This window comes from Colius striatus, chromosome 1, assembly GCF_028858725.1.
Source record: "Colius striatus isolate bColStr4 chromosome 1, bColStr4.1.hap1, whole genome shotgun sequence".
Taxonomy (NCBI): Eukaryota; Metazoa; Chordata; class Aves; order Coliiformes; family Coliidae; genus Colius; species Colius striatus.
The window spans coordinates 81899654-82043832 of record NC_084759.1 but is presented as its reverse complement, the minus strand read 5'-3'; the positions used below and the strand labels follow the sequence as shown (position 1 = coordinate 82043832).

Genomic DNA, 144179 nt, shown 5'->3' with positions numbered 1-144179 from the left:
TTTGAACATTGTCTAAACCACCTTGTTGTTAACAGAGAAAGGCAGCAAAAATAACCAAAGTTGTGGACTGTCTTCCGTACGAGGAATGAGTAAATGGGGTAAAGCTCTTCAGCATAGAAAATGTGACTGAGAAAAGAGAGAGGCAGGGAATAAGTGACTATGGATGAATTTACTGAAGCTTGCAGTACAAGAATGTCAAATAATACAAAGAGGAAGCAGGTGCTGAGCAAACAAAATGAGATAATTCATCACTGAGCTCACTCAGGCTATAGAGCACCCTGCTACAGGATGATGCAGATCTCAGAAGCTTACCTTGGTCTGAAATACAAGGTTAATTTGACTTCCTTGACTAATGGCAGATTGTAAATACCAAGAAAATAATGAAGGGAAGGGAAGATGAAGGGAAAAATCTGTCAAAGAAAGAAGTACATTTGCATAGTCTTTCTCTAACCATCTGATTATTGGCAAAACTAAAGCAAACTCTAAAAGTACCTTAATGGATTAACCAAAATGAAAAAGCTGCTGTATCAATTACTTGCTCTCTTTTCTCAATTCTAGTTATTACTGACAAAAAAATGGAAAGAATACAAGTAATTACATACAAACTGAAAGAGGTTTGATAAATTATTTCTGGCTTTTAATATTTTATTGTATGCTCTTACATAGAAACTGAATGATCTCGTCTTATTTTACTCATGTTTTTGTTAAGCTTATTTTTTCTAGGCTAGATGAAGTGAAATTGTATTAGATACTCATGGGGAAGCTATTGCTGTGTTTCCCTTGATCTGTCAGCACGTGGTGGTAGCGTATTTCTCTACATGGCTTCAATAGAATATCACTGATTTAAATCTGTTGTATTTAATGTATTTTCATAGCCAGTGACTGAAAGCTCAGAGAGTAACAGAAATATTGGCAGGTCTGGTTCTAAGCCCTCAGCCTTAAAGCGAGGTTTAATGATAAGCTTTTACAAAAGCTGGAGTGATGGGAAGCGAGTAGAGGTTGTTCTCCATTGAGCAGAGACAGAAAGAAAAATCTTGGTGTTGCAAAGGCATTTACATGGATGAAAGGCACCACTGTGTTTGCCTGAGGGGGGGGAAAGGTATCTTCCTGCAAACCAGGCCTATTTTCTTCGAATAATCTCCAAGGAAACAGCCTCTGCCAAGCTAGGATCTGATTACCAGTTGGAGGACTCAGACCATAGCCATTATTGTTTTAACATTTCTGCCTTCCCCTTTATCTCAGCAGGAGCCAGGCTGTATGTGCTGCCGTGTAACTTGACCTTGGTTGGCGATAAAAGACAGGTTAGCACACAGTGATCGCCAAGCCAAAAGCAAAAAGGCAGTATTTAGAAAATAAAGGAAGGAGCTGGCATGGTATGATTATGTGCAATATTCTACACTGTGCAGCGTGGGTGGCCCGATGAACAGTTCCCATCCATGAAACCCAGACAGAAACTTGGACTTGGTCATAGTTTCTCCATTTTTAACTTTGCCTATGCAGAGATGCTGTGACTTTCATCACTAAGATACTAATGATGATGATTTGCTGCAACATTTAAGATTCTGGGGAAAAAAAGGAAAGAAAAATAGAAAGGAAAAAAAAGAAATCTACCTTAATTTTTAGTGCTTTCAGTAAACAAAATGAACAGTAAATCAGCAGAAAGAACTGGATATGAATCTTTACGTCTTGTTGTTGTTTCACTACCATCCTCTGACCTTTCCATGCAAGAAGCCAGTGAGCCCAGACATGAGCAACAATTAGGTATGACACATCTCAAAGTGTCTCAGGGATGCTAAAGAAAATAAATCATCAGTAAGTAAGCATTCAGCATCTAAAGGCTAAAAAAAAACTACAAAGGGGAAGAGAGATTCCATTAGGATCAACCATGAGTGCTCAAACTGGTATGACAACTGTACATCACACAAGAGGTCATTGTCAAAAACCAACCAAGACACAGCTGCAAGGCCATGAGGTCCCAGCTAAATCATGGCAGAGGCAAAGTAAGTGATAGATTCCGTCTGCTTGTCTCACCCACCACCTCATCTCACAAAACTCAACTAGGATTTCATAAAGATTTCAAGACGAGCAGTAGAAGCATGTTTTTTCTTATCAGACTCTGGTGGCAGATAATAAATATCTGAAGTTCTGATCACTGATGACTTCCTAACTAGGCATGATCAGAAAATACAATTTCTATAATTGAGTTTCCTGACAGATAATGTCACGTCGTTCTTCACATATCTTCACTCTCTCTTAGATGTTTGGGTTATAAGCTCTTCAGAGCAAGTGTCCTTGTGGTGCTCTGATCACAGTTAGAGCATTTCAATACTATTACAGTGTGTGTCAGACCAGAGAAAGGAGTTGCAGTTCAGTTAGCTCTAGTTAGGTGGGACTTCTGGTTGAGTTCTTGCTTTTATTTTGGGTGGCTCCTCAAAATTATACAGGATTCTAATTACAAAGAAACAAAACACCCTCTAGTCCCAGTTATCTGTAGTGATGTCAGTGAAACTGGTGCTTGTGAAAAGGTAGCTCAATTGCAAGTTTCTAAATCTCAATTAGCTTTTCCAGCTATTACTTGCAGGTAGTGGGATACATTTTGCATCTTAGGTCTTTGGAGTCATTGAAATAAAACCAAGGATTAAGCTGCTTGGGCCATCAAACCTGACTTGATTCTGCAAACAGAAAAATGATGTACCTGCACCCACCTCAAAAAAGCTTAAGCTTCTCATCAGAGACAAAGAATTAGGTTGCATGATGCATTTGGAAAGCATTATTTTCCTCATCATTTTATATTGTGTGAATTGTGTATACTCAGAGGTGACCAAAAAGCAGAAATCCTCAGAGAACAAACCACCATTAAGCCTGGTTACAGCATTCTGCCACAGTTAATTGGCTCTTTTTAAACTAAACGACTGGATGGAAAAAACAAATTGACTTTTTTTCTGTTCTTTCCTTCTTGCAGACTCTGACGGCACCTGCTCCTTTTGCGGATGAAACAAGCTGTCAGTGCCAAGCCCCACATGAGAAGCTAACCATTGCTCAAGCCCGCCTGGGAACACCAGGTATGTGTGGAAAGCCACATCAGCAGGAACATGGGCACTCCCAAAGCACAGGCTGTCCCTTACAAACACTTGTTGATACTCACTTGTGCCTTCCACTTGGAAACACAGAGGCTAGCCTGGTATCTAGTACTGTCAGGTAATGGGGAGGAAACCAGCAACCACAGAACCGTTATCTTCTGTTAGAAAAACAACAAGAGAAAACGTTTCAAGTTAGAGTTTGATGCTTTTGTGGATGTCTGTGTGTTGGTTGGAGGGAAGGCTTGCCAGCTCACTCCAGCCAGTCTGAAAATTTTGTTGTGTAGTGGCTGCCTCTTATATTCTCTTCCCGTACTGTCTCTGAATGCTGGAAAGCTCTTCTTTTACTGATGTTCCTGTTTTTGACGTCAGACCTCAAGTGGCCTTAAAAGCTACTTGCTCTTTGCAAGGGAACCATCCTCAATTTATCTGGACATTTGTGTTGGGCTGAGGAAACAAGATGACTTCATATAAAGTTCAGAATACATACTTTATCCCCACTAAATTCCAAGAGATTATTTCTTTAAAGCCATTGTTTACTTATTTTACTTATTGAAAGTAAGCTTTTAACGTACATACACATTATAGAAGTAAGCTGCAGCTTTCCAGTCAGTTCTGCAAGGAGCAGTGCTCCCATGGACCTTTGGATGTCCTGACAGCAAGGACAGATCTTTGTAGCACTGAAGCACAGTCTATGGAGGTTGAAGCTCTGTTTCTGTAATCTCCACAGTCCTTTTGCTTGGAAGTGGCACAGCTGTCAGGCATGTCATTTGGGAAAGCAAGTCCTTTTTCTATCTGGAAGCTGCTGTCTTACAGAAAGCAAGAGTTTTATAAGAGTGATAGCAGAAGGATGGTGAGAAAGTGAAATGATAGGCTTGTTAGAGAGAAGGGAAGAGTTGATGGGAAGTACAAAAAAAGGGAAGTGAAAGGTTTATGTGGAAGAGGTAAGCAACACATTTTTACTGCAGTAAGCTGTGTAAAAAAAGTCACAGACAAAAGGGAGATGATAGGGAAAAAAAGAGGAAAAAAATGAAAAAATCCAGAAGGCAGAACTGACTAGAAAGGCAGAGAGAAGAGAACAAGACATATGGTGGAACTCTGAATGAGGCAGAAAGATGACATTTTTGCTAAATTAGAATATGGGGATGATGGATGATAATAAATAGGCTAGGTCTGAGATAAAGCAGCAGAAACTACAGAGACAAACAAGTAATGAGCAGGCTTAAAACACCATGAGTTCACTCATGAAGTTTCCGAACTGAGGTAAATCTCTGAAGTCATCTGATCTTGGAACAAAAACCTGTCCGGTAGAATTACGTGCAGCTTGTTTTGGGCCTGAAAAATCACTGTTGTGTTTCTTTCTCCGCAGTTGACAGACCTGTCAGAGTGTATGCAGATGGGATATTTGACCTCTTCCACTCTGGCCATGCTAGAGCTCTTATGCAAGCCAAAACTCTATTCCCAAATAGCTACTTATTAGTAGGAGGTAAGATCAGAGTTATTTATTGCACTGGGGTTTTTTTGCTTCTGTGCTTCAGTTTCAGAGAGTTCTTGCCGTGCTCGCACCCCCAGCTGTTTGTACACTATAACTTTGAATGCTACTTTCACTCTGGGAGCTTTCTATAGGTGATTTGCCTTGAATTATGTCTTACAATTGCATCAATTAAAGTAAAAGTCAAATTCTGCCCTCAGCAGCACAGGCACAATTCCCATTCTAGTTAAAGCAGGTGCCTGCATGACTCTGAGCTTAGAATAGCTCCATATGAATAATTTACCTTTTTCAGTTACGTGTTCAAAATTGTTCAAAGATGGAGGTGAGTGAATGAGATCAACTGCTCATTTCTTTGTGGCTTCTCCATCCCTCCGCCAGCCAGGCACAGCCTACAGCCCCTGGCTGCCAGAGCAGCACTGTGTGTGCATACTCGGCCTTCGACATCAGCAGAGAGGCTACATCTGGGCCCTTATCATTGGAGACTCAAATGGAGGTCGGGGTTTGAACACAGTTCCCAGCTCACAAATGTCCTTGGGCAAGTTACTTTCTTACTGGGGTTTTGTTTTTGTATGACTATCTTTCTTCGCTCGCTGTGCAGTCGGCCAACAGCTGTTCAACAGTTGGTGTGTGCCTGGGGAGTCACCAAGAGGCTGGGTCTTTCCTGCCTAGCTGGCTGTGTAAGCCCTTCTCTCTTGAGACTTCATAGATATGCATTTTGGTTCTAGTTTCCCTGCACCTTTGGAGTTGATAAGCCTCACATAAACATTTCACAGCAACCTTCAGCTGCTCAGATGCTCATGGCCATGATGATAAAGTGAATGTGAGTGCAACTTTCACTTTATAAGATGCATTATTTTACATCTTCATCCCAAATCAGTTGAGAGGGAGGAAAAAAAAGACTCAATGTAGAGGAAAAACAAAATCTTCTTTATGAATACACTTTTTAGTTTGAAGTTTATGAATTGTGGTGATTCCCATGGAGTTTCCTGGGAGAGAGAGGAGACATCCCTTTCTAATGAAGGAAACGTTTAGGACTGTCTTGTTTTACTGCTGAGCCAGATAGCTTGCAGAAGCAGCAAGCAGAGGTGCAAGACTGTGAGAGTTTTAAAACAAACAACAAAACAACCTACAAGTTATGTAGATTGTGCTGTCACTTTTAAAGGAGTGGGGGGTATCTGAGATCAGGGAAGGAGCTCTGGGGCAACAGCTCCTTTGAAATTCATGACATAGCTTCACTTTACCCTTACTTTTGGAGTGAAGGACAAAGCAGCCAGCCCTCATCAGCACCTTTTCTCAGCAATGTCTTAGCATGTTTAAAAAATGGACACCTTTCCACACCCACATACAATTTGTGCTGCAAAAGCACTGGTGTCATGTGTCTTTGTGGGCACCACAACCAACCTTTTCTATTTTTCGTTGCAAAGACAATTATTGGGAGCTGAGATTTTTCTTCAAATGGATATTTATACCTTCCCAAGTCAGTTGTTAGAGCAGGATAACAGAATCAAAAGGAAATACAGAGATATTGCATTTGCACTGCACAGGAACAAACAGTAATAATAAAAAAGGAAAAACAATTCTACAGAATTTGAGCGAAAATTACTATTTTGCAATAATTTTAGGTGATCCTTTCTTCTGGGAGAGGATAGCTTTAAGATGACATAAAGGCTGTAAATAAGTATAAATACAATCTCATAAGGGATCTTTCTACTGAAAATGCTTTGATCTCCATTAAATTTCCTGTCAGCAGGTATCAAAAATGACATAATAGGATAGAGTAGCATTTTGGTAGCTGAAAGTCATACATATACTGTTATCTGGCTTTGAATTTTTTTTGTACAAACTCCAGGGTTATCTTTGCCTGCCTACATTTTTTTCCTACTTTAAAGGTTTTTAACGACTGTCACAGCAAGAACACCCATTTTAGATCTCAGAAAAGGAGTGAGCCTGTGCCAGCTCCTTGCCCGATTGGTTGATGTTTCCAAAGGAGGGAGCAGGAGCAACAGCAGCAGCTGTAGGGCCATGCTCACGTTTCCCCACAGGACTAATGGTGTCACACTTGTCACTTGTCAAGTGTGGTTACTGTTTGTCACAGACAAGTGAGACCCAAAAGCATGGGTGTGACCTGTGGGGAAGGACAATCACTGTCAGCCCAGCTGTAAGTGGGTATCACATTACTCAATGGGGAGGTTTCAAGTGGCTATTGTAGCTGTAACATTGGACAGAGTTACAGTTGTGGGGACAGGTCACTGCGTTTCATGAGAAATTAGGTGGGTAGAAAGATAATACCTAACTTTTAGAGTCCTCTGGTAACGTGAGTGTTACTTCACTTAATTTTAAAAGGAAGGTGACAAGGTATTGGTACATCCAGAGTTAAAGATGCAGGATTTCTGGACTTCTAACTCTTTTCATTCCACTGCAGCATATGGCTGCTCCCCGTCCTTTGCATGAGGCTTCCTTCTGCCATTTCCCATTTGAACATGGCACAAGCCTTGTGTCTTTTTCTATGAAACCTGCTGAACTCAAAATACTTTGAGACTTTCATTCCTATAATTGAGACATTTATTCTTAAAAAATCTGCCATGACTTGTTTTCTGTGAGTGTTTATTCAGTGAGAAGCTGCTCTGCTGTGATGACTTAGAGCTTTGTTGATAAATTCTTCATTTAGAGCACTGTTTACATAAGAACAAAAAGTGGGAACAGGAGGCCCAGAGAGGCTGAGGTTCTCTGTCTTTGGAAACTCAACCAGATGTGGCCCTGAGCAACCTGCTGTAGTTGACTCTGCTGTGAGGAGAGAGGTTGGATTAGGCGATGCTTTGACTGTTTTGTGAAACGTGAAGTTTGCAAACACTCTGTGACTGCCAACACTACACTTTAAAAGTGCTTTTAAAGCATTACACAGCCCATGAAATCCCCACTTGTAGTGGGATTGAGTCCTACTCAATCTTGAGATTGAGGACCTGAGGTGTCCTATCATGTCTCACTTGGGCTATGGCTGCAGCTCCAGAATGGAAAGGATCTTTAAGAAGCCTATGATTGTATCTGCCAACCATGAGCAGAACTCTTAGATGTCCTGGAGCACCCCAAAATTATTTAAGCTAATAGCCAAGTGCTTAGTGGATTTATCAAGAAATAATCAACTGCTAGTCATGCCAATTCTACTGAGTGTGGAGCCATTTTGTTGATTCCTCCATATTTTAGTTTGCAGCGATGATTTAACTCATAAATTCAAAGGCTTCACTGTGATGAATGAAACTGAGCGATACGAAGCCCTCAGACACTGTCGTTACGTGGATGAGGTCATCAGAGATGCACCCTGGACGCTAACACCCGAGTTCCTTGAAAAGCATAAGGTACATTTCTCCCCTTATCCCTCACTTACCCTTCATAGTCTGAGCCAAGAATTAGGAGCAAGCCTGTGAAATTCTATTATCTAGATTGATAATAAGCTAAACATGAGCCAGCAATGTGCCCTCGTGGCCAAGAAGGCCAATGGCATCCTGGGATGCATCAAGAAGAGTGTAGCCAGCAGGTCAAGGGAGGTACTTCTCCACCTCCACTCTGCCCTGGTGAGGCCCCATCTGGAGTCCTGTGTCCAGTTCTGGGCTCCTCATTTCAAGAGGAACAGAGGACTTCTGGAGAGAGTCCAGCACAGGGCCACCAAGATGATCAGGGGACTGGAGCATCTTCTTTATGAAGAAAGACTGTGGGAACTGGGGCTCTTTAGTCTAGAGGAGACTGAGGAGCATCTTATTAATATTTACAGATACCTAAATGGTGGGTTTCAGGATGTTGGGACATCCCTTTTCTCTGCTGTATGTAGCAACAGGACAAGGGGTAATGGGATGATGCTGGAACACAAAAAGTTTTATTTAAATATAAGAAAAAACTATTTTACTGTGAGGGTGAGGGAGCAGTGGCACAGGCTGCCCAGAGGGGTTGTGGAGTCTCTTTCCTTGGTGGTCTTCAAGAGCTGCCTGGACATGTTCCTATGTGACCTGATGTAAGTTGACCTGCCTCTGCAGGAGGGTTGGACTAGATGATCTCTAAAGGTCCCTTCCAACCTCTACCATTCTATGAAGCAAATTATTTAATTCAGTTAATTCCAGTACCTGAGGTTAGGTAGATGGCATCACTTGCCTCCATTTTTGTCAGAAAGTGTTATATTTCCCATGCCTGTTTTTCTCAATATGCTGAGATTATTTCTGCCATGGATTTTTGAGTGGCAAAATAACACCGAAGAATTATTCACAAAGTAACATTCAGGAAAAGAGAAAGTGAACCAGGAAAGATACCATATAGTGACTAAAGTCTCGTTGAAGTCCTGAATTAAAGGCACACTCCTTATAAAGGTCAACAGCTGCAGTAATTGGCCAGAAATATGTCAAAATGTCATGTATCCTCTCAAAGGCATGGATGGAGTTTCTTGCATGCTCTTGACTGGTTTGAAATGCGTATGTTCTGGAAGCATTTCTGTTCTTTCATAACTGATCCCATGAGACAGCAGTCATAGGCCTGAATCTAGTGCGATATTCTAGGTGATGGCTTTAGGATGAGCATGTCAAAAGCAAGTCAGCTGAAGTCAAGAAAAGGGAGGATCGTCTTTAACGACCCCACACTGACCCAAAAGTCTGTGATGCTGGCACGTGATTCTTCTTCTGTTCACTGGCAGATCGACTTTGTAGCCCACGATGACATCCCGTACTCCTCCGCTGGCTCGGATGACGTGTACAAGCACATAAAGGAGGCAGGTAAGGGCACCTCTACATTTTCAGCACCTTCCTCTTCAGCCTCAGCTCAAATGCTTTTGCTGCCATCTGACCACAGCTGCTGAGAGAGGAGCAGTAGAGATAACATCACGTGCTCTTACACCCTAATGGTAGATACTGCTGGCTTCAGCAGAAAGATTCACTTTGTATAACCACAGAGGACGTCCTTGGCTGAATTTCTGCCGTAACCCCCAGGAAATCATTCCTATCTGTCACAAAAGAAGCCCACCTGGGTTTTTAGAACAATTTTAGAGTGCTCAGCTGAGAATTTAGTTCCCACAGCAGCCCAGCCAACTTCAGTCATTTGTTGGTAACCACAGGCTCCTTGACACAGCCCAGTCCTAAGGACAGGCAGCCTTCAGGAGTCATTAGGGTCCAGTTCTGATTTGCAGCAAGGGTACTTTTTACTACGTTGGCAGAGGGTTTCAATCAGTACCAGAGTAATTGATTTGCTGTGACTATTTAATGGTTTAGATGACTGCTATATTACAGTGAACATGCTGAAGCCACAAGGAGTTTGTATCTGTCTCTTCAGTTGAAGGAAGCTGAGTTAAATCTGAGGAGATGATGTTAAGCCGCTGTTTGCCAGCAGCAGCTGTCCTAACACAGTGAACAGTATGAGAGGAGGGACTGCTCATACCGTTCTCCTCCTGCTCCCTGGAGGTGCTGCTTTGAACCTTAGCGAATCCATCCTGTTCCTGGCCTACATGAAGCATGTAAATCTGAGGCTTAGAAAAAACATCCTAGAGGAAATCTGCCTGATGGGAATTTGCTGTGCAAAGCAACCTTCTCAAGCTATGCAGTGACAGCAATAGACCAGGTATTGACCTGAGCCAAAAGAATAAGCTTTTTATAGCAGCAGTTCTTGATCTTCTTCCATTTACAAACCTCACTATGGTGTCAGACTCGCAACCCTCCTTTGGGAACTGCTGTCCTACAGTTTCAGAGCCAGCAGCAGTTCACTTCACCAGGCAGTGTACCTCTGGTACAGATGGGTCACTGAAGGACATACAGCACACATTCTAGACTGGCAACTGTTTTGCCTTTTTTCTATAAAGTGCTGAATGTGCAGGACAAAATGACAGGAGCCCTTGATGTCACTGCATTGTTGACAGCTGGAGAGTGCCCAAACCTGGCACAACCTTCTCTGCTATTAGGCACAGGCACAGTGCACACGTGTCCTGATGACAAGCTCAAAGTTTGCAGAATAGAGTATGGACTGTCTGTCACTGCAAGATGCTGGAGAAGTGACTTTAGTCTCGTATAGCTGAATTTTCTTGCATGTAAACTGGGAATAACGTTACCTTATTTGTGAAGTTTAGAAATCTCGTGCTGCAGTAGTGCTAAGGCTCCAGAACAGCTTTATTACCATAGTGAATTTCGCCTTTCTCCTACGGGAGGTTGTTTTAAACGTTCCAAAACTATGGATGCACTCGTGCGTTTTCCTTAGTTCCATCACTCTCATTTTCCTGCATCAGTTTGCTGGGGAGCAGAGAAGCAGATGGGAACTGTGTGGCTCCTTGTGTAGATACCCACGAGCTCCCATTTCCCCACTCCCTTCAGTGGGGACAAGGGCATATGGAGCTGGGTAACAATGTGCTGACTAAACCTCTGCACATCTGTGAACAATTAGTCTGGAAAACATTCATCTCTCCAACACATGAAGCATATGAAAGCAAAATCATTGACTAAAGGTAATTTTGTTACACATGGATTTGTGCATCTACTAGAAAACAATTCTGCTTTTGGCTTAGCAAGGGTAGGGTTTGGATTTTGTTCATGTGTTTGTGTAGCTCCCATCTGTAAAGGCTTCTGGCTCAAAGTGCGTTCTGCTGCTTCCAAAAATAGTTTCTTCAGTGGCTGCTGCAAGCCTGAAAAGCACGATCAGGGAAACCTCTCTGCTCATGATTAAAATAATCTGGTTTTTAGCAGAGTATTAATTAGAGATCAGAAAGAAAAAATGTCACATAGCAGTTAGTTAGTCAGAAGAGGCTGTTGAGCTGCTTGATTCCTTCTCCAGATCTTTTTCTAAGCCTGCGAAATTAGCTAGCAGTGCCTGTCTACTTCAAGTGAACATGTGAGGATTAATTTGGCGGGAGCTATAGCACTCTTTTAAGACAAAACCATTTCTGGTCTTATCTCTCAGCTGTCTCTCATCAGCAGCTTGATGTTGCAATTACGTATATGTGATAGTAGTAATTTTTTGTAGCTCTAAATAACTACTGAAGCCAAGGTGTGCTAGCACTCTGCTATTACTGCCTCTGTGACTTGCATTAACAGTTCAAGTGATCCTGTCTTGATGAGGTGCAATTAAAAACCAATATACACCTCAGCTATGTTGAGGAAAATGCAAGCAGTATTAATAAATGACTGGTTTTCTTAAGGACTGATCCATTAGGGCAGGGAGAGAGGTTATGCAGCCAGTGACACGGCCAGGTAGATGTGAAATGGGGGCTGTGGAGGCTGATGACTCTCAGTCCCCGCAGTATTGTCCTTGTTTGTTCCTGCTACTATTACTCTTTACCTTCCTCTTACAAGCTACTGGCACCTCCAGGGTGTTTTTCCAGTTCTTGTAACACGTCTTGTACCTGAAGGCACTTCCTGGCTTTGGCTGGTCTGTTTTAATCAGCAGAACAAAGACCGTCAGATGGTGCAGCACAGGAGTGGAGGGGAGAGTGGAAATGCAGAGGACAGGAGCAAATGGCCTTTTGATAGCAGGAATGGAAGCCAACCCCCGACCTTTCCCTAATATATCATCAGATAAGGGCTGTGCTTATGGAAAGCACTGCTCAGTAAATTGCCACCACTGTGAGGTTCAGCTTTTGTGTCTCAAGAGCCCCTGCCAGTCTTCTAAGTTCCACATCACAGCTGGCACTGTGAAGAGGATAAATTTTAGCCTTTCTGAAGACATAGCTATAGCACATTTGACAGCAAACTAAACATGAGCCAGCAGTTTGCCCTCGTGGCCAAGAAGGCCAATGGCATCCTGGGATGCATCAAGAAGAGTGTGGCCAGCAGGTCAAGGGAGGTTCTTCTCCCCCTCTACTCTGCCTTGGTGAGGCCTCATCTGTAGTCCTGTGTCCAGTTCTGGGCTCTCCAGCTCAAGAGGAACAGAGAACTTCTGGAGAGAGTCCAGCACAGGGCCACCAAGATGATCAGGGGACTGGAGCATCTTCCTTATGAGGAAAGGCTGCGGGAACTGGGGCTGTTTCACCTGGAGAAGAGGAGACTGAGGGAGGACCTCATAAATACTTAGAAGTATTTAAAAGGGGTATGTCAAGGGGATAGGGCATCACTTTTTTCTGTTGTATCCAGTGACAGGACAAGGGGTAGTCAACAAAAGCTGGAACACAAAAAGTTCCACTTAAACACAAGGAAAAGGTTCTTTCCTGTGAGGCTGAGGGAGCCCTGGCACAGGCTGCCCAGAGGAGTTGTGGAGTCTCCTTCTCAGGAGGTCTTCAAAACCTATCTGGACACGTTCCTGTGTGACCTGATGTAGGTGAACCTGCTTGAGCGGGGGGGTTGGACTAGATGATCTCTAAGGGTCCCTTCCAACCCTGACCATTCTGTAGCAACCTAGTGCCTTCATTAAGCTCACACAGGAATGACAGGAAAGAACTAGGACTAAGACGAGCAGATTTGCAAGTCTTTTCCCTTTGGTCAGGTGTTTTTGTGTCCATCCTCAGCTCTGTGCCGCGGTGCCTGGCCCTGCAGTGCTTTCTCAGCGGGCTTTCTGTTCCCACTTTGCCCAGGGATGTTTGTGCCAACGCAGAGAACTGAAGGTATCTCCACCTCGGACATCATCACCAGGATTGTCCGGGACTACGACGTGTACGCCCGGCGCAACCTGCAGCGAGGGTACACCGCCAAAGAGCTCAATGTCAGCTTCATCAACGTAAGTACACCCACCTGCCTTTGCTTCTGAAACACTCTCTCCTGGGATCCTGGGTGTAAAGGAAAGGTTAAGAAATACTATCTTTCTCCTGCTGGTTTTAAAACAGCTTGGAAGAACTTGATTTTAAAGAAACTGGTTAATCGCTCTTGTTAAGTAGCAGCTTCTCTTCCATCTTAAGCTTTCATGCTTGTAACAAAGCTGCTGCTCCCCTTCCTCCCTGAGGTGTAGGTGACTTAATGACGTGCCAGGAAGGAGCACACCCCCCCACCACAGGCTTCTCAATCACTGACACAAGACATGATTTCCTTCTTTGTTGCCACTGTGAGAAGGCGGCACAGAGAGCAGAGTGTGATGGCCAAACTTTCTCTACAGTGCAACAGGATAAAAACCAAAAAAGCCCCAAACTCCTAACTGTGGAGCAATGAAATTCTTAGGGGAAGCTAAAAAGGTTTCTAAAAGGCAAGGAAGTGTGTCAGGAAGCTGATGTGTATCTGATGCTGAAGAGATGAGAAGTCACAATAGGTATGTCAAGAGTGCCATGTGAAAGGATGGCTCAAATTAATCATCTTCCACATACAGAACGACAGCTTATCCTCCAGCAAGGAACAAACAACAGAAATGAAAGTTTACTTTCCTCCATTTTCTGGTTTAAGTCTTAAGGCTTCAAGATAGCCCACGTAATTGAAACCCTCCTCATGACTTGGCTGGCTCACGGCAAGGCTTGCCACTTCCTTCCCTGGAGCTGGGAAACCCCTTTGTGAAGGACTTGAATGTTGTCACTTTGTGAGGGTTTTGTTTACTTGTTACTCATTTTGAAGTCTGACAGATAAATAGCACAGATCACAGGGCGTAAATACACCACTTTCTTTTGTCAGATTTAAACACCTCTAAAAAGTCCTGCTTGTAAGTACTCCACTGAGAAATACCCCTGTTGCAAATACCTGTTAAATTAAGGCCTGCTGAGCGGCTTGGGAGTGCTCAAATGTATCCTTCAGCAGCTCTGAGGTTAAGATACTGTTGCATAAGGTATGCTTCCCCCAGTCTGGGACACTGTTGTATCCTGACACCGCTCTTGGCATTTGGGTGTTTAGTTTATAGTAATTTAAATGCAGAAATACTGTTTGTGTTTCAAAATTAAAACCATAGGGTTTTGTCAAGGCAGAAGAGCACTGTTTTCCTTGTTAAAGGAATTTAACCTATTAAGTGCAAAGTGAGTTCCGTTTCCTTGGACCTTGAGGATTATTATTGACCTTTTGGCTGCAAAGACAGCTCTTCTAGTGATTCACAAGCTAGAACAAAGCCCACTTCAGCACTAAACTGTGCTGGTTTGAAAAGTAAACTTGTTACATGAAGTTTACAGGAAACAGGGATCTGTGCTTCTGTGGACACCATTCCACCTTGAAGGGGGCACAGCGTTAGTGATCTGGGTGAGCTGTATGCTTGTGGAGCACAGAACTGTTTCAAGACAAAAGCGCTTCAACTTTAAGTATTTAGAAGCTTGGCCTCATGAGAGCTCCCCAGAATTAGCTTCTCTGTCCCTCTCTTGTTCTGTGTGACTGAGCAATGAATTTTCTTTCTTTCCTGTGACATTTGCTGGCCACGAGCCACCAGTGTGTGCAAATCTTTGTTGCAGCCAGAAGCTCCTGTATTAGCCAGGCTTGGAGGTGAACAGAGTTTTTCTTCTGCTCTGCAGAAGTCTGACCAGAGAGACATTTTGGCCCAAGTTAACATCCAGGCTGACAAGTCAGCAGTGGGCTGTGTTTGATAGGGAACCCAGGGAGATTTGCCCTTGGCTTACTGCCAAGTCTGAGCTGTTAATTTCTCACTTGTATCCTTCTCAAGATTCCTGTCACTTTCAAAGTGCATTCAGTTTGAAAATAAGGGAAGATTCGTGTAGTGGATTGAACACTAAGCGCCCAGGATGGCCCTTTCAGGATGTACCTTCTGCTCTTCGTTCCACAAATGTTAAATTTGCATTTATAAAAATAACATGGGAATAGTTAATGAAGGCCATATGTGTTTAGGATACATTAATGCCATTTTTTGCCTCTTCTCAACTGTTAAGGGCTAATTATTTCCAAGTTCCTGTATATTAATCTCTGTCCACACTTTTAAAACAGGAGAAGAAGTACCGCTTTCAAAACCAAGTGGACAAAATGAAAGAGAAAGTCAAGAACGTGGAGGAAAAATCAAAAGAATTTGTTTACAAGGTGGAAGAGAAGAGCCATGACCTCATTCAGAAATGGGAAGAAAAGTCCAGGGAATTTATCGGCAACTTTTTAGAGCTGTTTGGACCTGATGGAGCCTGGGTAGGTATTCTGCCATCCCAGGAAGCTTGAGTGGTTTTTATTTCTCCTCTTTAGCACAGATCAAGAGCAGATTCTTTTGCTGCAGTCTTTGTTTTGAAAGCCAGCACGGTGGGATAATGCCAAACCTGCTCGCCGAGGCCCATAATGCATGCCAGTACTGCAGGGGGAGGATCTGCCACTTCTGGCTGTTGCTTCTTTGGGATAATTTCTGTCCCTTTGTGAGGACGTGATGCTGAATGTGATACTGCATTCAGCAGAGCTGTTTAATTAACAGCTACACATAAACAAGCTAACACAGTCTGTTCTCCCTGGTAGCACTAAATCAGGGAGACATGAGGGAGGAATTATACACTGGAGGTGGTGAGGGAAACAGGACCATTGAAAAGTTTTTCCATAGTTCTCATCGTGCTGTGTACTCAGCAGCAGAAGATGGCAATTTTCTAACTTTAAAAACTACGGACTTAAAGTTTCAAGGAGTGATTTTACATGTCGAGTGGCCAGGCTTTAATTGACTGCAGGGAAGGCTCCAGGGGGACTGAAGTGCTCTTCTCAGTACCTGCTGGCTCCACGGAGCCCATTTACCAAAGGGGTCCCCAGGTAAAGCAGTTGAGAGTCTGCAAGAGCATCCTTCAGAGAACAAACCCTAGGATCTTATCTGCTCAAACCAGTTGCACACCCAGGGCTGGGCTGGTGACACTTGGGAGCCCCAAAAGAGTCCCAGCCCCCATCATTCAGTTCCAATAATATGCCAAACCTTGAGAAGCTTTGTTCTCTTGTACTACTTCCCTGTGCTACGTTGCAACCAGTAGCAAAGCTGAACTTGAATGCAGTGTGTATCATTTGTTAGAGCGAATGTTCCTTGGCTGTCCTGTCCCAATCAACTTTCTGCACAGCTGTGTTCTGGTGAGAGCCCAGGCCCCAGTCAGACACTCCAGTGCAGGCATCAGCGAGGATGTGCTGCTCTGCTTGCAAGCTCTGAGGAAAGTTCTTCATAGAATCATTTTGATTGGCAAAGACCTTTAAGATCGAGTCCAACCATTAACCTCACACTGCCAAGCCCATCACTAAACCATGTCCCTCAGCACCTCATCTGTCCATCTTTTAAACACCTCCAGGCATGATGGCTCCACCGCCTCCCTGCGCAGCCTGTGCCAGTGTCTAACAACCCTTCCAGTGAAAAAGTTCTTCCTAAGCTGTTGCTCGCTTGGAGGAAATGGTAACCAGCCCAGGGGAGGGCAGCAAGGGCGGTGCAGTGGGAACTGAGGGCAGCAGTACCAGAGCCAGACAAATAATCCCACAGAGCAGCTTCAGAGATAAATTTTCAGACTGTGATGCAGAGTCAGGCAGCTCCATCCTCTCTTGAAAGCAAACCTTTTGCGAGAGGCTTGTGCAAAGCTTTCACTGCTCATGGATCACAGTTTGAGGCAAAGTGTCAACAGAGGCAGCAAGCCAGGAAAGAAAACAGTTTAGGACCTCCATGAAGCAGGTACTATTGGAATATTTTCAAAGAGCCAAAGCACGTGTAATGTTCTCTCAGGTTACTCTTGGCAGTTCATACCTGAACAGCTTCTCACCTTCTGTTGACAGGATCACAGCACATTTTTCGTTTATAAACAAACCCTCAGAAAGACTCACAGGCCTCTAGTGAATTAAGTAGCCCCTGTCACAGCTGTGTCGTAACTCAGTGCCACCAAAGTACATGGTACCCACCCCTTAGTGGGGTTCTCATCTTCTCCCTGCCATGACTTGCTCTATTGATTACCATTTAGTTGAGAAAAGCCTAAAATCAGGCTGTAAAGGCATCAGAGCAGAGATTGCGTCTTTGTAATCTCCTTACAACTATGTCTGTCCCATGGAAAGGCAGATGCTCTCTGAACAACACTGGTCCCAGCCATATAAACAACTTATTTAGCTAGTTGCTTACTTCCTTGGGGAGGAGAGAAGGGAGACTCTTGTAATGAAAAGCCTGGGCTTACCTGCATTGACCACATCCACACTAAGCTTCCTCTGTAAGTTATTCTCCATGGAGTTTAGCAAGTGTTCCCTATGAGGGATGGTCCTGTGGCCATAGGTGTGGAATAAATGGAACAAATGCTGACAGGGCACATGAAAGCCACAGGAGGTGAGAGAAGCCTGGCAGTGCAGAGAGAGAGAAGTAATTAAAGAGCCTCGATCCTATTCCTTGGCTCTGCCCACTCCGCGATGCACACTGATGGCATTTTTACAAACCTTTTCCTGAGAAAACATTCTTCCAAATTCAGTCAGAGAAAAGCTGCTCTGCAAAGGTCTTTTAGGAGCTGGGGGTGACCCTCCTGTTTCCTTAGTTAGTGTTTGACCACAGAGTAGGAAATCTGGTGCAATCCCCGAGACCTTGGCTAAGAACAAGAGGAGTGAAATCTCCTCACAGCGTTGTAGGAAGAGCGTTGGTGACAGCGAGCTGAGAGGTGGCGTGGCTTTCTTTAAAACCAGCTTGAGCCTTGGCAACAGGAAAGTCTTTTAAAATAATGATAACTTGCTATTAGTGTCAAAACTGTTATTAACATTAATTTGCCTTATCACTGTTAGTTAGATGTTGCTTTTAACGTTGACACTAAAAGTACAGGAATCGTCACGGGCATGCTGGATTCCCAGATCAGCAATTTGCATGCCATTAATATGCTGTTATTATTTCACAAATAATTATTATAATATGCTTTATGCCAGCATCAATGTTCTAAAAGGAAGGGCCACGTAACCCACAAAAAACCCGCCCATTTGGGAAAAAGGGCAAAATGCCACTTTTCAGATGTCAAGATTTCTGTAATTCGTTGGCGATTTGGCCCAGCTGTGCAATCTCCCATTTGTATTTTTATTGCAAGAGAGTCACAGAGGGGTCAGAAACAATTAATGTGGCATGAAACTTCCCTTCTGCCACAAGAGGCCTGTGGCACAGCCTGGCACAGAGGCCACTCATAGCAGAGGCTCCTCCCTGGCAGCGGGCAGCAGCAGGGGCTCATCCCACCCTGTCCCAGGCACTTACCTGCAGGCAGCTGCAGCTGGGGTCAGCAGAAGGGAAGCGAGGCAAAGCTCACAGGGCAGGGTTTCCGTGCCAGTCTCCCTCAGAAGTGCCACTTCAGACAAGGTGTCCCTTCAGAACTTAGCTCAGGGCACAGAGTGAGCCAGGGATGGTGGCTGCCCTGGGAAGTGGCTGCGACACACCAGGCATCAGCGGGGGCTCAGAGAAGCCTTACCAGGTCACAGCTGGAATCCAGGGACAGCGTTGAGGCCACACTGTGTGTCTGCAGCCAGGACCTGAGCACAGCCTTGATAGAATCAGCAGCTCATCAGCAGCTGCAGAGTCCTCCTCCCTGCCCAAATGGTACTTGTCAAACAAAAGAGTAGGCAGTAAAACTCACAAATAGGCAAAATATTTTCCCCTGGCAGCAAGTTTGCCCAAATAAAGGTGTTCTGTCCTTAAATTGGTTATGGGCACCTGACTCACTTTAATCGAGGCTTTGAAATTATTTTCCCACCTCTGGTAGAGGCCCAGAGCGCACAGAGCCTTGTCTAACCCTCTAGCACCTCCAGGAAGCCACTAACACTTGTAATTCTTCAGCACCCAATGGCCTGAGGAGCACCCCTGTTAGGAGGACCTTGCCTGTGAAGGACATGACTTACCAACCCTGCCAGGGCACAGCTGGAGGGCAGTGGGGAAGAGTCCTTCTGCAGCAGGTGCATTACACCAGCTCCTCCTGCAGCAGCAACCTGGTGGCTAAAGCACCAATGCAGGAGGCAATCTGGACCACCTAGGCATCTATCCCATGGAAGGTGTGAGTGCACCAGCTTGTTCAAGCAACAGACTCTTTGCTGAAGCAGTAGCCGGGAAGCAGGCGTCCTGCAGCCTGGCTGAGAGCCTTCATAGGAAAGTGAGATTCTCCTTTCCACACCCGGTCTGTGTGGCCCAGGGTGCAGTCAGGTACTGCCTGCCATTTGGGAGGCCAGCCAAGCAGGGCCAGTTTGATCTCCCCCAGCACTGGTACCACACCACCACAAATTACCTCCACATCACAGCTCTTTGAAGTAGCTGGCAAGGTGCCGGGGGCAGGGGGGAGTCAAAGTGGTGTGCCTGCCCAGGAAAAAAGTATTTCCTAGCAAGCTTTTTTGTTGTGTGTTATCTTCAGTGAAAGGATGAAACAGATGAAATCAGGCCAACAAAAACTCAATCTCTGTGATCTAGAGAGTGATTTTGCACCTCTGCCAGTGAATTTCAACAGGCTCCATGGCTTTGGCAGCCCTGGTGACATCCTCATGGCTCTTGGCAGCAGAAACCCTCCCCCATCCAAATGCTTTCTGGCACCATTTATCAGGAGCAATCACCATCTGCCAGCTAGTGAGACTTCAGGAAGTCTTGACTATTTTGGACCTAGGGGATAGTGGAGGAGTAGGTTAGACACCAAGGGTCTCCACATGAAAGCATTGCTAAGTGTAGCTCTAGGCAGGGGCTGTTCTGTCATCCTGCACTGCAGTGACATCCAGGCTCTAACATTAAGTTAATAAAGGCTGATTTGATAAAGATATAAATTGGGTGAGTGAGCTCAGAGAAAAACAGTTCAGTTTGGTATTTGTGCTCGATCATTAACCTCCCCCCCGCAGGATTAGCAACCCCTGGAAAAGTGATGGGAAAACCTACTCCCTGCCCCTCCACTGGCAGGGAATCCCAACTTTCAGCAATGGGGGAGGAAGAGCAAGATGGGCAGCCACGTGCTCTTTGTCTGGGATGAAGGTCAGAGCAGAGCAGCATTGCTGCAGGGAAAAGGACAGGAGGAACAAAGCAAAATCTCCAGCTGAGAAAGCCTGTGGACTGCAACTGCCCAAGCAGGCAAATCCCAAGTAACATTCTGCAGCAATGTTTTGTTGTCGGACCCGAGCAGCACCTTAACTCTGTGTGGGCTGGCTCTTCCCTTCCAGCCGAGCATCGCCTGCGAGCCCACCCTCAGCACCGAGGCTCCGAGCCCCCTGTGCCCAGAGCAGGGGAGTGAGGCACTCAGCTGGGGTATGTCCCAGGTGAAGCCCGCAGCAGCAGCAGCAGCGCGGGATGCGCCGGACCTCCTGTGACCCATCCCGGCAGCCCATCGCAACGCCACATGTAGGCACTGACAAGTAGCAGCATTTGCCTCAGCGTAGCAGACTGCTTGACTGCAAAGGTGGTCTCTCCCACCCCACCAGCTCTGGCAGGCCTCCACTCAGCTTTACAAAGCAAAAATGACAATAAAGCCCAAAGAAAAACATAGAGCCTGCATGTGTTTCTCTTTTCACCAAAGACGCTGACGTTCCCACCACAGTTCAAGGGTTTGGGTGGTGGCTGCTCCAAGGAGCTGGGGAAGTGGCTGCCAGTATTTGGCAGGCACGGGGTTGCCTGCCTTGAAAAGGGAAGGAAGGAAGAAAAAAGGCCGGGCCAGCCAGGAAGTTCAGTGAGACAGTGCTGGTTGTCCCAGCATGCTTAAAGGAAAAGGTCTTTGGGAACAAGGAACAAATACTGGGAGTTCCTTGAGGGACAAAACTGACTTCTAGAGACAAGGCATGATCAGCACATAGAGAAAATCCAAAGAGAGTTCCCCCTAGGTGGCTTTGGGCAATGCACACGGTATTCTTACGCTAGGGGTGTCCAAGCTAATAAAAGACATTGTCGTGTAAAAAACCAGGTAATTACAAACACATTAGAGAGGGAAAAGTGAAGTGCAGTCTGGCCTGGCCTCTCCTCACTCCTCAGAGTCTACCCTTTACCCTGCTGTGCTCTCTCAAGTGAGAGGCACCGTGAGCCACAGCCCCAGCCTGCCCGCAGACAGACCTTCCCCTCTGCGCGTGACTCAAAGAGCATCTTCTCGCTTTGCTTTTGCAGAAGCAGATGTTCCAGGAGCGGAGCGGGCGGATGCTCCAGGCTTTCTCTCCCCGGCAGAGCCCAAACAGCAGTCCTACGCGAGGCCGCTCTCCATCCCGTTCTCCATCGCCACCCTGGGTCTTCAGTAAAGCCTCCCCTCCCTCTTCTCCGAAAGCCGCCTCTGCCTCCCTCAGCAGCATGAGCGAGGGAGACGAGGATGAAAAGTAACATAAAGATCTATTTTTTTAACCATGAGACAGAAGAACAAGCTACGAACTCAGCCACTGGATGGGGAGAAGCATGAGGAACACCCGGCGTACGTCTGGCAGCAGGGAACGTGCTCTGGGAGATGGTGCCGAGAACGGCCCGGAGCACAGCGTGGGACAGCTCAGGAAGAGCTTATCCTGGCCTCAGCCCTTTATGGTGCCCGCAGGCCCCAGGGCAGCGCTCGCCCTGCCTGAGCAACGCACCCCTCTCCATGCAAGGCCCGAGCCCGGCCCTGCCGCTCATGGCTGTCTCGGCCAGGCCGGGCCCTGCGCCCAGGGGCGGCAGGAGACGGCTGCTGGGCCCCGGCCCAGCCACAGCACAGGGCGGGCAGCTGCGGCTGCCCACTGAGGGAGAAGGTGCGGCAGTGCCGGCCCCTGCTGACCGCCCTCGAGCCCTCGGCACCTGAAGGAATGGCATTGCTGCAGCAAATAATGTCGAGAAACAGGGAATAATGTTTTACTCTCCTTCGTTTTTGAACGAAATCCGCCACAGACCCCAAACCGTGCGAGTGAAACAGAGAGCTCTCCCACTGACTGGGTGGGAATCCATTTAATCTATCCAAGCTACATCATGCTGCTTGTTGACCAAGCATCTGGACGGGGTGTGTGTAGAGGCAGGCTGCATATGCTTTATCCAACCGCTCTCCTTGTTCCTAGTGCCTGAACAGCTACCTGGTGTCTTCTGGTTTGCTTCCTGGCTTTGCACTTCAGAGGCAAGAAAGCTGCTGAAAAGGCAGCCTTAGGTGGAACGTGCTGTGGTAGGAAACAGTGTTTGAAGATGTCAGTGATTTTTACTAGTGAATTCTAATAAACACACAAGGGATGCCAAGGCCTTGGGGTGCAGCCTTCTAGGAAAGCCTGCTGCTCCCAGCTGCCTGTCGCCAAACAAAGAGCACAAGGGTGCTGCTGTCCTCACACGCTACTAAGCTGGTTCAACAAATTTCTCATCAGACCATAAACAAGATGTGATCACAGACACTCTGCCCCCACAGGGGTCCTGAGGCCCTTCCTCTACCCTAATCTGGAGAAAAAGTTGGAAGAACCAGTGGAAACCTTTTTAACAGGATTAGGCACAGGGATTTTCATTCTCTGCTCATGGCACCCCTACACAACCTCAAGGAGAACACAGAAAGGGTAGCAGGAGTGATGCTTTCCCCTACCTTGGGTACAGTTGCTGGTCTCATTTCAGCTTGGTAAAATCCAGACCTGCACAATGTCAGGATCCACCAGCCAGCCCCTCAGCTGGCCCCTGGCCAGGTGGCTGCAGACCTGCAGGATTCCTGAGCATGGGGGAGCCCCCAGCCCTGGAGGCTGCCTTGCCCCACAGCTCAGAAACCTGCAAACACCCAGCCCACATCACCATGGCAGCAAAGCAAAGCAATGATGGCCTTTGGCTTGCAGGCTTTCCTAATGAAGCCCACTGTGGTGCAGGGGCTCATGGGAGGCTTTCCAGCCCCAGCCTTGATGCCAGGACAGCAAGGCCATGGCTGTCCTGCCGCTGGGCTGCCAGGCACAGATCTGGGGCAGGCAGGGCAGGGGGTGGCAGCACCGCCGTGGCTGCTGTGCCACTGCTGCCTGGAGTCACAAACCCATCCAGAGACACCGGTCACTGGGCAGCACTAGCTGGGTCTGGGGTTCTCTGGGCAGCAGAGGAAGCTCAGAGCAGCTCTTAGAAAAGAACTGAAGGAGCAAGATGTCTGAGAGAGCGCCTGGGCACACAGGGTGGTAGGACCTGCTGGCAGCAGTCCCTCCTAGGCTATCGACCTTCCCTCGCCTAGTAAGTAAACTTTCCCTCCTTCTCTTCCAGCTACTTTTCCAAGCAGGTAAATTACAGACCCCTGTACCAGGCCCTAAATTAGCCCCACACTCTGACAGCTCTCATCCATTCCCTACTTACAGGGTAACAGATTTTTCTTTGGGAACATTGTGCCAGAGACTTCCTGGGCTACCACACCACCCAGTACATAATATCTCGTAATACTGAGATCTCTCACAACATCGCTTTGTCCTCGAGCTCATTCCTTCCTCACAGAGCTGCAAAAGGAGATGAGCAGGGAAGAGGGTGGGGAGAGACACAGCTCGCTCAGCTGCCACCAGATATGCACCTGGTGGGACGATGCAATTAAGACCTTTCTCAGCCTTAGGCAACCTGTTACTGTAATTTCATACCTGGGATGCACTTCTTTGCTTTTCTGGTCCTTTGCAAGTCTTAAGTCTTCCCATCACAAACCACTCCACCACCACGGGAACTGTCTGCTCTCTACCGGTGCTGTTTATATGATGAGCCATGTCCAAATGCAATGGAGGTGGGCAGGTTTTTGTTCTTGGCTTTCACCATCTGGGGTTTTTGTTTTCATTTCATGGCGCTTCCTGTCCAGCAGCGCTTATTCAGTGGTTTGAATGGAAGACACCACAACTTGTACATAGGAACTGGAGAAAAAAAACACAACTCCCCAGTGACCTCTTCTTAACAGAAGCTGTTTCTCAGAGTCACGGGTGGCCACCCAGCGACAAAGCCATATACTGTACCAGGCATCCATTTGCATTGAGGAGATTAATAAGCTGAAGCCTTTGCCCTGCTGGTACAGACACCAATATCCATGTGCTGCCTCCAGCAAACCGGAACCTCATTGTCTCTGGACACGTGGAGGGCCATTTTGCACTTCTGAGTCATGGTTTGGTTTTATTTTTCATGAGCCTTGCTTAAATTCGGTCCTAATTATCAGCCAAGCTCCACATGAAAAATAAACTGTGTACAACAGATACTGCTGCCTCTCGCCATCATTTTACAGTAGCTTTGGACACACAAGCACAACCCCTAGTGTCAGCCCTTCTAGCGGCACAGTGCTCGTGATCCCCATCCCATGTGCCCCTGGGCTTCATGCCCCCAACAAATGCCACTCGAGCGGCTTTGCCAACCTGCTCCAAATCCTGCTGCTGGATTTACTACTGCTGCCCTCCGCTCTGACGAGATTCTGTCTCTCCTTGCCTTCACCGAGGTTTTTCTGGCTGCAAGGTAAATGTGACAAAAATGCTGCCTGAGCTGGCAAAGTGCAGCAGTAGACACCAAGAAGTTTGAGATCCCTTCACCCTCAGCCCCGATGCAGTGGGATCAAGCGCCACTATTTTAATTCATCTTTTAAGTGGAAGAAAGCAGCAGTGCTTTTGCAGCCATCCTATCCTCCTCCTGCTTCCGAAAGCTGTCCCCAGCAGCAGGAGCAACTGTGAAGGATCTCAGTGTGTGCCAAGATGGTGTGCAGCTCTGCTAGATTTACACAGAACGGCATCAGCAAATGTTAGCCACAGGGACAAATCCTGACACTGACCATTGGACTGGGCTTTTCCTCTGACTCACTCAAGTCTGTTGCCAGAATGTTCCCACTTCGCTCTTTCCTTTTTGTCCATTCTATAAGAAAAGTTACGACTGTAGAAAAGATTGTTTACTGACCAGTCCCACCTCAGGCAGGGAGAAGCTGAACCACCAGCAGACAGGGGCTTAGGACTTCAGCTAAGAGATGTCTAATTAGAGAATAAGCAAATTTCAGAGTCATTCAACTTGACAGAAAAACTATTTAAAGGTAGAGCCCACATGAAAATGCTCCCCAGTAATCCAGGCTCTGTTAGTGCAGAGCGAGGATTTGGGGTGGTTCGGAGCAGCATCTTGCATTACTTGGGAGATGCATGAGACGTCCTTGTATGCTCCCAGGAGTGAGGAAGTCAGTCTGGCAGCAGTCCTGCTTCTCTGCCCCTGAGGTACCTCCACAGCCCCACAGAGAGGGCTGGCCCATGTCTGGCTGACTGACCCCTGCACACTGCCTCACTGCCTGCTCGTTGCCAGTCCTGTGCACACAGACACCTGCATGGCCAGTTGTGCTCTGGGAAGGGACACGGCGACTCTGGTTGACACAAGCCTGATCCAAACCCAGGGACAAGATGAGCTATCACTGAGTCAGGCCCTCCCAGGTGAGGTGACACAAAGCCAGAGCTGCTGCACCCTGTGGTAGCACCTCTCACTGCTGCGAAGGAGCGCTGTGTTAGACGGATTGGGAACATGTATTAAATCCGGTAGCAGGAACTGCCAAGTACTTCAGTTCTGTAAGTGGTACGTCCTTGCACCATGGAAACCTAGCAAATGCTGGCAAAGAGCATGACTGGAGGCACTCAGAAAGCCCCAACTGAAAATTCCTGCAAGCTTACATAGAACAGGTGGGAGAACATCTAACAGGCGGCTGAAGAAGTAGAGACGATTTTCTGCAGTACAAGGCAGAGCTCTTGTGGCAGCGCTTGTGAAACATCTACAGTATTCCCTTAGTCTTAAAATTCTTCCATCATTTAGGCATGAAGCAGAGCATTGGATAAATTGACTCACAGGGGTGACTGAACCCAAAAGGCTCAAGAAAGAGAAACATTAATAAAAGTGTAATGTTGTCTGTATATTGAAAATTAGTTCCAAATAGTGTAGGGATGCAATTCACAAGAGAATGAAGACACTTCAGAGTAGCACAAAGCAGGACTGATTGCTGGAAGCTAGACAAAGTTAACACCAGGAAACAAGTATTTCAAATAAAGCTACAGGAAAACTGCAAAGGAATCCTGATGTCCTCCTAAGGGGCTGGATCAGAGGTAGAATCACTTACCAAGGCTGTAGTGAACCCCTGGCATTGCCCATTGTGCTCTCCCGAATGCTGCTGCTTTCCTTGTCCACATAGCTTTTCCTTTTACATCTTTAAGTGATGCCATTGGAAGTGATGCTATTCACTTCCACCCTCTCTGGCTCTGAAAAGGCAGAGGTGACTTTAGCCTGGAGGCAGGACAGGCTTCACACCTTGCTCAACTAGTGGCCACAGACATAGGCTGTCTAAGTAACTGCAAGGTGACAACAGAACGGCAGTGGCAGATCTTTTACCTCCTTCCTCACTCCAAAGCCTTTTCTAGACAGGTTGAAGCTGTTTAAATCCTTCCCCTCAGCACGTGATGTTTTGGCCTTGGCTTCCTCAGCCACAACCATGGCTTTTCCACTCCAAAGCCTCAGGAGAATGACTTCTGCCCACAGACGTGGTCTGATGGGTCCCCAGTGCCACGTTCCCATGGGCACACACCAGGTTCAGCCCAGCCTGAGGTCAGAAGAGATTCTTGTTTCAGTGCATGGCAAAGCCCCTCAGGAACAAGAAGGTCCCCTGAATCCACACCAAGCTTGTCCATGCAGCTCAGCAGGAAGGAAGGGTTTGACACTAATCAAATTTGTTTATGAAAAAAGGGTAATAATAAACCATCATAGGCAAAGTGTCCTATATGGTAGCACATAATTAAGCATCAGTTTCACTCGAGCCTGGTGCAGATGAGCTCTGAGCCCCTCCTAAAACAGAGCTGAAATTTGATCGGAAAATGGACCTAGGGCTTTGCCTCTCGGGGGAGACCCTTTCAGGCAGAAGGCTTATCTTAAGAACTCATTTTCTGATATTATTTTGAGGTGAGATATTTTTATTTTCCTCTCAAAAGACAACAGGTGTTCCCCAAGCAGGAGCACACAGATCTCTTCTGCCCTACCCTTTCCTGCTGCGCAAAAGGGCAGCGTTAGCATCTCTTAACCCAAATGGAAATCAAGGGTACTGCCACACAGCTCTGCCTGAGGGAGATGAGACCCATACAGAACACAATAAAAATAGCTGAAAGCTTCTGAAAGTGCATCTTCACCATGCTAAGTGGGGAGAATGGGACTGAGATTCCAGTAACAACTGTAGCTCTTCCTGTGACAAGTCACCCTGATGGATCTCCCAGCTTCATGCACCATGCTCTCCTTTTTAGATACTCTTTTCAACAGCAGGAAACAGTGAGCTGTGAGTTCATAAGCTGGGTAAGGCAGTTCTGCCTTCACACAAATGCAAGAGTCTGCTCCATATACTGGAGTGTGGCAAAATTGCATCTGAAAACAAATGAGCAAAACAAATTTAAGGAGGAAATTATGCCTTTGGAAGCATCACCTCCTCTAACCCTTCTCAAAAGGCAGTTTCACTATACAAAAAGACAACGATCTGTAAGGATTAAAAAGTTACAGGGCTTGATCCCATTTTCTCTGGTAATGTTTCATGGTCTGTGCTATCTATGAATGGAAGTTCCACTTGAACATGAGTAAAAACTTCTTTCCTGTGAGGGTGTGGGAGCCCTGGCACAGGTTGCCCAGGGAGGGTGTGGAGTTTTCTTCTCTGGAGGCTTTCAAACCTGTCTGGACACGTTCTTGTGTGACCTGATCGAGGTGGATCTGCTTTAGCAGACTGGATGATCTCTAGAGGTCCCTTCCAACCCTGACCACTCTGTCTTTCTGTGTGAAATAAGTGACCTCTTGTGCAGTCAGAATTTTGACTGCTTACAACATCGTCTCACTATTTTGGTAGCTCAGCTTTCCGTTTACATTAGGATTGGGGTAAAAGTCTCATTTCCATAAGCAGGAGAGATTCTTTTTGCTGCCCAGCAAACAACATTAAATAACTGCAGCACAGTAGTAAATACCTGGAAGAGGCCAGAGGGAGACACCTCAACCCCCACCCTGCCTGGTTCTCTGCCATTAACTATGACCTCAACCACTACATGGGAAAGAACCAGGATTTTCCCTTTCCAAAGCAGCCTGAAAACACTTGCTGGCGTGGCAAAGCTGGTGCTGAGGCACATGTCTGTAAGGGCTGGTGAAGGGAGCTGCTCCAGGCTGTGTACCAGTGGCAGTACCAGTGCCCACAGCCCAGGCCGCTCCCGCTCTGAGGCCCTGAGCCCTCAGGCCCGCAGCACAGGCCAGGCTGGCGAGTCTCATCCTCAGGGATGGAACAGTGCTGGAAACCCTAAACCTCTGCAACTTGCTTCTACTGCAGAAAGGACGCAAACGAAACCTCTGGCAGGGGAAAGCTGTGGCCCCAGCAATCTGAAGACTTTTTGGATTTTTTGGTTTTAACTGACTGTGGTAAATCAAAGCAAAAACACAGCTGCAAGGCACAGCTTTCCGTTACAAAACCCAGCACTAAATTTAAATGTTTAACTGGACTAATCAACAAGGTGATGGTCTGTTATCTCAAACCAAACACTCTTGTGCTTAAGTAGATGAAGGCAGGAACACTGAAGGGGAAAATCCTACCTGGTGGCTGTGACCAGGGCACCTGCGTGTGTCAAGTCTCACAGGTATTTCTGATTCTAGAAGCAGCTTTGTTACAGTAAATTATGGCCTCTTGAGCACATTGTGGTATTTTTTAACCTTATTCTGTCATTACCTAATCATATTTCCCTACAAACAAACCCTGGTTTTGTAGGTAACAGTAAACTGCAAAGCCATCATCCACTTAGGGAAAGTAGATTAATTATAAACCTGCTCTTTACAAGCGACTCGCTCTGAATACCAACAGGGTTGTGTTATTTTAATGTACTACATGCACTACATGCCACACCAGCCTCCAGCTTTTTCATTTCAAAACTAATATGCATAAAACCAGCAGGAACCCAGCTACTTGGCCAAGTCTTATGATCAGTTTAAAAATTAACCAGTTGCATTTTCAACAGTGCCCTGAGCTTACACCACCACAAGACAAGATGAAAAAGCCAAGTGCCAAAACAAGATACAAAACTGTCCCTTCAAGAAAATTTCTGGGCTGTTTTTTTTTTCCTTTGAGTTATCTAAAAGATCTCTCCCAAATGAGCATATTGATCCCAGAAAAGAACAAGAAAAAGACATTTTAAATACTCATTTGTTCATATGCAAACAGAAAACTGCCCGAGGTATATCTTGTATAAGAAGTAAGAAGATTCCTCACAAAATAGCTGGTTCCAAATTAAAAGTTAACTCAAACAGCATAGCTAATCTTGGGTGGTTTTAGTTTTTACCCTCTTCAAACTACCCCACAGCACATACCTGTCATAGACACACAGAAAACAGGGAAAAACATCAGAAAAGAGCAAGCTCACACCCTGTAAGAAAGCATACAGGGTGTGAGCTTGCTCTTTTTTTCTGATGTTTTTCCCTGTATGCTTTAAAGAAAGGCAAGAAAAAAAATGTCATGAGGTCAAGCACCTGACACCTTTCAACTTCCAGGTTCTGGAACCTCCAAGTCAATTCATCATGAAGAACACTGAGATAAACTACACAGAGCCTAAGGAAAATGCAGTTTGCCCTTATGCAAAGACTGGTGGTACTACCCTGCTGTTCGCAGGACTGGCTTCACCCATTAACTGAAGGGAATTATATCTACAAGGAAGTGCCCAAGGTGACCTTCTTGCTTGTTTCACTCAACTACTTATCCAGGAACAAGAAGTTAGAGATTACTTCAGTTCTCAGAAGCTTCACTTCTCCTGCCGTAAAATATGCTGTTTAGCAAGCTGGCACTCTCCATCATGCTGTTAGTCTGTGCACTTCAAGACAAAAGGCATTTAAATATGCTGGAACAAAATGTAATTCCATCCTTTTCATCCATCACAAACAGCTGTTTGCAAAGTACTCTATAAAGCTGCTAAACTTGTACATTATAACATACAGGACAGCCTAATTTACTTAGTGCAAAATGCAGCGGGCAGTTTTCAAGCACACAGCATCACACTGACAATGCACATCCACCTGTGAAGATAAAGAATAATATTGGTTTTCTGTTCACAAAACTTTACCTTTAGTCCACCAACATCTAGATAGAAACTACCACACATGCACATACAAAAACCCAGTTTTTTCACCTGAATGCAAATCTAACTATGCCTTAACTGTTGGTCCTCCACAGCCCCAGGGACTGCATCAAGTGCTCTTAAGTCTCTGAAGAGATTAACCTATGAATAAACAGCAAAGCAAAACAGGCAAGGGAGGGAAAGAAAGCACAGAGTAACCACCAACCACCTCGAGCCTCCTAGAATGGCTCCTACATTTTAACGAGGGACATCTCCCAACAGTGCAAACTGGCACCCCTTTCCATAACCAGAGGAAAATTTTAATGAAGCTGTCCTTTGAAAGATTTCTAATACCAAAACACAGCCAATATGTGACCTTGGAAACTGGCAGAGCTGAAGCTTTCTTCTGGAAAACAGCCCAGTCTTTTAAACCAGTGTATTTACAGGTGCCTGCTCTTTTATTGATTTCAAGAAAGGAATCCATAGTGACAGATTGAGAAAGGAAATTGTGTTAAAACTTCGTGATTGTGTCTCCTAGTTGCACACTAGTAGAAACAAAGCAACATGCCTATTGCCTTTGGACTAAGAGACACAAAGGGGGATAGTTTGGGCCAAAAGACATTAAAAAAATTATCAAAGAAGGGTTTTGCAAGTTGCTCTATCAAAGTTCTCTGAGTGGCTGATTCTCTTTGACAAAATATAGCAGGTGCTATTTACTACATTCAATTTTACTACTCCAGGAAATGGTACTAAAGCTTAAAGTAAAAGCAACCTGAGACAGATGATGAATATAGACTGATCTGACTAAAAAAAGTTTCATTTTTCCTACTGAGCACGTCTGACATGTTTTGCATGCCTGACTTCATTTGAAAACTGTCTACTGCAAGACTTTCCACTCAAAGTAACAAATTTAGGTACTCAGCCTACAACAGGCTGTAAAAAAAGGCATGAATTGTACCACAGGAAATCCATCCCTTACTACAAACCATTCTCCCACATAAGCCTATGTCCTGGAACCCTAAACCTTCCTCGTAGTGCTGCTGAAAAAAGTTGCTTTCTTTATATTCTCCAGATGGCTACTGCCAAATACAATGTAGCACATGCTGCCAGATTTCTCCAATTTGGAGCTACTTCAATTAACCACCCAGCCCCTGTGCATCTCCTGTTGTAGCAAATGGTAAGCAGCGAGAAAGTACAACACACACGGGTTTCTTCGCATCTAAGTTTTAAAATATATTCTTCATCTGAAAGAAAATTACCTCACTTCTGGCAAGATTCTGACCATCTGGATCCTTTTCTATTACTTATGAAAGTTAATAAGTAAAGCAAGCTGGCTTTCCAGGCATTTTCTTGCTCCTTAGTTGCTTGATAAGAAACTTTGTTTTATTCATGAGTAACTTAGGAGTGTATCTACAATTTTACAAATACTAAAGACATTTCAAGGCAGAAGTCTCAAGTTACTGCAGTTATTTTATAACAGACGATTCCAATGTCAAGAATAATCCCAGAAGCTTTAGGGCGATTTATGTAGCAAAAAAACCCTAAACCCAAGAGGTGCTCACATGCTTCAGAGAAAACGACGTGTGGTGACAAACTATGCTGATGAATGCAGAGTAGGCGGATGCCAGGCTTTGAGAAATCCCCAATAACTCACTTGTGGACTAGGGTAATGGAAAGAAGCTGGAACACGAATAGTTCCATTTAAACATAAGAAAAACTATTTTACTGTGAAGGTGAGGAAGCCCTGACACAGGCTGCCCTGAGAGGGTGTGGAGTCTCCTTCCTTGGGGTTCTTCAAGAACCCTGGACACATTGCTGTGTGACCTGACCTAGGTGGACCTGCTTTAGCAGGGGGGTTGGACTGGATGATCTCTGAAGGTCCCTTCCAAACCCTACCATTCTATGATTCTGCTGCTTCCATGTCAGGAAATCAAATCCCCCAAGCAGCAAGGCTGATCTAGAGACAGTCCTTGGTAATACAGAACACTAAAGGAAAAGTCACACTCCACAGAAACACTTGGAAGTGGCTGAAATGGTTGGCTTCATCTCTGTGCACTTCAGAGGAAGCATCAGCACTGCCAAAATCAGCTGCCCAATCCTGACATTCAGCCTCTCACCAAACTTGGTCCTTCCAAGTTGTTTCAACTTAATGCTCTAGAACTATAGGCATTTCTGGACTCCTCTGGGAAAGTGAGAAAAGGCAAATTTGAGGTTTGTGCCATAAACTTTGTTTTAGGCAGTTACTCAGAAACATCAGTTTCATTGTAGATGAGAGGCCTGAAGTTTTCTTACCTCAGTGTTCTGAGAAAGAAGCAATGAATATTACGTAAAAAAGGAGAGTAAGTCAAGAGTCACTAGGTTAATCCAGTTTTCTCACACTGCGAAAGAGAAAACTAAGTTTTAATCCCAAAACACTTTAGGGTACATGTTCCCTCCTGCACCTCCACACTTCCCCACCACCATTTCCCATGTCAAGCTACAAACCAACAGAAACCACGGAGCTTATGTGTATGGAAGGGAGTAACACAGAAAATACATGTGCAGAAGTGATGGACCTAGGGTAATTTCTGTAGAAACTCCTTTTTGCAAGAAGCCAGTCTCCTTAAATATGCTTTTGCAGCTCCATTATTTTGTAGAAAGAGACACCTTAGCAATTCTTAATATTTCAATTCTTCCATTCAAATGGAGAACAATTTTATTTTCTGTGCACCTGCTGTCTTTGTAGTTATTCTGATATCAGGTCCTTGGCAGAACAGCAAAATCAAAGATTGTTTAGTTCAGTTACATTATCTTTTTAAAACCAAATCTAGCGACACACGAATCACTGAAAGGTAACTTCAGAATGAATACTACAGTGTTGTGTGAAAACAAGCATTTCATAAAGATATCTGACAGGACTAAAACATATTCATGAAAGACAATGGAAGCTTGAAAGTCTTAAGATCTACCTGGAAATACAGAAGCAATTACATTTATATATAGTTGTAGAACCACCTTAACAAAAAATACATTATGCTTGCAATATTAATAATAAATTTCAGGGGGAGAAGGAGATGGACATGGAAATAGTCAAATGTATCTTTCCACAGAAGACTTCAAACTGTGACAAACAGGCAAGAAAACAATTTTTATCTAGTATTACTCTGAGCTCCCAAGTGCAGCTCTCTACAAGTGTCCCTCTGTAGGCATGTGTGAAGCTGGCCCTGGGCTGCCAAACTGCCAACTAAGCTCCACAGTGTGTGAAACTGAATCAGTCCCTTGAAAATGTCATTGTGTATTTTGTCCATATTTTTGTCAGCAATGAAAAAAGGAAAATAAGAGCACACACAAGTTATATACGTGGGTATTGGACTACAAACAATTCCAACACAAGTTACAGAAGACTCAACATGAAATTTAAAACATCACCAAGTGATGTCACAAAAAATTAGCTTCCCACTCCTCCACTATAGGTTCAGTTGTTGCAAATAATGCCACCTGAGGAAAGGCAACATGAACTCTCTTTCCCTCTCGGCCACCAGGCACAACACAGCCCAACTCACCAGCAAGCCCGTCAGCCCTTCACCTGCTGAGAGCACTGACGGTTTGACACCGCTCAACGTCTGCCCCACCACTGCCTGCTACCATCTACCCAGGCTATGAGTTTCAAAGGCCTGGCCATCTGCCACCTCTCAGCGATTGACTGCACCTGGAATATTGTGTCCAGTTCTGGGCCCCTCAGTTCAGGGACAGGGAGTTGCTGGAGAGAGTTCAGCTCAAGACCACCAAGATGATGGAGTGGGGCATCTCCCTTATGATGAAAGGCTGAGGGAGCTGGGGATCTTTAGCTTGGAGGAGACTGAGGGGTGATCTCATTAATGTTTACAAATATGTAATGGGTGAGTGTCAGGAGGCTGGAGCCAGGCTCTTCTCAATGATGTCCAAGGACAGGACAAGGGGCAATGTGTACAAGCTGGAACACAAGAGGTTCCAAAGAAATACACGGAAGAATTTCTTCACTGTGAGGGTGAGGGAGCGCGGGTGATGGGTTGTGGAGTCTCTTTCTCTGGAGACTTTCAAAATCCACCTGGATGAGTTCCTGTGTGACCTACTCTATGTGGCCTGCTCTGGCAGGGGGGTTGGACTAGATGATCTTTCAAGGTCCCTTCCAATCCTTAAGATTCTGTGATGAATACTAGTTAGTCAGTGTCAGATTTATCCCAAACACATCAATCCTACTGATAACGACATGAAAAAAAACCCCTCAGTATTTAAGAAAGAAACAAGTTCTCAATGCCCATTTCTGACACCTTTTAAGGCAACATAATACTGCAATTAAAGCACATGAACTTAAAATTTTCTTAGTTATTTTTAATTAGAATGCTACTTCAGTTACAGAAATCTTCATCATTTCAAATTAATGCAAACAGCTGAAGTCCTGATCCTGAGAACAGATTAATTTAAGTGGGATTACTTTCATATACTCTTTACCTGTGCAAGTATTCACAGGGCAAGACTCAGCCCTGAAGTCACTACACAGTTTGTGGCTCTGTTCCTCCTTTGTCATTTGAACTCAGTAACACATCGTTCTGTCATGTGACATCATATTCTCTTAAGTTCTGCACACACAACGTTTGCACATGTATTAATTCACAGGCAGGTGAGTATGTCAGGCAGAAGAGATGAAAAGCTACTGGAAACCACAGCACTTATATGGCAGCCGAGGAAACATGTAAGGAAATGTAACACCACACAATCAGACACGGTCATCCTCACGAGATAAATGCCAATGAGAAACACGTAGGCTGTTTTCTACAAAATGATTTCTGACAATCAAGATCACTTTGCACTTTGCAGCACCTAACACCTAAGGATCTAGAAGCGCTTATTAAAGATGGAGAGGTGGTGAAATGTCTTCCATGGCAACAAGGTCAAGACTTCAACTGACATAGCAAGCTTGGGTGGAGAGGAATAGGAGTCTGCGCTACACTGAAAGATCACTGTACTTCTTGGAGCATGTGAACAGCTGTTTCTAAGCAAATTCAACAGGTCACTGAAGACAAAAGTATGCTATCCAGTTGGACTGGTAAATGTAGTTTACATAGCCAAAAGAAGTATCTTGAGTTTCCCAAGAACACTACAATGAATACCCGTCTTCTTTAGGCGTGTGGCAAGGGACTTGCTCTAAATACTACCCAATGGGCAGCACGACTGCAGCAGGACAAAGACTTTCTGGGTACTATCCTAGGTCTTCACAATCAAGCGCAGAGGCAAAGACTGCACATTTGAGTGGCAAAAGCAGCACTTCAGTATCTTCTGAGTACTCATCATCAAGCACTGACTCTGAAAGACCCCTTGTCAGCTTCAAAGCAAAGCCCAGAAAAGCAGAGTGCACAAACACAAATATAACTTGGAGAGGCAGTTATTAATATTAAACTAGGCAGGGGGTTAATAGGTCACGTTGAAGGAATACACCAGAAAAACTCACATTGGGCAAAAAAGTCCAGGTATTTGTTACATATAGAAGTTGTCTGTAAATTCTCAGCAAGAATCAAGAAGCAAACATCTCTTGTTAGCCTGCTTCCGTTAGTCACTAAACAATGGATATGAAACGTTTTCCGTGAAAGCATTTCTTTTCTCCTGTTTATGTGTCCTGTAACTTAAGACAAGCAGGTTGCAATATCATCAGCAGGTCATACAGCTGAAACCCACAATCACCAGCAAGTTTGGAACTGAGAGCCCCAGGATATTAAAACAATTCATTACAACAGACTCCAATCAACGGTAGAAGTAACTGAAAAAAGATCAGTACCTGTAAGTTAAACTAACCATATTACAAACCCACCCAATCCTCCTTTTTCAGGCATATCCACTGCAAAACTTTCTTCTAATCCAAAGTCTGCTGCTGTTGTTTCCCCAAGACAGTTTTCAGACTGATACTCCCTATATGTGGAAACATATAGGGAGTGAAAACCAATTTATGGCATACCCGGGATCTCCCCTAAAGCACAGGCTGCCTAGACATGGCTGGAGAGGAGGTAAATTGCTTCTTTCTCACATTCACTGGAACGCCCATGAACAAACCTTGGGAAATGGAAAGAAGATGCATTCCTTATGCTCTGACTTCCTGTTTTGAGCTGTTCAAGGCTCTTGAAAATAGTGAGGGGGTTTATTTCAGGGGACTTATTTTTCAGGTACTAGAGCACTTCAGTCCTGAAAGCCAGACAGCTGGTTTTGTGAATAAGTGAAATGACTAATATACCACAACAGCCTCCACGGAATCATCAGCTTGCTTCCATGGTTTATATGCCTTTCATCTTTTCTTTCTGTTCCCTCTCCTCTTCATGTATAATAGATAGCTAAAGAGAAGCACAAGGTCAGGATTTACTACTTTAAAATAGAACTTCTAAAAAACGCTGAAACTCGGCTTCTTAGATAAACTATCACATTCCTTGGAATGTTTTAGGTACCGTTCTAGGAAGAAACTGACCACATTCAATTGTGGAAACATTTGTTTTGCAGCAATTTTCTGTCTTAAAGCAAGGCCTCCTCTGGAATTACTAGAAAACACACACAACTTGAAATGAATTTAAACACAGGAAGAAGTTACAGATCAGGGCAGAAATCAAGTGACTAAATTTTAGTAGATGGGACTTCCAGCTGGTGTTCCTGTCAAACCGGTACTGATTTCACCCCAGCAGCATAGCTGTAGCTCTTGAAGGGCAATTGTCTTCTCTGCAGCAGTGCCTGAAGTCGTGGGAAGATTATTGCTCTGCAGGCTCCCCTATACCATGTAAAGATCCCCCAGTCAGGGTCCAGTGTGTCCAGGTGGGGAACAGAAGAGGACAGTCCCTTCAGCACACATTCCTTCTTCCTACCTGCTGGAAGAGGGGGCTCAGAAGGGCACAGCTTGGCAGCCAAGGAGCCAGGCAGCCTCCAGCAGCTGCCTGGTGCTGCCTCCACCTCTGAACAGCCTGGCCACACTCTGCTGGCGTGTGCTGAGGGTACCTAGTGCTGTGTGGTGGCTGCACAGTGCTGTGAAGCTCACAGAACCTGCAAACCCATGAGCTACCCACACAACTGCCTGAATGGACTGCGACAGGGAAGAGTAAAGGTTTGCAAGGCAAGGACTCTGACTCCTCAGGAATGGGGGTGTATGAAGTTTATTGCTCAAAGTGCTTTGTAATCCTTTGATGAAATGTGCTATAGAAGTGCAAAGTACTATTGTCAAGTCAAACTAAGATTTATTTTGTAGGGTTTCTTTATTTTTAAATACCCAGGAACTTCTCAGCATTTCCCTGCTTACCTAACAGATCAGTTCTTTATAAAAAATATATATTGGGAGGACAAAAGGGACAGCTCCCCCACGCTTCTGGTAAACAAGTTTCATTTTTCCTTGCTAAAATCTGCAGTATCTTTCAAAAAAATATCAAAACACCTAAGATAAACTGAGGGTGCATCACAGCTGCTTACAACTCATCTACTTTATTCCCATAGCTAGGATACCACCAGAACTTCTAAATATCAACAAGTTTCTCTGAAAAGCTATAGTATCAGAAACACTTTTTGGCATAGGCTTGGTGAAGAACAGCTTCCTAACAGTCATCAATAACCCTTACAAAAAATTCAAAGGGAATTTACTTTTTTTTTTCCTTAAATCAGGTACCAGCTATTTTTTGTCCCTCTCACTTCTATATTTCCAGTCTCATGTATTTAGACCAATGACACTTTCCAAAAGCTGGTGTACATCATCTTTATATACACTATAAATTCAGGTTACGAGACTATAGTCAGACATTGAATATATAAATAACTTTGCAAACTATTTACAGGTTTTAAACTAATCAGGTTCCAAGCAACCAACATTCTTAAGGCAAATTCATTTGTATGTCTGGCTCTCGGGCCTTTCAGTATTTCCCTCCCCTTCCCAACCCCCCCAAAAATGATGGGCAATAAGCATGAAATTGAATGACCCTCTGCCTCTGTAGTGATGGAATTTCTTGTATGGAGAGATGATCCCACTACTTATGATCTTTCCTCAAAACAAGGGAACACATATGGAAATGCATTTCTGTGTTTGTGTGTTCATAAAATCCTTAAGGTGCATACCAAGAAGTCCCAATGTCTTATATAACAAAGTAATTTTCATATGCATGTGACAAATGGATTTGGGAAAAAGCATCAGTTTAAAGCTGCACAACCCTTTTAGAACTATGCATTTATGAGCTCATCAGATACAAATCCTCAAGAGCTCAAGGGATTTCTTGTAATAGATGACACTGTGCAAGATGAAATGCAGCAGAGTGGATTTTCAAAGTGTATGTTTAACTATGTTAGAACTTTTCTACCATATTGCTGTGCAAGATATTCACCATTTAAAGGTATTCTACACATCTTGCCAGTCCTCAGACTGGAATCAAAATTGACCATTTCAGACAATCTTTCTGTTACAACATCATATTCTTAAGTGCGAGCGTAGTGCAATCCCTTTTGTCAATGCACGACTGCAGCAACCAAGCATATTCTGGTGAAGTAGACGGGACTCACATACTAAACGTGCTTAGTGCCTTCCTTTAAGTCCCAATCATCACTTTGTTCTTAGTATTTTTCAATGCCCTGATTAGGTCTTTGTTTGGAAGTTACTAGCTATTGTGGTTTGAAGGATTTTGGAACAAAGCAGAGACTTTATACTGAATGCAGAGGTCATCTCCAACAGAGACAAAAGATGGCAAATTATCGATTGGCTTTATATTTAGAAGCATCCCTTGGTTCACTGCTGGGATTGCTCCAGTCATCTGCTTCAGGTGTGGTCTTGTAGTGTCGCCATGCTGACTTATTAAAAACGGGAAGTCTTTCAAATGATTCACTTGAAAGGGCCTATGGAAAAAACAAAAGCAGTGGTAAGACATCGTTAGACATACCAAAAGCAAGATGATGCTCGGGGGAGCTCTACAGTTCCAAGTTGTGCATCGAACAAGTGCCTCAATTATCCAAGTGTTACATGTCACAACACTATTTTGAAAATACTTCAGCTGTGACTAATTGCTCAAGTTCTAGTCAAGGTACCCGTCACAATAGAAGTTAAAAGAAAAGAGTAAGACTTTAAAATATTTCACTTCTTTCCAGGGAGTGGTGTCTACACAGATAGCATGAAAAAAAAAGTTTTGGTAAAAAATATTTTGGGGAGATGTCATTTGCATGGGGTAGACAGCTGCTTCACTTAAACATTTCACTTCAACACAGCCAGACTCCCTCAGCACACTGATGTGTGAGGACTGATCTAGTTCAGACCATTAGCATGACTGTTTCACAGAATCACAGAATGGTAGGGGTTGGGAGGGACCTTTAGAGATCATCTAGTACAACACCCCTACACAGAAGCAGGTTCACCTAAGGCCATCCGCCTTTTTCCTCCACACATATATGCACCAGACACTAAAGTCATCACAGGATTCCACAAAGTCACTCACTACATACAGCCAGGCACAGTGATAAGGCTAAGTTAAGGAGATGAGCTATACGTCACATGAGCTATATGCCACATTCTTCTACGTTCCCTGATGAAATTCAAGCAGTTAGTTTCAACCTTAAACCCCTGAGCAGCCTAGGATCTCCCCAAAAGTGTCAACAGGATTTGTTGTCTGTTGTACAAAGGTCAAGAACTGCACTAGCCAAGAATGGCACACAGTTCTTAGAAAATTCAGCACTCACCATGGATTAACAAAATGCAAAGATCCAATACAAGACTGAAAAAAGAAATGAAAGCAAACTATCCAGTACTAGTGCCAGGATAATATTTATAACCTTGGTTTTTAGGATTCTGCATAACTGATTTAGTTAAATACGATCAAGATGGCAACTACGATGAAGACAGCAACTTTTCTATAGTAGCTAGCAACAGGACAAAGGGTAATGGGATGAAGCTGGAACACAAAAAGTTCCACTTGAACATAAGAAAAAACTATTTCACTGTGAGGGTGATGGAGCAGTGGAACAGGCTGCCCAGAGGGGTTGTGGAGTCTCCTTCCTTGGAGGTCTTCAAGACACGTCCTCCCTGGACATGTTCCTATGCAACCTTATCTAGGTGGCCCTGCTTCTGCAGGGGGGTTGGACTAAATGATCTCTAAAGGTCCCTTCCAACCCCTACCATTCTATGATTCCATGACTCTACAAATTTGAAAACAAGCTGAAGGGTAAAAAGAGAGAAAGTTCATTTTCTCAGCCTGCTGCAAACAAGTTGCACCACATTACTAGCTTATAAAAGGGTCAAATCCATACCTTCAAATAAATTACAGCATCTGAACCAACGCCTTCCATTGAGTACAGTTTAAGGTCACCTTGAAAGTATCTAGCGTACAGACGAGAAATTGGCAAACCATAGCCAAACCCAGCCTACAAAAACAAGAAAACAAAAGAAAAAATGTGATGGAAAAGGGTTTTTTTAGAAAAGCAACAGATTACTGCAATCTGCAATATAACAGAAGGCACCCAAATATTACATTTGCATCAAATTACTCTTCATGCTCTCCTTTTATACTCAGTCTACCCTGTAAGTTGGTATTCAGCCTTTTGAGCAATCTCCTTTTTTTTCCTAGGCAGAGTTTTTTAGTTCAATTACAGAAAAGATAAAAACGTCAGAGTCCTTTGTTAGGACTACCTTGTCTGTTTTGCATTTTCTCAAAGAGGCAAGCAGGTGTACACACAGTACATGCTGCCTCCAATCATCAAAGCAAACTGATACTCTCTACTGCTTCCTCGCTATGATTACCATTGCTGTGTGTCCCATTCTTTCAAAAATCTGATTTTTGACAGCATGTTTTTTTCCCCCCTAAGCCTGGGATTTTTCTTCTCACATGTCCCCACACTTACGAGACTACACAAGGAAATCAGAGACAACTGTTTACTTCATCTAGGTCACACAACTAAATGATTCCTGATGCCACACTTCAATAGAGATCAGAAGATCTACATGCAAAGCAATGCAAGGCAAATCATCTTTGCTGTTGTTTGCCTGTCTAACAAAAGATCAGGATTCCACAGCACTGAATGTTCCACTGCAGACCAAGGCCCTGTATGCACCACACCATTTTCAAAGCATAATAGGCTCAACAGTATAAATCTTGGATTTTAAATTTACAACACTAATACCTATAACCACGGCTGCAACAAGGTCACACTCAGCACCTTTTCCAATCCTCTCTTGTCAGAAAAAGGTACAAAAAAGTCAAGCCTCTCTCGCTGCAGCCAGAGAGTCCGATTATGGTCTATACATCAACTCTTTCAGATGGCTGGGTATGTGCTGAGAATCACAGTGGCCGATTATTCACTTGAACCCCACTTTTGACTTCTTCAGGACTACCCAGAGCAATAAAGGAAGGATTCCAGACACATACACAATTTGAAAAGAAGGATATAGGAGGCACTGGAATGATGCAACTTTGGATTGCGTGAAGAATTAGACACTTGAAGTTTTCAGAAAAATAGTAAACTGGTTCCACTGTAATATTGCTGCAAAGGCAACCTGAGAAATAACCAAGATCCACCATAAACTGAAGCCCCAAAATGATACAATAAAAAGGCTAAAAAAGAGGACTTGTGAACATCAGACATGGCTTACACGTGGTATCACTTTGTAGGAAATCCCTTGAGGGGTGAACATCAAAGAACTCTGTACTACAGTAACCACCACGGATTCTCTTGCTGTTACCTGCTCTCTCTACAGTATCTTTTGACCTCTTTAGCTTGTTTTTACAGAAGTCTAAATTTAGTGATCTCAAATTGGTAAAAGTTTGGAGCAAAATGAGAAGCACCAGTGTCAGATATGCCCTTTCCTGCTTACATGGCTTGTCATAGCTGTTGGTGTCTACTTCCACAGTTAGAACAAGTTGTTTAGAGGCACTTTTTCTAACATTACGGTTTTAAAATGCAAATCTTAAAGATGCACATTACAGACACGTGCATCCTTTTCAAACATCTGGCCTTGAAACTAGACGCATTTCCTTCTTAATCTCTAAAAAAAAGGGAAGATATTTGACTGTCTTAGAAATAACTTAAATTCCAAAAGCTGACTTGCATCTTTTCTAGAGAACAGACATTAAAAGATAAGAAATCAGAAAGCACAGCAACTGAAAATCAAATTGTAGATAGTACATACACCCAGGAACAGCTCAAGTAAAGGGCAGCATTGAGCAACCCTGACAAGATGTAATACTTCCCTCTCTCTGCTTGACCTAGAGGACAGAATATAGTCATAATGGCACATCTGCCTTTTTAGAGGCAATTTCTCATTAAATCTTACAGCATGCATTATGTAATTAGAAAATAATTAAATTTCAGTGATACTAGTATCTACAGGGCTAATTAAACCTAATTTAAGCCACGTTTCTGCCACTATAAACAAATGGTGCCAGAGAGAGAGAATCATTACGTTCTCTAAGAAAACCTAATTATCACCAAACATTACCATGTGTTTGTAATGTTTCCACTACGTGTACAGCAGGACAGATGAATACAAGACCTGCTAGAATCAGAATGCTGTCATGGTAACAAGGTTTCTCAGCAGTTTTGAAACAACATTTGTAATGACGCCGAGAAAGAATTTTCACCAATCAACAGAAAGATCTCTCTCTTTCACTCCTTAGGTCCATGAATGTTTCATAAACTAGACAGGGGATCACATAACAAGGGGAGGGAGTGTCAGAATAGAAGAACATATTTGTTTATACTGCACTGCAATTTAGATTAGAATATTATCCAAGTCAAGAATGACACAAGTACAGACTTACCTACCTTGTGGAGCACTGTAACTCTTAAGTGGTTTGGTCTTTGGCACTAATCAATTAAAAAAAAAAACCCTTCTCCTGCTGTAAGGACCCCAAAAGGATTTACGAGGAACCTTTCTGCTGAAGGGTTGTTATTTCTAGACTGACATACGAAGCACAGTATAATTATTTTTCTAACTGGATCTGGGGCATCACACAACTTGTCGAGCCTCACTGCTAAGTCCTTCTTCCTCTTAGTGAAAAGATATGGCACAGATTCAGAGTTATTGACTTTCTCCTTTATGCACACACATATAAACAACAGAGCTTAACAACTCTTCTTGACATTCAGTCACATACAGGCATCAGTCAGGCTTGCAGGGCAAAAGCCACCAGGTTCAGAAGAGAGGGAGATGCTTTGGAGGTCTGACTACAGTGATATGTAGACCAAAGAAGAAAACAAGGACTGAAAATGGGGTACAGTATAAACATGTATAAATGCCACAGAATCAAAGTAAGTAGTCTTGAGGATGAGGAAATAAACACAGGAATGCATTTGCCAAAGCTGCACAGGGAGGAAAAAAAGAGCATAGAGTCAATCCTAAGATGAACACATTTTACAATCAGCCACAAAGGAAGAGACATTTTAATAGTGAATACAGCTGGTAATCAAGGTATCAATTTGTAGTGAGAACAAGTTTCAGGAAATTCTTGTAGGCTGATATAGTAAATTGCTGATCAAAAGCAGGACAGAATAAAGGCAGATTATGAATCAAGAAAGATTCTATCATTCTTGACATAAAGAAAAAGGTTTATATTTGAATTACGGCCTGTTCCGTATCACTCACCCCCTTCAAGAAGACTTTCTATGAAAAAGCAAAAGTTTGAAACATAATACTAGGATGTGTTATAGAGGCAGAAACTGTGAAGGATTAATATGAAGTCGATGCAGATACAGCACTGGATTTCACATCCACCACGGTGGCATCAAACACTGCTAAAAACGATGCAGCACATTCTGTGCCATGAACTTTACAAGCTAGGGACTAAGTACCATAAAGACTTTCTGCTCAAAATCTAAAAGGAAATTTACAATCTCTGAACTGGTTTCACCTTCAGCTCACTGTTAATTATTCTGTACAAGAATTAGTCACATACTCCCTAGGCTACATTTTGTCAGCTGCCTGAAGGCACTTCAAGCACAGAAGTATCATCAGGAAAAAAAAGCCCAAATCACTGAAGAACATACTAGATGGGACAGATGGGAGTGTTCCTAATTAGGCAAAGGAAATTTCTCAAAGGATCTTTTTCTCCCAATATGCCTGAAGATAAAGGACTGTATCAGAACCAATACAGAACAAAGAGGAGGAGCAGCAAGAAGACAGTATGAGTATTAATTCATTTACTGAAAGGCAGACAAATGGAACAGCAGCTCTATCATTCTTCTTATAATGATCCAATACGTAATAAAAGTTTTGTATTTCATTGTTGTAACAATTTACGGTAACGTGCTTGCTAAAAGTATCTATGCATTCAACACTGAAATAGCTCCCTGCTGAGAAGAAACTAAGGAGAAATTTTGCTTGAAATTTGACCTTGATGCATCTCAGAAGGGACTCTCACGAGAGATACTTCCAACTGAACAGGAATATATCAAAAGTGTCCATATCACATGCAGGTTTGAGAACTATTAAGTGCTTTTACAGTCCATAACTTACATAAAAATAATTTTCTAAGTTCAATACAAGCTTATGCATTATCAGGAGATGTTTCTCAAATGCTATAATTCTGACAGCACGGCTCACCTTTTCCATATATTTATTATAGGAAACTTAGATAAACAGTAATTTACACATCAAAGAGGAGCTCATTAGGTTATCCACCTTCTCAGTGATACAGTACTAAAAATCCTGTCCATTAACCTGTGCAAATATTGTACTTACGCAGACATACTTGTTTCCAAGAATATCATGTCAAGATAAAGTAAGGCAATTTTCTATTCCAAAGACTAAGTAATGATAAAAGAAGCCATTTTCTCCTGATATGTTTTACCTGCGGAGAATTGCTGATGATAAACAACTTCTTCAATGGAAAACCTGATTCTGTAGATTGCAGGGTGTTTACATCAGGGTGGTATAAAGGGATATTTAAATACATATTGCAATTGCTTACCAAAGGCACAGCTCTCGAGGGCTCCAGGCTAGGTCTGGGTGCTGTTGAGTACATGTAGTTAAACAATCTGTCTATTTTTCTTAAAGGTACGCCTCCACCTTGATCACTTATCTAAGGAATGAAAAGTTTTATACATTATGTTTTGAAAAAGATCCCAAATGCAAAACTCAAGCAGCATTATCCAATTTGAGAGATACTCAAGAAGCAGCACAGGACTTTGGGTTTGTGTACTTTGGATAAAAGGAGGCTGCGGGGAGATCTCATTGCTCTCTGCAACTTTCTAAGAAAGGGATGTGGAGAGGGAGGTGCTGATCTGTTCTCCCTGGTATCCAGGGACAGGACACGTGGCAACGGTTCAAAGCTGCATCGGTCAGGGGAGGTTCAGACACTAGGACATTAGGAAGCATTTCTTTATGGAGAGGGTGGTCAAACACTGGAACAGGCTTCCTAGAGAGGTGGTCAATGTCCCAAGGCTATCAGTGTTTAAGAGACATCTGGACAGTGCCCTTAAAGAACATGCTTTTTGTTCAGCTCTAAATTGGTCCGGCAGCAGGACTAGTTGAACACTGTAGGTCCTTTCCAAATGAAAATACTCTTCTAAAGAATATAAAGCAAGTGGCAGAATTGATACAGTAATTAATTTGCCTGCTCAAATTAAAAGTCATACCATTCCAAACCTAACAGGTTTGTAAACTGTGTATTATTATTTCTAGGCATTTACCTTAATAGATAGATCTTCTTTCCCCAATGTGACTAAGGTTTTGATCGACGGATAGCCTTCTTTCTTACCTTCATGCAATTCCACTGTAGCTCTCATTGAATTCTGAAAAGGAAAAATAGTCTTTGATTCTAAATTTATCACATATGCTTTTTGTGGCAACTTAGAATTTGCACTCATTTGTTCATTCTAAATACTTCGTCCTATATTTGTACCCAAGTCAGAAAAGGACACATTTAAAACTAACAGAAGTGTTTTCAAGTCAGTTAATTGTCCATAAAGCAAGGATACTTTTTCCTGTGTGAAATCAACCTATTATACAGAAGGGCTGACAACACCTTTACCTTCACCCTCCAGAACACTAATGGTGATGTTCACTACAGATAACAAGCTTTGGTTTTCTCAGCCTGAGTCACGGAATTGTTAAGTTACCACCTATCAATCTGAGTGGATGATCTCTAAAGGTTCCTTCCAACCCCTACCATTCTATGATTCCACTGTCAGTGCAACACAGATTGCCATTACTTACAGCTACAACTTGCTTGTTCCATGATTTGTACTAAAACAAGTCAGTGTACAAACTGTCACCTGTTCTGCTCTAGAACTGTTACAGAATGGCAAAACAGGGGAAGATTTAAGTGAGAGTACCTGGCAAATATCAGAAATCAAACCCAAAATACCACTATTTAGGAGAAGTTTCTGATCAAATGCATTTTTTTCCCTGAAATTTCTAGTGTTCAACTGCACCACCTAGAGACCAACCACCTCTCTTTGACAGCGTACAATAGCTCTCAGATGTTACACTTCCACTCTTGTTCCAATTATTCAGAAAACACAAACAAAACCAAACCAAATGATGGCATTTGTACTATTCAAAGACATATGGGTCGTTTTCACAAAATAGACATTGATCCTAACTAGTCTTCAAATATGCAATAAAGCAGGAAGCTATGGAGACTGCAAGGTAATTAATACATTATCATTGCAAAAACAGGCTATCAGGAATGGTTCAGTTAAATCAGCTGCAAAGGCACAGAAGGAGAAGTGGGAAAACACAGGATTTTTTTTTAAGGATACAAGGGTTTAAGATAGAGCTCTAAGACTAGCTTTTAAGTTTCACTTGTTTAAAAATAAGCTTAAGAAAGGAAAAAACCTGAAATAACATTTAAGACGTGTAACTGAAAAGAACTTCAATTTCAAACAGCAACGTAAATTTACTAAACCCTTCCAAATATTAACAAGTTCAACCTACCTTGAATAATTCAAATAACATATGAAACAAATGAGAAGGTACATAGACTACTTGAATTGGCTTGTTTGGAGCTTTTGCTAAAAAAAAAAGAAAAAAGAAAAAAAGACAATTTCTTAAAAAAAAAATCACAGTATTTTTTGGCATTTCAATTTACAGTAAATAACATGAAACTATAGGTAAAGAAGTAAGCACCTTATAGTCTTCCAAGTACAAGATTGACTCTTTGACATTAGAATCATAAATTTCAGTTACTATCATCATCTTAAATAAGACATTCTAATGATAATTTTCAAATGACATTGATCTATGTGAGCAGACTTTGTTTAGATATGAAACTTCACTCAGTCCTGATGGCTTTATACTGACAGCTTATATTTACTAACAGAATCTTCTCACTTAAATATGAAAACTCTCTTTCTCTTAATACACACAATATTTCAGCATAGTATTTACTGCATAAAAGACTTTTTAAATAAATCATTTTTAACACTCTAAAAACAACTACATATTTTCCCATAATTAAAACATAAACTGTTAATTTCTTTTTTCCAAAATGTATTTCAAACAACACTACAGTTTTCTTATTCTAAATCGTAACCGAATTGTTTGTCCTGTTGTGTTGTTGTCAGCGTTTCTACACAAGTGTATGGCTTGGCACAGCTATGAATGCTAGAGTGCTAACTGATTTGGCAGGAAACAATACAGCTGCATTTAACACAATCCAGAACAATTTTGGATGCTGTCATCCCTGAATGCTCCAATATCTACCAGCATTATATTACACAGTCACAGCTTCTTATACTCAGAAACAGCGCAGATTCAAGAAAAGTCTGTACATGTCTGCTTCATAAACTTTAGGAAGATAGAACTATGCTCACAGAGCGTGACTAGAGTCAACTTCATCCTTTTTGACAGAGGGCTGATAACCATACAGGTTTATTACTTTAAGCGACAAGGTAGTGAAAACTAGGAAAAGAAGAAAATAACGATGGTCTGCATAATTAGTTGCAAGGCAACTTGCTGTTTTATTATGTTAATTTCGTCAGAGTCTATACTCCAATTCTCTTGGGTACCATCAAAACCAAGACAGACTGATTTGCACTCGTTTGAGACAGAGTATATACAGAAAATGTGTTATTGTAGCTTTGAGGTATTTTGCAAAGTCTCTTTCCTCACGCTGATAATAAGCTAGTTTAAAGAAAACAAGTAATTATGTTCTCTCTTCCTTCTTTTGTTAGTGAGATCCAGCAACTTGTTTTCTCTCACGTAGGAACGTTTTACTTAGGCCTCTGAATTAATTTTGCATAGATTCCTCTTCTGCAGCATTCAGTACTTTTAGCTTTAAAAATTGTTCAGTTTTGGAAGGAGGAAGGTTGGACTCTGTGGTTTTAGAAGATGGGGCTGGTAGCAATCCATCAGTCTTGACAATATCATTATGTGTAAAGAAGTATTTCTACAATATTGAATAGCACTTTGAGCAACATACATTGCCATATATTGCTCCCTTCACTTCGTGTTACTTATTTCTGAGACTTTTGCAGTTCTACAGAAGTTTGGAAACATCTTAGTCTTACGTTTTGACAGCTGACCACAATTTGTGAATCACTCGACTTTTTTTTAAACTTCTACCTTTTGTCAATAGAAATGATGAAAAAAAAAAGCGTCAACACACTGACAAGGTCTCATCAGTTTCGTAGCATCCAATTTTGATCTTTGCAATCAACTCGAAATAGATTTTCATATGAGAAGTTTATGATGGGACATAAATCATAGACTATGTAAAAAAAATGTCTAATTTTGCCATCTTACAGAAGAGTTCACCACTGGTGCAGAGACTGATGGTGGAATTTATAAGCATACTTGAAAACAAAACACGTCTCGGCGCCATAAAAAGATCAGTTAGAAATCAGTCATGTTTTCCTCCCAGATATGAGGCTTCTTGACTACTTCAGTGTTCCTTAAAGTAGTAAATATGTCATGATGGTAAACTACAACTTATGTGCCTATGTAGACACATCAGAAGAAAAGTACTGCATACAAGACTGCAGAGTTCATATTATAACATACAATTAATTCACAAAACTAGAAATCAGGTATTAGAAATGTTTTTTCTTACATACATCACTTAAATTAATTCCACAATTACCATTGAATTCTTCAACTTCCAGATCTGGTGCCACCAAGTAGTACTGTTCACACAACATCTTAGCTGTTTCATAAGCATCTACAGAAAAACAAAACACTGATTTAACAAAATAACCTGGAGACAACAGCAAAGCCCATCCTTTATGTGAAAGGCTACAAGCAGAGCACTCATTTTAGTGACTAGTTTACAAGCGATTAAACTGGTATCCATTCTAATCCCTTTTTCTCTGTGTGCCTATAGCTCTTTTGTCAAAGAAGGGCAAATTCTATTTAAAGCTCTATAAACAAAAGGAAATTACTAGAGACAAGTTATTTTTTGCCTTCTTTCAGGGCTTGAAAACCAGAAGGGTATAATCTTAGACTGACCATAATATCTACTTATTTGTCATGTCCTGATCACAATTCAATGTTTGTTCTTTCCATCTCAAATAAAAAAAGGATGACACTGCAACCACAAATTCTTTTTTTCCTCCCCAACACAACAGTGTTTGCAAGATTTGGTTTGCATGGTCTTTTGCAGGGAAAGCTGGAACCCTCACGATTCACCATTCTCTCCTCCTGAACAACAACAAAAGCCTCCCCATAATCTAAGTCAGGCTATAGGCATTGTTAAAATGCATCAAGAAAGTTTAAGTCATCTTTCGCTTGAAAGATTTCTTGGTGGTTCTATACATTTATTGGTATCTCATTTGCAAAACTATTTTAGAAACAAGCTGCAAGTGTTAACTTAAAAAGAAACCCCAGAGGTATCCTAGCTACATTGTTTAAGCTGCTTTAACAGAAGTGGCTTCCTTGTACTAAGTATGAGCTAAGAGCAAGCCTGTAGACAGATGAGCAGCTCTGCAGACTGAAAGGAATTTACTAAGATATCATAACAATTGCATCGGACCTCACTCCACAGGTACCTTCTTCCTCCTGTCCAAAGTGACACGACAAAAGAACGCAGTCACTGCCAAGACTCAGAGCTATGTGACAAGCACAAAGTAAGTAAAATCACTACTCCCAAGAAAGCACTGGTTACCTGTAATTGTCCTCCAAGTTGTCTACAGGAATAATCTTTAATGTGCCCTGTTATCTGTAAAAAATTTCTGTCAGTTGTTCTGACATCTTCAAAGCTGGACATACAACACAAAGCTGACAAATGCTTCTTGAGGTATACTAAAACAGATCAAAACACTGAAAATATTCTTGATCAAGTCCTGGGAATGTCTCAAAATCATCTACCCAGTAGGAATCCCTTGCATCAAGGTGGTCAGCTCCAGAGACCTTCTATCAAGGGTCCTGCCCATAACACAATAAAACATGTCAGAGTAAAAAGATCAAAGTCCCATTTCATATCCAATCTGCACAGAGAACCTCAGTCTGGGATGTGCACAATTTAGGAAAAAAGATGCAGGGATACCTACATTACACAATATTCTAAGATCATCTCAGAACTTCTGATGGCCTTAGTAGCAATCCTGTGCTTTAGCAAAAAGGGGCTAAGAAGCACAGGCACAATCTTGTCTCAGTCATCAAAACCTGAAGACAGCAGTGTAGCGGGTACAACCGCAAGGGTGTCTACATGGAGAAAGGAACAGATAGCAAACTTCAAAGAGTATCCAACATCACAGAAGTAAAAATATAGGTCCAGGAGGCAGGAGTTGGATTCTTATTATGGAGAAAAACTTCAAGGCCTTCCAGAAGCAAACCAGTAACTGTGTGGGAATAAACCAAAAGCCCTCAACACACAGATGAACAGACACAGTCACTATACAACCTTGAGACAACAAAGAGGTTCTGAATAATTCCATTTAGCCTCCCTAAACTTAAGTCTCATTTGTTTTCAAGAAGTAGCCACCTTAACACTCTTGAAATGAACAAGAAGGCACTGTAACTTCAGTATCCAGTAAAATACTCTGCCCTGCGCAAAACTGTGTCAAGAGCCTAAGGGGAGTCTTCCATTTTACCTTCCTCTAAAAGCCCACTCATTGTCAGAGTCATAAGACTGTAAAAGAGACTACAAAGTTAAGAAGCCCACTTCATGTCATCACTGGAGATAAGCAGCAACAAGAGGGAAGGATCTCTATTCAGGAACAAACCTGGATTTACTGTCAGCTCAAAAACCTTACTATTGTAGAGTCCACGAGATACAGAGACCCACCTCAAGCAGGTACAGACACAACACTTGGTGGAGCTGTTTGAAGTAGGAAATGGTTCTTTAAATAATTTCTTCCATGTTTGAAGGGTGTACAGAGCCAAAATCAACACCTTAACTCTGACTAATTGCTTGGAACATTTTGGAGCTAGTACATTATACAGAATGTACATTAACCCCTCCACCAGTTCTACAAGGAACTGGCCTCAATCACCTTGACTATAGATAGGCTTTGTCTTTAAAGACATTTTGTTCCTTTGAAAGACAACACTGGATAACATCTACAATATCCTCATTTTGTTACTGATCATTTCTTCAGATGTGAAAGATCTACTTTAGCTACTGTCTTGAAAACATTTGGGCATCTTTTGATACTCTATGCACATCTCTGTCCAAGGCAGTAACTATGAATTTGATGACTGAAATAGATTAAAATATTGCTATTAGAAGAATAACCCTAAATACACAACACAAGATATGCAATGCTGAGGTCAAAGTGCAGTAAGATCAATCAAAAGAAAAGAGAGAGCTGCTGAAAAAAAGCTGCCTTAGCGTTAGAAGCCAAGAAGCCTTCATAACAGTAAAAAGCACCTATATTACAAAGCAAGCTAATCGTGTGAGGTCAAAGTCTGACATTAGAAAGATTTCACTCTTATTTCATGAAAAGCTGAGACAAAGTGGAGAAACACATTCATCCCCCCTTGTAGCTGCACAAACAGCAGTGAAGGAGATAGTGGAATTCACTGTACAGCAAGACCTGTATTTGTAAACAGATAACACTCAGAGTGTGAACCTTCAAGAAACAAGTTCTTGAAGCAGACAGCACTGCCTCATGCCTACTTCCTAACATTCTGAAAGCACATGAACATTCACAACATTAACCAAACAAGATTTATTAAGCAAAAAGGATTTTTAATGCAATTGTGTCTTCAGGTGAATGCATGCTTCTGTGTAAGAGAGCAGGTTGTGATACGACCAGATGCACACGGTAACAAGGAGTTTCATCAGAATACCTGTACATCTGAGGTCTAACTCAACAAACTGGAAAATCTCTCACTCTAAATTTTCTTTAGTACCAGCATCAGATAAAAAGACAGTACATGAGAACCTGCTTCTAAAAATTTTAAGAAAGAAAACATCTAAAGTTTAAGAAGACGCTCAAGATACTTAAGCTGATATTGAACAGGTTAAAGGTACTTAAAAAAAACACAACTATTGACTTAGTTCTGTTAATACATTAAGTTTCTCAATAATGAAGACATTGGAAAGTCTCAGTAAGGCCATGGCTTTATTGTGAGCAACTGCAGAACTTCCATTTCTTCTCTTTTAAACAAATTATTAAACGAATTTAAATCACCTTCAGTTTCTTGTATCCCAATTTTGTATTTATGCATATTCTACGTCATGGGGGCTTTTTATCAACAAAAACATTAACTTCAGCTTACCTTTAACCACCTCTGCCACATTACAATTAGGATCAATACTTCCAATATGTTTGGGATGAGCAGGATTAATATCTCCACCAAAAAGAAGTGCTAAAAATAGAAAGAAATAGCAGTAAATTACACTTACAATAGACTACAAGTCTATGACACTTGAAGTAGCCCAAAAAACTCAAATTGGATGGTATGTGAAACTTACTGGACAGTGCACCATTTTGTAAATCAATACTGTAGCAAATTGTCAGAATCCTTATTTAGGAAGGCTACTTGCCTCCCTCCTCTTTTTTTGTTTTCATTTCCTTTTTCATAACTAAGACTAGTTAAAAGTAATAGTGGTGTGGGAGTGTTGTGGTGAAAACCTGCATTTCAAAGTAGATTATAAAAAATTAGATAAAACAAAAACATAAAATGCCTCACTCATACCATTATGACAGAACAGAAGCACTCAGAACAATGAAAACATTACAGTAAAAAGGACTGAAGAACTGCAAGATAGCATTAAAAGCCTTTCATACTCACCTAAGCTGCCACTTCACAGAGGTGTGTCTCACTCCACTCCCTGACTCTCAGCAGTATGCCCCCCACTCCTTCCTTTACACAAGGGTCTGGCACTCAGCAGATCCTTCACCAAGAGTTTAGCTCCCAAAAGGAGTAGAAAGGTTTCTACATTTCTTTGCAGAAGTGTTTTCCTGCTACTTTAGCAAGTTAGTCAGCTCCAATATGAAACTGACTCAGTATGAGGCCAGCAAAAGATCTGAAAGCTTTGCCCATCCTGGTCATGGCACACTAATAACACTGGCACACTGCACCTTGCAGAACTGCACTGTAAGCAACTGTCTGTCAATAACCTATGAAATAGAAATGTAAACTATTTTTTTAAAAAAGTTTTCACATTCTGCTTTCCTGTTGTCTTTTTATTAAGTGCTTATGGATTAATATTTTCCATCACAGATGGATCACAAACGTTGCTTTGCATAGAGAAGTTGTACAAGGTTAACTAAACTTTAGGCAGTTAACTAAACTTTAGAAGCGGTTTTAAGTTTCAACCAGTTAAAGTGTCCCCAGGAAAAGACATTTCCTTCAATTAAACGTTATTTCAGAACTAGTGGAAATTATGGTAGCACTCAGCTCAAGAGTTCTATTAGGACAATATTTTTTCTTACTGCTAGAAATCGCCTACGAGAGCCTTTTAACTTAACTTGGGTTTATGTCTATCACTTGTCTACACAAGTAAAAGCAAAGAATAAGCTGCACATTTACCTCCACGTATGCATTGGTACATTAAAAGTTTATACATACACAGTAAGGCATTTGTTAGTCATATAAAAGGTTACTGGAAAGACACAAAATTTGTAGTAAAATACCTTATGCTACAGTACTCTAGCATCCACATTATCTGTAGTGTACGACAATTTCAAAGAGCTCATTAAAAGCAGAATACTGGGAACACAATGAAATTCTAAAGTAAAAGGCACAAGATACACTAAAAGGGATCATAAAGACTGTCCTTAACTTTACACAGTTCACTTTCTGCATGATTACACTAACTGGCTAATAGGAGCTGTGCAAGTAACTGCTTTCACTCTAATGTGAACATAAATCAGTAAGCTTATTAGTAACAAGAAATGAAATAGAATCTAATGACAAAGGATGACTATTCTAGCTTTTCTCATAAATAGCAAACAAGAAGTGGAGGAAGATAAAGGACATAATTTAAAACTTAAAGTTAAAAATAGTTAATCTTTTTAGAAGGCAATAAAGTCTAGATCACTTGCTACAAAAACAACAATGAAAATCATACTGTGCAAAACCTATTCAAAAGTTATTTCATCTTTGCATTTCATCATGAAATGTCAGCTCTACAAACTATGTTAAGAGATTTATAAATAGAATGATACAACTACTCTACTACTACCTAAAAATACTTTGTCTATCACTATGCAAGCTGTCTCTGCCAACAAGATTAAAAAATGACAGCCATGCTGACAAAGCCTGACAATTCTAAAAGAAATCACACTGGTGTTCTGGATTAATCTCCAATAACTGAGAAGTACCAAATAAACAAGTTGCCAGTGTATCTTATTACCATAATTAGCACAGAACATTGAGAATTAGTTATGAGTATGAAATAAACAACTAAAAGCCATGGCTTCAGGTTTACAAGCAATAGCTAATGAGTTCTCCAAAGATGAAAAAAGCAGTTACTTACTGTGTTGGTTAATAAGCATACGGAAAGAGATGCGGTTGGTGTAGAATCTATCTAGGAAATACTGGATGTTACTGCTAACAAATGGATCAAAGCCATATTTTTCCTTGTATTCAATCACCCCTTGCGCCATGGTTGGAACCACATCATTGTGTCTGTTCCTGACTTTAATTAAAACATCTAAAAAGCTAGAGGAAACAAGATTAGAAACAGATTATTAAAAGCGTAATTAAACTCAATCTCTCGCTTGTTTTCAAATACCCATAGCATAACCATTTAATCTGTTTACTACCCCTCCCACTCAACAAAAAAGCTATCAAGGGGAGGAGACAAAAATATAGCAGTACCTAAGCAAACTTATTTCAAGTTCAATATTGTGTCAACCTCTCACTCACAAGATCTGCAAAACATTTAAGGCCTCACATTAAGTTATTCCTCACCAAAACACTCCTTTAAATTCAATCTCTACTCGCCATTAACTGAGATAAACAGTTTTTCTTCTGTTGCAATTATATGCACCATGGTAACTCTCATTCTCTGCAACCAAAAGTAGCTGGGAGATTGGAAAGGAAACTTGGGAAAAACAACCTGACTGCACTTCATAATTTCCTGAGAGGTTCTACACTTCATGCTTTCTTCTCAACACCTCAATCCACGCAGTGTAACTTCGAAATGCATTTCCTTTACTGCTATCGATTCTGTTAAGTCTGAATGTGAGGATAGGTAACTATCAAGTGTGACTCCGTTCAGTTTCCTTTTACACCGCTGGATGGCAGGGCACATACAACGGTGCTCTGACAGGCTCTTCCCTCTGGTACCTCAGAATTTTTAGGATATCACTTCCATCACTTTAAGTAAGCACTTTAAAGCAGCTTGGAAGACTTTTGTTTCTCCTGCCAAAGCAGATCAACACCTATGATTTCCCCCCCTCCCCCCATGCAAGCTCATACATACATGAAGTACTTATTAATAGCTTTCTGAAGTCTAGACATGGTTACCAGTGCTACTCAATCTTGCTACATTCTCTAATATTAAATAAATATTAACACCACGATTATTACATTACCTTGGTTTTTTAAAAAAGGACAGTGAAGTGCAGCTTTCAAAAGAAAGCACAGCTGGCAGACTCATTCAGCTATGCCTGTATCTGCCATTCTACAGGTTTTTTTTTTTTTAAGAAAAATCAACAGCAAAACATTCTCAGTTGATTTATAATGAAAAGAAATTTATCCATTATTTTTATCAGAAGTAGAAATGCACCAGTTAAAAAAGGAATCTTAGAACAGATTGGATTGGAAGTGACCTTTAAAGGTCATCTAGTCCAATTATCTGGGAATGAGAAGGGAAAAGAACCACAAAAAGTAAAAAAGACTACCAAGCCCTACATTTAAATTAGATGCTTCCTTCCTTCTCATAACCACTTAGTCAAGACAGTAATCTGATGGTACACCATACCACTCTTGACAAGTGATGCAAAATTTAAAATTATTTCTCCTACTCTACACTACCAGCTCCTAAGGAATGAAGGATTCATTTTTAACAGTTTAACATCCTCAGTCTAACTACCAGTTTCTGCCCATGTATTAACAAATAGTTTGTTAGTCTTCAAACACTTTTGTTGCACAGAAAAGGGGAAGTTTTAACTGCCCAAATCCCCAGTCTAAATACTACTACAGTACAGAATGATTATTCTATTACCACTCTTACTGACTGGACAGCTTAAAATATTTTAATGCTTAAAAGGATTTTAGACTCTTTTCATCTTAATCTAGATTCTGTGCGTTCTGTAACCAGACCTGATGCTAGTTTTCAAGATAAGACTAGTGTCTGGCTGTACTCATGCTGCCTCTGTTACAGAGCAACAAGACACTAGCTACAAATAGAGCTGAGAAGGAATGATCACAGCTGGATGAAAACTGAAAACACTCTCTACAAACTACTACTTGCTGACAGCTTTGTTATTTGTTTTTAAATACCTCCACTATCCACAATAGCTATATGCTCCAGGAGGGCAAACTGTTCACTGACATCCCACTACCAAGGCACTGAAATAGAGTATCCCAAAGGGCAAAGGGCTATGAAGTTTATCTGCTGTAGATCAGCAAACCATAGCTGAAGCTTAGTGTGCGAACACACACAATAAAGAAACTCTTCATTATTGCCACCATATGACAAACCTCTTGTTCCATCTTCAAAGATTACGGAGATCACTCAAGTGTTTCCCTCAAGCAGATGCTTTTGAAGGGCCAAACATATGAAATACGTAAGCAATTTCAAAACAGCAGCGCAGAAATTAAAACACATTTCCTTAATCTTACAATTCATTCCTTATCATGACCCCATCCTATATCTCTGAAAAATACAAAGCTTTTACTGTACTCAAACTACAGGAGAGCTGAGCTTATCATAGAACTTTTTAAATGTTCATGGGATTGACAGAGGCTGGGAGGAAATACTTCAGAATAGTTCCAAAATTTTTATTCAGCAAGGATTGTTTTTTTAAAAATCCAGTGTTCTGTATTTTTGAAACCACAATGAATAATGCAGTCTGGTTTTGACAGTTGAGAAATTATTAATATGAAGCTATTTTAAGTGTGCTTCAGTAGCTTCTGTATTAACAAATGAATATTTAACGCTTTATGGGTCTGCAACGACAATTAAGGAATGTTGTAACACAAGTTACTACTTAACTCCCTAATACCTGTATATATTATTCTGTTTTGAGCTATCATTCCAGTGCAAAAAAAAAAGTCCTAAGACAGACAAAGAGAATTTTTGTTTTGGCTCTTATGTACAATATTATCTGAACGACTAAAGACAAGAGATGAGTCGACTAAGAAAAAAAAAACCTTTTCAAATGAAAGAGACATGCTTTTTTTTTTCTGATTGGCTGTTCTGTTTTAAAGAAGTGCTAGCTAGTAGCTGAGAATCACCAGAAAGACAAGTACAAGTTCACACTCGAAGATTTCTCTACTAGAACACTACTTTCAAAGTGCAAAACTAAAGGAAGTAGCACTTCACACTCCTTGAAAGTAAAAAAACAGCACCTTCATAACCAAATCTACTCCAATATTTACTGATTTCAGAATGCTGAGAGAACCACAGTTTTAATCTTAGTGCTGCAGAAAGGAAAGTTGCTTTCCATTTACTAAGTTTCTTGCGCCTGTGTTATCTCTAGACATACTGGCAGTTTGCTACCTCAGCAGCTCTCAGCTGCAGGACTCTCCCTCACATACCCTCCCACGGGAGTGCCACAAAGAGGACAAAAAAAAACAAACAAAGAAACTCATGGGTATAAGGGGTGGCACAGTAAGTGTTCACTTAAAGTACACGTGAACAGCATGTTTTACAAGCCCTTCAGATTTTGAAGAATAATTTCTCCCTCTGTGTGTTTATCTAGATGCATACTGACACCACTGGAAATTTCCAACACTTCTGCCAGCTTACTCCCTCTACCAAGTGTGGACACTGTATCTTAACACTCCTGAAATCACACTATTTGACAGAACTGTGGAAAGACTCCCACCTGACCACTCTGCAGCTTGAGGAATGCTATTTGTGTTATCAAACATGCAAAAGTAATCTGACCTTTTGGCTTTTGCCCATGCTAACAGCAACAAGTAGCATGGTGAGGCTGTAAGTAAGCCCTCACAAGGTCTGCTAAACAACAGAACACGTGAACATACATCTGTCCTCAAATTCATACTTAAGAGCAGAGCTAAGTTGGGTCACTGAAAAACATCAGCTTTAGTTAAGCCTCTGTACTTAACTCTAACCACTCACCCTTCTCTATCACACTGGCACTACTGGCTGTCTTTGTAGGCCACACAGTTTAACAGTTTAGAACTGAAACTGTTGTAAAGCTGAACGCGAGCTATTTTTCCACTAGATCAGTTCCCAACTTATCTGCTGCATGGCTTCATAATTATCTGTGCCACTATATGGATAACATCTATAATCCTGTAACATTGATACATAAAATGGTTTCCTTGGAAAGGGAGCCCAGACTGTAAGAATACCAGAGCAAGCTCCCCAGACATGCAGAGATATTACACAAACACTCAGGGGACAGTTTTACATTCAACTGATCAAGTCATTTCATCACTTTAGAAAACATTACTTGTAAAACCACTGTAAACATTGAAAGAATACATTTGTGGATACTGAACCTCTCTGAGAGACCATTTTAGCTTCCCTTCTCTCCTGTGCTACTGTTAATCTTGATTAGCCATAACAGAAACTGAAGTTCACCTCAGTTGACAAAAAGATCACCAAGGCACTCAATCAATTTCCAAAAATCAACTACTCTAAGTCTTCATGGTTTTTGAGCACTCGAAGTGGACACCACATTCGGCTCCAAACAAAAGCTGCTAGGGTGGTACTGGGGCAGAAGTTCTGCCATTCAGGCAGGTGTCACATTTTGTGATATTAATTAAGCTAAAGGAAGACGAGATGAGGGCTATCATAAAATGTGTTACCCATCTGATATCACATAAGGCACTAATGATGATCAAAGAATGCAAAACGGAGTCTTCTGTAATACAAAGTATATAACATGTAATATTAATATGCAATACGGATGCTTCTACAGAATGCTCAGTACAGGAACAAGACAGTTGAGAGCAATCAACAGATGAAGCATGCTACAACCCCTCTTCACATGCTACTCTATGCAAGTTACCAAACTGATACACTGCAGATGCTGTAAGGACAAGAAAGGTTCTCATTCAAAGGACCAGGCATATCTCATACAGTGACCTTCCATATCGTCTCTACAACCATATAGGTTTGCTTTAAATACTATTCCTACTCATGCATTCCCCACCCGTGAAAACACAGACAATGGCACAAATTCTGTATTAAATGATACATGCAATTACAGAAAAAAAGAAACATTTTATGTAAACTTAAATGAACTCAGACATGTGGGTTTTTCCACTGAAAAATAGTTCATTAGCTACTAGAGTTCCAAATATTTCTCCTCTGATCACAAGGTATAAAAGACAGCAGCAACATGGAACACAGGAGCTGAGAAATTTGTTAGATTTATCTGTGTTAAAGGTAAATATGGACATAGTTAAGACTATTTCTGAAGGACACAGTTTGCACAAAATATTAAAATGATAGTTGATTAAAGCTCAACATATAGTCAAATGGCATAGACTTCAAAAAGTTAGGTACAAAGAGCAGGAAAGTAAGTCTGACCTTCTAATCTTAGGTAGCCTATCTAATACTGCCAAGAATTCATTTGTTCTTTAATCAGGTAACATGTCTTTTGCCTCTTCACAGGCTAAATTCAGTATATAACACAAGTCTTACTGACAAGTCCCTATCTATGCGAGAAACAGTCCTTCAGGAACAGACTGTTCCAGTGTGGGTGCCCCATGGGGTCATGAGTCCTGCCAGCAAACCTGGTCCAGCGTGGGCTCCTCTTTCCATGGGTTTGCAGGTCCTGACAGGAACTTGCTCCAGGATGGGATTCCCATGGGGTCACAGTCTCCCTCAGGCATCCACCTGCTCTGGTGTTGGGTCCTCCCTGGGCTGCAGGTGGGTCTCTGCTCTACTGCAGCGGCCACTGCAGCAGGGGCAGGGCCTGCCTCACCACGGACACAAGCGAATCTCTCTACCAGTGACTGGGGCACCTTCTCCCCTTCCTTTTTCACTGATCTCGGTGTATGGGGAAATGTTGCTTTCACATTCTTGCTCCCTTCTGCTGCTGCAGTTTAACTGTATAGTAACATCTTCCCCTTCTCCAATATGTTATTCACAGAGGTGTCACCTCAGTCACTAATTGGCCAGGTCTGGGTCAGCTGCAGGTCCCATCTTAGAGCCAACTGGCACTGACCTCATCAGATACAAGAGAAGCTTCTGGCAACTCTTTGTTTAAAGGAGCCACCCCTGTAGCCCCCACTACCAACACTTGGCCCAGACAAAACAGCTACACACTCAAAATGCTCTTCTAAGTCAAGCAGTAAGAAAGCTCACTGCTAAACTGGTCACAAATAGAAATTCTCATCCTATTAGCAAGTAGGCTATAGACAGAGAATCACAAAATGTAATAGAGGTAGTTGAAAAGTTAATCTGATTTATTTGATACAGAATAAGCATGTCTGGCACATCATTGGAAGCAATTTAATCTGTTCCTAAAAGCTTTTAAAATAGGATGTTCTACAGCCTTCTGAAATCATCTTTTTCAGTCTGTCTTGGCAATATTAGCATTTGTAGCTTTTGCCCTATGTACAATCTCTACTTTGACAAAAATCAGCCATTTTTTTAATCCTCCAGTTCTTCACTTGGAACGATCAATCATCCTTTATTACAGATGACTTTTTTTTGCACACTCAGATTTCCAGTGTCTCACAAAATCTTTTTTTACCAAATGCTTTCAACATCATTCAGAGGTGGAACTATACAAGTCTCTAATTCTTGCTTCTTTCACATCAATACTGTCCAACATGTGTTTTAATTTCTTAACAGGTAGTATCCACAACTGAAGACAGTATTCCAGCTTAGGCCTTGTGCTGAGAAAATAGTTAATTTCTTTCCCCTTGTTTAATAACACTGCAATTCACTCAGCCTATAATCCTCATGGCTCCTTTTACAGTTCTGCCATGGAGGACATTTACTACTCATGTACTTGAGTTTCTCCTGCATGGATTGCTTGAAACTGTAAAAATGATGTGTAAAGATCTCAAGATAACACGCCCACAACCAAAAGACCACATCTAAAATGCATTACCCAATAAAACCCTTACTCAACATAACACAGCAGTTAATGTATCTGAAACTAACTGAAGATAATAACCATTTTTGTGCAGCACAGGCCACATCTTGCACCTAGCATTTGCTGCACTGCAAGATGTTTTATGAAACACTTTCTATAAAACACTGCTTGACCACACAAGATTTCCAGAGCTTAAAAGGAAACTAAATTTTAAAAGAGAAACTACCCTAAGAGAACTAAACAATGGAAAAGAAAACCTACAGAAAGTAATCTTCTGACACAGATGACTACTATACTGTACAGAGTAACCATAGACCTTGGAGAGGAGGGGCAGAAGAGGGTTGCTTTGGGGTTTGTTGTTTGTTTGTAGGACTCTGGTGCATAAGTCACATCTTTTGTCCTCACATGAGGGGCTTAATTTTGTTTTGTGTAAAAATTTCAAGGAAAGATTTTAATGACACTTTTTATGTGATTTTTGTGGATATATAAAGTTGGCTAAACATTTCTTTCTCCTCAAAACATAAGTAACATTATTCAATGAGGTAATTTAACACCAGTAATTAAAGTCCATTGAAAAAAGCTTTCAGATTAAAACAACTGACATATTGAATGTTTTCAAACCGAAAAAAACCCCAAGTATTAATGTGCTAAAACACATTATAGTGCTCTGTTGTGTAAGTTCAATGTATGCTAAAATGGTATCTTAGTTCTCAGTATCTGATGTGCAAATATATTCTCACATGCATGTTGTCTTCTCAATACAGCACTTCATACCATTTCTTAAACTATCAGACTACGTAAATGCAAAACACATTGCTCAAAATAACTTAAGATTTCTTTATTCTGTTCCAGATTACAATTTTGGCCTTTGCTAAAAGAATTCTACCTTACAAATAAGATCACTATTATTCTATAGTACAAAACCACTTGTTTTTTGAGACAGATTATTTTCAAGTGAACTAATCACAAGAAAAGAAGTTACTCACTCATCCAGAACATGAGGATCCTCAGGACTTTTATTTTCATATTCTAAAAGCTCAAGGAAACTCTGCATGTACCTGAAATAAGCAAAAATAATAAAGGAGTTAAAATATTTAAATTACTTCTGATTTTTTTTTAAATCTTAAAGTAACAACCTCATGTGAAACAAAAGAAGTCATAGTGTAAAGTTGTCTGAAGAGGCTAAAATGAAGTGTGATCCTGCAACAAAGGAAAAGAAAGCAAATGCAACATATTATACTGATGTGGAAAAGTATTATTTATGACTCTATATGATACAATTCAGGAAAACTGATACACAAATCAAGCTGGAGTTAATAGGCACAAACCCTCTTTTCAGGTAGGTCTGTGATTTTGGGCAACTTAGTTCATCCCTGGATCTTCATTTCCCAATCATTCACTTTGTCAATCAGCTCCCATGTTCCTCAGAGTGACTCAGCCTTCTTTACAAAATAAAGCTCCAGAGAAAACTCCCATGCTACCCAGACTGCACCAAGCTGGTCCTACCACAGTACTGCAGAAGAGCACACCCCTTTACACACTTCAGGGCCACACAACATAGCCCTCAGTTTCATAAGAACACCACTCTTACACAACACAGCTCTTTCTAGTTCAGACCTTTAGTACACGAGATACTGAGGCCCACAGCCACAGAGGTATCACACAAGACCCTTGGAAGATACAGCAAAGTACCACTAAAAATGAACGTGGCCAGCCTGCTCAGCAAGAAACTGGCCCAACACCAGTTAAATACCACCACCTCACACCACTGGGCATGAAGACCATTCTTTAATGGTTACAGAACCAGGACCTATTTCTTGAAGTACATTGCTCAAGGTACCAATCACAGTCACAAAGGGTAGAGTTTCAACTATACCAGAAGGAGTTGTCATTCCTCTTCCTTTTGCCTTCCCTTCACTCCTGGTTAGGCACTGCCACTTACACTGTGATAACATCACTGCTAATCAGATGAGTATGTCAACAGCTGTAACTTGCCCGCAATGGGGAAACAATCAAACAGGTAAGTTTGTTTATTTTATCAGTCACACTAAAGCAACTCGTGGAAAGATCTACCCAGCTTAAGCTAGCACAAGAGAGAAAAATATAACCATTAAGCTTACAGAAGAGAAAAGCAAAACAAATGACCAAGCTTTTCCCCTTTCAGCAGCAGCATCTCATTAAATCAGATCAACAGAATGGTCTACGCATAAGTGCAGTGCCTATGACATTGACTCCAGTCACTCAATCTTGAGCAACTACAAATAAAAATCAAACCTCTTTCGGTAGCGGTTTGATGTTAAGATCAGCTCAAACAGGCTATGAAACCTTACCCTGCTTCAAGCTACAGCAAAACTTATTAAGACAGCACTGCTGTCCAAATGACTCCCTCCAGAAACACATGCTGCTACTCTATTCTCCATTTTGGCTGAGGCAATCACAGGCCACTGTGACTTTCATGGAGGGAGACTAATGTTTCCAATACAGTCGGCACAACACTAGCTCCTGTCCCTCTATCTCTTTTCGCCCTTTGTGTTTCAGTCACAAATAACTACAGAAATCCCCCAAATGTCTGACAGCTACAAGTTTGGGAAGTAGTTGGTATCTCTAGCACTGCTTATTTCAAAATATTCCTTTAAATACGTTCTTTTACACTACTAAGAGACAGGATAAAGAAAACCATCATACTAGATGCCCAGGAATTCAAGAAATTGCCTAGGGTCACTTCAGAGCAGTAACTTAAGGAGCCCTAGTTCACTACCCACCAAAGATGAGCTCCTGGAAAGCATAATGTTCTGCAAAAAGACACTGAAGCAGTTCTAACAATGAAGGGATAGGATACATGATATGAAGGATAGGAAAAAAGGTATCATTACTACAGCGAGCAAAAAAACAGTAATAAGCTATCGGCAAAGGAACTCTAAAATGACATGGGAAAGTGGTAGACAAGGCACTGAGATAATTCAGGGCATCATTAGTTTGAGTCTAGGGAGACAGTAAGATGAGCTGTTGACTTCTCACCAAATCCAGCCATGTCACGCAGATGCAATGCCTAAGACCCATTCCAGTGTCCAGTTTTGCTCTGCCTCAGTGAACACATGACACTCCACAATCAGTCTTGCCTGCCTGCCTTATCACCCATCAAGAAATGGTGAAGAACATATCTAAAGTAATTCAGTCCATATTTGTCTCAGGGAGGAAACTGACTTTCTGCAGTGTGTGTAAATAAAGGGCATAATTAATGTGGCATCTTTTTCTTGCAAATACATTTAGAAGTAAGAAAATCCATGTAACTTAAGACCACCAGCACTGTCAGATTGGACTAGTTCCCTCATGCTGTGGGTTGTAATATAACAAGAAAGCTGAGATCTTCCTTTGTAATGAAATAACTATTTGCTGTCTTAAATTTCTTTGTATGGTAAAAGGAAATAAGGCAAAAAACGTATTTGATTCTACAAAGAAATCTACCCAAAAAATACTTGCATGATTTCTGTGGAGGAATCTTAATTCTGTTCCTCAAATACACGCTGATCTCTTCCCACTCCATCACTACATCTACATTAGCATTTTTAACTTCCAAATCTAAATCTGCAGTATAGTTTTGAAAATAATTCCCCAACAATCTTCACTTAATCCACACTGCTTATATTTGCAAAGTGCTTTTGGCACTTCTCACAAGATCAAGTTCTTTTCAGAAGAAACTAAACTGGAAGCTGCTGTAGATGTGCATTACACACATGAAACCACTGTGAGTTTTCTAGTATAGGCACAATACACACCAGGAGGTGGACTATGGACTGTCACAAGTACCCTTGACACTGTAAAGTGTTTCTTTACAGCAGCCACCCCTCTATTCCTTATGGTCCCCTCTCCTGTCCTTTCAACCCTCCCCCCTGGTTTGCAAGCCTTTCCTTCCCTACTTTTAATTTTGGATGCCATCCTCCTTGTTTTGTGGAAACCTTTGGGTTTTTTTCTTTGCCCTCTTTGTTTTCCCATGCATTTCCAGTCCACTCTTCTACAGCTATTTTCATAAAGGCAAAAATAACTCATTCCACCTCACAGAACACCCAGGGCTGCAAGCCAGCTTTCCAAAGAAATTCAGAATCACAGAATCATTTAGGTTGGAAGACATCTGTTGAAATAATCTAATCCAACCTCCCTGCTCAAGTAGGGTCACCTAGAGTAGCCTGTCCAGGACCATGTCTAGTTTGGGTTGTTAATACTTCACCGGATGGAGACTCCATAGCCTCTCTGGGAAACCTTCTTGTGGTGTTTGATTATCCTCACTGTAAAAAAGGGTTTTGTATGGTCAGATAAAATTTCTTATGTTTTAGTTTGTTTTAAATGTCTCTTGTCCTGTCACTGAAAAAAGTCTGTCTCCCTCATTTTCTCTCCCATTAGGTATTTATACACTGATAATATGCATCCCTCCTGCCCACTGAAGCCTTCTCTTTATTAGGTTCAGTGGTCCAGATGGCTTACTGAATATCTGTGAGGAAATATTCAGCTCTCTCAGATTCCCATATGAATGATGCTTCAATAATCTGTGTCATGAAAAAAGTGACAGCTTCTCTGGTAACAAACTAAGACAGAGAAAGTTGTAAGGAAGCTGCTCACTCCCATCTGTCGTCATACAATATTATAAAAGTCCTGTTTCTGAATACCCAGGACAACCATCACACTTGAGAAGCAATACAGCAGGTGCTTTTACTACAGACCTCCTACCAAAAATCTCAATCAGCAATCCTGTGCTGATGCTGAGGATAAGACAGTAATGAGTACTTCTGGTACTGAAGGTAGCTTTTACCCAATTTTTATGCCATGTGGTTTTGCTGGATTGCCTACCATTACTGGTATGCTGTACTGAGATTCATACCCTGTTAATTTATTGGGATATTGGTCCCAAGACTGCAACCTCTGGAATAATCAAACAGCACTACTCCTGTGTCGAAATATCAGGACTCTAGTAAGAGTATCAGGCAGGGGCAAGCCAAGCATTTGTCACTGAATGCAGGAAGCAATTGTGCAGGAAACCATCTCAGTCAGGAAAAAAGAAAGACCAAAGCAGGTCTCAACCAGGAAAAAGCTGGTCACCAGTCTTCAGCACAACTAGCATGCAGAACAGCACCAAAGGTGCTTACACTGTAGGCTCAAGATAGCACCAATGAGGAACTGGCAGTTCCCAAAACAAAGCAAATGTACACAAACTAAATGCTCTAAGGAAATTTATAAATGTGCCCAAGTAATTTCTCTTGGATCCCCGTGGAGATGGAGAAACTATGCAAAAAGGTAGTGCTTTTCCTTTACAGAGAATTATCGAGAATATTTAGATCTTTTTCTGATTCTAAGCTAAATTGATCTTCCTTTAGAAGCTCAATACTGCAAGCACTGTATGCACCAAATTAGAGAGACCAGCTCAGAGAAAAGCTTATTAACTTCAAATCTAGGTTACTCAAATATCTGACATCACTTTTATTATTTTCTCCAATTTCTTTACTAAAGGAAGCTAGGGGAAAAAAGTAACCTTACAACAAACAAAACCAACCCACTGTCAAATGCTTAGGGATCTTGTAATACCCTGTATATTACTCCAAGTCTCTAAATAAAAACTCAGAGCTGCAAATGCTGTATATGTCTTTTTATCTTGTACAGTTGTGATTTCTCTTTTACCCCAAATCCATTCGCTGCTCACTCCCTCTCAAGCAACTCAAAAATAAAGAAATTAGGTAAAAACTTGTTTAAAAGAAAATTTATAACTTTAGTTTGCTAAAATAAATAATTCACAGCATTATCTTCACCACCAACAACATTACAATTTGTCTAACAGCGCGCAGTTCACTCCTGTAACAGCTAGTGTGTGTAAAAAGTGTCACTTCCCTTTCATACAATCCATCTATTTCCTTAAATTGTCTTTTGATTTGAACTGTGGATGCAGATGTGGATGGATGAATGAAGGTGGTAACTACAGGATTTTTCAAGCACTAAAATTTAGCAAGACCTTGTGATGTTTTGAACACATTTCATACGCAATTACCAGTCAGCTAGAATAAAGGAGAAAACTATCAGGATAATGGATGACTTTCTATATTATTAGTAAATCAATACAACTATATAGGACATATCTACAGAAAAAAACCCCAAAACCAACCAAATAGGATAAACAAAAACAAAAAAAAGAGAGAGAATGTGATACTTTTCCTGTCTTCAGTGAGTCATCAAAAGTGGAGATCAAAGCCTATGCCCTTCAAATATGTTGCCTCCTCTGTATTTAAATTTTTAACCACAAAACATTATAATTCCTTGTACAAATTCTCTGTTTTCAAGCATCCTTTGGTTTTGTTCTTTTGTTAACTACTGCCAGATAGACTGAATTCTTGTTAGCCTGCCGATGTAATAATCCTAAAATGGCACATTTCACACGAAAAATTGCTGTAAATGCCTAAGACGTTAGATTTTTTTTTTTTAATTCATGGAAGGTACCTTTGCTTTTTCCCTATGTCTATTTCACTAATATTTTCCTTCAGAGTCTCTATCACCAAAGCAGTGAAAGATAAAACATATCTCCATGGTAACACAATCTTTGTTAGTCTGAATGTGAATAATAGAGGAAACAAATTATTAATCCCCAAACTGTACTGATTTAACTAACGTGTCTTTTCAAGGAGATAAATGGAAATGTATAGCCTTTCCCAGGAAAAAAGACTAAAGAAAAGTAAAGAAATGTAGTCAAGGTCAATTAAAACATGAATCTTATACAGGATGGAGTAGCATATTGTACAAACCTCATACTCACTTTAGATACTCTGCAAGCTCTGATGGTATCCATTATAAGGTATTATTATAACTGTTTTCCCCATATTACATCACATTTGTGATAATATCCTTTATTACGCAATTCTGTCATATGTTCAACATCCTACCTGCAGTGCACTTTAGCTAGAAATTGCCCTCTTATAGCTGTCCTAAAAAAAGGCCTCCTTCTTTAGAACTAGGAAGCTGCCCATTAATTTTGAAAAACTGAAAAGAACTTGCCGATTCCTAGCAAGCTGGTGTTGTCTGGCTATTATTTGGAATCATTGCAGTTCACAGCCAGATGTATTAACTGTATTACTATTTTCATTCACTTTACTCATTCCCTTGCTAGTCCATGCAACACATACACATAAACTAAGTCACAAATTTGAACTGGGACAGAGCTAATGTTTTACCTTTGCATAGATGAAATTTAAAATCTTTTGCTTGTCGTTCATAGTTTACCCTGTGGGTAGTGCCAGTTTCGTTCAGAAAAGTGTAGCTAATAGCACAAAGGAAGGACAGCTGTCTTGCCGGTCCTCGCTACTGCACACGTCAGACTAAGGAAGCCAGAAACAAGGGAAACCAAGACCACCTTTTCTGAGAGCAATCAGGCAACCAGTTGTAAAATCTGTTATTAGGCAACACAGTGCAGTCAAGGAACATGGAACGGAACACTAAGTGCCTACAGCATGACCACGAAGATGGATTAGAGAATCGAGAGGAGAACAGGACTTGCCTGCAGCAGGGAGCATTTTCTCAGAACTGACAAGATGAAGTGCTTCTCAAAGGACCTATAAGGGACTAGGAAACTCATGTCATCTATAATGCCACTGCCTGACTGGATAGAGGATTGATGAGATGTGATCCATACTCTACAGTAGGCAGGGTTAAATTGTTTTCTTATTCCACCAAACCTAAGTTCCATCTATTTGAAGAGCCACCTTACTCTAATCTAAACGTGTAATAAAACCTACTTTAAAACTCGTCACCTATAGCCATGACTGTGCAAATTGCATCATCATATAAGATTTGGACAAGTGTCTTACAGTCATTATTATAGCCTAATATAGCCTCAAGACAGGTTTGAGGTTTTTTAAATCTAGTATCTATTGTAGCAATAAAAGTAATTCCAGGAGTCCTCAAACCTCCAAGTAAAAATTCTGGAGGGGGCATCCACTCCAAATACTCTTTCAGTTCCTTTGCCAGAAGCAATTCAATGTTGCTTGACTCTATATTTGCAGGTCAGAAGCATATGCCACAGAACGTATATCTGGATTAAAAGAATTATGCTGTAGATTCACTACAGAAAAAACATTTCTTTTTCTTCATTCACCTATCTGTTTATACTTCACTAAAGGCAGCTTCACAAATCATCTAGATTAGAAAGCCTAAAAGGCCTGCATATTATCTGCTCTTACCCATTTGTCATAACAGCTTCCAGTAACACCACACAGATGACACAAACCTTTAAAACTTGCAAGCTACCACTAAACCGCAAAGTGACTGCTACTGTGTGGTTCCACAGTATTTACAATTATTTGAAGCACTTAATCATCATGTTTGAAGTGGTCATCCAGACAGCTAGCATTACTTTTAATAAACAAACACTTAAAAGAAAGTACACAATATCACATAATCTAATTCTTATTTTCTAAGTCAGAAGCTTGATAAATATGAGACCAAATCCAGAAGTAAATGGACAGTCAACGTGAAATTTCTTGGCTCAAGGGCTATGATTAAACAGAAAGCTACAACATCCATTTTGTTATTCACAAAGAGGAATTTGTTGTATATTTGCAAAATATTTTTACATAAATTCTTTGGATTAATTATTTGCAGGTGGAGAGACTGAGTTACTTCATGAACAACAATTTTTAGTACTTCATACATACAAGACAGTAGTCTCCAAACCTCCCAGAGCATACAAGTAGGTTAGAAATTAATTACTGTGGAAAGGTTGATAGGACTTGGAATCACTTTGGACATACAGTAGTTATTTCAATGGAGAACGCTACTTACTAGACAACAGCAGATTTTTGTCCATAACCTCCACAGAATACCAGGTTATGTTTTTAAAGATTTAGCAATGAGAGGAACACATGAGAGAGAAATTTTCTTTCAGTTTTTTTTGGAAAAGGAAAAATAAGGAGAAAGAATAGCTATTTCAGGAAATTATGGGTGTAATACAATAAGGAATATTTTTAAATCTCACTCTTGGAAGTTACTGACTGATTCAAACTATCTGGGAGACAACAGTATGCTTTTGCTAACTTCAAATTCTTATCTCCAAGATCTATATTATTTAGTTAACACTAGACAGAAGAAAATGAAACTTCATATGACAAGAAACACACACTATGAACAATTCAAGGCAGAAAAAAGACTTCAATCTGAGTTGCAAGCAAAGCAACACATATAGTGTTAGTTTAACACTAATTTTTCATTCTGTTTTGTTTTTTTTGACTTACCAACTCTGTACTAGCCCAACCGAAGGCCTGTTGAGTAAGTTATCAGGCAACAAATTGACTTCTCTCATGGTGTTAGCTAGTCGCACAGGAAGTTCTTTACGCAGAAACATATATGAAGTCTTCTCACATGCATTGTCACGACCTGTTAGAAGGCAGTAAAAACACAGATGTCCACTGCAGCAGATCAATTTTAGACTTTCCAGTGCTAACAACAACTCTTGTGGAAATAAATACAGTTTTAAAATAATTTCTTTCAGTATCCACCTTCACTTCCCTCTCACTGACAGAACACATATTATACTTCTACCATCCTTGAGCTTAACTCCTTTTTTCTGACATTCTTCCTCAGTTCACATCATTTCATCCTCTCTCCTATAAATAAAAATGTCTCATTCTATAAATAAAAGTTATCAAATGCTAAAGACTCAATACTAGCTGGAAATACAACTCCAAAAATATTAGCTTTCATCAGTATGACTTGTACCAAAGTGAGCTTTTAAAAAGCGCATACCCTACACATAATGGATGGTAAGGAGTGAAAATACAACCAAGTGGCAACAGCTGTCTTAGGCTTCAAGCCATACGCTCTTCAAACCTACTAAGTACTTAAACATTTTAGCAGCACCTGGAAAGTCATCATCCCCCCTAGAACTAGCCTAAAGATGCTCACTAGGCAACTGGAAGGAAACTGCAGTACTCATCACCATATTCCCATTTGTAAAAGCCTTGGCTGAGATTTTATCTTGGACTTTCACTTTTAAACCAGATTTTTATGTAGCACAGTATTTTGAAAATGAACAAAAAAAAAAACCCACACCAAAAAAAGCTCAATAAACAGTCAGAAAGCAAACAAAAGGCATCCAGTAAAATAACAAAGTTGCTGCAGATCTAGTCAAAACAATGATAATTCTCTGGAGCCACCCAACACAAATGAGGAGACTGACATGACTGATAGCATTCTTAAGATAAACAATAGTTATTGCAGATACTTATACAACTTCAACTACAAATATTTGGAAGCATAAGATATTAAGACTCTTGCCCAAATAGTTCAGATGGAAGATCAGACCTAGTTTGACATACTTTTTTCCCTTTGCAGAATTTCACAAGCAGGGGACCTCCTGGTCATAACTAATTTTTAAGAGTCCAGGTAAATGAATATTAAACAAAAATAATCCATGTTTTACTTGTAATGAAGAATCATTATTCTGCTTTCCTCTATAAAGACAGCAAATGTATTTTGTGATAACCAGTACAACTGCCTGCAAAATTCATGAGCATAATACAAGAGCTATAAATTATGCTCAAGCAAACCAGAAAGTGTTAAAAGCACTGCTAGGCACATAATCACTGAAATATGCAATTTGAAAGACTCCAGTACAACGCAACTAGCACAATCAAGGTGATACATTTTTAGACAGTCCCATTATAATCAGCTGAACAGCAGAGTTTTCATCTTCTTTGCATAGGTAACATGCATTGGTGGCTCAGTTCCCAAACCATAACACAAGCTTGGGGGAATATGCAGGAAGGGTTAGGGTTTCCTCTTTTTCTTGCTCATTTAGGAGTCATTAATCACCATCAATATCAGAAATTCTATTGTTGCTCTTTTGCAAGCACTTGGACCTATTTTAGTTATCTGCATTTTCATAGCTTCAACTACAGATACACACATCCTGTCAAAATTAGACCAAGGAAACAAGACATTACATTGCCGTTTTCTGTAAAGTATGATAACGACCTTCAGAGTTAAATCCCTAAATTAAGTCAGATACCAATTCACCTAACATTAGAGGACAGACACTTGTTTGTTCACAAGTCACTGTATATAGTATGTGTTTAGGAAGACTGTGGCTTGACAGCCTGAAAGACTTTGATTCATTCACTCTATATCTTTTGGGCTGGAAAAGCCCTAAGGAACAAAGACGACAATTGCTTCTTCCCATGAGTGACTGCGAGCAAGTTTAGTTATTTTCTAGGCAATAAAAAGCAAAAGGAAAGAAAGACAGCCCAGACAGTAGATGAGGAAATGTTGAACAAGACCTCACAGCCTGCAGGAGTCTGTGAAAGGCCCCGTGGCCTTTCACAGACACAGTCCCTGATTTTTTGCAAGGCAGGCAACAAAACCTGCTAGACTGGAAAGCAAGACCCGCAGAAGCTACCCACTTCCTCTCCCCCCATGAGCAAGAGTACATCTCTATTCAATATGTTTCACTCCAGTAGTTTCAAACTGTCTCTTTTTAAGCAGCTGCCTTGGTCCAATGTACAGCTACATTTTAGGTACAGAGCCCTTTTGGGTTCCTGAGCAAGCACAGGGCAGAAAAATAGAAAAAAAGTTCTGTGACAAGCCTACCTAACTTGAAGGCTTGCTTCACTACAAGTCCAGTATGTTTTTTTCATTTTGAGGCATGTGGTCAGAATACCAGCTACTTAGCTGTATGCAATTACCAGAGAGTCTCCAGAGTTGCTTCAGCTTCTAGCATAAGGTCAGTTATCTACTTGCCAAACAGCACGTGCATGGGAAGTCAGAATGGCTATTCACTAGCATCAGCAATAATTAGATATTATTAAAACTGCCTATCTGTCCAAATAATGTTTAATGCAAGAAAAGCCAAAAAAAAAAAAAGACATTCTAGTGGACAGCATCCATTTTATTTCACACATACATATTTATACACTCAGGAACACACAAAACAGATGTCTTGAGAAGTGTGATTTTGAAAAAATTAAAAAGGAAATATTAGTAGACAGTGAAATGCTTATCCACAAAGCTAAGAAGAAATTAAGACATCACATTATAAATGAGGTTCAGAATTTTACACAAACCATCAACATTTATTTCCCAGTATCTGTAATACATCAATACTTGGTTTCAACTGAAAAATAATTTTATTTTTTTGCTTCAAGTGGAAAAAACTGCTCAGGCAATGAAACAGGTTTCCTTCAAAGGAAGAAGTATCACATTACGGCAACACAAAGAACAAACCATACAGCATACTACCTCTTTGCCATTGGTCTACTCCACCACAGGTAAAGAAGTAGTCTCTTACAACTCTTTATTAAAATAATGCCATAAAGTAATTCTGTTTTCTAAGGGACTAGATTTTAATTCAGGGTCAAGAAACTAGATTATCTTTAGATTTTTACTCTTCTTAAGTTCTAGGCCTCTCACTAGAGAAGGACATTGAGGTCCTCGACTGCACCCAGAGACAGACAATGAAGCTGGTGAAGGGTCTAGAGAATAACTCTGATGAGCCACTGAAGAAGCTGGGGTTGTTTAGCCTGGAGGAGGCTGACAGGAGACATCATCACTCAGTACAGCTACCTGAAAGGGTGTTGTAGTGAGGTGGGGGTCAATCTCCTCTTTCCAGTGATGAATGACAAGACATGCGGAAATGGTTTGAGGTTATGCCAGGTGAGGTTTAGATTGGACATTAGGAAGAACTTTTTCACCAAGTAGGTTATTAAGCATTGGAATGGGCTGCACAGGAAGGTGGTGGAGTCGCCATCCCTGGAGATATTCAAAAGATGCGTAGAAGAGGTACTGAAGGACACGGTTTAGTTTAGTGATGAGCCTAGCAGTGTTAGGTTAGTGGCTGGACTCCACCTTCAAGGTCTTCTCGAACTGTAATGATTCTCTAATTCTATGAAAGCTATACTTTCAAGATGATTAGGAAACTTACAGATCCCACCTACAGTGCTTAGTACAACGTAATCCAGAATTTGAACAGAGAGGATGAAGGAAAAATAAATGTAAGAGATCCCTCTGATAAATTACATGAATTTCTGAATATCTTCTAAAACGATACACGAATCAAGCAGAAATCCAGATGACCACAAAGTAAAACAGTCTGTTACAAAGGAAATAATTCATCTGACTGGATTTACCTAAAAAGAAATAATTAAAGAATACAGCCAATACTCTTTAAAGCCTTAACATTTCAGAGGAGGCAGCAGTAACTATCAAGAACCAAACAAGTATGAGGCTCTAACTGCAGAAGATTCAAGATGATATGACAGAAACTTCTTGATGGCAAACACTATAGATGGCAGCAACCTGCTCTGATTTTTGCCATCTATTACTAGTGAAGTTAAACATCTGTTCAGGAGATCACTGCAACAAATGCATTGGTGCCTGAGAACTGGAGAAAGGCCAATGTCACGTCAGTCTTCAAAAAGGGCAGGAAAGACGACCCAGGAAACTACAGGCTGGTCAGCCTCACCTCCATCCCTGGAAAAGTGATGGAACAACTCATCCTGAATGTTATCACTGAACATATGAAGGATAAGATGGTTATCAGGGGGACTCAACGTGGCTTCACCAAGGGGAAATCCTGTTTGACTAACCTGATAGCCTTCTATGAGTGCATAACCAGCTGGCTAGATGAGGGGGGAGCAGCAGATGTCATCTACCTTGACTTCAGCAAGGCTTTTGACACTGTCTCCCACAACATCCTCATCAGAAAGCTCAGGCAGTGTGGCTTGGATGAGTGGACAGTGAGGTGGATGGAGAGTTGGCTGAATGACAGAGCCCAGAAGGTGGCGATCAATGGCACAAAATCGAGTTGGAGGCCTGTGGCCAGTGGGGTAACACAAGGATCGATTCTGGGGCCAGTCTTGTTCAACATCTTCATCAACAACCTGGATGAGGGGACAGAGTGTACCCTCAGCAAGTTTGCTGATGACACCGAACTGGAAGGACTGGCTGATTCCCCAGAAGGCTGTGCTGCCATTCAGTGGGATCTCAACCGGCTGGAGAGTTGGGCAGAGAGGAATCTCATGAGGTTCAACAAGGACAAGTGTAGAGTCCTGCATCTGGCAAGGAACAACCCCATGCACCAGTACAGGCTGGGGGTCGAACTGCTGAAGAGCAGCTCCAGGAGAGAGACCTGGGAGTGCTGGCTGATAATAAACTGAACATGAGTCAGCAATGTGCCCTCATGACCAAGAAGGCCAATGGCATTCTGGGATACATCAAGAAGAGTGTGGCCAGCAGGTTGAGGGAGGTTCTTCTTCCCCTCTACTCCGCCCTGGTGAGGCCTCATCTGGAGTCCTGTGTCAAGTCCTGACCTCTCCGGCTCAATAGGGACAGGGAAGTTCTGGAGAGAGTCCAGTGCAGGGCCACCAAGATGATCAAGAGTATAGAATATCTTTCATACGAGGAAAGACTGCGGGACCTGGGGCTGTTTAGTCTGGAGAAGAGGAGATTGAGGGGAGATCTTATTAACATCTATAAATATCTAAAGGGTGAGTGTCAGGAGGTTGGGACATCCCTCTTTTCTATAGTAGATAGTAACAGGACAAGGGGTAATGGGATGAAGCTGGAACACAAAGTTCCACTTAAACATAAGAAAAAACTATTTCACCATGAGGGTGACGGAGCCCTGGCACAGGCTGCCCAGGGGAATTGTGGAGTCTCCTTCCTTGGAGGTCTTCAAGACTCGCCTGGACATGTTCCTATATGACCTGATCTAGCTGACCCTGCTTCTGCAGGGGGGTTGGACTAGATGATTTCTAAATGTCCCTTCCAACCCCTACGATTCTATGATTCTATGAAAATTAATACATTAACTGAAGATTAGACCAAACGTTGTCTAATAGTGTTTGTAGCCCTAATCTTCTCATAAAACAAGAGGAAGAAATGATCACCATCTATCTTGTTAATCACTCACAAAAAGAAAGCAGTGCAATTTTGTACAGTGAAACAAGCAAGAAGTATGAACTCTTAAAGCAAGTCAGAGTTAGTAAAAACATAGCATAGATTGCTTAAATTAAGTTACAGAACATAAGTTACTTTGACAGAAAAATGACACTAAAAAGCAAGATATTTGTGAAGGAAGTAATCTTCATATTATTTTAAATGATTACTACTGCATGCATACCTAGTGCAAAAAAAAATTAGAAATGTCAGGTGTCACCCCAGTAGCTCTTCAAAAAGGTTTTAAAAAAACCTAGTTAAATAAATGCTCTACCATCTTTAATCTTCTGAACAATCTTACCTGTCTGGGCTACTCAGTCTATAAAAAAAAAATCCACATGGAAAACCATATTCACAGTCTCCTCTCTGCCATCTTCTAATTGTCAGCTCAAAGCTAGTACCAAAGAAAGACTGTGATTCCAATCAAGACTCTTTTGCTGTAAAATCTAGGAGATCACTGCAACAAAGCAAGGTCAATGAAGAATGTTGTACAGACACCTTCCATACAACAGTCTGACACATGATAGAAACAAGTCAGGGTTTGTAATAATACTGTGAGAATGCTACCTGCACAAATATTGCCGCATTTAGAAGGGTCACCATCTATGAGAGAGTCTAAGTGGTGGTGGATTTGCTTATACATTTAAGTATGACATACTTTAACTAACTGATTTGGCTAGACTTGTTGAAGCTTAAGTTGAGACATTCAAACAAAACCCACTTGGATGAGTTCCTGTGTGACCTAGGAGGTCCAGAGGGGTTGGACTAGGTGATCTTTCAAGGTCCCTTCCAACCCTTGAGACTCTGTGATTCTGTGATGCACATAAACATATTTAAGTAAGAAAAGAAAGCAAAACACTAAGATTTCATTTGAAAGTTTACCCAGAAGATGGTATTGAATATTGAAGTGATTTTTTTCTAGATGTGAAAAAGTGTTAGACGTCTCCATCAAAACTAAATTATGCTATTTATTCTATGAGACAAGTATCAGAGTGGAAAAATTGTGTAAGAAAATGTATAAATAAAACATGATCCAGAAACTTTGAGGTAACACAGGTCACAAAAGCAGGCTTCAATGCATTAGGTCTCCTAAAAGTAATATAATCTTTTCCCATTTGATGGTAAGTGGAAAGCTTGAGTTTTACATTAAGGTGATTACAGCTGGACCTTCAAACCAAAGGAAACTCAGGAAGCGAAGTCCTAATTCCAGACAATTTACGAATTTTCCCCCCCCCCCCCCCCGGAACTCAACTCTTCTCTGAACATTTGCTCATCTCTTCACTGTTTCTCTCTTTCATCTGTTTCCTGAAAATACTAAGAAAAAGAAAACAAATCTAACACTGATAACCAGGCCCATTCAGGCTCGAGGTAGGGGAAAATATTCTTTTTCAATTGGAAGGAATGAACATTCACCACAGTGCTCCCTTTGAACCAGTATCTTTTCAGTTCTTTCCACTGCAGTGCTAGAATTAGAAAACTGTTGAGAAAGAAAACTTTTATTCTGGGTTGTGCAACAAGAAGCACAAACAATGTAGAGGCTATTCACATATGCAGTAGACCCTGATTCAGTTCTGGGAAGTACCACAAACTGCTGGAGCAACATCATGCTGTCCAAGATTCAGATTAAAAAAGCATTAGTTCCATATGGAAGGCTGTACACAAATCTCAGTTTTGCTGCAGAAGAGAGAAGAAACTCAGCATGAGACCATCAACTCTGGTTCCTCCAGAATATTATCAAGTACTCTCTGCTAGATTCTCACATTCATGAAATATCCATCTGAGAACAGAGCACCACAGTAGTCCTTTACAGACAATGATCCAAATCACTAGTGTTTAAAACCTAATATGGCTGCCACATCCCTAGTAGGTACTGAACTACTGAAGACCCATGATGAAAGCATCTATAGTTTCTGAGCATTAACATTTACCAGTCAGAGGAAACTGGAAAAGAAGAAACTAAGAATGCTTTTTATTCTTTTCATGGAACCCAGAGGTCTAGTTCTCTCCATTAACCATCACTAACACCAAGCTGAGACATTAGAAACTAAACTACTTCAAGACTCAAAGTCAGCAAAGCCTGAGAGAAGCAACTCCATTTAGAATCCATAAAAACAAGATCAGAAGTCTTTTATCCCTGTGAAAATACTACTAATACTTTTTTCTGGAGCAAAATAAAGGAAGAAAGAGGGAAAACCATATCTACTCACTTCTCTTGAGCTTCCAGAACACTTTTTAGCTCCTGTGCAGGCAAACAAAACCAACAAAAAAGTGAAGGTGATGGAGAAATCTTCACAAGAATACATAAAAAGGTCAAGGCATCAGAGCAGACTGAGCAAAGACCAAAACCAATAACTTTTCTGCTGAATCTATGAAAACAGAACTAAAGAAGGATTGATGAATCCCACTGATTATACAGCATTTCAGTAGCATGAGTTACATATTAAAAGGTAAACAGGTCATACTTGTACAGCCTCAATAAATGTGGCTACTGGAAAAAATGAAACAAAACAACTGAAAATCAAAACAACCCCAACTCCACAAGCATTCTTATTCCCCAAGAGAAATAAGTATATTTTCAGCATACTCTTTAGGTATTTACTCATCAGCCACTAAAACTAACAATTCCACAAAAAGCATGCAGGGTTCGTTTATTTGTTAAAAGATAAGGCTTTGTAAAATCCAATGAAGATGAAGAAACAAAGGCAAAAAGAACACACACAGAACAGCACAACTCGGGATGCTGCCTCTTGCTGACCTCCAAGAAAGCTGTACATTGAAATGATGTTTTACATCTTCCAACCTACCATGTTGTGCTACGAGGCAGTAACCACAGCCTGTACAGCTGTTCCAACATAGGCAGCCAGCAAATGGCCAAAGTTAAGCACCCAGCCCATGCTAACCTTAGGTGTTCAGACATCTCAGACCCAAGCTTCAGCCAATTTCCATCACTACTTTCTAAGGCTACTTCCACCAACACCTACAATTCTTTCATTAAAGTACCCTGTTTTCACTTGGCATATATAAGAAAATATTTTTAGATCTTACTGAACTATAATAAATTTATCACTTTTATGAAGTCTGAACAAATAAGTTTTGCTAAACAACTTCTGACAGAAAACCAGCTAAAGCCAGAAGAATTAAAGTCTACAAGTAAGTTTTCCCATATAACCTGGTTTTGTTCTTCGGTTGAATTCCCACTACTAGTTGCACCTTTGCAGCCTATGGGAAAGCACAATGATAGAGGTGCCCAATTCTTCTCTAATCAAATTATTTATGTTCCTAGATTAGAATTTAGTTGCCAACACTTTGTGACCATTCATTTCCACTCTGAGCCACTGCATTCCTAAGTGCAACCCCAGCAAGCAAGCTGTCGTGCTAGTTAGCTTTGCAGTTAAACTTTCCAACAGCCACGTGACACAGCATATGGATAAATTACCAGAGCTGAAGTACAGAAACAGTTGATCTTAATAAACCATTTCTGATTTATACAATTCAACTAACGACAGAGTCAAGCACTCTTTGACTTCCAGGCCAATAGCAGAACTTGCCTTCTATTCTAAAGGAAAATTTAGCACACCATTCACTAATGAGAATGAATTAGCTTATATTCTGCTGTCTAAATGACTAGTCCAAATCTTATTCACAATCAAGTGTCCCAATTTCAACTTAAGAGGTTCAATGTTAAATAAGTACAACCACTCTTCAATTTGTATGTAGAAGTATTCTTATCTCCACTTATTTCCAAAAATCTAAACGAGTCAGCTTGTTTGTCTTACACATATTAATTACTCTGGCCACACAGATGAATACCACTAGTGTCAAGAGAAAGTCAGTTCACATTTTCATATAAATGTAGGTTAAGGTTAAAATGCCAGGCAGTTCTCATCAGCACAGCTGGAGGCTCAACACTGGTGAAATCATTACAATTACTATTACATTAGCTAAACACTACTGTAATAATAAATAACGTAGTAAAAACAATGAAATAAGTTATCATATGCAGCTTACAAACTCCAGTATGTCTGTTTCAAATGAAACGGACAGTGCTGGAAAGCAGTTTAACTTACTACCAAACTGGAACAGATAAACAGAATCAACAGATGCATAATATACTGTAGATCTATCAAAGTCTTCATCAAACGGAAATAATTAATTTTAAGTCTTAAAGGCATAGCCTTCCTGTCATAGAAAAGACTCAAGGGAAGACTTGTGTGTGTCAAGAGGAATGGATTATCAGGCAACTGATTGTAAAAGCTGTAAACCAGTATCACATGTTATACAGAACAAATTAAAATAAAAGCATGTTAAAATAAGCTTCCCTGATCTAACTGCTTAGCACTCGGGTCTAATGAAACAACTTTTGGAATATTTTAAATCATATACCAGGAGAAAGCACACATAAAAATGATCTAAGGTTTATGAAGACATGCTCAAGCAATTACCTATAGGCTGTACTATTTTTAGACACATAGGCCCAAGGTTGCCATTCCTTGGCCAATTTGGGAGTAGGCTGAAAATCAGATTAATTTGAGCAGCTAAGCTTTGTCTTGCCCCTATTCACAGGCATTCCTCAAGCAAAGAGCCAAAATGTTCTTAGGAGAAGCCCAGCCCAGATCAGGTTCCTGATCCTAGAGCTACCCATGCAACCCAAAGACTCCCTCCCTATCGAAGTGCAAGGAGCCTCTAAAAACAAACAAAGGTTCATCAGACCATATCCTCTTCTGCTAACACTCGAGACCTAACCAAGGAATAGTTCAAGAGCAGGAAGAAGATGCACATACAGTGCAACCCCAGCTTATACTATTAAAGAGCTCTATGAATTTCAAAGGCAGATGTGACTTAAAACACCAAGCCAAAGAAACTTTATTGCCCATTTGCTGCTCCCTGATCAGATTCTGTTGCAACAAACTGATAAAAGGCTGAATTTTACTCCTTTGAGCTTATAATCACCTTTCACTCCCATAAAAGGTAAAGATATATTTCACATGGAAGGTTATAATTAGATATTCCAAATAGTTAACGCTCTCCCTAAGCTCTCACATTTTTAACAACTTGCTCCCTAACTCTTATGGAAAGCTTCCATAATTCCCAGTAACTGTTCCAGAAAAATACCAATCTCTGCTTTATCTTTTAGTCCCTGTCAATATGCCAAAGGGAAAGCTATTCCAAATCTCCAGCATAATTAAAATTAATGTTTATGCACAAAGACTCACACAGTTAATACCAATTACATGAAAATATTGACAACATCACATGGTCCAGTTTCTCTTCAGTTTCAGTGAGGTGAAATGTATTAGACTGTTAATCATCTTGTTACAAAATACTTTTGATGAGTAATAAAAATCACATTGCAAAAAAAAAGACTAGAGGATTCCTCTATGCCACTGCTAGCTACCAAGGTTCAAACATATTTATCCAGTCTATAAAATCTTTTAAGCATACACAAGGACTAAACTAAAGAAGTAGCAGTTAAAATGACAACTACTTTTTAGTCAAGTCATTTTATAACTTTATCTTTGTTTCTATTTACAGTCTTAAATCTAAGTGAAAAATATTGATTGCAATATGCACAAGTGTACTATTTTACGGAATTAAGTTAGTGAAAGTATTTACAATACTGTGTTACTTATCTTACATTGACTACAAATTAATGTGACAGTTTTTATATATATATATATATATATATGTGTGTATGTGTGTGTATACCTATACACACCTCCCCCATATCTACACACACACATAGAGAGCAACAGTAGCTTCTTCCCAGGCAAAGAAAATAATTTCAATAAACAGGGCAAAGAAACATATAAGAGACAGTGTCACATTTACACAGAAAGATCCACAGGAAAAAGAGGCACTATAATAGTCTCTTATAACAGAAAGCATCAGAAGAAAAGACCTGTATATCTCAAGAGTCACAGTTCAGTGCTCTAATCCATCCTTTCAACCTACTATTCCAAGAAGCAAAATTACATTTCACAGACTCCAGGAGCACACACAAATCATAAACCTATTTTTAAAAGAGTAAGTAGTAGCCTGTAATATACCTAGCAATTCTGTGAAAAAGGTGGCTTTTACCAAGCACTAACGTATTAAGGATAACTGGCATCAATAAAAGCTACTTTAATATATTAACTATGAAATTAGATACAACAGTTCTGAAATCTACGACTAATTATATTAGGGATTATATTGGGTTGGGCCATGGGGAACTGGATAAATACTTCTCACTCTGTACAAAACACTACTGTCAAGATCGTGAATGCTAGTGAAACTTTATGTGTTCTTCATAAACAGGTATATTGAGTCTGGCTGTGATGGAGGTAGCTTACCTCACAGCAACCCATACGGTGCTGTGCTTTGGATTTGTAATGAACTAAGTGCTGTTAGCAGCGTTTTGGTTACTGCTGAACGGTACCTGCAGAGCTTGAAGGCTTTTTCTCTTTTTCCCTGCACTCAGCCCCTACCTCCAAGTCTGAGGCTAGAAAGGGACTGAGCCAAGACAGCTGAACTACACTGGACAGAGGGATGTTCTATATTATATAATGTCATGCCCAGCAATAAAAAAAACCTAGGTGGCTTCTCTCCCTAGAGTCATTACACTGAGGCCGGCTGAGCATTGGTCTGTTTGTGGGAGGTGGCAAGTAACTTTCTTTGCATGACTTTCTCTTCACCTTTCCTTCCTTACTGAACTGTCTTTATCTCAACCCACAAGTTTTCTGCCTTCTGCCCCTCTTCTCCCTTCTAAGCCAGAGGGGGAGCAAACAGCTAGATACATGAGTGCTCAGCTGCTGGGTGGTGTCAACCTACTAGAGCCCTGCACATCTACAATGTAGCAATCTTTTAAGTTATTCTATAGTTTTTGTGGGAGGGGTTGCTTTAGTTTTTTAAATTAAGAATTTCATATTGGACTGCAACAAAGCTTCATAAAAAGCCAGGTACAGCATGTATTGCTTCTGCCTTAGCAACCATCAAATTTACTTGTAAATCAGACTGCCTCAACACAATCTAGTGTGTCTCTGCTACCGTTTTATCTTTTAGGGTTTGCTGTTGCATTCATTACTAATTCTATCATTTTTTCAGCTACTTCAGTCAACCTAACTTACTTTAACCTCCTCCTCTTTTTTTTTTTTTTTAAAGATAAATAGTGTTTTTCCCACTTTCACAACCCTGGGGCCATCACCATTGGTTACTTCCATCAAGCCCACAAGCAGTAGCTGTGCTGCATCAGGACGCTCATGTTTGCAGAAAAAGTGTTTATAGCAGCTCACAAAACACAGCACTGGCTTACTTCTGCTGGCACTCACTAAGCCAAGAGGATCTGGACATATTTCAGTTTATCTAACATTTCTATCAGTGATGGGTGGAAGTTGTGATTTCCTTCAAGTTTCTGTATAAAGTTTAGCTTTTCCTGAAGACCAAAGCAAAGATTAATTCAGTCGCATTTATCATTACATACCTACTTTAAACAAGTAAATGCTTCACTTCATTCTCCTCAATTACAACAAGTTATCTCAGCATGTTTTTCCCTGCTTTTCTATCCCATGCTCTACTGTATCAAAATTTCTCCTTCTGAAATTGACAGATCATCTTATATTGCTTACATTTTATCTATTTCCTTCACTTGTAGATGTTATATGCTTTAAAATCACTAGCTATCATTTCTTCTGTTCCCAAATGGAAGGAATACTGTCAATTCCCGATCATTTTCATCAGAGTTTAATTAAGTTTCAGATTTTCAAGCACCTCCTTATTAGTTCAAATCTAGTCTAAAGCAGACACTTCAACAACTTTTACCAGCTTCTGGAAGAAAAACGTGTCCCCAACATTCCTGAAGGTCTTCAAAAACTATAAATACTATCTTTTTGTCTTCTAGAAAGTGGTTTTGCCAAGCTCTCAAGTTTTGTCAATCTGTATTCGCTGTCACTTCTGTTACTTCATTTTCCAAGCATCTAAAGCTGAGGGTTGCCACAGGACCTTTGGTCAGTCCAAAGACAAACAAAACAGACCAAGAAACTTTCTGCCATCATTTGGAGGATGCTTACTTACAGACTACTAGCCTATACTTTCAGGCAAGAAGTGGTCAGTCAGATCACCTACTGAAGGCAGAAATTTCCACAGTTTAGGCTTTATAAGTAAAAAAAAAAAAAACAAAAAAAAAGAGTTTACTGCCTGGTGATGCAGTTTGGCCATCCACAGCAATCATGGAATTTGTGCTGTAACTATACTAAAACACTGAATTCAGAATATATGAGAATACGCTTGTCTCAATTACTCATAGGAATTAAATGTTGCTTTACTACATGATCAAAAGTTAAACATTTAAACCAAAGCTAACATTTTTCTTGAGAACTCTGCAGAACAACATTAACGAAGATTTAACTAGTAGCATAAAATTTGAGAGGAAACATGTTTCCCCAAAAAACTCCCAAAACCATGACATGCATACTTCATCCTTGATACAGCCTCCAAAAGTGACTTACATAGATAATTCCATAAATGAAATGCACCATGATCTAATATTACACAGTACTCCCATATGCACAAATATCTCTATTATATTGTAGCTCAATAGTAACTGGTGAACAAACTTATGTAACCATAATGACTCTTCCAGATCATTAGAAAAATCAGTATTAGGCCTTGCAAAAACCTTCAGTATTATAGATAGTATTGGAATATCACTGCCTGCCAGAGATTGGCGGACTTGAAAATACTAACAAGCTATAAATAACAACAGTTGCAACAAAGGCTTCCAGCTATTTACTGTGCTACAGCCCATTCGAAGAAAATCTTTTTTTTATATTTTGAAATGCAAACATTATTAATGTTATCTATGCTCAAATCTTGAGAATGAAGGACTGAATAGACAAAAGCAACAGCCTCAAAAATAATTCAAGAACAAAAGCAGACAGACAATCCAGATTGTACACCCAGTTTTCAATGTGACAAAATGCTAGCCTTCCAAGGTAAAAAGCAAGCAGCAGTAAAACAATTCCATTGGTAGCATTTCCATTCCAGTGTTAGGCAAAACTCTCATTGGGAATCTATTCAAAGCTCTAGCAGACATATTTGAAGAATAATATTGAAAATCCTGGAAAAGTCAAAAAAGGTAATTTCATGGTATTTTCATAAGGCTTGAAATAACTCACAAATGTATTCAAGACAAAATACTCCAGGGAAACATGGAAATACATCATAGCAAAAAAATTTCAGGCATCAAAAGATCCCAGTCTACCAACAGAAGTGACAAAAAACCATGCCGGTTGGCAGTTGAAGCCAGTAAGAAGAAAATAAAATACAGTAATGTCTGACCAACATTCATCTTTGTGATTCAATTCAGTAGTGGGTGTACCAATGGTTAACATTCATGTAAAAATGGTTTTTGAAGATGCATTTAAATCAAGCATAAGGTTTTATGGTCAAACTGCAGACAGCACAGGGAAAAAAAAATACAGCTGCAGGCAATAAATGTCAGGTCATTATTTAATAGTACCTTTTAGCCCTAAACTCTGGAGTGTCTGAGATACACAGATACACAGCCTCTTCACTAATGTTTTTAAAACACACACTCCCCCACTCCCCCCCAAACTTCTAATATCTTTTTGGTTTAAACAAATCTTCTATTAGTCATCTTCCATCAGCAGATTAATAATTACATTTGGTGCCATACGGCTGCTTTCAATCTCTACTTTCCTACCACCACACTGTGCTGTTCAAACTCTATCTGCTGGCTACCTTTTCAACAAGGTATTTTCAGTTTGGGTGCCGTAGAACGCCTGCTGTCAACAAAACAACAAGCGGTCCAAACAGTCTTGCAGAAATCTGATCCCATAGTGCACATATAACTGACATGCCAATGCCTGGTTTGCTCTTTGTATCTTGTTCTGAAAGAGGCCTACAAGTTTCCTCAAGGTAGGAGATTTAATAAGTACCACATAAATGGAAAAATTTTATACCAAAAATTGTATTTTTAAAAATTAGGAGGATCCATTGCTTATTTTTTCCTCCAGATAAGCCCCAGGACACAACAGTTTCCAAGCTGCATGCACTCACCATGATTATCTGGTGCATGCTCAGCTGTGCACAGTACAGTAAAATTACTAAATTACAGCCTCTGTGATATTTTTCAATGTTAGTAGCTGTGGCAGTTGCCACAGTTACTTTGATTATAACCTAGGAAGTCAGAATCTTATAAGCCACATTCCACAACAAGAATTCACTGTGATTCACTTTCTTTTGTCTTAAGTACGTACTTGACTTTTTTTGCCCAAACTCATTTGCAACTATGTGGTACATGAACACATGACAAGTAAGAAAGGGTAAGTGCCATTTTGTTAAGTTGTACCTATATGTACAAATAGCTAACGAAAAGAATCGTTTTACCCCATAGGTACAAAACGCATCCAAAGCACTTGGTCTGAGACTTAAAACAGAAAAAGCTAGAAAACAGCTAAGTGGCCAAGACAGCTTTAGCGGTAGACAAGCTCCAAAAGTGTTCAGGCTGCAGGGTGTGCAGAATGAGTTTAAGCCTCCTTGTGTCTTTTTTTTAAATGCTAGGACACTCCTAGACTCAGAAACTCTGCTTTGCTCAAACAGACCTGTCTGATGAGTTATTACTTTCCCCAGGCATACCTACCTGACTGACTGGTTATCCATGTACATAGTTGCTGACAAAGACTATTGAGCATTTTGGATTAACTTGCCATGCTCTATGGCCCACCTTAACACACTGAAGTGTATCTGGCAATATAGATCTCCAGTGTGGGCAATTTCCCCCTCAACAGCCTAGTCTCAAAGTGTATAAGGATTCACGTACCTAACTGTTAAACTACATCTCTACTTAGAAGTTCATTTCAGAAAAGGTATTCCAGTAATTATGACAGCCTGGGTCATTTAGGAATGCCTGCTCTTGGAAATCTAACAAAACAACCTCCAGAGTAACTACCTAGTTATGAAGTAGGCATAATGCAGTTGGTTGGGTTTGGTTTTTTTCCAGCCCAGAATAATTATGGAGGCCTGGATAACCCTGGAGTGACATGCCAATATTAAACAAGGTCAAAACTTGTTTATATTAACACACTTACAGAAGGTCACTCTTTTAAAAGGATGAAATTGCACAAGAATCTTGGGAAATGAACTTTGCAAGAAAGAAATGGACAGTATTCAAGAACAGTGTGTGAACAGAAAACAACACAGGAAAAGAGACAAAAGCATCACAAACAATCTGAGCACTCATATTTTGTGACACAGAGGTTCCAAGCCCATGACACAGTAACCTCTTGCATGGTTGCGGTGGCTACAAAGATATCTGCAAGCTCCACAGAAAGTAAATCACATATGGCAGAACGTGGTATGTGGACACAAATAGAACTTGGTTATAAAAAATAACTGGAAATTGCTGCTTTAACTATTGCTTTCTGCTTTGTTTCACAGGTTTTCAGTACTAGTGAACTAGCTTAAACAGCTAAACTGTCTTCTATAGTAGTTTAACAGAACTATGCTACCTGAGAAAGTTTTAAAATAAACATTATTAATTCCTGTCATTGGAAAGGAATAGAGAGTCTGCAGCTCTACTAGGCACACAACTGCATTCCATACTGTTATTCAGTAATGAAAATAAGTTTAAGCTGTATGTCAACATACATCACCCTAAACTGTGTTTGAAAAGACTCTTCAGCCCACAAGAAATAGTTTTCCTCCACCCCAGGCTCACCAGAATTTTTGGAAAAAGACAAATTTAGAAGTGAGTTCAGTCTAAATCAATACCATCAATAAAAATTAAAAAAAAAAAAAACCCAAAAAAAAAACAACAGGGAAATTAAATTGTAATTCTGTTATTGTCAAATTAAGTAAAAAATCCTTACACAAATAAATTCAAATTACAGTAAATACAAATTCCTTTTTTCTTTTCTCTAAATACAAGGAACACATACATCAGACAACAAAAATCAGATTGTTGTGAGAAGGTTATTCATATATTTCCTCCAGACTTATTCTTTAATCTTTGTTGAAAATTTAGTCATATTTTTGTAACACAAACATTACCTTTACACAGCTCAATAGGAAGACAATTTCTTTTTTAGTGAGCCATTACGTAGCCTTTATAAGCTGACTACAAAACAGACTGCCTTCTTCCCATCAAATATTCAGGCTAGGTAAACACAACTGAAGTGCACCTTGAACATCATGCTCCTTGTGTCTGGCGTATTTGCTCTCTTGAACACTTGTGTCCTGTGCCACCAGCAAATTATTTTTTGGTTAATTCAGTTATAAGTAACATAGCTCCCTGTTCCAGTGCATATTGTCCAGGCTTTCCATGCCTCCAGTGCTAAAAGTCTTGCACCAACACCTTATGTTGCCAATTTCTCCTCTAGACCTCTGAAGCCTCCAACAGAAGGTGAAATGACCCAAAGCTGTCAATATCAAGGATCACACACGTGACTACATCGTTTTGAATTTATTTGATTAAACTGCTGTAGTCTTCCTTCTCAAGGTTTCCTAATACCAACCCGAAAGAGAAAGTAAGTGGAGCTATTTAAGCAGCCCTTAAGTCTTATCAAGATCAAGCTGATAGTTTTAGCAATGCTGATGCCACATAAGACTAATCCTAGAAACTCCTGGCTATCTTAGAAGCCTAAACCATGGGCAGAGGTTTTAAATGTCAACAACTACATAGTTTCCTGTCAGTTTCAAGACATAAGCACACTTAAATACATAGCCTACACGAATACACAAGATTCCATAAAGACATCCAGTGACTGACAGACTGGAGCACATCCAAAGCACAGGGCTGGCCAGGCTGTAACATACCGTTCTTAAGTCTGTTCATTTCCACTAACATAAAGCCATAAAACAAGACTATTTCTTCCTGTAGAATCATGAGGCACTTTTCAAACCGTAAGCAATGCAGATACTACAGCATTAAAAAGTAGTATTATTAAAAGGCTGCCACACAAGAGATGCTGAAAATCAAATAGTTAACACAGAGGCAACTTATAACAGCAGAAATTCTTAACAAAAAAGCAAAGATTCACCAGAACACCTCAGTCATTATAGCAAAGACTGAATACTTCACACCTCTCCAGTCACAACTGAAAAGCCTCATAAACATTAGTATTTCCCCAGCAATAATTTATAAACCCAACTTTCAAACTAACTGTAGCAAAATTATTTTCTTAGCATTGGGGCTAAAATACAGATATTCTAAGTTTTAGGCTTTGCTTTTGTATCTATAGAAAGGACGTGACATAGGAGCACAACCAACCAGAGTTACTGGAAACACAACATGAAGGAATGAATGGGGAAGTGAGAACAAACTCATGTGAGTGGAGACCAGGGGAGGCAAAAACATGAGTTCTAGTCATGTTCTCCTTTTAACGTAACACGGGACAACGTTTGCTGTTGTTTTTTTAAAACAGCTGAAACCCACCCCATCTCACTGAGATGTGGTAGCAAACCCAGTGCTGGCTCTCTACTCACAGCATTCTTCCACTAATACCATTGCCATAAATGTGCAATTATTTTCACTTTTAATCATTTTCTGGCTCATTTTTTTGTCTTCTTGTACCTTTAGTGGTGGAATGAAGGAACACTCTATTAAGCTTCACGGTGTTACTCACGGCCTTTATATTTACCCTACTAGCAACTTTCTTGGGATAATAAAATCTAAACAACTCTTGTGTCAGAGAGCAGGAGTCAAATAACCTCTCATATAGATATACGAAGTTTATCACTATCTAGACTGAAACATCGGTTTTCTAACAGCAATGTTAGAAAGTCACTCCTAGGTTTCAGCCCTATGCTTCCGAAAAGAAAAATGTTATTTACTCATCAGGGATGCTTCCATGAACAGGTCTCCTATACAAGTATGGTCAGAGTTCACACCTGTGGTTTAAGTATGCCAACCTCTGCATGGCAGGTTAAAACTTTCACATTCAAAATCAGTAACTTACTCTCAGCCGCTAACCTCACAACATTTCGGGTCAGAAACCCTTATTTTGACCCTGTTCCGCCCGTGGCTTTCTGTCTAGGAAGAAGGTATGAGAAGACAGAGGTGGCGACACAAGGCAGCAGTGGTGTTTACCCCCCACGGCTGCCGACGACCGCGCACAACCGGCCATCGCAGCAGCTGCCAGCCTCACACACGACGACCTGAACCGGGCCGGCTCCACCACGGCAGCATGTAGAGCCCGCCGCCGCCACCCACCCCCCCCCAACCCCGACTGCGCTCCCCTGGCTGTACGCAGGCGCGGGGCCCGCCGCCCAGATGCTGTGCGCGGAGCCGAGGCCTACGCGCCGACCTTCGCCGCTACTCCCCCCCGGTCCGGTGCGCGGCGAGAGAGCCTGGGTGACCCTCATCCCTCTCATGCCGCTCCTGCCGCCGCGCGAGGGAAGGGCGATGCGCGGTCCCGCCACTCACCGAAGTCGAGGAACTGCTTGATGGAGAGGGGCGAGGGTGAGAAGCGGGAGTAGTACTCGATCTGCTTGGGGATGGGGCTCTTCAGCAGCGCCCCGCACAGCCGCATGGCGCGGCACGGCCCGCCCTGCTCCGCTCCTCTCCTCTCCGCCGCGCCGCTCCGCTGTTCTCCTCTCCCCTCCCTGGCCGCGGCGCTAGGGCGCTGGGCCGGGAGCGTAGCCACCCGCGTTCATGCCCAGCGAGCAGCCAACCCACCGTCGCCCTCTGTGGCCCGGGCCCGGCCCGGCGGGAGGGGCGAGCGGAGGGAGCCGCCCCGCAACTGCCCGGCCCCCGGAGGGGGGGGAGGGAAAGCGAAGGGAGGGGAAAAGTAAGGCGGGCGCCGGTCTCTGGTGCGTGTAGCCCACCCGCCGTCCTTTCCCACGGGGCGGGGCGGCCAGAGGCGCAGGCGCATGGCCGTGAGGGGCGGTGCTGCGGGCGGCTGAGGGGGAACGGGGCGGGCCTCCGCTTGGCTGGGTGCTGTCGGCGATTTCTCGGCGCAAGCCGTTGTCGGCCGAGCTGCAGGCCTCGGGTTGGCGTGTAGGGTTGAACTGTAACAGCCAGCGTGTTGTACAGGTTCCTGCCTGGCATTCAGCTTTAAACGTACCTGCCTCCAGGGGTTTTACACTTTGGAGGGAGAGGGGCCGCCTGCGTTGTTGGTAATAAAACGAGTTTTAGGCAGTGGGGAGAATGAGGTTTGGAGGTGAAAGACTCCATCAAAACTCCAACATGAGGCCTGCCATGGCTGTAGGTCCCTACTGAACCTCTTCCAATCTTGTACTCCTCATGAAGACAGTCTGTGCCCAGCGTCCATTTCCTGACATGCCCATTTCCTGAAATGTCCTTTTTTATCTGGGAAAGCACTTGCATACAATTAGAACTAATTTTGGTTGCTAAAATCGAAAGTGAAGCCAAGTATTTGACAGCTGAAATGTACCGCTGATTGAAATAGCTGTTTTTTCCTGCTTTGCTGTGATGTGATTTGTGACAAATGCATCTGATGACAAGTAACTGGTGACAAATTCATTTTTTCCTCTAGTTAATATAAAGTACAACACATACAGCATATTACTCTAACTTTATAACTGACTCACCAAAAAAACAGATACTCTTCAGTTACTAAAAATCTCTCTCTGTCCTTCCTATTGTGATTATCCTTACAGAATTTGAGACCAAGAAATCCTGACCTAATGCATAAAATATAATAGCTGGAAAACATTTTAAAATCGCTTCAATTGCAGGTTGTAGAAATGATGAACTCAAAGAGGCATATCATGTAATCAAAGCTGTCAAAATGAAACATCTCCTGTAACCTGAAGCTTTTTTGGCAGATGAAGAAAAGTGTTTCAGAACTTTTCTTATATGCTCATTCTTTGGGTGTACATACATTCTTTGGGAATTCTTTAGACCTATATTAACCAGCCCATGTCAAAATTGGAATTGCTTTTGTCTGTGTGGATACGGATTAAAACCATAATGAAGATGGAAACAAAATCACTGGAAAACAGAAGTGTGCTCTTCTTATCATCAAAGGGACTCTCAATAGCTTTTCTTGTCACTGGAGAAGCTGATGACATAACCAATAGATTGGATTCTATGAAAGTTGTTCATATATACACTCAGGACAAATACGAATCCCAGACTCACACAACAACTCTGCTTAACTTTGTGCATAAGAAGACTGCAAGACTGGCTTGAGAGAACATAAAATGCACGTAAGGTAAATTGATGGTTGTTTTACCAATGCAAGAAAACAACAAACACAGTAAATCTAGTTCTTAAATCTGCCTAAATAAAGAGAAGTTAGGGGCATAAATCATGCTAAACAGAAAACATCACTGGGATCAATAGACAAAGTGTACAATGGGTTTTGCCAAGAGCAAGTTTCTTTGACCATTTGGATTTCTTGTACCTCATACTTGCGTCCTTTATGTGTTTCAGGACACATCTGGTGCAGAAACGTTTCCTGAAGCTCATTCTGCAAAGTGCCATCCTGATATTTTGTTTATGTGATAAAGAGCCTCTACAAAGGTGCAGGGATGCAATGAGTTGCCTCTTAGGAAAAGTTAATTTTAACATCGATAACACAACACTGCCGAATTTCAGTTCCCTTTTACCAAGGGTATTATTTTCATATTTTCCAGTTAAATTCAAAGCTGGGATAACTGGAAGTAGGCTAGGGGTCAAAGACGCCTCAGCTTTACATGACCCTTTAGTAGCTGGAACATCTTAGTCTCCTTTCAGTTAAAAAACGTTGGGGACAATCAGAAACCTCAGCACCTCAAAGTGGATTAAGATCTTGGTATGGACACTATCCAGAACTCTACAGTGAGGACAAGATGGCTGTGGTGTCCTGGCCCTGTGAGGGCACCATCTGGCCCCTCTGCTTGTGCCCAGCTCCTCCAGGGAGCCCCAGCTTTTGTGGCACCCTGATCCATTGAATCAGTTTTCGCTGGATCATCACTGTGATGAAAGAGATAATTTGATCTGAGTGGCCAATCTTGCCGTAATTATTTTTTTGGGTTTATGTATTGGAGTTAGTATAAAATCAATGCTTCCAACTCACAAACCACAGAAACTGTGAGAGGGAAAAGCAGCAATATGAGAGTTTGCTTCAGAGCAATCCCCTAAAATAGGGGATCTGATGTGGAGCATATTTACATAACCAAAAGCTTTTTAGTATTTCCTACATGCAGAAGTTCTTAAGTGCTGACTACTCCCCACTAAATTCAGTACTGGTGTTTAAAAAGCAGCCTTCACTATTTTTGTGGTTTAGCTATCATGGAGCAGGTCGAGGATCATACCCTAATAGCAGCCTGTACGTGGAAGAGCCTTTGCTGCTCTGTGTGTGGGACTGATCTTTCTATGTTAGTTCAACGGAGCCAGAGGTATAAATAAGAAACACTTATATGACTGTCAGTAAATCAAATTACTGGAAAAGAAAAGTGTCCCTAAGTTTGGGTTTTCTTAGTGCTTAGTTACAATTAGAGATACACTCCTATAGAAATTTGTGGTAAACTTTATCTGGACAATTTAGAAGATACATTTTTAGTTATATTTTTGGTTCTTTTTATTTCTGGAACTTTGTATTACATGCACTTCTATTTTCAGGAAGCAAAAGTTTTTCATTCAATGTTTCATCCCATTAAGATTTATTCACAGCAAACATTTCAGATTGTTAAAACACCAGAGCCTTAATCTCCTTAACAAAGCTTGTTTTTCTTCACTGGAAAATACTCAGTAGGTCTGTAAACTAGCTGCAGGGGATTGAGCATAATGAACTTCTTTGTATGGATGTCAGAAGAGGGGGAAAGGAATGTTAAACTCTAAAGTAAGAAAACATGGTTATTATTGTTTTCTAGACACACTGACTTTATAGAATTCGTAGTAATTTTTTTTTCAACCAAAAAACCCCCTACATTGAAGTTACTGTAACCCCTATGTCTTAAAGTTCAGAAGCACTCATTGAGAGTGGGTATAATACAATTGAAACACAAACAATAACAGTAACCAATAACAGTTATTTGGGGGAAGTTCACACAGAGAATTATAGTCCTGGGTACATTTTACAAGATGATAGGAAAAAAAAAACCCAGCACAGAACAGGAAAAACTAGTATAGTGTGATGTTTCATACAAATTCTTCTGTTCATGGTACTCATTTTTCTCAATAGCAGTATTGTATTTTCCCACCTGCCATTGTATGCTTTCAAGGATAGATTCAAGTAGTGTATCATGTACAGCCACATTGGAAACACATGGAGAGATACATTTAGCCTTCCTAAAGTTCAAAAAAGACCTGGCTTTATTTTTAAGTATTTATGCTTACTGGTATTTGTGTACACAGATGGGTGACTTTGGATAGACTGTTACCCGTATCAGTCAAGACTGGTAACACTCAAAGGTGTGAGTTTAAAGTAAATACATAACATCTGGGAAAACATCTAGTATCAAATTCTGTTACTATCATAATCTACATTTTCAGCCATTCTTGTCTCTTATCTAAGAAAACAAAGTTTACCGAGTTTTATTTCAGCCAGCAAAAACTGGTAGTCATTTCATTGAATGAGTCCCAGTTATTTGATCAGCAAAGTTCAACAGTCTCTCTATAGGAACCATTGGGGACTATCAAAACACATGTTCAGTAAGTCCAAGAGTTAGGAGGTTAAATTCTTGACTGTCTTTCTAAATTAGAATACCTTGGCTTGTCAAATTGTTTGTGATTATCTGCCTCCTTCAATTACATACCTATCCTCAGAAATTTGCTTTAGTGTGATCTTGGTGCCACCATGGTGGTGATGTTGGCTCTCTATCAGATGACACCATCTGTGTGTGTCCAGCATTAAGGGACAGAGCTACATTACTCTTTAACAGCCTGTAAAAATTTCACCTCTAAGGCAAGACAAATAGGTGATTTTCTTTTAAAGTTGTTAAGCCACTTTATGAGAGAAACTTTGCTACTGAAATAACTGAGAGTAAATGTGGAGAAAAGAATTTACCCACTACCCTGTTCACAGCAGTGAGGAAAGCTCACTTTATGAGTTTACCGTCTCTTATTTAACACTACACTATTAGCCACACTTTTTCCTTTTGTTTCATGAGTGTTCCTCTTTCTTTCTCCAAAAGAGTTTCACACCTGCCCCTTTCTCAAATGTGTTTTATGGGAAGGGGGGCAAGTCTTTGTGGGCTCCAGGCAACAGCCAGTCTTCGTGGCTGTCCCAGCACCCTGCCTCAGAGGCATCAGCAAAATTCTGAACTCATCGCTCATGTGTGTGTCTCTGTGTGTGTGCGTGTCTCTGTGTGTGAGTGTGTGTGTGTGTGTGTGTGAGTGTGTGTGTGGTGTGTGTGTGTGCGTGTGTGTGTATCTGTGTGTGTGTGTACACATGCAAGGATTTACATTTAGTCTTCTCACCAGCTTGTAAAACCACCGAGGAAAAGACATAAGACATACACAAGAAACCCACTTCTGGAATTTGTACTAGATGCTTTAAAATGGGATTGTCAACCTACTTCAAGAAGGAGGACAGCGCTAGTTTGGCATTAGTGGGAGGGGAGTGACCGTAGAACAAATTCCATCTCTAGGGGTTTTTTTCTTCCCTTGCTAGGGAGTCCCTTAGGGGAAAATTCAAATCTTTATTTCAGTTTTGAGTTGCTGTAACCACTCCCTGGCATATGTTTATCCTTAGGGAAAATCATCTCAGCATCTTTTTATGTGAAGAAATTGAAGCCTGCAGGTACCTTGTGAGGAAAAAGACGAAAAGGAGTTAGATCTCACTGCATGGAATTTACCATGCAGTGGGAAAAGTTCTTGTATCCTCAGATAATTGGAACAAAATCTGTCATTTAGGGGATTAGATTTGAGTTGGTTTAGCTCTGAAAATTCTCAGTTGGAGAGAAATGCACTTTTTACTCATTTTGCATAGAGCATTTGTTGTTTTCCGTGCACTCAAATATTCAAGAAGAAACTGACAGTTTTGTGTGAAAGTCACTGTAATCTCCCAGGAATTTGCTCCCATCCGTGCTGGTGCTTGATAAATTATTTAACAAACTGGAGGGCTGCAGAAGCATGTTTCCCAAGGCTTTCATGCCCTAGCCTCTGCAGCTCTGCCATATGGACTGTCCTGAAACTAGGGCTTTTTGCTTTCACTGCACTCATGAGCTGACAACTAAAGATTCCAGGAAACGTAACATTTTTTACAGAAACACCAAAACATACTTCTTTGAGAATCCACCTATTTAATGGGATTCTTTAAACAAAATAGTGTAGAAGTTCAGCTTCAGAAACAACTGGGAAGAAAAAAATGTCATGCTAGGCATTGTGAAGTTTTCTGAACGTTAAACATCTTTCAGAGAATAATTCCTGCTCCCGAGCTGCACTTCACAGAGGTGTCTGTGTGCCAAGAGAAAAACAAATTATTAAAATTTTCTGAGTTCCAAAGACAACCTTTGTAATGAATTATCAACCATTTTCCTCTCAAAGTAAGAAATTTTAGGGAAGCACAAGTGCATTTTCTGATTGCTTCCAGATCTTGGCAGTAGAAAATGGGTTGAGAGAAGAGCCTCTGTTTCAGCAGCAGCTCTGCCCTCTGAGGATGCAGCAGTACATCAGTTTGTTCGTCTTCATCGATCAGTCTCCTTTACACCACATTATGACATTTTCTTGTATCTCGTGCACCAAGTGCTGCAAGTTTTATAATTCAGTACCATATCAATTGCTTTTCTGAAATCAATAAGCATTACATACACTAGAATGCCTGCAATTACAGTGGGTTTGGGTATCAGCTTTGTCTGACCTAACATGTTTTATTAATCTATAGTTCTTACTGTTCATTGGGCTTTTTAACTCTATAGATTTACACATGAATTGGGGGGGGGGGGGGGGTTAGTCTTAACTTGAGCCCATGAAAAGTTTAGACTAATGTAGTTTCTCAGATTTCTGTATTGAACACACTTTCCTACATTTATTCAACTGACAAGCTTTTATGGTTCCCATTTTCATATAATTGTAATTTTTACTTATTACTGGTTTGGAAGTTGACAGTAAAGAAACTGAACTGGTTTACATAGCACAAATGTCATCTTCAACCTTTTTGTGACATCCCGGACTTCAAATATACTTTTGCACTGTTTGCTGATGCTGGTTTTTTTGCCAGATTATGGAATTCCTCTTCACTGTAAACAGCAAAATGTAATTTGCTTGATTTTTCTTCAATAATTTACAAGCTGTAGCTTGTAGACTGGTCTAGATGAGAAAATAGAGAGACACAGTGGTTATGTACGACAACTTAACAAATTAGCCTGAAGCATAACTTCTAGAAGATGAAGTTCTACAAGGTGAAAGAACTATTAAAGGAAGATTGTGTCTCCTCATTAATACAAGGAACCTGTGTCATGGTTATAATAGCACTAGGTGTTGGCTAGAAGTAATATTTTCTGGTAGATATTGTACAGCTTGTTCTTGTATCATATCCTAGTTTCCAGTTCCTCTTAACAATGGGAAGTCACATCAGGAGACGTGTGGTTACACACATCTGTGCCCACAGTGGAACTCAAGACCAATGCCAAATAATAGTTCCACCACATTTTAATTTGTCTTTACATACATAGTCCAAGGGAGAAGTAAATATATTACATTCATTTGGCATATCCATGCATCTGATCCTGGTGAATGTAGCAGGCCTCCACTCAGGCTTGAAGGCCTGCTGCCAACAGCTTGTGGCTTTTCCAGGAGCAAAATTAATATCCCAGGCCTCTCTGTAGAACCTCCTCAAAGAAGAGACTGGAAAATACTGTAATTCAGCAAGAGAAACAAACATTTTTTTCAACTGTTCTAGCTACTAAACAAAATGTGCATCTTGTTTCGCAAATTAGTCTGATGATTATTCTGGGAAAGCATAACTTGAGAGCTTCACGGTTGAGGAGAAGAATTTTGTTTCAGTATTTGCTTGTAGATATGTGCTTTGAGATAACAGGAGTAATAAAATCCCATTCTCCAGGTGAAAAACAGATTCTGTGCAGAGACTGACTACCTGGAGAACTTACTTTCTCCAGCTTGCACTATCACTCAGTTCTACATGTTGTAGGGTGGATTAGCTTTTAAAGATTAGATACAGATATGGATGTGAACATGGATAAGAATGGAATTACTGGTGGTCCAAAGTCATCTTTACACTTTGTTATGTAACTGAATAGTAAACATGCGGGTGTGTCGCACTCAAATGATTAACAGCATTTGCACATCCATGCCATTTGAATGCTTTTCTTCTTGGCTGAAGCTGGCAGCAGTGTGTGATAGGCACACCAAAAAGCAGAATAAAGAGCACAGCCTATTTTTATTGTTAAGGTTGCTGAATGCTTGCCTTCAGAAGCCATGTTCAGTTATGCTCACCAGATGTTCACCAACTTGAAACCACTTGACCAGTGTTGACTTCCAGTAGTTTGATGTTACACATGCATAATGAACAGGACACAAATACAAGACAACTTTTCTGAGTGTGGGGAAAGCCAAAAAAAGGTTCATCAGGTGCACTCATGACTGGAGGAGTGGCTGATTCACCAGAAGGCTGTGCTGCCATTCAGCAAGATCTTGACTGACTTCAGAGTTGGGCTTCAGTTGTTGAGCCTCATGAGGCTCAACAAGGACAAGTGCAGAGTCCTGCATCTGGGAAGGAACAACTCCATGCACCAGTACAGGCTGGTGATTGACCTGCTGGAGAGCAGCTCTGCAGAGAGAGACCTGGGAGTTCTGATTGATAATAAACTAACCATGAGCCAGCAATGTGCCCTCTTGGCCAAGAAGGCCAATGACATGCTGGGATGCATCAAGAAGAGTGTGGGCAGCAGGTCGAGGGAGGTTCTGCTTCCCCTCTTCTCTGCCCTGCTGAGACCTCATCTGGAGTCCTGTGTCCAGTTCTGGGCTCCTCAGCTCAAGAGGGACAGGGAACTTCTGGAGAGAGTCCAATGCAGGGCCACCAAGATGATCAGGGGAATGGAACATCTCATAGGAGGAAAGGGTGTGAGAACTCAGACTGTTTAGTCTGAGGAGACTGAGAATCTCATTGATATTTACATGTATATAAATGATGGATGTCAGGAGGTTGGGACATCCCTTTTTTTCTGTTGTATCTAGTGACAGAACAAGGAGTGATGGAATGAAGCTGGAACACAAAAAGTTCCATTTAAACATGAGAAAAAACTGTTTTACTGTGAGGGTGAGGGAGCCTTGGCACAGGCTGCCCAGGAGGGTGTGGAGTCTCTTTCCTTGGAGGTCTTCAAGACCTGCCTGGACACGTTCCTGTCCTAGGTGAACCTGCTTTGCAGGGGGGTTGGACTAGGTGATCTCTAAAGGTCCCTTCCAACCCTACCATTCTGATTCTATGATTCTTTCAGTCTATGATTCTATGAAGCTATAGCATAAGCAAGCCTAGATATCTACAACCTGTAGCTCAATGTGACTGCATCTTGTTTGTGCTACAGCTATTACATTTGGAGGAGGACAACTATTGAATCTCATGTTTCCAGATAAGATATGACGTCAAATATGAGCAGAACTTCTCTGCAGAAAGCTTCCAGGTGACCTGGGAATAAGCAGATAAAGCAATGCTGGAGGGAGTTGCCCTCAGAAATTGTCCTTTGCTTGATACTTTCTCATCACTCTGAGGGGACTAATGTTACTCCTCAGTATCCTTTTTTAACCTATCAGAGTGAAAGCTGAAGTCCAGTTTGGTTAACATGAAAAACACTGTTTCTGAGCCAGGCACAGTGAGGGGAAGGATAACAAAGCAACAGTAGGTGTAAGGCTGCATTTTTCAGGTGTTTGGCTTTTGTCTCCTGACTCACTAGTTATAATGGTATGGTATTTACCGGTTTGTTTGTCACGTTTAGACCTGTTTTATAATTTTTCACTTGCTAAGATCGGTAGCTTGGATTTTTACATGGAAAATGTTTTCACTATTTTCAGAAAGAGATGAAAAATGAATGCCATAGGAATATGAAATGTAGTTCCTCCCAAGTAAATGCTTTGCTATAAAAGTGAAACTGAGCTCCCTTCCTTCTCACAGACATGTTACAAGTGACACAAACTGATTGTGTGACTACTGTGTGTGCAAAATGTTTTAGATACGCTGCAGTGATGTTTGGCAGGGTGTTAGATTCTGACTGTAGAAACATTAGGCAATGCACACCATTTCTCAGGTATTTTCTTGTCATTTTAATTCAAACTACACCTCTCTTCCAAGTAACATCTAATTGATTCATGAGTATTGTAGTTACAATTCTGATTTCACAGGTTTGAATTCACTGTCAGAGGAACTAAATGTAAAATGTTTTTCTTCTTCAAAATAATTTCGTATAGTCCTTCTAAAAATTTTATTTGTGAAACTATATTAAGTGTTTCAGTTGTTATGATTATTGCCAACATTGCCAGCAGGTTGATGTAGGTGGTCCTTCCCCTCTACTCATCACTGATGAGGCCACACTTGAAGTACTGTGTCCAGCTCCTGGCTCCACAGTATAAGAGAAACAGGGACATACTGGAGGGAGTCCAGTGAAGGACCACAAAGATGATGAACAGACTGGAACATCTCTCTGATATGGACAGGCTGAAAGAGACAGGACTGTTCAGCCTGAAGATGTGAAAGCTCAAGGAGGATCTTAATGTACATAAATACCTGCAGGGAGGGTGCACAGAGGACAGAATCAGGCTCTTTACAGTGGTGCTCGGTGACAGGACCAGAGACAATGGGCACAAACTGAAACATAGGAGGGTCCTTCTGAACATCAGGAACCACTCTTTCACTGTGAGGGTGACCAAGCCCCCAGTGAGGTTGCGACGTCTTCGTCCTTGGAGATATACAAAGATGTCTGTATATAGTCTTGGGCAACCAGGTCTAGGTTGCCTCTCTTGAGCAAGGGAGTTGTGCCAGATGACCTCTAGAGGTACCTTCCAACCTCAACCAGCCTCCAATCCTGAGATTGTAGATTAAGAATTACGAATTAGCTTTTCACATAAACTGTTACATGGCATTAATATTGAGAGTTTTTTGGTAAATGTTCCCATGTTTATTTATTATCTCAGCCCATTCCCTCCACCAAGGACTTTCTTTCAAATTAATGTAATTATTTCAACATCTAAATTTTTAACAAATACTTTTTGTTACACTGTTTTGCCAGAAACTCTCCTGGCCATATATACTGACACCACAGAGGGGTTTTTTTTTCCTTTTTAGTAAAATATAGATATTCCACTTAATATTTATGATTCGATATAGGTTTGCATAGAAACAAAGACAAATGTGAGGCACATCAGCGTAAGCACATACACTTGCAGGATGTGGAAGAAAAGTGCACTTAAAACGTTCAGCCCTATACAGCACAGTATTCTGCCTCACAACAAGGAATAAACTGAAAGGAACTCCTAAGTTCATGACATAGAAAAATAGCTTAAGACATCTCTTGATAAACAATTTGAAGGAAGGTAGAAAGCTTAGACAATTCTGAGGAAGAATCTGAGTCCTGGCTGCAGCCCAAAGTCACTCACCTGCCTTGCTAATGCTCAGGCTTGAGACTCAAAGGGCACCCAGTAGGTTATGGCTCTAGATAAGACAGTCATGAGTTGTCATGGAGTGCTGTCTGCCAGCGACTGGACTTTGCCACCTAATTTTGAGCTTCTTGGTCTAACAAGTGAAAAGTACAGCACCTCACTCATAGAGAGGGGCTGTCCCACCCCCTGTTCTTCCTTTCCTGGGGATGCTTCCTTGTGTTGCTGAAGGCACAAACCCAACCTCAGGCTGTGCCAGTTAGGAAGTTAATCTGCAGGAGAATTGCTCCTACTTCCTTACCAAACCAGTGAAGAGGTTACAGATCTGCGAAGAACCAGGGTAATAGTAGAGCCATTTCTTTCAGAATGAGATTTGTTCGTCCATGTTATAGTATCTAATTTTTAAGCACAGCCTGACTGTAATATAGCAGTAGCTTTCTGATTCTCTGATGCAGACATCAGATGGGAGTCCGTCCATTGACATCAGCAAACTGTAAAGCTGATTTAGGAGTGTGACACCAGTTACTGCTTTCAAAGGACGATCAGGGTGACTTGAATTGAAAAATGGTGTGTTCACTCCTACTAGCTACCATCTAAATTGCCTTCTCTTGAGAAGATTACAGATATCTTATGAGAAATCCTTTTGGGAAACACTACATCTCATTACAAGGCAGCACCAACACTGGTCCTGTATCAATCAAGATTTTCACTCAACTGATTAGAAAACTTATTGCCCAGTTAGGCAATCAAGACAAGTACACATCCATTTTAAAAACAAACAAAACCATACAACCTTTGTAATCATATGACTGTAAACACTTGTTTTATTGAGTGTCTTACATTACCCCTAAGGAGAAACGCAGCTATTGCATCAAGGAGTCAGTCATTTAGTCAGAAATGCAAACATTGGCATTGCTAGGAGAAAGAAGAGCTGTATAAGCTTTAAAGCAGCATAACAACACTGCACCTCCTGCTACTTTCCCAACTGGCAGTGCAGCAGAAGTGGATTTTAGCCACTGCTGTCTGGTATTGCGGTATTAACATCCAGTTGCTGCAGAGCTCAGACTAGCATTACTTCAAAAGACTACTGTGGTTACCCCAAACAAATAAGAGGACTAAAACTGAAAAATCTCCATAGTATTGTCAAATAAAATGACGTTTCAAAAATCGTGTGAATGCATTTGCAGATAAAGGCAGGCTGGGTAGGGCAGAGAGCATCATATCAAGTCATATTTGCAGGACTTTCCCCGAGAGCAGCCCAGAGCAGCCCAGCTGAGGTTCTGGCAGAGGCAGGAGAGTGTCATGTCACCAGAGCAGACTTAACTGCAAGCTCCATTCTCTGCTAAAGCAGGCGCTTAAAAACAGCTACAATGGTTTCGTTTTTCTTTAATCAGGAATCAAAGGCGAATAAAATGCAACAAAGGAGAGTAAACATGCACACCATTGCACAAATGCAAGGAGGCGTTTGAAACACAGGGCAGGATACTGTGGCTAATTTGGCGGAAAAGACACATGAGAGAGGCAGGAGAGGAGCTTGGAAGGCAAAAATTTGCTTTCATTAGGGAAGTGCACTCACAGCAGAGATTCCTGGGTTTTTGCTTCACTTGAGCAGAGAACGTCACAGGCTCTGCTGAAGACTGCTTGACATGTTACAATATGGGAATAGGTTGGTTGAGCTGCACAGTTTTAGACATGTGGGTGACCGTTTGTGCAGGAACATTCCTGAAGCTATCCCCACAAATCTTTCCCCTTCAGCAGGCATCAGTTCTCCCACATCACTGCAAACTAGCTTACTCAGCAACATACTGCTGCCAGTTTGTGTTGTTCGCAAAGGATACATCAGCACGGAATGCAAACCTCTCTGGCTAGGCTGACAATGCAGTCCTCTGAAAAAAAAATGGATTTGATGAGGAAGCAGGGAGCCCAGGCTGGTCTCCCAGTCAGATTCTTACTTCAAGCAAGTATTTTTATAACTGTCAGTCCTGAAAACTGAAACTGAGATCTAAAAGAACAATTAGGAAGGGGGAGAGAAAACAGGTTGGTTCATTGATTGTTAGATTTGTAGATTATGGTTATTAGTTAAAGTGGCAGCAGCTGTAGCCTGATGGGGTACAGGCTCAAAGGCTGTTAGTGCACTACAAGTAACATGATTTGGGGATATGTAAAGAGAAAAATCACAGTGTGAGATTTAAATCCTAGCTTCTACTTTGAAAGCTGCCTTTTCAAGAGGGAGAAGTCCAATACTCCCCATTCACATGCTAATTCCCTTGTTTCAACAAACAGGTATTCTCCTTCACCTAGTCACATTAGCATAAAACAAGGGCTTGAATCTGCATTTTTCATGGGCATCAAAAGACAGCCAGGTTTCAAAATTTCCAAAATGCAGCTGCTTGGGGATGGTTCATACATGCTAAATGGCAAAGTATTGTAAATGCAACACTTATTTGCCTCCTGCATCCAGAATGTGATTTCCATTTTTATTTTAATCACCAGTGACCCATTGTTCCAAATTTCTTTAAATAATGTCCCCCACTGCTGCCCATAACTGCAGCAGAAACAATTTTGAATATTTCGCAGGCAAAAATAGCAGAAATGTTGAAATTCATGCCGTTCCTCTCCAGAGTAGATGACTGATGAAATGCACATTTCCAAGCCTGTAAAAATATGAGCCAGAAATAAGTAGCAAATGAGCTTATCCTTATATTGATTTCTCTGCAGTACATTCTGATTAACCAGCAAATCAAAGACTTTTTTTCCAGCTGCCCCACCAAGATCACATTCTTCGTTCTCTGTATGTGTGGCTTCTAGTAAGTAAGTGCTTCTCTTAGTTATCAGATACCTGGGGGCTTTTCTGCTCTGCTATCCAGAAAGCCTGGTCCTCTTCCTGTATGTCTGAACCTTCAAAAGCTGGATTCTAATATTCTCTTTGTTCCCTACAAAAGACTCCTCCACAAAATTTGTTGTTCAGCTCTGTTACAGCCTATTTCAAAACCTGCATGTCTTGCTGAAAAGGTTCTGGTGAGCTTGGTCTTTAAGTGTTAAAGCAGCCGTGGGGACAATCCATCTGAGTCTGTGAGACATCTCCTATCACAGGAAGATTTTTTTTTTTCAGAAATCAAAACAAATGTGTTTAACTGAAAGACTTTCTGTGATACTATCAATGGTCAGTTCAAGGACTCTGTTGCTGGTGTTATGATGAGCTGTCTAGCCTGAACCAAAATATCCAAAGAGATAGTGGTCTAACCTGCCCTAAACATAATTAAAACCCTCCATTGTTAATATCAGTATGACACTAGTGTAGGTGTCATGACATAGAGCAATATTATGCCTTTACCTTTTTTTCTGGTGGAAATGTGCAGCTAACTTTGAAATACTAAACAGCAGCCCGGATGCTCAGCTGCCTGTGACCCAAGGCTTGTTCTTGCAGTGGCAGAGCTGCAGTGCCTTGGCTGAGTTTTGCTTAAAAAATTGTTGTCCAGCTGCAAGAAAGAGTGTAAGCTAAAGACATATGGCAATAAGTACATAGGCAGAAGTGAAATTGTAGAGTCAGTACAAGTTAGCTGGAAAATACTGAGGAGAGGGAAAATATACAGCAACCTAAGAAAGAAGGTAGAGATTCAGCAGGTAGCAGCTTGGCTGGACGAGGGATCACGATCCTCTCCAAAGAGCCATGGAAATGAAAACTACCTGTCCCGACCAAGAGCTGCCTGCCTGGTAGTACTTGTAATACTTGTTAAGTAGCCTGTACTTAAGTAATTGTTAATACTTAGGTAATACTTATCTCAGTAGCTTGTTCATTGTATTGATATGCATTAGTTGATTCAAATAGTTGTTGTGTGTTTTTAAACCTTGCAGTCTTTTGGCATGGTACCAGGCGCCCAAGGAAAAATAATCCATTGAGAAAAGGTTGCAGGTGTGAGTACTAGTCCTGTTTCTCTTTGTCCTCTTCATCTGCCCCTGCTTTCATTTCTTCTTGCCACACAGTTCAAGGCCTGAAGTTACCAGATACCATCACTAAAATGGAGATGTACAACATGCATCACTACATAGTATTGCTGTCTAACAGAAGGGGTTGCTGTGAATGGAATCATTTTTTCCTCCTGATTAGTAAATGGTATCAGCAAACTTACTCTAGCCATACTTAAAGAGAGAATAAACTAGGACATTAAATTCTGACAATGCCGCTTTAACCAGAAGAAAGGAGTAGGTTCTCACTAAAGGGCACGTTGAGCTTGGATCTTATGCATCCTATTCCAAACTAGAACAATAAAGTGAAAATCATCAAGGTTAAAAACAGCTACCCTGTATGACTGAAGCCTTTAAAATGTTCCAACCCCTAGGCACCACAGACCATGGGGTAGGGCAATGGGTTTCTCTCCATGAAATAGATTTTCTCCTGTAATTGGTCCGATATCCATCAACACTGCAGAATAACAAATCCTTGAGACAGCCATAACTGGTACTTCATGAAGGGGCAAGGAGAAAGGAAGAAATAAATGTATCACACAGCAGGCACATTCTCAATAATTGATGGCCAAATTATCTAAAAGCTTTAATTTGAAAGAAACAGCATACAGTATAGAGATTGCTGATTCGAGGACTGCTCCCAGGTGAAGACTGGGAAAATTTGATATTAAGTATTGGGAATGGTATCTCCATGCACACTTGGCAGGTGGCACCATAGGGGTGTATCTGTTGTATAGTGCAATGGTCTGTTTTGAGGACCTTATATCTCCTTTATTCTCATTTTGGTCTAGCTCTAGGCTAGTGCTATGTATTGAAAGCCTGCTAGCAGCTGAGGAGTGCTAGCTACACTCCTGGAGCACATATTCCCCTTGACCTTCTCCTGAACCTCATCAACAGTGTGCTCAGACCCCTGGGCAGCCCAAGGCATCATCAGAAACATGATTAGGACATTTAAACATTACTGTAGATTCATCCAGTCTGGCAAGCTGTAATATGCATCCCTAAGGAGTTGTTTGCTTTGTGCCAGGCAAGGTCTGGACTTCAACACAAGATGGAGAACCACCCCAGAGCTCCCTCAACAATGCCTCCACCTTGACAGGAGGGTTCAAGAGTTATGTGTGTATGTAGCTCCAGGTCCCATAAACAGTCTTGTGTTGGCAAGGCTGAAAGTCAGAGCAAAAGGTACAATAGGAGTAACTTCACTGACTTTGTGGGGTTTTTTTGCAACGTGAAAGTGTACTGTCAGTAAAGGAGTAGTAGTACCCATCTGTCAGGACTAGTACAGTAAGATCTGAGCAAGAACAACTGAAACTGCCACCCATTACCTGGCTTGATTTACGTTTTTGCTCTCTAGGGCTGTTCAGAAGGTAAACCCGTTTGGATTCTTAATGCTTATGCTATTGGTAGCAACGATAACAACAGTAGCCCCTAGTAAGTATTTTGGGGAGTGTAAGTAAAATGATGGAAGTGATACAAATGTTCTGTAAGAACTGTTCTTTTAACACAATATCCAGGAGAGGCTGCATCAGGCATTATTTCCCCCCAGATAAATCACAGATCCCCTTAACCTTGCTCTGTGTCTGCTGCTGGAGTGACAAGCCAGGTTCGTGTATCACTTTTTGCAGATGTTCCTCACAGCAACTGAAATGAGCCATCCTCTGAAATTAAAGACGGCAAGACTAAGTTAACTATAAATGAACGCAAAGAAATTGAGCTTAGTGTACCAATAATAAATTGAAAGCTCACCAATGAAGGCAGGAAACCGCAATAAAAATGCAATGTACGCAGAACGAGACTGCGCATCCAAGAATATCTTGCCTCCAGTGGGAAAAGCGTTCAACTACACCCCAGCACCTGTAAAGAAAGGTAAGAAAGCGCAGTTTAAGTGTGCCATCTAGTGACCCGCGTACGCTTGACTGAGGAATGCCTATGGATGAGTCAGGGCTTGCAGCGCCTATATAAAGGAATTCCTAGAGTTTCTCTTTTCCAGAACGTCTGTGTGCCCCAGATGTTACGCTGAATGCTTCAAACTGCAGTTGGTGATAGTCTGGCTATTGGAGAAGGTAAGAAGGAGTGAGTTCAGCCTTTAGAGGCTACTTAGTCTTACATGAAGTCACTGAACAGTGATAGTCACTCTGTAATTTGTGAAATAACTGCTTTACCCTGTGGGCGTTACAATCAATTCCTCATCCATGAAGAAATGTGGAAAGAGGAGGGGGAGGAGGGAGGGGTGCCATCCACTTATTTTCTCATATTCCATCTTTTACTTCCTTTTTAACCAGAGTGAGGAATTATGTCAAACACAACGATTTTGACTCCATGAATGGAATGCGGTTCCTTCTCAAGGTATAGTATTAAATCACCTGGAGAAACCGTAGAATAAAAATAAATTAAATGAGGATAAATTATATTTCCCATCGTGGCATAAATGTAAAGAGGAGACTGAGGGGGGACCTCATTAATAGCTGGAAATACAAGGAAATACAAGGAAACTACAAATGGCTCAGGGATGGGGATGGCTCTTGCAGATTACCAGGCTGTCAGCTTGTAGCTTCCCAGGAATACAGGAATTCAGGCAGGGGAGAAGATGGTAGGTCAAATTTTTATCATCTCTCACAGGGATTCTTCAACCAGTTTCAGGTGGCAGAAGAATGCAGACAGAAGATGAGAAAATTTGGAAGTAATTAATCACATGATTTTAAAGAAAAACCCAGCAGCCAGCTGGCACTTCTCTCACCTCTCCTTATGAGAGGGTTTCTTACTCACATGAGATTGCTTATTCACATGGAGGGAAAGCACCAGTAGCAAGATTTGTCTCAGCTACCAGTGTTTACAGAGTCAGTGTCATGGAAATCTATTTAGACTGTCAGTGGAAATCCAGCTTGAGGATGGGATAAAGTCAGTAATATTAGCCAAATCCCATTAAACTAATAAAGGATTCAGATCTCTTCCTCAAAAAGAGCCATTCAAAGGGTGAGTTTAAGTCTAGAAAATTAAGAATGATAAGTCCAAATTAAAGCCTTTTCATCTCTCTCCATTTATCACCGTTCTTTTCCTTGAGGGAGAGATGGGCTAAAGTGATGATGAGGCGTTGGTATGATACTAGCATCATTTCTTCTTTAACATTACAAAAGTAATTAAAATCCTATTACAATCATTACAAGAAAAAAAAATATTTTTTTGGAAGGAATTGTCGAACACAGTTTTACTGGAGAAGCTGCAGCCAAGGGGACCATCTGGCAGAAGCAAGGTTAACCTGAGGCCAGTTGTATGAGGTCCAACAAGGTTAAGTGCCAGATCCTTCATTTGGGTCATGACAACCCCATGCAACGGTACAGGCTTGGGGCAGAGTGGCTGGAAAGCTTCCCAGAGGAAAAGGACTGAGGGTGTTGGTCAACACCCATCTGAACATGAGCCAGAAGTGTGCCCAGGTGGCCAAAAAGGCCAATGGCATCCTGGCTTGTATCAGAAATAGTGTGGCCAGCAGGGACAAGGAAGTGACTTTCCCCTTGTACTTGGCACTGGTGAGGCTGCATCTTGAATACTGTGTTCAGTTTTCAGCCCCTCACTACAAGAGGGACATTGAGGTGCTGGAGCTTGTCCAGAGATGGGCAACAAAGCTGGTGAAGGGTCTGGAGAACAAATCTTGTGAGGAGCAGCTGAGGGAACTGAGGCTGTTTAGCCTGAAGGAGACTGAGGAGAGACTTTATCACTCTCTACAGCTACCTGAAAGGAGGCTGTGGCAAGACAGGGGTCAGTCTCTTCTCCCAAGTAACAAGAGATAGAACCAAGTAACAAGAGAAAATGGCCTCAAGTTGTGTCAGGGAAGGATTAGAATGGAGACTAGAGAAAATTTTTTCACCAAAAAAGTCATCAAGCACTGGCACAGGCTGCCCAGGGAAGTGGTTGGGTCACCATCTCTGGAGGTATTTAAAAGCCGTGTAGATGTGTCACTTGGGGACATGGTTTAGTGGTGGACAAGGCAGTGTTAACTTTACAGTTGGACTCAATGACCTTAAGAGTCTTTTCCAACCTAAGCTATTCTATGATTCAATAGTTCTTATTCCACTTGGCTACTGCTGGCTGCTGCCTTGTAATGTGACTAACTGCATTGGCTGAACAAAGCACATGCCTGCCTAGCTTCAAAGAGGTAGATGTCTGCTGGGCCAGTGCTTAACAGGAGGTCAATTTATATTAAAACCAGTTTAATAGCCCCGGTGGTGATTTGGAAATATCACTGTAAAAATGATAGTCAAAGAGTTTTTATGTTGGATTGGACATAACTCCCTAAACCCTTCATTTAAGATGTTCTGCTTATTGTACATATGTTACTTCATATGGCTTTGATACCCATTTTTTATGTCACTTGGTTAAATCTGTAGTTAAAATTAGATAAATTAGAGGGATTTGTTTGTGTATGTGTGCACACACTGAGAGAATTAGCAAGAGTTAATAATTTTTATATTTTTTCTTTTCAGTACTGCTGGGTAGTAAAGTGGTTTCCATTTGCCATCCACAATTTGCTGGTAAGAGACCAACGAACACTTAACTCATTGCTATTTTAAGGGACTACTATTAGTGCTGAGACGCTGGCTGATTTTCTGATGCATAATTATAGTGACAGCAAATACCATCAAAAACTCACAGCCACTTACCTGAGAGTTCAGAGCTGCCTTTAGCCCTCAGCAGTCAGCCAAACAAGGGAACATCTCACCAGGAGACTTTGTCAAATGTCTCCCATTTCAGTGGCAGGGGCCATTCTCCTGTTCAAGTAGTCTGTGGGCATGAGGCTACAGTCTTTAGGCCACCGAGAAAATGTCAAAGAAGGGAGGAGGGAGCATGGGAGAAGAATTTGCCTAGTAGAAAGCAGTACATAACCAAAAGGATAAGAGAAGGAAGGAAGGAAGGAAGAGGGAGAGAGAGAGAGAGAGTGAGAGATAGTTGAGCTTTATCCCCTTAACATTATTCACAGGCAGACAACAGGCAGGACTTGGTCTGAAAGATGATCTAATGGGTTTGATCTTCCTTGCTTTTGCACTGTGGGTTCTTCAGCAACTCCCAAGGCAGTTGGCATTGCAGAAAATATTATCCCCAAGTTGCCAGGTGTGTCTTTTGTAACACAGTGGCTGCTCAGTAAGGAGTGAAATGGCCAGTGCATTTCTTGAGGAACCAGAGCTTGAAATATGATCCTTTCTGGAAGTAAAGATAAAGCACGTAGGGAAAATAAAGAGCTTCAGAAAAATAAGCAATCCTCATTAGTCCCTCAGACCCACTTGCTCATGCTCTCTTTTTCACATTATTAGCAGCAAAGTGGGAATGCTCCACACAAGAGCATTAATCCAATAAAAGAATTCCCAAGTGCTGACTCACACTTACCCAAAGCGCAATTCCTACCTCACTGCAAACAGTTGCCGTGGATATCCATGGACGTGTGAGAAGACAGGACTGTGCAGAGAGAATCATATTTCCCTCCTAAGGCTTCCTGGGGCAAACTTTCTGCCTAAAAGATGCTGATTGATAAAGTCTAGTGAGATCAGATGCCATTTAAAGCTACTCTAGACTTGCTGGCTTGCTTTTTTGTGGGAGGTTCTACTTAGAGGTCTTAAGAGTTTAATGGTAATGTGGTGACAAAAGGCAACGGAAAGCCCCTTGTGCTAATAGTTGGCAAGCAAAGCTCATGTACCATGTTGTGCGCCACTGTGCCTGTGGCCAAAACCAGTCTGCTTCTAGACTAGATGTTAACCTAGATAATATACCTGTGCCCTGCTGCTCACTGCCTGCTCACATGGAACACACTCTTCCGCTGTCCGTCACATGGTTCTTGTCAATAAGCTGCAGTATACTCACACCAGCAGGACTAATAACACCATTTGGTGGAGTTGACTCAGCTACCAGAAGTTAAGTCACTCTTCCCCCTTGAACACTTTGTGGTGAGAGGCCAGTAATGCACTGAGATGTACAAATGCTGTGCTATAAGCTATAAGGGTAGCATCATTTACCACAAATAATACCTGGTTTAGATCAGCTGATATGGGCAAGGAAGCTGGTGAAAGGTCTGGAGAACAAGTCATGTGAGAGGCAGCTGAGGGAACTCAGCAGGTACAACAGGTACAAGCTGGGGGTTGACCTGCTGGACAGCAGCTCTGTGAAGAGGGACCTGAGAGTTCTGGTTGTTAATAAAGTAAACATGAGCCAGCAATGTGCCCTTGTGGCCAAGAAGGCCAATGGCATGCTGGGATGCATCAAGAAGAGTGTGCCTAGCTCCAGCAGGTCAAGGGAGGTTCTCCTCCCCCTCTACTCTGCCCTGGTGAGGCCTCATCTGGAGTCCTGTGTTCCAGTTATGGGCTCCCCAGCTCAAGAGGGACAGAGAACTTCTGGAGAGAGTCCAGCGCAGGGCCACCAGGATGATCAGGGGACTGAAGCATTGTCCGTATGAGGAAAGGCTGCGGGAACTGGGGCTGTTTAGTGTGGAGGAGAGGAAATTGAGGGGGGATCTCAGTGACACAAGTATTTAAAAGGTGAATGTCAAGAAGCACTTTTTTCTGTAGTGTCTAGTGACAGGACAAGGGGTAACAGACATAAGATGGAACATAAAAAGTTCCACTTAAACATAAGGAAAAACTATTTTACTGTGAGGGTGAGGGAGCCCTGGCACAGGCTGCCCAGGGAGGGTGTGGAGTCTCCTTCTCTGGAGGTCTTCAAAACCCATCTGGACACATTCCTGTGTGATCTGACCTAGGTGGACCTGCTTTAGCAGTGTGGACTGGATGATCTCTAGTGGTCAATTCCAACTCCTACCATTCTGTGATTCTGTGAGACTGTGTGAACTGGTGTTGTTAGCCTGGAGAAGAGGAGACTGGTGGGACACCCCATAACTACAAGGAAGTTGTAGCAAGATGGGGGTCAGTCTCTTCTCCCAAGCAAATAATGCTAGAACAAGAGGAAACGGCCTCAAATTGCAGCAGGGGAGGTTTAGATTGGACATTACAAAGAACTTTTTCACTGATAGGTGTTTAACACTTGCACAGGTTGCCCAGCGAGATATTGAAGGCACCATGCCTTGAAATATTGAAAGATATTGAAAGATGAGATGCTGAGGGACATGGTTTAGTGGTGGGCTTGGCAGTGTGAGGTTAGTGGTTTACCTCAATCTTAAAAGTCTTTTCCAACCAAAACTATTCTTTGATTCTATATTCTATGATTCTGATAATACATAGAAGTGGTGATGATCAGGTTTATATAAATACTTGAAACTTTAAGGTGGGAAATACATTTGTGTTTTCCAACTACATTTGTTTCTCCAATGTACACATCTGCTTTCTAATTAATTTTCCTACCTAGACAACCTTTCTTTCTAAATACTACAGGGCATTCACATTCCTAAGAATGCCTTTAAGGATGAGAACATCCCTTTCCTGGGAATGTGCATTTTAAAGCTTGCAGAACTCAGGCTAAAAGTATAGTCTGAAATGACAGTTTATGATCTCTTTTCAGAGATAATAGAAGCAAGTGATTCTGAGAAAGTCTATATTGACAGGAAGAATAAGAAACAAATAAAGCACCTTTCAAAATAAAAAGAAAGACTCATAGCCCTGGAAAATAATGGTTCAATTTTTCCACATTAAAAGTACAAGTCTGGGGAGAACCAATCTAAACAAATACTAGAAGGCCCTACACAGAAGATAGTGATAGGATATTAATAGAGCTCTAGGGAAACCAAGCACACCATTTTCATGCCAAGGAAATTAGTCCTTCTACCATTAGCCTTTACATAGGTTTTGATGTTATACCATGTGTTAATTATTTCCAAATCACAAGCACAAACACTCACCCTGATTGGAAAATTAGCAGATTTCAAACTCAGGTAATTTCCCCCTAATGAGGAACTTGTTGAACTGAATTTAACAATTAGCTCACACCCTTTGCTGTCTGGGTACAGCAAGGCAACAGGGATACACTGAAACTCACCTATTTTGGCAATGTGTAAGAAAGGATGAATATAGACTTAGAAGTTGTTTTCATGCTATTTCTCACTCCTCGTTTGTTGTTAAGGTAATGATTCTCAAAGTGTTATAGAGAAGGAGATGCTACCCATACTGAATAGTCTCAAAAATAATTTGCAGTGTTCTCATTTCAAGAGCACCTGAATGAATGGACTGTGATGTAGGCCACCTGCTACCTCTGGCTACTAGCTCCTTGGTGCCTTCCTAGACACCACGTATCAACTAGGCAGGCTGCAGTTATTGGTCTGAGCCAGAGGTGGGAAAGAAATTCTTAATTTAAAAAGCTCCAAAAAGGAAAAAAACCAAAAGTAATAATAAGAACCATGCATTCTGCTACACTAACATAAGCTGTAAGTCAGGAAAGCTCTTAGGCACATTTTTAAGATAAAGTATGCCAAATTTTGCTCTGAAAAGGGTTCTATGCAAGTAATTGGTTTTTGGAATGTTCATGACTGTACATGGTAAAAAGAAATGTTTTTGCTGCCAAATAATGGAATCTGCTTGACAATCACCATGGTACTTTTTATTGCTGAATATGTCAGATGAAGATCACAACAAATATTAAATGTCTATCCAAAAGCACAACAACTAGAGAAACCTGTGGCTAAATTGGACCCACACTGATGTTTACAAGTCTGGAGGAGATTGAGGGGAGATCTTATTAACATTTATAAATATCTGAAGGGTGGGTGTCAGGAGGTTGGGACATCTCTTTTTTCTACAGTAGATAGTAACAGGACAAGGGGTAATGGAATGAAGCTGGAACACAAAAAGTTCCACTTAAACATAAGAAAAAGCTATTTCACTGTGAGGGTGAGGGAGCCCTGGCACAGGCTGCCCAGAGGGGTTGTGGAGTCTCCTTCCTTGGAGGTCTTCAAGACCCACCTGGACATGTTCCTGTGCGACCTGATCTAGGTGAACCTTCTTCTGCAGGGGGGTTGGACTATATGATCTCTAAAGGTCCCTTCCAACCCCTACCATTCCATGATTCTATGACAGATACCAAATCAGCAGCAAAGTATGATGATTGATTCTTCCTGTGCCCCAGCAGCTGCCTTCACTAGGCCCTACAAGGGCCACCACTTCTCCATCTGTTTCCAAATGCATGGCACATGGATCTGTTCTTCCATGACACAGATCTCAACCACCAAGACATGCCCCTTACAGAACTGCTACCCAAAATATTTTCCAGTAATACTGATTTGTGTCATTTTCTCTAGTAATTAAAGTGTTTTCCACAGCAATTCACAAAGATTCCTTACCAACTCAAAACATTTTATTTTCCAGTTCCAAAGCTGCTTGAACTAACAGCCAATCACTCCCAATGCCATAATGAAACTCAATACTGCTCTTCAAGTCCTTGTATGCACCCATGGCTTAGACTATACTGATATAAAGCAATGTTGGGAATGATGTGCTAATAGCCATAATGTTAATATACATTAAGATTTCTCATCTTAGGGATACGTTAGCTGATCCCAGTTAATTCTACTGACACTGTAATGTGGAGTGAAAATTCCAGCTTCAATTATTTTTGAAGGGAAGGTTCATCCCTTTGAAGGGAAGGCCACCAAGATGATCAGGAGACTGCAGCATCTTCTTTATGAGGAAAGGCTGTGGGATCTGGGGCTGTTTAGCCTGGAGAAGAGGAGACTGAAGGGGAATCTCATTAATATTTAGAAATATCTAAATGGTGGCCCACTCTCTGGGCCTGGCCATCCAGACAGTTTTTTACCATGCAAAGAGTACACCCATCCAGCAGTGTCTCCAGGAGATTGATGTGGGAAACAATGTCAAAGGCTGTGCTTGAGTCCAACATTATCAACATCCACAGGCTTTCCCTCATCTCCTGAGTGAACCACTTTGTCATAGGAGGAGACAAAGGAGGAGACATAGGAGGTTAGTCAAGCAGATCTTGCATTAAGTTCCTCAGTCTTTTCCTCATCCTTTGTCACTATGTTTCCCCCCCTGCATCCAATAAAGAATGGAGATTCTCCTTAGCCCTTCTTTGGTTGCTAATATATGTATAGAAACATTGTCTTTTTTGGCACTAGCCAAACTTCTAGTTTGGCTTTGGGCCTCCCGATTTTCTCCCTGAAATCTTACTACATGGCATGATATGAAAACACTCACACCACGTATATATCACTGGAGAATAGTCGGGTTTAGCTTTCCACTAGTGCTCTTTCAGTATGCACAGCTCACAGGCATCTACGTCAGAAGCTCTTCTGAAATGGACACTGGCCATTTGTGGTGCAAGAATATATAAGCTCCTAAAGCTACAATTCCAGCTCCTACAGAACAGGAGCACAGAAGGCTTCTAAACCCTTGGCCATCCATCTTAATTAACTGAGCCATTCAGGATAATCTTGGGAGTCTGCTTGTTGTCCCCAGCTTCATCAGTAGTACACTCTGGAGGCTCTAGGTCACTATATCTTCTCCTGTAGAACACCCTTGATATTAGGGTTATCAGAAACATTTCCATGATGAGGAGCTGTTGGGATATATCTGCCCAAAAAAAAAAGACAAAGAAGAGCCCCCCAAAGGGGGAAATGACTATAAGACACTAAATTAATACCTGACTTATTTTCATCCATGCAAAAGGAAAAAATGTTACCATCCCGTTGCCATAATGGAGCGTCTCTCACACTTGGCAATAAAATCAGTTACAGAATTAGAGCATTGTCCATTGATAAACATGCCATGAACAATGCATCCAAAGCAGAAGAGATTTAACAGTAATTATGCATGTTGATTTCTTTTCCTCTCATTTCTGGTTCCAACTCTTCTCATTAACAAGATTTTCCCTGTGATTACGACAGCTCTTTTTTAAGTAAAAAATGAGATTCTCCAAATGCTATATGATCACAGGAAATTAGTATTTCAGGAAAATACCAGATATCCTGGTCAGCAACAATGAATTGGCACCTTTGCAAGCAAAGAAAGAACATCATTCCCAAAAGAACTTACATGCTCCTCTTGCTAACGAGGAGAGTGGTGGAGCACAGGAAATTATTCTTTGCATGGCCAAGATGTTGATAATAGCTGTCTGCAAGTGGTTCAGAATGAGAATAAACTGCACCAGAAAGAGAAAACAGATACCTTAGCTACCAGGAAAAGGCTTACAGTTCATACAATAATTCTGCTGTCATAACAGATCCTCTTCTGCCTCATTCCTATTTTCTTGCTCTTCTCCTCCTCTCATCTACCACATCTACCCACCATTCTGCCAAATTTATCTTAGGGCCAGGATGATGAGACTGCTCAGAATGCAAGTACTCAATGGTACCCTTTTTTAAAGTGTTTCTATCCAGCCCTTAACTTGGGAGGTGTAGTATGCATAGATCTCCCAGACAAGATTTTCCACAAGTGCTGAAGTCTGAATGATAGATAACAATGTTTTTAAAACTTGCTGTTAATCTGACCTATGAGCTATGTTCTCCCTTACTGGAGGAAGGATTCAAAGACAGATTTTTTTCTGTTGTCCCCTTTTTTTTTACCACAGCAGGGAGATGTGGTGTTCCCCAAGTTATATGAGAATGGCTTTTTTTGCCAGAAGATATGAAAGACTCTTCACATCTTGGGTTCAGCAACACTCACGCATCATACTACCTGCTATTCGCTGAGCTAGGCCTTCAGTGCCTTGGAGATGCCAAAGTGTGGCTCAAGCTGCTGGTGTAACTGCCCGAGTACAAAACCCTTGTGTTAACAGTTTGCCACCCTAAACCTGGATTCATCTTAATACAGCTTTGCAGGTGTGATTATTCTGCTCATTGCATTTATGCTTAATAATTTACTTAGCAGAAACCTTATTCTACATGTCTTGTTCAAGAAGTATGTATGCTCCAAGGATTCTACTGTACACTCTTCAGAGTAGTCTGGGCAGCCCTGACCTTAGGCTTTTTCAGTCTAACCTGTTTTGTTCTGTTCTTTACTATTTAAAGGTGCCCAGATAGTATTTTCATTATCTAACTTTGAAGTGCAGAATAGTCAAGAAAATTGTTGTCAAAACAGAGCATTGTGACATGCTGAAATAGTTTAAACAACAGCTATCCACACAGTGTTCCACATCCTCTCCTAGTTTTTAAAAGCAGACATCAGCACTTTAACATTGTGTTTCAGGATACTGCATCTACAAAGCTTCCTTCAGGCCCCACAGAAGGTACTGTTTTGATTTCAGTCGCCTAAAGATTAATAGATTTTATGTGGCATTCACATCTCCAGCACTCACAAAAGACTACAGGTAAATTGGCTCAAGCTGAAAGTGAACAACCACCAAAGACAGTGCTTCAAAGGGATGCAGCTTTCATCACATAAAATATACCTTTGCACAGTGTGTTTAATAGGGAGGAAAAAAATACTGTAACTTTTCAACAAAGGACCAGGAACCAGAGAGACAGTGTTATCTCAGCAGTTAAGAGACACTCTTATCAGAAATATTCAATTCCTCACCTGATAAAGAGCAAACTTTGGGATGATCTTCTTACAGACAAGGAGAGTCCTAACTTGTTGAAACATAATTGCAACTGGCCACAGAGCAAAAATGGTGAGGGCACCAATGAAGCAGCTAATCCATATTGCAGCTCCTTTGAGAGATAACTGAGAAGCAAATCAAACAAGCATACCTATAAAACTTTACAGTTCATTTTAGTATATCCAGGAAGAAACTGTGAATTGGATGATGGAGACGTTAAAATGCATGTTTCTGTCTCCATAGAGGTCAGAGCAGCTGCTGGGGTTTGTATGAGGAAACTGCACAGTACCAACTGGAGTGTTAGCACAGTGCTTTTACCGAACAGACACGACATGTTACCTTCCCATGTTCAGCCTGGGAAGGTAACAAGTGGCATAACACCTCACGCTGACTCCAGCAACATCTGGGGATGCTCAGCAGCTTCTGAGACCATATTCAGCATGACATCTCAGTGAAACAACAAACAACGTATTACTTTTAATTTGAGTTATCAGAGAGGTGCAGATACAGGCTCCTTCACCATCTTGCAGCCTACGTGGTACAAAGCAGAGGTATCTTTTATACTTTGCACATATAAAAATCACCATGATTTGCAAAAACCCTACAGAATTAGGCTTCCTGTTTACCTGTCAGTACATAAACTGGCTTCTTAAGGCTGTACCTTATAAAACACAGGGCAGGTACATCCCACAGTGCAACCTGCAGTCCCGCTATTCTAACCATACAAGGCAAGAAACACATCACAGCAAAATCTAATACCCAGCCCACCCTGACACCCAGTTTCTTTCCAAGAGAAACCAGGAAACTGAGAGCCTGGGGGAAAGCAGAAATCATAGGCTTCAGGGTCTCAAAAGAATGTAGTAAAGACTCACTTGGAAGTGCTCCCAGATTTCACCATTTGGTTGCAGGCTAAGATAATAACATCCACTCAAAAACCTACAGATTTTGTGGACTATCTTTAAATAAAATATTTACTTACATTGTGAGGGGTGTAATTGCCATCAGTCCAAAGCACTATTGACAAAAACATGAACACGGGTCGAAGGAAAGCAAACTGAAAGGTGCCCAGCTTTAGACAAAAGAGAGTTCGCCTGGCAAAAAAAAACCACAACCCAACACAAAAATCACATAGGTTAAGATCTTATTAGCAACATTAACAACATGTTTTGGATACTGTCAACTGCAAAACTTTTCCATTCCTGTAGCATGTGGCTAAAATCTGGGGAGGAACAGCTTCAAGATTAGAAAATCTTTCCAAGAATTACCCAGTGTTTATTTAGTAAAGTCTCTAAAAATAGTACTTTTCCTGCTCTGCAGCAATTATGTACCAATGAAAACTGGGGAAAGAGTGATGTCTTTCTCTGCCCTGAAGCTAATTGGAAAGCCAGTAACAGCATAACCGGTTTTTGGACAATACTGTCACTTGCTCTTGCCTTGCCTTACTGTCCGAGTTCTCCCACGCAACTGGGAAATTCAGCCTCCCTGTTCAGGCACCTCCTAGTCCTGTGGTCGATCAAGAAAGGGAATAATAGAAACACAGAATTGTTTTTATTGGAAAAAAACCCAACATTTAAGATCACTGAGTCTGACCACTAACCTCACACTGCCAAGCCCACCACTAAACCATGTCCCTCAGCACCTCATCGACATGGCTTTTAAATATCTCCAGGGACGGTGATTCCACCACCTCCCTGGGCAGCCTGTGCCAATCTCTTAACAACTCTCTCATTGAAAAAGTTCTACCTAATCTCCAATCTAAACCTCCCCTGCTGCAACTTGAGGCCATTTCCTCTTGTCCTATCACTCCTTACTTGGATGAAGAGACTGACCCCTCACTACAACCTTCCATGACAGTTGTGGAGCGTGATCATGTCTTCCCTCAGCCTCTTCTCCAGGTTAAACACTCACGTTCCCTCAGCCACTCCTCACAAGACTTCACCAGAGCCTTCAACAGCTTTGTTGCCCAACTCTGGACAGGCTCAAGCACCTCAATGTCCTTCTTGTAGTGAAGGGCCCAGAACTGAACACAATATTTGAGGTGCAGCCTCATCAGTGCAGAGTACAGGGGGACAATCACTGCCCTAGTCCTGTGGGTCACACTATTTCTGCTACAAGCCCAAAAAACCCCAATTGTACCCTGTAATGGGAAAAGTCTACAAGTCAGAGCAGAGACAGCAGATGTGTCTCCCAGTGCTACAGACATTGGAGAAGGAATCCTAAACCTTCTGCAGAGCAAAACTCCTTTTACTTTAAAACAGACAGCTGTCCTTCCTCCCAACAGCAGTAGGCACTATACAGATCCTGCAAGGTGTTAATAGTAGCTAATATCATCCTGTGTAAGCTGTCACTAGACTGATCAACAGGAGAGCATAGAAAAGGACAATCTCCCAGGCTCCCAGCTACTACAACCTATGCAGAGGGTGTCAGACACAAAACAAAACCAAATACACTGGTGACATGTTAGATCTATGTCACAACGTTGTCCCATGACATTTCTTCATCTCTGACTGCTGAAATGAACCTGAACCAATGCTCCACAAAAGTCAGTAGGAGTCCTTTAGGCCTGTATCAGTAGTTGCTGATTTTATGTCATTGCATTACATCCAGTTTTGGAGGTACATTTTCCAGTTGGTTTACTATCTATTCTTCCCCAGACCCCCTCCATGTGTTCTTCCATTAAAATAAAATGATGGAAACAAGAGTTGAAATTTTAATAGCAAATGAAGCAGTTCGAGGAAGAATTATTGCGGGCAAAAATAAGACTTTTTGCAAACACATCACAAACGGCTATGCTGCATTCTGTTTGCCACTTTCACTTCACCAGACCATAAAGCCCCTAAGGGCCCTCATGGAAAAGTCTCTGTCTTGCATGTTTAGTCCTTCAGCTTTTGCTTTTAATGAGAGAAACATTCTCCTACTCTATGCCAGTAGGAAAGCCCTGGGAAATACGTGAGGCTTCCAGGCTGCAGAGCAGCGTGTATATGGCAGGGTGATGCTACTCAGAGGAGGAGCCCCACCAGGCAGTGCTCAAAGGACACAGGGTTTGAGCCACAGCACATTGTCTCCTGTAGTTGCAGCTCTCTGTCCTCACCCCACTTCTCAAAGGTACATTAATACTAAGTTTACTAGAAGAAAATATTTGCTCCTGCCTCATCAGACAATGCCATTTCATTGTGATCAAATCTTTCCGGGTATCGTATCTTTTTGTTGTTGTTCTAAAAATCATTTTAATCTGAAGTAGTTTTAAAGTAAAAATCAGAATGAAACATTTCAATTTCACCTAAGTAAGAGAAATTTTCCTTCAAGACAGCCTCAATTTGACAATTCTGCTTGTGAAAAATATCCAATATGAAGACATTTCTTCCCTTCTGGAAAGAAAAGAAACAGAACTCTCAGTTATTAGGTTTTTGGGAGTAGAAATTCCTCCTCCCACACACCACTGCTTACTATAGAAATGGTTTCTTGGAAGGGAATGGGATTAGTTGGAGAGATACCAGATTGTTTAACGTTACTGTGAGTGGGAATGCTGCACTGGTTTAAACTGAAAGAGCTCATGCTCTCGGCTCTTGCGCAAAGCTCTGCATTATAAAACTGAAATAAATTCCTGTTGGTGTACAGTCCCAAAGTGATGGCACTGTTTAAAAGAGACAGCTTGAGACTGACTTTCGGGAAGCAGGGAGGCCCTTTGCTGTAAGCTTGGCCTCACCAAGTTGGATGAATTCCAGCAGCCCTTTTCCAGCTTAAAGAGAAATCTTAAAGGGCAACTCACCTAGTGATGCGCACATGAGGGAGGCAAAGGCAGCAGCAGCAGCAGGGGCCGGTGCTGATCTTGAAGTGACTGTTTTCAAACCGCCTGAGGAGCAGCTTTTGACCACCACACTCCTTAATCATCATCACCAGGAACTTGTGGATAACTATGGCAAAAAATCTAGGAGAGGGACAAAATGACGGCTTGAACTTGCCTATGTGTGTCTCATATGCCTGCGCAGACCACCGCTGCCTTCTGTCCAGGGTTTTTACAGCTTAGGCTTTAAAATCGAAGTTCTAGCACGAGCTGTGAAAAACCTTCACAAGATGCTTCCCACTCATCACCTTGGAGGACCAGATTTACCATAACCTCACTAAAAGAGGAATAAATTGAGGCATGGAGCAGGTGTGGGATTTCCCAAAGCTACACTGGTGGTTGGTGGCAGAGACAACACTAAAGCACAGGCTTTTCTGGCCCAAGTCATGGCAATATTGTCCTATCGATTACCGACTCCTGACTGGTTCAAACTTTAGAACAAGTCCTTTTCCTCCTCTAAAAAAAGCCAAACAAACAAGAAGCCAACCAAAGAAATTCAAACACAGCTAGGTTCGTAGAGATAGATACCATTGAAAGTGCTGGCCCACTCAGGATGTGGTTCCTCTGCAGCCAAAGTTGATCCAATCGCTGGCTGCTGCAACCCTACCTCTCCTTCCTTTACCAGCCACACATTCTCAACCCTTCCCAGAAGCAACAGATTGTGCAATTGCCCTTTCCTCTTTGTCCCAAGTTGACTTAAGGAATTAATTCACTGAAATCCAATCTCATCAAATAAAAGAAGTCCTCTTCAGGTGTGCTGCCTCCTTGAAGGAGCTTGCTGTGTGGCTGGAGAATGAGTGGCAGCAGCTGCAAGTGAGGGGATGCAAACCTACAGCTTGGGCAAGGGAGGAGGGGGTATTCAGACAGGCTTGAAATCCTACAGCCTTGAATCCTTGGAACTTTCCGGCAATCTGCACTACCTGCATAAATTGCTGCATGCTAACTATACCCTGCTACTGTGTTTTTCCTCCTTTTTTACTCACTTAGCAAATACAGTGAGATGAGGTGAGGCTATTTATGACAGTCTGGGATACTGTCCTGCAGTGGGTTCCAAAAATCATCTCGAAATCAATGGTGGAGTGCCCAAGGCCACAACGTTCTCCTGCCTGGCTCTGCCTACCAAGGCTGTGCCATCACCTCCAGAAAGCAAGGACCACATTTCTCCCTTCTTCTCAGTGCATGTCAGAGCTGTCATGCTCGTACAGAAAGTGCTTGTACCAGGACAACTGTGGAACATTTTTACATTGATATACTCATTGGAGGTTCACTTGCCACCATTAATAATATACCTCCATGGCTCGTAATTAGTAAAAGCACAGAGAAGTCATCATAGGTCAGAATCTCACTCCACATGACAGGCAGAGAGAGGAAAGAAACAGTACTGCTTCAAAGCCACTGTCAATCTGAGGGATCCATTACATGCAAGTCACAGATCGCTCATACTGAGGTTCCCACACTAGGGGACTGCAGCACTGGGAACTGCTTCAGTATTTTCCACCTCCCAGAAAAGAGCTGCCAAGAGATTTCAACTCAAACCAAAAATTACTAAATTGTTAAATTTACAAAATGACTGTGTTTACTGAGAGCAGCAGATGTTTAAAGGGAAGAAATTCAGGGTTTGGGGCAATGTCTAGGAACACATAGAATACTCACACTGCTGCTGTGAAATCTGTAAACATTGTTGAACGAGGAATCCACATGCCAATGCACGAAGTAGTAGCGATCACCTACAGAGAAAGGGAGGAGGGTTGCACAAAGGGCAGAGATAAAGCAGGTTCATGCGGATTTTCAGGGAAACCCTATTTTCAACATGCAATTTCATCTCTTTTCCATTTTGACTTACTGGAGCTGCGGCATTAATCCAAATTATGATTGATCTTTTGGAGGAGGGGATTTTCTTGTAGATATAGATCACTTCCTCTATAAACACCAGATTGGCAATTAGCGTCATCAAAGTCAAGATTGCAAAGAGAAATCTCCCTGGTAGGTCAAGGCCTACAGAGATAGAAAAGAAAACTGACAGTTCAGATTTATTTCATAAGCATTCCAAACATTTAATGTAAAGACATCATCTCTGAGGAGGTCCTTCACCCTATATTCTGCAAAGACTTGCATTCATCCTTAGTGACGTAGATAAACCATTGTCTCCACAGGATGATTTAAATACTTGAGTTCATGATTAAACCTTTCCAGGATCCACAGGCAGCCTATGGGAAGATATGTCTCCGTGTTCTCAAAGCATTATGCAAAAGATCCCTTCAGAAGGGTGGTGTTCCAGGAAAAATGTCCTTAGATTAATGTGAATGAATACACAATACATTACTGAAAATCAATAGAGTAAATACATATTCTGGGAACTTTTCCAGGCAGACTACAAGCAAAAATGTATTTACTTGGTATCAGTTCTTTGCTTCCATTGTATGTTGACAGGCATGTTTGTGCCTAACTTCCTCAGGCAAGCAAACTTTTAGAAGCTCAGAAGACATCTGTGGAGCACATGAACAATCTAAGGATAAGCCCCTGATACCTCTACCCTGAAAGAAAACTTTATGCCTTCACCAAGTTCTTTTCACTTCTCCTTTAAAGATGGATATGAACATTTACCCACAGTCAACAGGTTTTATGTCTCCACTGACACTGGGAATGGATATTACTTTTATCCATGGCTGATGCTTGAGGTTTATTTTCTCGCAAGAAAGGTGCTTCCAGAGACAGAAGACAGCATTGCAGTGGAGTCAGGTTTAATTTAGAAGTCCATGCTCACCACCAGTGACTCCTCCTGTGGCCACAGCTTACCCGAAGGCATGCAGAACAGTGCCTGCAAAAGTGAACCTCTGCCCCAGACTCTTACCCTAACCTGCTCCACAAACCCCCAACACTTATTGACTTGGCTGCAGGAGGCGCAGCCCACACTGCACACAGGAGATATCACTGGACATCTCCACACCTCAAGAGCCACGGGAGAGCCCGAGACCAGAGGCGAGCCCATGGGCTGCTTCAGTGCCCAGTTCGGCGGGTAGCGGAGACGCCTTTTCGCCCCGCCGTTGCCTCCCACCCCCATCCACAGCTCTGGCCCGGACATCGTGCAGCCCTCTCTCCCGTCCCTGAAGCCAGGGGCAGTTCGGCGGGTGCCCGGCGGCTGCTTGCCTTCGCCCGGTGGATTTCCTCGCCGGGGCGGCGCGGCCGGCGGAGGCGGCGGCGGCACAAGGCGGGGGTAGCCGGCGGCGGCACAAGGCGGGGGTAGCCGGCGGCGGTGGGTGCAGAGGCCGGATGGCCGGGCCGATAACAGACGTGAGGCGGGTCCGCGTGGCAGCGCGCAGCCCCCTCTCGCTCCGGCCGCACTTACTCTGGAGAAGCTCCTGCGCGTAGGGCGGCTCGCTGTCGGCGCAGGACAGGTGGCGGGTGCCGTTCTCCTCGCCCTCCATGGCGGCCCGCCGCGGTGGCCCGGCCGTGCCCAGGGGACGGGAGTCGGTGCGCGCCCGCTGGTCCCTGGCGAGCGCCGGAGCCGCGGTGCCGCCCTGGCTGCGCGGGGCTGCCGAGGGCTGGTTAATGATTATCCTGGGAGCGGGGGCCCGGCGGGAGCGCCCGACCTCCGCGCCGCCGCCTGGCGCCCTCCTGCTCTGCCAGCAGCCTCTGCCCGGCCGTGCTCAGGGTGCTCTTGCAGAAGCCAGCAAGACCCCGCCATGGCCCCTGTCCCTAACCTGCACAGACCCAGGGTGTGAGGCACCTGGGGCCGGGTCTCGCACAGGACAGGCAGCCAGCCGAGGAAGGATGGTGAATCAGCCGAGGAGGGGGATGGATTCCCCAGTGCCAAGTCCAGCTTCGCATCAGCCCAGTCCACACAGCCCTGGGCATTGTACTTTCTGCAGGGACTTGTGGGGGCAGAATGTTGCTTGGTCAATGAACTAGACGTTCAAAGGACTTTCCATGGAGCCCTTTGCACATGCACAGAATCACACAATCTCCAGGGTTGGAAGGGACCTTGAAAGATCACCTAGTCCAACCCCCCTGCCAGAGCAGGCCACCTAGAGTTGGTCCCACAGGAACTCGTCCAGGTGGGTTTTGAATGCCTCCAGAGAAGGAGACTCCACAACTCATTGGGCAGCCTGTGCCAGTGCTCCATCACCCTCACAGGGAAGAAATTTTTTCTTGTATTTCTTTGGAACCTCTATGTTCCAGCTTATACCTGTTGCCCCTTGTCCTATCATTGGACATCACTGAGAAGTGCCTGGCTCCATCCTCCTGTGACACTCACCCTTTACGTATTTGTAAGCATTAGTGAGATCACCCCTCAGTCCTCCTCTTCTGCAAGCTGAGGAGCCCCAGCTCCCTCAGCCTTTCATCATAAGGGAGATGCTCCACTACCTTCATCGTCTTGGTGGCTCTGCACTGAACTCTGTCCAGCAGCTCCCTGTCCTTCTTGAACTGAGGGACCCAGAAGTGGACACAGTATTCCAGATGTGGTCTCATAAGGGCAGAGTAGAGGGAGAGGGGAACCTCTCTCAACCTACTGCAAGGCTCCGTGGAGACCTTACGTCTACCTGAAAGGAGGCTGTGATGAGGTGGCAGTCAGTTTCTTCTGCCAAGTAACAAGCAACAGAACAACAGGAAAGAGCCTCAAGTTGTGCCAAGAGGAGGTTTAGATTAGCTATCAGGAAAAATGTTTTCACCAAAAGGGTCATCAAGCACTGGAACAGGCTGCCCAGGGAAGTGGCTGAGTCATCATCCCCAAAGGTATTTAAAGACGTGTAGATGTGGTGCCTGGGGACACGGTTTACTGGTAGACATGGCAGTGCTCAGTTGGTAGTTGGGCTGGATGATCTTCAAGGTCTTTTCCAACATAAATGAAAAGCTGCACCATCTTCTGCACTGGCTGAAGGAGAGTATGGCAAGAGCAAGAATACACAGAGGGATTCCTCACTTTCCCAGATGTTTCATCAGCTGGAAGGATCTTTTTTGTAGCCTGAGCCTTTTCAGGGTGTTTCCAAGAAAAGGACAGGAGCAATGAAGTGATGAAGTTTGCTGACCCACCAGGCTGTTCTGGATAGTCAGACTGAAAGCTGTCTGCAAGAAGCAGCAGAGGGAAGGTTACACCACCAAGTGACAAAACAGCAGGTGACACACTGTATCAGTAATTGCAAAGCAGTGTTCAGGGAGAGGAGGACAGACCTAACTACTTATGCAATGATGATGCTATTGCCACTCGGGAAAAAGGTCTTGGGGCCACAGTGATTACTCCTCAGAAATCACAGCTGAGGAATCAGAACAGGAGAAAATGCAAAAGAATACCAGGAATTGGTGGATAAAGAAGGGAAGACACAAAACAGCTAAATTATATATGGAGGACTCCCATCATCAAGGTAGTATTACAGGAACTTGAACAAATTGCAGGAAGGGGGGGGAAATCTAGGGATTGTGAGATGTTCAAAGGCACCACAGGCCCCTGTGGTAAAAGCTGCCATCTTGCAGTTTTCACAAGACTCCTAAAGGTTTTACGGGAAGGACAGGCTGGACACTGAAATACAGCCAGCAAGAACACAGGGATGCAGAGGAGAACTGAACTGCTCAGTGGGTAACACCAGCAGGCACTCAACTGAGAAAAGGTAGATATCTTCTTTCCAGTGCAGTAGGATTTCTGAGCAAGATGGATAACGCTACTGAGAGTCTGTTCTGTTACTGTCAGCAGGGCTTGGTTGCAGAACAAAGTCATTTATTTTGAGTTGCCATTGACATTGCTGTTGTTGTTTCCACTGTATTGAAAGTGAAAGAGGAGAGCTTTTCAGTTTCACCAGGAGGGATGCAGCAGTAACCGGCTGTTAGGATGTGGTATCTGCCCAGTCTTCCCAGGCTGCCCAGAGCATCCTCCATCCAGCACATCTGCTGTTGCCCAGCTGCAGAAAGATACAGGCAACATTCTTGAAATATCATTCCAGCTTATTATCTGTTTGTAAGTCTGTTTACTCACCCCGAAGACACAGTTGCTAGCCGAGGGTGAAACAGCCTTGATACACCATACCCAGTTTGCTTGATTTTTTAAAATCAAACCCCTTGAAGGTTGATAAAATATTGTGAAATGTGTCCAAAAGCTCAAGTTAGGATTCACTGAGATGGAAAGACAGCCCAAGGCCTTTGAAGGTTCTTCCTGAGCAGAGACAACAGAATTCCCATCTGCTGCTAATTTGGTTGCCAGCAACTTGTATTCCCTGAAAGCTAAAAATAAAAATGCTTTTCTTGTGAATTCCTTTTTGGAATTTGGCAGGTTTGCCAATGCTTTCATTAAAGAAATTGACATGTTAAGTATAGGAGTGGCAAAACTCGTGGCTATTTTACAGCATCTGAAAGAAACCCAGAGTCTGCTTTGACTTAAGAATTCCACACAGTAACAATTCCGGATTTGACAGCTATACTTCAGTTATTGATGTCTTACTAGTTTGAAGCAAATACTGCAGCATACACTGGCCATGGTGATGACAGAGAATATCCTATCTCAGACCTGTAGAAAATTAACAGGTTGAAGTTTAGATGTAAAGATATCTCAGCTGCTGTTGTAGAGATCCATCCTACCATCTCTTCTGCTAGAGTCTCTTGTGCAGAATAGAAGAAAAACTACAAACCTACCGAGATTCTTTTTTGCTAGAAATACCACTTGCCATCTTTCAGATGAACATTCATTCGGCTCCTTTAAAAGCTGCCATTTGTCAGGGAGGAGCATACATCACCTCTTCCTCAGATTCTGGGCTATTTCTTGGCAACAATATTTGCCTGACAGTCTTTAAATATAGTAAATTGAACTGAAGAACATGCCATAGCCCCTCGGCTACTACAGTTGGAGGTCTGCTGCTCTGTGCATGCTTTCTTAGTCCAGGCTCTTCAGCAGTGCCCTCTTTGGGCTGGCCTCTAAGCCAAGTGCTGGGTCTCTACACCAACAGTAAACCCTTTAAATCCACAGGAACCTAAGTACATTTTCCTCCCAGCGTCACTATTCCAGTTTTGAGTGTAACCTTTTATTTTAATACATTATATTTGCTACAAAAAACCCACACCATCTTCAGCTCTAGGAATGTATTTATAAATGGGTTGCCTATCCATTTAGATGCATTGAGAGATTTTCACAGTTCCTCAAAATAAAAACTACCTGTGAAGGTAGGTGCCTTTCCCCATTTACCAGGTGCTTTCGAGTACTTTGTGGTTCAGCCCCTTTCCAGACACCATACTGCTCAGAATCCTCTCCTCCCTGGCAACACGCCCCTTTGCTTCTACTTGTGTGTTTATCTTTCTTCCATTTTTTATGATGACTTTGATTTTTGCTTGCCTCACTGCAGAAACAACTGGATCCCCTTAACATCTGTGGAAGGGGATGCCCATTGTGACCATTTCCCCCCATTGCGTGTGGTCTGAAGGAGTCGATGCCATCTGTGGTTTCTCCGTGCAGGAGGCATACTGGCCTTTGGAAGGTGGCACAGCCCCTCTATCCATATGAATGGGCCAAGCTTATAGACAGAAATCCTGATGTTAGCCCTTACTCAGAAACTGAACAGCAGGAGATCCTGCAGGCTCTCTTACAGAACAAACTCAAAGCTCCATTGCACACGATATATAGGATAGGTTAACATATTTGCATTGTGGGGAAGTCTGGCAGACATCATCATTGGTGCAGATGGAAAATACAGTCAAAGACCTTTCCTGGGAGGCAAATTATGTTCAACTGAGTTCAGGCTAACAAGTAAAATTTGTATTCTAAAAATAAATCAACAATTTTCAGTGCCACAGAACCATGCATCAGGTTTCCCACAAGTTTGGATAGCCAACCAACTAAGAATCATCAGCTAAAAGTGTCCAGCTTCCTAAGTCATATACAGATGTAATAATGAAACTAAATCCCGTTTCTCAGCTATAGCATATTATACGGTTGAACTTAGATGCAGCTTGGCCTTTTCCACTCTAAAGCCATTGACTTTTCACCTGCTGCCAGTAACTACTATTTCAGAAAAGATGGAAGAGAAGGAATATCTGTATCACTGTTAAATAAATCAGTACTGGGATTTGTTTGTTATTTGGATCCCGACAGCAACTGTAAAAATCAAAAGATCCAGTGACTACAATGAAACAAATGAAGATAACAAAATTGTAATTTTCATGCCTATTCAGATGGACAATTTTCTACATTAAAAAGTATATCAGGTGGGCCAGAAGCTTTTCATCTGGGCTTTAAAGAGAAAAGCTTAGACAAAGACTCTTATCAGTAGAGAAGCAATAAAAGAGTAAAGAGAGAGGCTTTCATTAAACCTGAAGCTAACGAGTTTGATTCTATCTCACTTCCAAAGTACCAAATCACTTTCTGGCAGTTCATACAGGGGAGAAATATGAAGAGGCAGAATCAAACTATTATTTTTGTAATATATTGTTACACTTTCATCCAAATAGTAATTATTTGCCTTGTCTTTTTTAAAGTAACTTATGAGCAATTGGGTATAGCAGTAGAACAACAGAAAGGAAATTCACGGTACTTTATAGTAGAACAAAGAGCTGAAAGAACCTTATAAAATTAGGACCCTAAATTGGTGGTAAGAGGGGTAGCCAACAATCAGCATCCTGAGGGAGAATAGAGACGGGTAGTGCATTTTCTCTGCCATTGGTGTGATAAAAGACACGTATTTGATTGCAGAGCTTTTCAGCAATGGAAGAAGTTTTTCCCCAAAGGAGTGTTGATGAGCAATAAGACAACTATGTCTTAAGGACCAAGTAAATGCCACTTTGTGAGCATCTCGTATGTGTCCAAGGGCACTGATGGGCAAAGAGAAACCTCATAGATCTTCAGCACAAAAAGAATAGATTAGGATGAAGAAGTTATTTCTCTAAGGTGAATATCTGTGGATTTTTCCTTCCCAGTCTTGACTTATGATCCCTAACTTACAGAAGAGGGTTGTCAAGAAATGTGAGGAGTTTTTGTGTCAAAAATGCCAGTTCATCTGAACTGAAGCTTCTGATAAGAGAGGTGATTTTAAAAGGTCTGTTGACAGGAACCTATTTTTTAACTTTGCTTTATATAGAAACATCTGGATTTTACATTTCCAATATGAACTGTTCTGTGTCTGCCGTTCAAAGCAGATTTTGAAATCTGAAACATTTTGAAACTCATTGAAGTAAAAAATAAAAGCTATGGAAATCAAAGTGCAATGTTTCAAAATAAGGAAATCACATGCAAATTGATTAATTCATGTTTTGTTTATAGAAGTTTCTCTTTTCAGTTTAATTCGGGAGACTGGACCTTAAGAAAAACTAAGAACCTCTTTATGGAATAGGATAAACAAACTCTTTATGGAATATGGGTATGTAGAGTAAAATAATTGTGCTTGAGATTGTTTTACAGCTGTTGTCTGTAGGGGAAAACAAGAGCCTCTTTAGAAGTTACTGATGTTACTCTGACTGGAAGTCGACATCTCAGGCACACTGCCATTGGTGACTAAGTCTGTTTTTTCCACAACAGTGAGGTGCTGGGCAAGACAGATCATGCATTTCTTCCCACAGGTCATAACATGACTGAAATGGTTTTTATTCCTTCTGTATTGCTGTTACTGAGAAGGTGGAGGAGGGGGGGAATCCACCAAAAAAAAGGCGAAACCCCAAAGCACAACATGCACACACAACAGGAAAACTGTAATATAACGATATAATTAAAAATCCAAAACAGAAAACCCTCCAAAACTAGATGTGTGTTGTTTTGTGCAGCAAGCAAATCACCCACTAACAAGCAAGTGGACAAGAGCATACATGTATGAATGCAAAATGTTGTCAGAGGAGGGTTTTGTCGCCATAGCAGTGAGACCGTTTTGTGCCAGGAGCCTGGGCACGGGTGAAATCCTGGGCTGCCTAGCTACAAAATCAGTACTACAGCCTGAAACTGTACTTTTTAACCTTTGTATAAAAACAGCTTGTGAAATTCTGAAGCCCAGTTTGCAAATAATGGTACAAGTAAAGGCTGGGAATTTTAGGTTGTATGTTTCTATTGTCTGTTTCTTCTTGCTTCAAAATGAACCTTATTTCTGGCTGGACATGCACTCCTTAGGGTTTTTTTTTTTCCTGTAAGTAATTAATGGAAACTAGATTAAGAAAGTTACAATCAGGAAAAAAAAAAAAGTAAAGTTGTTTTCAGTTTGTTGTTGTTTGAAACATCTCTCAGTTCTACATCTCTCCTTAAAGGCATAGGAAATTTGTGGTTTTAAAAACATACCGGAAAGCCATAGGCAGTATCTGAGTTTGCAGTGATCTGTGAAAGTGAAAACAGAGCACAAACATCCTGCAAATGGCATTCAATTATAAATTGTTGTCCTGCAGTTCATACACAAACAGAGCAGTGAAGAGATTTTGATAGAGAAGCAGGAATGGATGGAGCACAGTTGGTCTGAAAAGGAAAAGCAAAGCCCTTCAAATAAAGGTGTAACAGCTGAAAGAGACACTATCTGCAAATGGAAACTGGAAGTTAGGCTTCAGACAAATACCAAAACTGATCAGGAACAGCTGGATGGTCTGAGATGTTATGAAATAATATACATGCCACAGTAAAACAGAAAAAGACCCAAACCTGTGAAACTGTTATCAAGAGTGAGAGACTGTGTGGCTGCCTCTAGCACACCCTCCTTTCTTTGTGCAAATAGTGTCTGCACATGTGATCCATGTGTGTGGGACAATCATGCTCCAGATATAAAACTATAAAGCCAGGGGCAGCTCTTAAGGCTGGAGGTGGCCACACCCTCCAGGACTTCCAAACCTTGCTAAAATGTTTGTGGTTCTGCAAAACACACACAAAAACACACAAATCCCAAAACACCAATTTGCAAAAGATCCTGTAGCTTTCTTCTTTGTATCCTGGGATATTTTTACAACATATGACAATTTGTTGCAACCCATGAGAGGTTTCACCTTAGGGAGTTTGCTGCCACTGGGGAGTTTCACTGACTGTCCCCCAGCTCATACAGATGAGCAGGTACAGTTCAGGCTTCCAGTGGGGAGGCATCGGATAAAGCTACAAGGTCCTTCCCAAGAGGATGGCCATTTTTGTGTTTTCCAATATATAACAGCTAAATATTCACATTGTGTTAGTATTGCCTTGCTAACAATTAACCTGCACTATTCTTGGGTTTTATGGTATTGTTCTCTCAAAAGTCCAAATATTTTATTTCAATTGTATCAGCATTTGGACTAAGGGGTCTTGTGAACACAGTGCAGGAGATTCACAATAGCCGTGGCATCTTTTTGGTTTTGGCAAGGATTTCTTTCATCCAATTGTAGAAGTCAAGCAACCTGCCTCAGCCTCATCTTTTCTTTCTGACAAACGGCAGACCTGCACTTGCCTACAGAGCAGAGGAAGGGTCCCTTCATGATGGTTGCGGAAGGACACAAGGTTGAGGCTTGTGGTTACTCTCCCCTCCAAATTGGGCTGAGAGGAACCTCATGAGGTTCAACAAGGACAAGTGCAGAGTCCTGCATCTGGGAAGGAACAAAGCCCTTCAGCAGTACAGGCTGGGGGTCGAACTGCTGGAGAGCAGCTCTGCAGAGAGAGACCTGGGAGTCCTGATTGATAATAAACTAACCATGAGCCAACAATGTGCCCTCGTGACCAAGAAGGCCAATGACATCCTGGGATGCATCAAGAAGAGTGTGGCCAGCAGGTCGAGGGAGGTTCTGCTTCCCCTCTTCTCTGCCCTGCTGAGACCTCATCTGGAGTCCTGTGTCCAGTTCTGGGCTCCTCAGCTCAAGAGGGACAGGAGAGAGGCCAGCGCAGACCCATCAAGATGATCAGGGGACTGGAACATCTTTCATGCAAGGAAAGGCTGCGGGAACTGGGGCTGTTTAGTCTGGAGAAGAGGAGATTGAGGGGAGATCTTATTAACATTTATAAATATCTAAAGGGTGGCTGTCAGGAGGATGGGACATCCCTTTTTTCTATAGTAGCTAGCAACAGGACAAGGGGTAATGGGATGAAGCTGGAACACAAAAAGTTCCATTTAAACATAAGAAAAACCTATTTCACTGTGAGGGTGACAGAGTAGTCCAACAGGCTGCCCAGAGGGGTTGTGGAGTCTCCTTCCTTGGAGGTCTTCAAGACCCACCTGGACATGTTCTTATTTGACCTGATCTAGGTGAGCCTGCTTCTGCAGGGGGGTTGGACTAGATGATCTCTAAAGGTCCCTTCCAACCCCAACCATTCTATGATTCTATGACAAGGAACATTAAAGCGTTTCTCAATCACCATACAAGTAGATGAGTGAATTCTTCTGGTACTTCTTGTATTTGGAAATGTATCATCTTTCAATGATTCTTTAAAAAGTAGCCACCAGATTCAAATGTTTGTTTCTGCTAGGTAGAACTGTTAATTTATTTCAAAGTTAAAGGCCTCATTTACACAGAGAGAGAGACGTTGCATAGTTGTATTAGCCCATATTTGTATTAACCAAAAGACAGGTTCAGATCAGCTTACTCCTTGACCATAATGAACCACAAATGACTACAAATATTCACATCCTAGCAGCAGCTGTCACATCATCTCAGCAGTTGTCAGGGAGTACAGCTAGAAATCCATGACTGTCCTAAGTGCAAAACAGAGTCTGAAGTAACACAAAAAGTCATCACCAAATAATTGCAAGAACGGGTTCATATCAGCCTTAAAAAGAAAACAAACAGTATCACTGTAGTGAGCATGTAGTTATATTTGTTTAGAAATTTCATTTTCTATGTGCTTCTGCCCTGTCAAACCTCTGAATGGAATCTGATAGCCATGATTTCATTTATGATGCTTTAAACAAATATGCTACAAACATGCCACATTCTCCTAATGCAGCTCTGCCTAAGCAACACTGGCATGCTGCTGACAGCTTTAGCTCTCATGGTCCCTTGAAATGGAAGATTACACATTGAGCAAATTTACAAAGACCTACCCGAAATGAAAATCACTTTGAAATGGAATAGATGTAACGTATTTTATAATGTAATTGTTCATAAAATGTATGAATTTGGATTTTTATCTGAATGCAGTTTTTTTCTTCCACTTTTTGCAGCACATGAATGTGTGTCTTATTTATTGTCACCCTCTTCCATCTGCAGCAAATACACACATAGGACATTGGTACACACCACAGTCATCCTGAACTGAAATACAGGCTCCTGAGTGATGGTGAATTAGGGCTTCAGTTTGCAGAGGCAGAAAACCACAGAGCAGGACTTTCAGGATATTATATCTGGCCTGACTCAGGAGGAGTTTCTTTGGCAAAGGCTCAATACCTTTGGAGAAACTCAGAGCCTTGCTTTCCATAAGGAAGAAAAAGTATCTGCCACTAGACAGCTTGGAAGTTCCTCATTATGTCTTTCAAGCTAAGATAGAAATCCGTGCTCCAAATGTCAGAGTTTTGGCACTCCTGCATTTCCAGAAGATCCACATTTGACCCATTGGGAGACTGAGGCAAAAAAAAAAAGATACATTGAGGTGACTCACCTTTGGATGGGGTCCACCTTGCACATTCTGCTTCTGCAGCTTGCATAAGGTAGGCTACTCCACCCCACACACAGCCTGGCAGCCCATCCTGGCCCAATTACTGGTGCTAAGTGTGGCAGGCAGGGCAGCAAAGTGACATCAGCTGGCCACAGGCTTGTAACCTGAGAAAAACATGTCTTCTACACACAACATAGCACTCAGTGCTGACAATTATATGAACAGTTACTCTGACATCCTAGGATAGGAAGACTGAGACTGAAGAGCAGAAGGAGAAATGCATGAGGTGTTTCTGGTGAGGGCTGGGATCTTGAGGGTGCAGGGCTTGCTTTGGGCTCTCACCCAGGAGCCACCAGCTGCGATTTGTTAGACCAGCCAAATCAGTTTCCCCACTGTGGGGCTTCTCTGAAGTTAGCAAACTGATTTCCATGGCATCCCTGCATGACTGAGGATAGCTGCATCAGTGTATCCCAGATATCCACCTTGTTTTAGTACCAGCAAAACCTCTTTTGATGCTTGTCCCAGGACACTGTTCTCCAAGACAAATCTGTCAATGTAAATGCACACACTGTATCATGGTGAAATTTATCAACATGTCTTTCATGGAGGAAGGAGATGCATTAGAGCAACTAGAAACTGTATTGCTGGACACTTTATTTCTTGAACCGTTTTCAAAACAGCTGTGTTATATTCCTTTTACATTTCTTCATCTCATCTCAGGACATGCAGTAAGTAAGTTCCAGAGTCCCTAAGGGAACAAAGACACATTATAAAGACATTGTTTAAAAAAGCACCCAAAACATTGGAAAGAGAAAGAAAACCAGGTGCTTTGCGTGCTAGTGAGGAAAATTTGTAAGAAGAGATAATTTTATTAGTCTGACATGAGTAAGCTGGGAAAAATAGGAAAACTTTCAGATGTGAGGAACCATCAGATTCAGCAATGTGAGTGACATTTTAACAGATGTATTTGCTTATCCAAGAAAATTTATGGATCAAATACAATAGCCTTGGGCGGCTTTTTAAGTACAAGTGGGCTGTGCTGGTTTTGCCTGGGATATAGTTAATTTTCTTCATACTAGCTGATACAGGGCTACATTTTTGATTTGTGCTGAAAACAGGGTTGATAATTCAGGGATGGTTTAGCTGCCGATGAGCAGCGCTTGCACAGCACCAGGGCCTTTTCTGCTCCTCATCCCACCCCACCAACGAGTGGGCTAGGAGTGCTCAAGACATTGACTGACCAAAGGTATATCCCATACCATAGCACAACATATAAAGCTAGGGGAAGAAGAAGGAAAGGAGCACATAAAGAGGGGTGGTGTTTGTCTTCCCAAGTCACTGTTACATGTGCTGGAGCCCTGCTCTCCTGGAGATGGCTGAACATCTGCCTGCCCGTGGGAACTGGAGAATGAATTCCTTGTTTTTCTTTGCTTGGATGCACAGCTTTTGCTTTACCCAGTAAATTGTCTTTATTTCAACCCACAAGTTTTCTCACTTTTACTCTTCTTATTCTCACTCCCATCCCACTTCAGGGGGACTGAGTGGCTGGGTGGTGTTTAGTTGCTGGCTGTGGTTAAACCAGCACATAGGCTCAAAAGGCAGAAGCAATTTTATGCTACTATGAGCCAGGTCCTAAAGAGACCTTTTCCGCACGTCTTTCTCTTGGTTTGATGAATTTTCAGATACTGCTTATATTCCTGACAGCCCCCTTCTCTCTTTCCATCATCTTTTTGATTTTTTTTATTAGACTATCTTTTTGTTTTACAGGATAAATTGTTCACGTTAATGCATAAGTTGCAGGGTGCGTGGTCTATCTGAGTCCCAAACAAGCTTTCCTTCTTTTGCTTGGCAGTTCCCATGGTAGCGTCTGTGAGCTCTCCCTTTGTCTAACGTCTTTCTGATTTACCTCCACTTGCCTCTTCCATTATCTCCTCTTGCCACCAATTTCGTCTTTCCTAACATCTGACAAGTTGACTAGAGCCTTCGTATAGCAACTATCAATCATAGCTCCCCCAACATCTTTCAGCCCTTGCTGACAGCTGAGGAATACAGTTTCTGACCTGTTTCAGAACTGCTGTTCACACATAATAATTTGGGGACAATAATTTCTCTGATGCCCTTTGTTTCTTTTTCTTCTGTCTCCCAATTCTATATAGTCAGTCTACAGTTTCTCCAGTATTTACTCCCCAGCTATTCATTCTGACTTTGTAAGTAGAAGCAAGAAGACAAATAAGTTCCACTCAAACACTGAGCTGTATATTTTGGGGAGGAGCTGTTAAAGTCCCACGGCAGAAAATTATCTTGTCTGTCTGACAGGTAATACTTAGGATACAATTTCTGCAGAGCAAACATTTGCATGCCCTGAAAGTAATTTATGTGAGCATTTGACAACAAATGCTTGGAATTTACTATGACTGAAAACATTCACGTCAGTAAAACTAATTCAGTGAAATGCTTGTAAAAAGCCACATTGTTGTCTCTCTAGAAACACTGGAAACTTTGTAATACTTTGTATTTTTCTTGAAGTCTAATTTTCTGCAAGAATCTCAGCTTTTACTCAAAATAAAAGCCCATTTTTTTAAGATTGTTTATCAGAAAAAAATTACTGAAAATGTGATCCATGTCCTAAAGATTAAAGAAGCCCCACCCAAACAAACCAAAAAACCCAAGCCCACAGAACTCAATAAAAGGTATGTATATATCTCTTTAAGTCTCATCATTCTGTGAACAAGGCTTCTAACAGCTTAGTCCAATAAGCTATTATACTGAAGAAAATATATTCAAACCAAAATCGCGCTTTTAATGATTTTTATGCTGTTCATGCAACATCTGATGAACCTATTCTCTTATTAAATCAGGTATAACACCTCTGGAGTTTAAAAATAGATGGACATAAAGCACAGTACTCTTATTTACCCAGTATGGTTCCCAAATGCATGCACATGCTTCTGGTTCTCACAGTTCTGGAAGAAGTGTTGTTTCCTTGTCTTCGCTTGCTTTCTGCCTGCAGTTCCCACTGCCTGTAGTGGCCTCTGTGGGAGCTGTTTCTATCCCACTGGAAACTTACCGACCTGTATAAAACTGTGGCCAACAAGAAGTAAACTACACTATCAGGGTCTTTTTCCCATATACCTGAAAAGACCATGAAAAATGATTCATGTTATATTTTGGGTATTTGATATAAGGTCAATGGCAAAACTTAAAAGTGAACCTCAACCCCTCCCCATTCCTTGCAAGGATTTCAGAGGGGAAGGGAAGCCTAAAAAAAAAGAAGGGGAACCCAATTGATATCTCATGGGAAAGAGGAGACTGGAAAAAAAGATCAGTAAGCAGACATGTAATGTCTGAGTGTGGCTGATGCTGCTTCATTAGGTCTGAAGTGTTTCTGCCAAGAGTCATCCATTAAAGTGAAGCAAAGCTTTTAAGTGCAACGGAGCCCGGGAACTGGTCTCAGCCAACCTGCCAAAATGTCTGGCAATAAAGAGGATGGGGAGAAGGGCCCCAGAACCGAGCACAGAAGTACAGCCTGCCCTGAGAAAAGAGTAGCTGAGGAAGCCTGGGGTGTCCCTGCCACCTGTGAGAAAATGCTTGAGCTGCTGCTTCTGATCTGAAAAATAAGGGTGGAGGAGATGGCTTTCCTATCTGATGGGGTGAGCAGGAGCAAACTGTGGCTAATGGCACAAGGGACAAGGGAAGGTCCCTTCACACAGCTGGGGTGCCAGCCTAAGCCACAGCACCTAATGTTCCCAAACACCCAGGGCACAGAAGAGGGACAGGAGAGGGTGAAGAAGCTATAGCTAAACTTAGATAACTTATGTCACCCTCTGTTGACCTTGCAAATGTTTTCTTTTTCATCTTCAGCTAAAATAATGTTGTGAAAGTAAGTGATATATGTCTGAGAGATGGGAAAATGAGCTCCCTGAACATGATGGTTAAGTGTAATTGTCTCATGGAAAATGAGAAGCAGGGGAAGGGAGCCAAATGACCCCATTTAGATATGGCACTTCATCCGCCCAGCCAAGCACTGGCAGAAGGATTAGGTGAGAAAAAGAGGTACCTTTAGTTTGCCTACCTGCAGATATTGACTTAGTTTAATTTTTGCAGATTCCTTGGGTATTACAGGACAGAACCACTCCCTGTAGTTAGGGTTGTTATGACGAAATCATTGTAAAACCATTAATTGTACGATCTTGTCTAGCTACTTCTTTGAGAGTGTTATTTCTGTCCACTAAGCACCCAAGAGCAAATATTTCCTATCAATTGTGTAACCTGGCTAGTCCCAAAAGGAATGGTGCTCTGTAAAGGGCGGAGAGGCTCAAAGCTAGTGCCAACTCCTTGCCAGCACCACCTGAACCTCTGCCTGCCCCACTGGGATTAAGACTGGGTGAAGGGGAAGCCCTTCCGGATGAATCTGGCTGAGCCAGGATGGAGTTGAGCATGCCCTTAAGACCCCAGTCAAGCTGGAGGGCTCTGCCATAACCTCACCAATGAAGGAGACATTACACCAAGGCTATGCAACAGTTACATTTCTGCTGTGCATTTATTTCAGTGCAGGGACATCTCCAGGTCCAGGTCTTACAACAGAGTGGCCACCACATACATGTGGGCAAGGCTGGACTGCCTCCCACAAAAGGCATCCATCACAGTGATCACTACCCTCATCAGAACAATTATCATCTGTCACAGTGATCTGTCATTATTATGTTGATGCACCAGTACAGGCTGGGAGTTGAACTGCTGAAGAGTAGCTCTGCAGAGAGAGGCCTGGGAGTCCTGATTGATAATAAACTAACCATGAGCCAGCAATGTGCCCTCGTGGCCAAGAAGGTAAATGGCATCCTGGGATGCATCAAGAAGAGTGTGACCAGCAGGTCAAGGGAGGTTCTTCTCCCTCTCTACTCTGCCCTGGTGAGGCCTCGTCTGGAGTCCTGTGTCAAGTCCTGACCTCTCCAGCTCAATAAGGACAGGGAAGTTCTGGAGAGAGTCCAGTGCAAGGCCACCAAGATGATCAGGGGACTGAAGCATCTTCCTGATGAGGAAAGGCTGCGGGAACTGGGGCTGTTTAGTCTGGAGAAGAGGAGATTGAGGGGGATCTCATTAATATTTACGAATATCTAAATGGTGGGTGTCAAGAGGCTGGGACATACCTTTTTTCTGTTGTATCCAGTGACAGGACAAGGGGCAATGGGATGAAGCTGGAACACAAAAAGTTCCATTTAGACATTAGAAAAAACTATTTCACTGTGAGGGCGAGGGAGCCCTGGCACAGGCTGCCCAGGGAGGATGTGGAGTCTCCTTCCTTGGAGGTCTTCAAGACCTGCCTGGATGCGTTCCTGTGTGACCTGATCTAGGTGGACATGCTTCTGCAGGGGAGATTGGACTAGATGATCTCTAAAGGTCCCTTCCGATCCCTATCATTCTATGATTCTATGACCCACTCGCAGCAAGAATGGGCGAGGAGGTATAGAGCCAAGGAAATTGGCACGTTGTCATTTCTGGCTAGTTTGCACATACACAGGCAAAGTGCCAGAAAGCACCTTCTCCTCCTCTCTTTCCTCCCCTTGCCTTTGGCATCTGGCTCCAAGGGTCCAACAACAGGGACCACGCTTACTTTTCACTGATGGAAAGGCTCTGGGGTCTCTTCTAGGGGAGGAGAACTCTGGAGAGAGAAAGCTATCACTCCACCTAACCACAGTGAAGCCCAAGAAGTAGCTATATGAAACTTGTCACTAGAAGATCTTGGGAAATCTGGGTCCAATTTTCTTCTTTAGTACCATGTCTGTGGAAACAGGAGCACCCTTCAAACTGCCCAGAGCCTGGGTGAAGCCGTACTCCCCAGTAAACAGGTAACGCCTGATGCTATTGAGGTGCTATCAAAAGTAGCACCCTGCTTTACCATACAGTATTATCACACTCTGCCTCCAAGTTTCACACATATGTGGGTAACTGCAGAAAGAAGAAGGCAGCATATATTATTGGCACATTTTTTTTTCATTTTCCCTCAACTGTGTTGACTAATATTTGATCACGTTGGCATTTCACATTCCCATTGCCATCCTGCATATACTATTTGTCCTTGAAGAGTGCTTCTGTCTCATCACATTTCCCAGATCTCTTTCTTTTCTAATCCCAAATTGGACCTGGACAGTAAATTATTTCTTCTGTCTCATAGAATTTTTTCATTTCAGTTGTTTCTTTGGAAAATTGAGATCTTTGAAAGTAAGGTTGAAGACAGAAAAACTAGTTGGAAGACAAATGTTAGGTAGAGATGGTGTGCAGGCTTGGCACAAAGCAAGGGTTCCATTGAGATTGCAAAATGGTGCCATTCTCATGAAAAGTTTTCATTTTAACAAATATGCCACTTTTATGATGACAAAATTATGAAGTAGAAAGTCTGAACCACACGTGGCCCCAATTCCCTTCTTCTACAACTATGTAGTACCTTTCTTTAATTTCTCCTCAGAATACCAGTGTATTTTTCTTCTTGTTCTCCCTTTCTTGAAAAGAAATGAAGCAGAATAATATTCATCATTCTATAAAGAAAATTGCTTTCCATCCTATTCCCTGATTATTATTTTTGTAAGAGTCAGCTATAAATCAGTCTCTCTTGCTGCATTTTTTTCTTGGCGGTGAAGTGGTAAAGTGTGGAGTACTCTGTAGCTAGAAATGTAAATGTGTAGGTATAAGAATCATATCCATAACCATGGTATGGATATTTATCTCAAGATGTGGCTCTGTGTCCTTCAGAGCAATAGCTGTAGCAACTGAGAGTGGGACAGGGAGGGCTTGAAAGTTATGACTCGCTTATTTCCAGCCGATGTAATACACTTTGGATAAACTATAGTGGTCATAACATAAGGGACACTCTCATGTACTGGAGAAGCTTTGAAGCCACTGAAATGAAATACGAACCATTAAAGTTGTATAGGTGTTTGTCAACTTCTTATTTAAGTCACAGACACCGAAGATTGCAGTTGTGTTATTCTGCCTGATGTCTAGTAACTCTTAAAAAACTGAGAAGGCTGTGCTGTCAGGCTGCCTCTTCCATAGCAGTAAGGAAAATCAACCAGAGCTGAGCAAACATATTTTCATGACGCTACCATTTATAACAGTTGTGCTATGTAATTCAGTTTGGATGTTCAACACTTTTTATATGTGGAATGGCATCATTTTACTCCCTCTTGCAGAAAAAGGATTTTTATGTGAAGATGTGGCCTCATGCCCTCATGGCCAAGAAGGCCAATGGCATCCTGGGATACATCAAGAAGAGTGTGGCCAGCAGGTCAAGGGAGGTTCTGCTCCCCCTCTACTCTGCCCTGGTGAGGCCTCATCTGGAGTACTGTGTCCACTTCTGGGCTCCCCAGCTCAAGGGGAACAGAGGACTTCTGGAGAGAGACCAGCGCAGGGCCACCAAGATGATCAGGGAACTGGAGCATCTTCCTTATGAGGAAAGGCTGCGGGAACTGGGGCTGTTTAGTCTGGAGGAGACTGAAGGGAGATCTTATTAACATATACAAATATCTAAAGGGTGAGTGTCAGGAGGTTGGGACATCCCTTTTTTCTATAGTAGATAGTAACAGGACAAGGGGTAATGGGATGAAGCTGGAACACAAAAAGTTCCACTTAAACATAAGAAAAAACTGTTTCACTGTGAGGGTGAGGGAGCCCTGGCACAGGCTGCCCAGAGGGGATGTGGGGTCTCCTTCCTTGGAGGTCTTCAAGACCCGCCTGGACATGTTCCTATTCAACCTGATCTAAGTGAACCTGCTTCTGCAAAGGAGTTGGACTAGACAATCTCTAAAGGTCCCTTCCAACCCCTACCATTCTATGATTCTATGATACCAGAAGACAAACAGTGTAATGTGTGGGGTATAGCAGGAGTCCCACAGTGTTTGCTAAAGGAGGGTCAGCCTGTGCCCAGTGCAGAAGGAAAGGGCCAGACCTAGAAAGAAGTCAACGTTGAGTCAGAGCCAGTGGGGAAGGAAGAGTTGGCTGGGCAACCTGCCATGGGCGTTTGCAACTGCAGCATGGAGCTTACACAAAAATCACGTTTCCAGACAGCTGAGGAACTGGATACGATTTTTATACGTTGGCCACAACACAGGTGGTGTCTCCTTTCCTGCAGAA

General features: G+C 41.8%; 3 protein-coding genes across 4 annotated transcripts in view; 1 reads left to right on the top strand and 2 right to left on the bottom strand.

Moving 5' to 3' along the window:
• PCYT1B (phosphate cytidylyltransferase 1B, choline) overlaps nucleotides 1–22298 on the top strand; it is a 32914-nt gene extending 10616 nt beyond the window's left edge. Inside the window, exons 2-8 of the mRNA XM_061988594.1 lie at nucleotides 2963–3062; nucleotides 4447–4563; nucleotides 7771–7922; nucleotides 9242–9320; nucleotides 13091–13233; nucleotides 15354–15542; nucleotides 21421–22298. Of these exons, the coding sequence (XP_061844578.1) occupies nucleotides 2963–3062; nucleotides 4447–4563; nucleotides 7771–7922; nucleotides 9242–9320; nucleotides 13091–13233; nucleotides 15354–15542; nucleotides 21421–21627 (987 nt within the window). The 3' untranslated portion in view covers nucleotides 21628–22298. The remainder of the gene's footprint in view (nucleotides 1–2962; nucleotides 3063–4446; nucleotides 4564–7770; nucleotides 7923–9241; nucleotides 9321–13090; nucleotides 13234–15353; nucleotides 15543–21420) is intronic.
• A 10658-nt stretch (nucleotides 22299–32956) lies between these two features.
• PDK3 (pyruvate dehydrogenase kinase 3) lies at nucleotides 32957–91630 on the bottom strand. Of its 2 annotated transcripts, XM_061999739.1 has the most exons (11): nucleotides 91210–91630; nucleotides 71090–71231; nucleotides 62816–62887; nucleotides 55109–55293; nucleotides 52903–52992; nucleotides 49322–49399; nucleotides 47176–47252; nucleotides 45927–46028; nucleotides 45206–45316; nucleotides 40551–40664; nucleotides 32957–39149 (listed from the first exon to the last, which is right to left on the bottom strand). In XM_061999739.1, the coding sequence occupies exons 1-11, from the start codon at nucleotides 91313–91315 to the stop codon at nucleotides 39006–39008; spliced, it is 1221 nt and encodes a 406-aa protein (XP_061855723.1). In that variant the 5' UTR covers nucleotides 91316–91630; the 3' UTR covers nucleotides 32957–39005. The 2 variants fall into 2 exon arrangements, with proteins under 2 accessions (XP_061855723.1, XP_061855732.1); XM_061999748.1 differs by lacking the exon at nucleotides 71090–71231 and having other exon boundaries at nucleotides 91210–91288.
• Nucleotides 91631–114867: 23237 nt separating this feature from the next.
• Nucleotides 114868–126055, bottom strand: LOC104559055 (organic solute transporter subunit alpha). The gene is made up of 8 exons (XM_061988593.1): nucleotides 125913–126055; nucleotides 124410–124561; nucleotides 124220–124293; nucleotides 122492–122650; nucleotides 119702–119813; nucleotides 118701–118847; nucleotides 117219–117324; nucleotides 114868–116756 (listed from the first exon to the last, which is right to left on the bottom strand). The coding sequence occupies exons 1-8, from the start codon at nucleotides 125989–125991 to the stop codon at nucleotides 116590–116592; spliced, it is 996 nt and encodes a 331-aa protein (XP_061844577.1). The 5' UTR covers nucleotides 125992–126055; the 3' UTR covers nucleotides 114868–116589.
• Nucleotides 126056–144179: the final 18124 nt, after the last annotated feature.

Coding starts and splice junctions, on each gene's coding strand:
- PDK3 (XM_061999739.1), bottom strand. CDS start 91,315: ATGCGGCTGTGCGGGGCGCTGCTGAAGAGCCCCATCCCCAAGCAGATC. Junction 62,888..71,089: donor GTTGGGCTAGTACAGAGTTG/GTAAGTCAAAAA, acceptor TGCTTATTTCAG/GTACATGCAGAGTTTCCTTG. Junction 55,294..62,815: donor GATCCTCATGTTCTGGATGA/GTGAGTAACTTC, acceptor TGTTTCCTCTAG/CTTTTTAGATGTTTTAATTA.
- LOC104559055 (XM_061988593.1), bottom strand. CDS start 125,991: ATGGAGGGCGAGGAGAACGGCACCCGCCACCTGTCCTGCGCCGACAGC. Junction 124,562..125,912: donor CGCGCAGGAGCTTCTCCAGA/GTAAGTGCGGCC, acceptor CTATCTCTGTAG/GCCTTGACCTACCAGGGAGA. Junction 116,757..117,218: donor CTCGTTAGCAAGAGGAGCAT/GTAAGTTCTTTT, acceptor TTTTTTGGGCAG/ATATATCCCAACAGCTCCTC.